Source organism: Hibiscus syriacus, unplaced genomic scaffold (assembly GCF_006381635.1).
Source record: "Hibiscus syriacus cultivar Baekdansim isolate YM2019G1 unplaced genomic scaffold, ASM638163v2 tig00117026_pilon, whole genome shotgun sequence".
NCBI lineage: Eukaryota > Viridiplantae > Streptophyta > Magnoliopsida > Malvales > Malvaceae > Hibiscus > Hibiscus syriacus.
In genome coordinates this window covers 1-142,167 of record NW_024063529.1, presented here as the reverse complement: position 1 = coordinate 142,167, position 142,167 = coordinate 1, and the positions used below count along the sequence as shown (strand labels likewise).

At 35.1% G+C, this 142,167-nt stretch overlaps 8 protein-coding genes, 1 long non-coding RNA gene and 3 pseudogenes across 10 annotated transcripts; 7 read left to right on the top strand and 5 right to left on the bottom strand.

Moving 5' to 3' along the window:
- The first annotated feature begins 28,484 nt into the window (after window positions 1-28,484).
- Window positions 28,485-30,584, top strand: LOC120196017 (carboxylesterase YbfK-like). Its single transcript, XM_039197925.1, has 4 exons — window positions 28,485-29,226; window positions 29,572-29,664; window positions 30,170-30,237; window positions 30,336-30,584. The coding sequence occupies exons 1-4, from the start codon at window positions 28,519-28,521 to the stop codon at window positions 30,445-30,447; spliced, it is 981 nt and encodes a 326-aa protein (XP_039053856.1). The 5' UTR covers window positions 28,485-28,518; the 3' UTR covers window positions 30,448-30,584.
- A 1,008-nt stretch (window positions 30,585-31,592) lies between these two features.
- LOC120196014 (transcription initiation factor TFIID subunit 12b-like) lies at window positions 31,593-37,436 on the bottom strand. 2 transcript variants are annotated; one of them, XM_039197924.1, is made up of 9 exons: window positions 36,692-37,436; window positions 35,475-35,660; window positions 34,271-34,828; window positions 34,105-34,169; window positions 33,444-33,532; window positions 33,020-33,081; window positions 32,640-32,675; window positions 32,315-32,552; window positions 31,593-31,645 (listed from the first exon to the last, which is right to left on the bottom strand). In XM_039197924.1, exons 1-8 carry the CDS (start codon window positions 37,367-37,369, stop codon window positions 32,370-32,372), a joined length of 1,857 nt encoding a protein of 618 aa, XP_039053855.1. In that variant the 5' UTR covers window positions 37,370-37,436; the 3' UTR covers window positions 31,593-31,645; window positions 32,315-32,369. The 2 variants fall into 2 exon arrangements, with proteins under 2 accessions (XP_039053855.1, XP_039053854.1); XM_039197923.1 differs by lacking the exons at window positions 31,593-31,645; window positions 32,315-32,552; window positions 32,640-32,675; window positions 33,020-33,081 and having other exon boundaries at window positions 33,444-33,522; window positions 34,096-34,169; window positions 36,692-37,434.
- A 9,741-nt stretch (window positions 37,437-47,177) lies between these two features.
- LOC120196015 lies at window positions 47,178-53,392 on the top strand (annotated as a pseudogene).
- Window positions 53,393-53,690: 298 nt separating this feature from the next.
- LOC120196018 lies at window positions 53,691-56,148 on the bottom strand (annotated as a pseudogene).
- Window positions 56,149-73,935: 17,787 nt separating this feature from the next.
- Window positions 73,936-84,322, top strand: LOC120196117. Its single transcript, XM_039197999.1, has 10 exons — window positions 73,936-74,430; window positions 74,841-75,185; window positions 75,294-75,368; window positions 75,470-75,532; window positions 76,104-76,296; window positions 81,440-81,951; window positions 82,061-82,816; window positions 83,342-83,632; window positions 83,827-83,984; window positions 84,194-84,322. Exons 6-9 carry the CDS (start codon window positions 81,739-81,741, stop codon window positions 83,893-83,895), a joined length of 1,329 nt encoding a protein of 442 aa, XP_039053930.1. The 5' UTR covers window positions 73,936-74,430; window positions 74,841-75,185; window positions 75,294-75,368; window positions 75,470-75,532; window positions 76,104-76,296; window positions 81,440-81,738; the 3' UTR covers window positions 83,896-83,984; window positions 84,194-84,322.
- LOC120196118 lies at window positions 84,288-88,424 on the top strand. Its single transcript, XM_039198000.1, has 6 exons — window positions 84,288-84,614; window positions 84,901-86,012; window positions 86,124-86,182; window positions 86,607-86,735; window positions 87,383-87,427; window positions 88,015-88,424. The coding sequence occupies exons 1-4, from the start codon at window positions 84,430-84,432 to the stop codon at window positions 86,640-86,642; spliced, it is 1,392 nt and encodes a 463-aa protein (XP_039053931.1). The 5' UTR covers window positions 84,288-84,429; the 3' UTR covers window positions 86,643-86,735; window positions 87,383-87,427; window positions 88,015-88,424.
- A 2,949-nt stretch (window positions 88,425-91,373) lies between these two features.
- On the top strand, window positions 91,374-92,687 carry LOC120196022 (mitochondrial carrier protein CoAc1-like). The gene is made up of 5 exons (XM_039197930.1): window positions 91,374-91,529; window positions 91,607-91,742; window positions 91,836-92,020; window positions 92,419-92,538; window positions 92,616-92,687. Exons 1-5 carry the CDS (start codon window positions 91,374-91,376, stop codon window positions 92,685-92,687), a joined length of 669 nt encoding a protein of 222 aa, XP_039053861.1.
- Window positions 92,601-94,733, bottom strand: LOC120196098. The gene is made up of 5 exons (XM_039197978.1): window positions 94,339-94,733; window positions 94,174-94,244; window positions 93,934-94,051; window positions 93,207-93,286; window positions 92,601-92,701 (listed from the first exon to the last, which is right to left on the bottom strand). Exons 1-4 carry the CDS (start codon window positions 94,652-94,654, stop codon window positions 93,243-93,245), a joined length of 549 nt encoding a protein of 182 aa, XP_039053909.1. The 5' UTR covers window positions 94,655-94,733; the 3' UTR covers window positions 92,601-92,701; window positions 93,207-93,242.
- An 18,093-nt stretch (window positions 94,734-112,826) lies between these two features.
- LOC120196130 (5'-nucleotidase SurE-like) lies at window positions 112,827-115,830 on the bottom strand. The gene is made up of 10 exons (XM_039198008.1): window positions 115,533-115,830; window positions 115,074-115,168; window positions 114,672-114,739; window positions 114,553-114,596; window positions 114,382-114,459; window positions 114,130-114,283; window positions 113,640-113,792; window positions 113,422-113,523; window positions 113,134-113,199; window positions 112,827-113,053 (listed from the first exon to the last, which is right to left on the bottom strand). Exons 1-10 carry the CDS (start codon window positions 115,805-115,807, stop codon window positions 112,949-112,951), a joined length of 1,140 nt encoding a protein of 379 aa, XP_039053939.1. The 5' UTR covers window positions 115,808-115,830; the 3' UTR covers window positions 112,827-112,948.
- A 3,284-nt stretch (window positions 115,831-119,114) lies between these two features.
- Window positions 119,115-126,475, top strand: LOC120196021 (protein ROOT HAIR DEFECTIVE 3-like). Its single transcript, XM_039197929.1, has 23 exons — window positions 119,115-119,118; window positions 119,562-119,711; window positions 120,031-120,097; window positions 120,186-120,288; window positions 121,001-121,071; window positions 121,172-121,235; window positions 121,315-121,380; window positions 121,480-121,527; window positions 121,620-121,682; window positions 121,798-121,854; window positions 122,498-122,656; window positions 122,728-122,796; window positions 122,922-123,013; window positions 123,389-123,467; window positions 123,553-123,718; window positions 123,817-123,941; window positions 124,214-124,476; window positions 124,566-124,662; window positions 124,749-124,898; window positions 125,186-125,290; window positions 125,405-125,499; window positions 125,605-125,701; window positions 126,042-126,475. The coding sequence occupies exons 1-23, from the start codon at window positions 119,115-119,117 to the stop codon at window positions 126,240-126,242; spliced, it is 2,391 nt and encodes a 796-aa protein (XP_039053860.1). The 3' UTR covers window positions 126,243-126,475.
- A 6,029-nt stretch (window positions 126,476-132,504) lies between these two features.
- Window positions 132,505-135,714, bottom strand: LOC120196129 (annotated as a pseudogene).
- Window positions 135,715-137,468: 1,754 nt separating this feature from the next.
- LOC120196101 lies at window positions 137,469-137,908 on the top strand. Its single transcript, XR_005523136.1, has 3 exons — window positions 137,469-137,561; window positions 137,660-137,709; window positions 137,832-137,908. It is a non-coding gene; the product is annotated as an uncharacterized LOC120196101 (long non-coding RNA).
- The last annotated feature ends 4,259 nt before the right edge of the window (window positions 137,909-142,167 follow it).

The window sequence follows — 142,167 nt, the reverse complement described above, 5'->3', positions numbered from 1 at the left end:
AACACCTTCTAACAGTGTTGTAAATTGAGTTTGCCCTATCGGATATGATTTCCAGATTACTAATAGGACCTATGCAATCCCTAAGATGCCCCATAAACCATGTCCATGAATCAGAGGTTTCAGATTTGCCAACCCTGTAAGCTATTGGCAGTATCCCATTGTTAGCATCCATGGCTACTGCTAATAAGTTTACTCCAAGGTATCGACCTTTCAAATGTGCTCCGTTAACTATAATAATTGGGCGCATGGAAGTAATAAACGAACGAATCTACAAGATAATATACACAAGAAATATAATCATTTAAATGTGAAATGCATGCAACTAACAAAAATGAGTCAACAAAATTATAATAATTTACTAACCGCAGAACCAATGACGATAAACAACAACTCAAAGCGCCATCTCTATCTGTTTTGATATGAGTTACCGACCCAGGATTTTTCAGCTTTAAATTGTGACAATAAGCCGACAGTTGGGCAAACAATGCTTCTGGCGACCCCCTCAACAATTCCAAGGCATAACATTTGGCTCTCTAAGCTTGAGAATATGATACACTAATCTTGAACCGAGCATTCATATCAGTCATAATTTCATGTCCCCGATATACCCTGCCATTCAAAAACATTAACTCAGCCAGAAAACCACCCAACACCTTTTTGTTTGCCTGTCTATGGTGAGGAAAAACTTGGGTTTTTGAACATGTATGTTTATCAATAAAAGTTCTAACTTGAAACATTTCGTAATCTTTTATCCTCTTTGCAATCATACGTCACATACAGCTTTTGTCAATCATACACCTTGTTTCAAAACGATCTTTGCTTGATTTGTTAACTTTTAGTTGATAGCCATCTTCCACACATTTCATATACAAAGCTATCTTCAAGTCTTCCTTTGTATCAAAACAATCATCTTTTTTGATACGAATAACTTTTGTGTAACACTCAACTACTATCTTTACCAACTCTTCTTCCGGTATCTGAAGTAATTCTGGCATATTCCAGTTATACTCCCGTGGCATTTTCTTCTTTTTCTTTTCTTCGGGGACTTCTTCTTTTCTTCTTCAGAGTTATATGAATTACAGAATGTATGTTCAACATATTCATTCACAATCGTAACTTCCTCCTCATTATCATCAACAACATCTTCCTCGGCAGCGACTGTTTCATCATCAAAATTCGAGTATTGACCAATATCAAAATCATTACACGCAGGGTCTGTTTCTTCTTCTGAAACATCATCAAAATCCGAGTATTGACCAAGATCAAAGTCCGGGTATTGACCAAGATCAAATTTCGAATAATGACTAGTACTCACAATTTTTTTTGTTGGCTCATAATCGTCTAACTGATCAATACGAAAACCGGAATTTGGTGCTGAAAGTTGATTGGAATTTGGATTAGGATAAGGTTGTGGGTTTTGAGATTGTGTTTGATATTGTGTTTGGTATTGGAAATGTGGTGAAACAAAAAAAAATTGGTGATGAAATTGTGGTGGAACCATTAAATTTTGAGGTTGATAACAACGTTGTACATTGTGAGTACTATAAACTGGGGTTGAAAAACTTAGTTGATTACTACCCACTACTGACCCAACTTCACTACTTCTAGGTTCAACAACATACAATGTAATATCATCTTCTTGCGAAACACTAATGTAAGCAATGAATCGTTCAACATCTTCATTGTCGGTTAACAAATAAACTTTACATTTTCTTTGATAAGATAATCTAAATCCACTTAGAGGCTCTAAATTCAATTTCTTTGCAACACGTAACATTAGAGTTTTATAAGTTAACTTTTTTAATGACAGTTTTAGTTGAAGATTCATGGTAAAGACACATATTGTAAAACACCATGAACATTCTCTCATGACCCTCCAAAACACAAATCTATCCAAACATAATCAACATTAGATGATTTCATTCTACAAATTATAAATTAATTTACTAAACAAACGAGATATAAACTACATATCATCACTAACTTAGAAAAAAACATACCTTTATTAAGTTGATAGTTGATAATTTGGGAGAGAAATCATTAAAAAAATATATAGAAATAAAATTATGTAAAAAAATTAGAGATAGGGAAGGATGTCGTTGGATATAAGAACGGATGTCGTCGGAGAGAGTGATAGATGGAGATGGAATGAGTTGCGATTTAATGATTTAGGTTATGAGTTGCTGCTGCTGCGTAGTTATATACCCAAAACATTTGTGTTGCGAAACTAAAACCCGTTGCAAAATTAAATTCGTGTTGCGAATTCAAAAATCGAGTTGCGAATTTGACTTCTGTGTTGCGAATTTGGAAAATCGCAATGCGATTTACATATTCGTGTTGCGAATTTGTAAACTGGTTACGAATTTGAGATCGCGTTGCGAATTTATTGGTCATTTTCGCAAATCCAAAAAAAATTGGTTAAAATCGTATATTATAAGGCATTTTCGGTCACTGAGGTTATTTTCTCTGAATACTCAAATCACATTTCCAATTTACCACCTTAAAGGCTTAAACATGCGTTTGATTCACAGAATGTAAGATTACCAGTGGGAATATGATTATCAGGGAGAATAAGATTACTGAGAATATTGTATTTTATGTTTGGTTCATTTAGCAGGAATGTAATATTACAGTGTTTGGTTAAAAGAATAAAAGATTATTGGAATGTATATTTTATCAAAATGTCCTTATTATATATTTGTTTTTTAACAAATTGAATTCTACTATAATATTACTATAATTAATTTATATATTTTCTTTAAAAATTTTAAATTTCATAAAATTCATATAATTTTTTTACAAAATTAAAAAGATAAATAGGTTTAATGAAATAGTAAAATTTTATTTTAACACCTAAACTTCATATAAAATTTTAATTATGGATTTTTTTTGTAAATCTAAAATAGTTTAAAGATAAATTTGAAATTTAACCTTCGTAGAATTTTTTTTATTTAACGATAGAAGAATAATATTTTTTTTAAAAAAATTAAAGACAGTTTAATCCAAAACACCGAAAATATAACAATAAGAGATTATAAGGGTAATCACATTTCTAATAATATACCCTAAAATATCACTGTCAAAAATAACTTATTACCGGAACTGAGAATGTTTACCAATCAAACTGAGAATGACATTTCATTCACCGGTTATATAAGATACCTTAACCAAACGCCCCCTTAAATCTATATAGTTCATCTTCTTCCCATTTGCTTTAGGCCTTAGGGTTTCATACTCTGAATCTATGTACAGACAGCGAAGAAGGTTAAAGACCGAGTGATAAAGAAATGAACAAGAAGGAGATATTGAAGTTGGCAACGGGGGTTCAGGGGAAGGGCAAAGAACTGTATAAAAATCGCAAGAGAGAGGGTTGAGAAGGCCTTGCAGTATTCATACAGAGATCGCAGGAACAAGAAGCGTGACATGCGTTCTTTATGGATTCAACGCATAAACGCCGGGACTGGTCAGCATGGCGTAAGCTCTCTGAATTTAACATTTCTGTTTTGCTTTACTAATTTCCGTGTTCTAATCGAAAATTTATTGATGTTTGAACTCCTCCGTTTTATGGATCCTACGCATCTTGCAGTATTGTTTGGTTTTAGATTTGATTAGCTTTGGACTGAAAGAGAACAGATAAGACTTTGTAGATGTCCATTTCTGTACAGCAAGTAGCTATTATTGGCTTGCTATTTTGCTTTAGTGCTTGTTAATTAATTCAAAAAACAGGATTGGAGCTCAAACTGGTATGATGTCTGGGTCACTTCTCCAACCTGTTGATTCGGATTGTTCGATTAAGTTGTGTACTTGGATTATTATGGTGTTTAATATATGATTAAGAGGTTAAGAAGTTCAAATCTCGTCACTTATTACAATAATTTTAATATGAGAAAGAAAAAGATAAGAGGCTTCTGGATAACATAAAAAGAATACTAATTGGGAGTTTAACTTCATAGAAATGACTAGGTAGTACTCTCCATAATTCTGGTCCAGTGTATGCTCCTATCTCGGCATTGGTTCCCCAATTCTAGGGGACGTACCAGACTGGATAGGCCACTAGTTCCTGGTTGAACAGACCGTTCCAGTTTGTTTTTTTCATCACTGGTGCACATGGCATATCTGTGGTTTTTTTTCTTATTGATTTTAACATCATGATTCATGAATCACTATCCATGATCCTTTAAACTACTTGCAGTTTGGAAAAACAATGAATGGAATGATCATGCAATATTGTATTTATATCATGTAATAGGATGAAAAATTAGTGGGTTTTTTTTTCTTGCCTGTGATTTATTGACAATAGAAACACCACAGCCACAACATGGTTAAACGTATAGTTTCAAAATTTTACATGAGGAGGTTTAGATGAGAAATTTGTATGCGGTCATGAAAATAATTCTAGTGGATGGATTTAGTATTTATTAGCATCAATATAGATATGATTATATGAAAGTATTTAATCCCATTTTCTCTCATACAAGTTCTTGAACTGTAGTTCACTTCGATTTTGATTTATGCCCCTTCAATCTTTTTTTCTTGTGAAAATGGTAATTCTAATTTCTAAAATATTTTGATTTTGAATTTTCATCTATTTAAATGTGAAATCAAACTCGCAATTTTCAATTTTGATTTTATTAATTTTTAATATAAAAAACCCTAAAATCTTAAAAAAAAAAGCAAGTTGTAGGGCTGAAAAACTCATAATCAGGTTAGAGGTTTTTTTTATCGACATAGTCACATAGCGTATCGATCTTAAAACGGTCATGGAATAAAATGTTTTATACTTGTTTTAACTAAAACAAATTTAGACGCCTGAAATTTTTTTTTTCAAAAAAGTTTGGATACTTATTTCATAACAAAGCCTTAAAATTATCATGTCAAATTGTATTGTTACTCTCAAATAATTTAAACCCAGTATTTATTTTTTCATGTCAGTATTAATGATGTTTATTATTTATCATCGACAATTATATTTATTTGTATCTTTTATTTTTTTTAAATTGTGTGGTTACGAGTATTATACAGTTAATTGTATGCCTTTTTACTTATTTATGTTATTTAATGGTTTTTTTTTAAAATAACTTATAATGAATTAGTTTACCTAAATTGTTAAGAGGGTTTTCTTTTATTTGCTGAGCTTATGATTTTGTTGTTTTTATTAATTCAATTAATTAATTGTTCTTATTAATAAAAAAAAGTATAAAATCCATTGAAATGAAAAGGGCGAACTAAATTCTATTTAAATTTAAGCATATTTTATAAGAAAATAAAAAAATTTGAATTCTGATCGGATTTAATTTATAGACACTTTTATACTAGAAAGTGCAAAAAAAAAAAGGAAAAATAATAATTGTGAAATCCCGCAGTTTTTGAGCGGTGATGATGATTTCAATCCATATACATTACCGGTAATTATGGATTCTTTGTTTCCCAGCTTAGCTTGTTCCAAAACTCAATTGTCATCTCCCTGCTTCTAAGCTTTTCTTTGCCAAAACACACAATCCGACCACCGTGATGAACATCCTACGACGATCGAAACAAGTGTTTCCGGTCATTGCAGTACCAAAATCTCAGAGCCTCACTGTTTCTAGTTGTTGAAGTAATGACTGCTTCTTGCTGGTCTCTTACATCGTTTCTCCTGCTTTCCTCATTATTTTCATTGGAATCCTCGGATTCGCAGGTTCTGTTGATGCTCAAGGAGTCTTTTGACGACACCGGCGCTCTAGTTTTTTGGACTCCCGGTTGTCCCTTGTAATGAAGAGGTTCCGTGGGAAGGTCTGCTTTGTTTCGATGGAATTCTCGTTGCGTTACGCCTCGAAGGCATGGGATTATTCGGAGAAATCGACGTCGACGCTTTGATTCTGTTGAAGAATTTACGTTATTTCAGTGTTTTGAACAATTCTTTCGATGGAAACATCCCCGAAATCAATCGTTTGGGTGCTTTGAAAGCTTTCTACTTGTCTATGAACAAGTTTTCAGGCGAAATACCACCAGATTATTTTGCCGGAATGGGATCGTTGAAGAGGGTTTGGCTATCGGACAACGAGTTTTCCGGGGAAATATCGGGTTCCTTAACGAATGTTTCTCGTCTCTCAATCTACACCTCGAAAACAATCATTTTTCCGGGGAAATCCCGGATTTCGACGAACAAGACTTGACTTCTGTCAATTTCTCAAATAATAAACTCGAAGGCAAGATTCCTTTGAGTTTATGGAGATTCTCCGCAAATATATTTGCAGAGAATCCAGGTCTTTGTGGAGCTCAAGTGTAACAAAACTGATAAGCCAAGCAATGTTAATGGCGGAGGAGATAAAAATGATCGTAGAAAGATCATTGCTGCAACTGTAACATTAGGTGTTATGCTTATTGTACCGATCGTCTTCCTCATAATTGCATGGAGGAAAAAGAATTGGAAGAAAGCCTCGAATGGTAGCGGCAATGCATCGAGAATGGGAACTCGATTGCCAATATCGAAGCTCAGGTTTCAATGCCTGCGACTGTTGGGTGTGGACACCCGTTTTTGTCCGGGTTTTTTTTCCGTTATTTTATTATTATTATTATTATTATCGTTATCTTATTATTTTATTATTATTTATTATTACATATTTTTTTGCAGGCCAAAGCCCAATACAACAAGGCCCAACCTAGGCTTAACCCGAGCCCATCACACGAGCCCAACAAAAATTAGGGTTTCAAAACCCTAAATATTTAGCCGCCGCCGCCGCTTCTGTTGGACTTCCAGCCGCGCCGCCGTCACTGTTCCGGCCCACTCCGATGGTCCAGCCGCCGTTCCCGCGCCACCATCGTCATCTACAGTGAAAAATCAACCCCAAGTTATCATCTACAGTGCACCAACTCCCCAAATTTTAAAACCCCCAAATAAAATATAACCTAAATCCCGATATTTACGGGATTTAATCCTGCAAAATCAATGAGACTCATACCCCTATTCTAGATATCATCATCATCTCACCCAACAAACAAGATTAAAGTACATGCAGCAACAAAAAGGAGGGAGAGGGGGCATTCAAAAAGAAAAAAAACAGAGAGAAGAACGGGAGACCATTCGGGTTCAGAAAAAAAGAAAGAGAAAACATAAAAAAAAACAGAAGGTAGGAAAAAGAGGAGAGAATAGAGACCATACCTTGGTCGAACACCGATGAAAACCGGTCGCCGGAGATGGAGAAACCGAAAGGTTTCTCCCCTAATCCACTGTGATTGAGCCACTTTTAGGCCAAACGGAGGCCAGATCCTTGCTCAGGGTCTGGAGACGCTTTGAATAGTGTCGTTTTCTCTCCCTTCGGCGCCGGCGTACGGCGGCGGCCGCCGGTCAGTGGCGGCCGGCACGGCGGAATCTCGCCGTTTCCAGAGAGATTTCTAGATATCTCTCTCACTCTCTCCTCTTCTCTCTCTCTTTCCCTTTCTCATGTTGAAGGGAAAATGAAACAGATGGCCGGTTCAAGGAGATATTTGGGCTATTTATAGCTTGTGGGAAACGGCGTCGTTTTGAGGGGACGAGTTCTGTAATTTCACGCATGGGGTAACTACGCTTTTGGTCCCTGATGCTTTGTAACCGTATTATTTAGCCATTAAATGAAGTTTCATTTATTTGATTTCAGATTCTGATGTTTCCTTATTTATATTTTAGTCCTTTTATTATTTGTTAAGTTATTTTTGTTAATATTTGACATTGGTCACTATATTTGTGAATATTTTATTTTAGCCATTGGCTTGTGTATGGCTTAATTCCTATTTAGTCTTTTAGGTTTCAGTTTTTCTATTTGAGTCTCCTTTTTATTTCTTGTTATATTTTCGTCCTAACATATGTGTTGATGTTTATGACAATTTTATATATCAAGCCTGGAATTTGTGAAATGTTATTTCAGTCCTTAAATTTTCTGTAATGTTAGTTTGGTTTTATGCCTATTCAGGTTTATTGATTTGTGATTAATTTTATTTTGATCATTGTATGTATATTAATGGAATTTATTAACATTTATGTTTTAGTCTTTAAACTGGGTTGCCTTCTATTTTAGTCCATCTTTGTTCTTAGTTTTTATTTTCGGTGAGGTTTATGATTTTGGTCATCTGTTTTGTATCCTTTTCATTTCGGTCCTTTATGTTGGCTTGTGGGTTCGATTGGGATTAATATTTGATTTAGGCTTAAATTTTCTTTTAGGTTCATTTTAGTCACTATCCTAGGTGTTATAACATTTTTTGGTTTATATTTGGTTCTGGTTTCAATATTTTTAAATGTTACATCTTAGCCACTGATTTAATATTTCATGTATGTTTCTTTGATATTCGAATCTGGCCATCCCATTTTTAAATATTTATTTTAGTCCTATTAATGTATGTTATGTCATTTTTGTGAATATTTGACTTTTAGACATTATGTTGTAATAGTTTCAGTCTAGTCCTAAGTTCTTGTATTGTGATATTTTGTGGATGTTTGAATTCAGCCATCATACTTGCAAATGTTCTATTTTGGTCACTGTCTGACATTTTATCTAATTACTATTTGATCCTCCATGTTTCTGTGAAATTTCAATTTAGTCATAAGCTTTACTTTTGGGTTATTTTCACTTCTAGTATTTGACTGTTTAATGTTTGTGATATGGACTCTAAATTATTTTTATTTTTTATTTAGTCCTTTAAATTTCGGTTAGTGTTTTTTTGGTCCATTAACTTTCTGTTTTTGCTGTTTAGCCTCCTAAGTTTCTGTTTATATTATTTTAGCCTCTTAAATGTTTTATATTAATTTTGGTTTGTAATATTTACTAATTTATTCTTAGACATTTATGTATGGATGTGTATTTTACTCATTACTTAATTATTTGGATTATGTAAATAATGTTTTCAATTTCATTTAATGTAAATATTTTATTTTGTATTTCCAATTACATTTATTTTCATTATATCTTTATCTATGTAAGAAATATTCGATTATATTTTCAAGAACACGTATGCGTAGAATGGGCGTGGAAAGTACCACTTGATCGAAGTGGTGTGATCCGGTACGGCATTTTAACGACATAGAAACTTGAAATAAGTCGAGTATATTTTGCTAATTAATTTGTTCAAACGATGCAATGTGTGTTATTTTAAGTGACAATTTATTTTATTTTATGTGAATGTAAATTTCAAATTTTTTAATTTGTATTCAATTCACGTTTTTAGTTAATCAATTTACCCGTATGTAAACATCGTTTTTAGTTATATTTGATTCGCAATTTTTTTTTACATAATCAATGGTAGAATATTCTTTTACAAAAGAGAAATAGTTGAAATAGCTTTCCCGACGGAGGATTGCAAATTTCAAGATTTCTTATCGAGTTAAAGGATTTTCTTTAAATAGTTAACTCGAAGTAAATTAATTAAATTTCAATAAATGGATCGTAATTTAACTTTATATTCGATTTATAGTTTCCACCATTTTACGACAACATGTAAGCGACACAGTACCAGTTTTTGGGCGTTGTGGGGTGCTTACCCTTCCCCGCACGTAATCGACTCCCGAATCCATTTAAATGAATCTTTGGTAACGCAGACCGAATCTTGTCTTAAAAAATGATTTTTCTTAAAATTGTTTTAAAAGACGTTTTTAGGTATTCGACCTACCTAACCCAAAGGTTGATGGCGACTCTATTCAATTTAATCCAAGTTAATCCAAAATACTCAATTTTTCAAAATTAAAGTCATAATCGTTTTAAAAATAATATTTAATTGTTTTACCTAAAAAATGGTTATGACAGCTTGGCGACTCCGCTGGGGACTTTTTTTAGAGAGTCAGGCTGTATGTCGTTTACATATTGTCATCTTGGTGGAAATTATGATTTCTAGTTTTTAGTTAATTTATGATCCGTTTATTGAAATTTTTAATTGCTTCGTTTTTTTGTCGTACTAACATTTTATTTTTGGCTTTCAGCTTTGTCAGGATTTTATCATTTTTCCTTGTTTTGTTTTCCTTTTGAGTCGAAGGTAAGTATGTTCCTCCTCACACACATCACTCGCATTGGCATAACATAGGCTCTAGACACGAGCTTCGATCCAAATTAGTTGGGGTGAATGCTTTACTCTCGTAAGAATTTATTCTTCGTATGAGTTTTAGCAAATAACCCATGGGATACATACTTTATACCTTCGTAGGGATTTATTCCTCGTACGGGTATAAGACAGTGAATCCCCTCGAATTGAACTCGTTCCGTTTGAAACCTGTAATGGGTGAGGATCGAGGGTCTGGCAGCCCAAGGGGGCACCGACATCAAGGACAATTCGAGTCCCTTTTTTCCGTTAGAGCCGAAACCAAGCATATAGTGAACCGTCGAACGATCACCCTAGGTATAGTCATACCGAACCTTTGTCCGTCAGTAGGTACCCAAAATAGGTGTACACGAAGGAGGAACGATTCCAAACCTTAACCTTTTAAATTTGTAGAATATATTTTTTTCCGAATAAAGCATGCGAACTAGATACCATGCGGTTAGGACCAATTTCTTGAAAATAGATCATTTTGGGTAGATAGCATGTCCTGGTAGGATTGTTATGTTTGGGTAGATATCATGACGGGGTAGGTGTTATATCCATCTCTGAATTACATTTTTATTTGTATCAATTATTTTACATGTACTAACTTATTTTTCTCTTTTGTTTGTGTATACTAACTTATTTCTTCTCTTTGTTTGTGTCATTTTGTCATTTGCATTGCATTGCATCATCATAATGCAAAAGTGTTGATCCGTAAGGGGATATTCGAGAGAAAATTTTCACAAGAAGAGATAAAAGTTTTCAATCAAGCGATCGCATACACAGACATGCATTGAGGGCTAAAAAGAAGTCCAGAGTACAAGAATGAGACTTGCTCAAAGATCGTGCATCATTCGAGATTGATATGATAATCCATTGATCCGAGGAGTGATCCAGCAGTATATTTTCATCTACAAGCATTCTATCACTAACAATCAAGGAGTGGCATACAGACTTCAGCACTGTAGAGGCATTAATGGTGTCGGATTACGGAACGCTTTAGGGGCATCAGTTTCAAATACGAAGAGACGAAACGAAGCAGTGAGCTCAAAGATTGTGCGACATTCGAGACTAAAACAATGATCCATTGAGCCAAAGAGTAATCCAACAGTAGATTCTCATCTACAATTATTTCATCGCTATCCATCAAGGAGCGACGCACTGACTTCAGCACCGCCAGGGCATTAATGGTGTCAGATTACAGATCATTGAGGGGCATTATTTTCAAGGACGAAGATCTGAGACGAAGCAGCGATCTATTTCAGACTTAGCAGCTAAGCGAATGCATGTCTGTAAAGTGGATTGTCTTGTGAGGCGAAGGCTTTTATCTCTGGTGAAAATTGTTCTAAAATATTCATCGTTGGGATCAACATTTCTGCATTTGCATTTGCATCATTGCATTTTGCACAATATCCATTTAAGCATGTTTACATGCATTAATCATACCTTGCTGGAAACTTTGAGGAAGCACTTCTAACTGTGCACTTGCATTCACACAGTACTGAGAATGGATGTAAAATTTGAGGAATTGAAGAAAGAGTTGAACGAGAGTTTGCAAAAGATACAAGATGAGTGGGAGGTTAAAATGGAGCAGATGCAAAAGACTACCGTGGATTGTATCTTGCAAAATCAAAGTGACCTGGTGGATCAAATGGTAACAAGATTGACTGAGCTTAACCAAGGAAAAGGCAAAGAGAAGATTTCCTTGACCCGTGAAACGGTTAAATGTGTGAAAGCACATGCTAGTTCGCAACCAATTATCTCGTCCAACGGGACTCCTAGTCACCTAGCGACGAGAAGAGCCAAGAACGAGATCCCAGATAATTTGAAACAGTGGTGCAGAGAGACATTCCATGGAATGAGAAGACAAACCTCTCACAACGGGATGGATGCAACAGAACTAGTACTAGTTCTCGACTTGGTGCTCCCGCCCAAATTCAAGAAGCCCGAGTTTGAAAAGTACAGGGGAACCAGTTGTCCCAATGCCCACCTCACGATGTTTATTCGAAGAATGACTGGATACACTAACAATGATCAGATGTTGATCCACTGCTTTCAAGACAGTTTGATTGGACCTGCTTCAAGGTGATACCACCAACTGAGTCGTTCTCAAGTTCGCTCCTGGAGGGATTTGGCTAGTGCTTTTCTGGGCCAATACAAGCACATGATTGATATGGCTCCCGATCGAACAATGCTTCAGAATATGGGGATGAAGAATTATGAGAGTTTTCGACAGTACGCACAACGATGGAGGGATATTGCATCTCAAGTGCATCCACCAGTGACTGAAAGAGAGTTCATCACTATATTCATAGATACGTTACAATCTCCTTATATCGACTACATGATAGGGGTTGCCACTAAGAATTTTTCTGACATTGTCATGTGTGGAGAAATGATCGAAAGAGCAGTCAATAATGGCCAGATAGGAGGCACTAGTCATTCCGACAATGAGGAAAGAGATGATATTACATTTGAAGGATCTTATCTAGCTAATCTGGGGACCAAACCTCATAAGGCATTCTGTCACATCAATCCACTCCCAATGACATATGAAGAATCGCTCCCAATGCTAGTTGAGAGGAACCTTGTGACTCCAGTTCAATCCAAACCAAGAGAGACCCCATATCCTGAAGGCCATGATATTAACGCCATATGCAGCTATCATATTGGGAGCTCGGGGCATACCACTGACAACTGCAAGACACTAAAGCACAAAATCCATAATATGATTTATTCAGGGGTATCCTAATACTAAGCCAGAGAAGTCATTGCATCAACCACTTGCATCCATAGAGATTGTTTTGTTTGAACTCGTTTTTGTTCTTTCTTCAATATTTGCTTAAATATTTTAATCTTTGATGACTGAAATGATGCTACTTTCTAAGGTTAAATAATTGAACAAATTTTAATCTTTAGTTCTTTGAATATCGAATGAATTACATATTCTTTTAATTCTTCAAGAATTATAGATTTTTGACATATGGCAAGATTAGACCTATTTTATCCTGTCTAAAACCTTAAAATAAAATCTCTCGATTTTTACCCAAAATAATCCTGGTCACTACCAAATAACCAATTTTTGACATTCTATCTCTTTGAGACCTTGAAATATTCTTTTCGACCTTGAAACATTCCCTCTCTTTAAGGCCTTGAAACATTCTTTCCACCTTGAAACACTGCATTTATTTTTGAGACACAAAAGTCATACTCGTACCTTTCCTTGAGCCTATAAAGTCATCATCGTCTTCTTAGACGTAAAACCAACATTTCTACCAATAAAACCTACAGACATTGAGTACAGGATGTTCAATTGAACTTAAACCTTCCTACAAAGAAGACACAGTGTGGGGCATCTCGCATCAATTTTCTGAAGACGAGCATGAGCAATTGAGACATGTTGAGAGCAAGAAGCGAAGAGAAAAAATAGAATTCATTCAAAATAATTCTATCATGCATTAATTACATTTTTCTTCATGTGAATAAACAATTAATCTTGAAAATCTATCCCCCTAGGGATACTTCTTCTGCAAGGACTTCTGTGTATGAGATGATGAACGGCTTTCTTTCTTTATCCTTCACAAAAGGAGAAATATATCCCTTGTGTCCCCTTTGAGCCTGAATGATATTTTCTTTTGATTCAACCCTAACCAAGGATCACCCTCCACACTGGGGGGGCAATGTGAAGGAAATCTGAGTGAAGAAAATTGATCCAAATGAGATACCGAAAGGTGAACCAGACGCAGAGTGCAAAGATCAAACCAAAGAAAAAAACAAAGAGCAAAGAGAAAAATCAAAGCAAAAATCAAAGAAAAAGCAAAGAACAAAAGAGGACAAAGAACACAGACAAAGAGTCTCCTGACTTAAATGACGCATTGAGCTTCAAACCGTGAGATTAATCAAACACAATCACTCTAGAATCACTTGACTCGAAGATCATAAAACATCAAGAGAAAGACATGCGAGTAGATTCAAATTGAGCAAAACAAGATCGAAGGCATCAGAGTTAATTGATCCTTGGTTCAAATACCCTTAAAACACATGTTTGGGCCTTTTATCCCTTTCTTTCATAACCCTGAACTATGACCTACATTACGTGCCTTACAAGTCCCTTCTAATCATACATGGATTTCTAAGTGGAAGAGATTATCCTCATATTTCATCCCGCCTATCAGGATTAATATTTTACTTATAAAGATTTTCCAAAATCTTTAATGCATGATAGAGAAAAATAACAAAGGGGGGTTAAAGACGTAAAATTCTGAGTAACGTCTTGAAACCAAAGGAGGATTCGAGTTGAAAACCTGAAAGGGCGGCTCGAATATGAAGATTATTACATAGGAGACGATTGCTCAAATCCCTTGACGAGGCATCACACAACCTGAATGAGAACATGAGAGTTGGGAGTCAGAGAACACTTCCAATAACTGAGTACAGAAGCTACTCCATCAGACCAGTGAACATCAAATAAATGAGAACACTATACTTTTGACCAAAAATAACCACGTGAGACTTTTTTATCCTTCCTTACTTAACTATCTCTCAAAGATAGCATTGATCTTGACACTTGTCAAATAGCTATAATTTATTGAAGGATTACAATTGTAATTAATTCTTTGATATCCAATGAACTCTTGTTCTATGATTTGTCAATTGTGAAACCTAAAAAGGGGCAATATTTTCAAAACTTTTGATTAAACATTTTTCAAAACTATTGATATTTTCAGACTTTTGAAAATAAAAGAAGAAGAAAGACATTTTCAAACAAGATAATCTCTCTGGAGGCGTATCTTGGAATTCAAAAAATATTTATCTGAAGCTCCAGATTGAAGCTGGGGCAAGAGAAGCTAAATTTTAGGGCAAAATTTGATGGAATAAACAAATGGTCTCAGGTCAAGGTTTGTAAGAGTACACCCTAGTGGAAATGCAGACAAGCTGAATCAATGATAGAGTGAAGACTGCTCTCGCAGCCATCCTCCTTGTAGATTGAGAAACATACATCAACTCATACATATATACATACATCAACTCATACATATATACATACATCAACACATACATGCATGTTACATGATTTTGCATAGTTGCATCAAACATTTATCATCATATATATTAAAGACATTTTTCTCCTCATTTGAGGACAAACTGGACAAAAAAAAAATCAAATAAATTTCATCTTGGCATCCATCATAACATCCAATATAGTCAGTCAAAATTGCATCATTCTGATCTTTTCAGGAAATTAGAGCTCGGAAATAACCAGGTGTTTTCAACCTGAAAGAACAATGCAATTCACATATTTGGCCTCCTGAAGTCAACAATCAGATCTTCTGAAGATGTTTCCTCAACATGCAGGAATCAATAGATAAACTTTGAGCTATTGAGATTATTTTCTTTAAAAAATAAAGTGTCGTCTCACTTGAGATAGTTTTCTTAAAAACAAATTTTGTCTCGCTTGAGACAACTCTCTCTTTAAAACAAATTATGTCTCGCTTGAGACATTTTTTCCACAAATTTTGAGAATTAGACAACTTTCTCTTTAAAACATATTATGTCTCGCTTGAGACATTTTTCCACAAATTTTGAGAATTTTAAAACAAATTGCGTCTCGCTTGAGACATTTTTCCTTTGAGATACAAATTTTGAATTTGATTCACTAAAAACAAAATTAATCTCACCTTAGATTGTTGTTTCTTTCAAAACAAATTTTGTCTCGCTTGAGACCTTTTCCCTTTGAGATCCAAATTTCGGATTTGTTTCACATTAAACAAAGTTGATCTCACTTGAAATCGTTTCTCAAAAACAAACTTTGTCTCGCTTGAGACAATTTCTCTAAAAACAAATTTTGTCTCATTTGAGACTATATCTTAAAGCAAATTTCGTCTCGCTTGAGACATCATTTTCTCTCATAATACAAATTTCAAGGTTATTGTACTTAAAGCAAAATTAATATCACTTAAGATTTTCAAAGCTGATTTGTCTCGCACGAGACAGTTTCCCCTTTTAACAAATCCTGAAATTGTTTCATTTGAAACAAAATGAACACTTTTGAAAACACCTTTGAGATTATTTCCATATAAACAATATCGACAATCTTTAAATCTTTTTCTCTTAAAACGAATTTTGTCTCTCTGGAGACAGTTTCTCTTGAGATAAATCTTTGAGTCTGTTCCTTTTGAATAAAAATCTTTGAGTTGTTTCTTTTGAAAAATCTTTGAGTCTATTTATTTTGAAACAAAGTTTTGTCTCTCTTGAGACAATTTCGTGAAAAATCCTTGAGTCTGAAACAAAGTTTTGTCTCTCTTGAGACAATTTTGTGAAAAAAATCTTTGAGATTGTTTCTTTTCAAAAAAATCTTTGAGTTTGTTTCTTTGGAAACAAAATTTTGTCTCTCTTAAGATAGTTTCTTTTGAAACAAAAATTTGAGTTTGTTTCTTTGGAATAAATTTTGTCTCTTAAGATAATTTCTTTTAAAAAAAAATCTTTGAATCTGTTTCTCTTAAAATGAATTTTGTATCTCTTGAGACAGTCTCTTTTGAAGTAATCTTGAATATGTTCATTTTGAAATCTTTGAGTCTGTTTCTCTTACAAAATCATCTTGAGTCTATTCTAAAAAAAAAAAAAAAAAAAAAAAAAACAATGTGTCTCTCTTGAGACAGTTTCTAATTAAAAACTAACTTTTGAGATTGTTTCATTTGAAACAAATTTGGCCTTACTTAAGATGTAATCCATCTTTGAATCTGTTTCTTTTGGAACAAAATTTTATCTCTTAATGACAATTTCTTTTGAAGAAAATCTTTGAGTTTGTTTCCTTTGAAAAAAATTTCTCGAGACAACTCTTTTGAAAATACCAACCTTCGAGATCGTTTAGACCATTTATTTTAAAACTACCCATCTTGGAGATTGTTGTTATTAAAACAAATGACTCCCGTGAGCAGTTTCTCTAGAAATAAAAATCTTTGAGTTTGTTTCAATTGAAATAAAACCATTTTTGAGTCGTTTCACTTGAAACATTTTCTCTTGAAACATTTTCTCTTAAACAAGATCATCTTTGAGTGTGTTTCTCTGGAAACAATGTTTTATCCCTTAAAACAATTTCTTTTGAAAAAAATTGAATCTCTTTCTTTGGAAACAAAAGTTTGTATCTCTCGAGACAGTTTCTTTGAGAAAAAATCTTTGAGTTGTTTCTTTGGAAACAAAATTTACCATCTTTGAATTTGTTTCCTTTGAAACAAACAAACATCTGTGAGATCGTTTCCCTTGAAATGAATTTTGTCTCATTTGAGACAATTTCCCATGAAACGTCGATCTTGAGAACGTTTCCCTTAAAAACGAATTTTGTCTTGCACGAGACAGTTTCCCTTTAAATGTCATCTTTGAGTCGTTTCCCTTAAAACGAATTTGGTCTCTTTTGAGACAGTTGCTTTTAAAAATATCATCTTTGGGTTTGTTTCTTTTGAAACAAATCTTTGATTTGGTTTCTCTTGAAACCATAAATCCTAAAGATGGCCAGCCGTCCTCATCATGTAGGAACCGTGTCATCCCCAGATCAGAGCTCTTCATCACGTAGGAGCCGTGTCAACCATAGATAACCAGCCGTCCTCATCACGTAGGAACCGTGTATCACCTTTAGATGGCCGGAACTCTTCATCACGTATGAGCCGTGTCATCAGCTGACCAGATCTCCTCATCACGTAGGAGCCGTGTCAACCATAGATAACCAGCCGTCCTCATCACGTAGGAACCGTGTTATCACCTTTAGATGGCCAGAACTCTTCATCACGTATGAGCCGTGTCATTCCCCAGATCAGATCTCCTCATCACGTAGGAGCCGTGTCAACCATAGATAACCAGCCGTCCTCATCACGTAGGAACCGTGTTATCACCTTAAGATGGCCAAGAACTCTTCATCATGTATGAGTAGTGTCATCCTTCGACCAGATGTCTTCATCACGTAGGAACCATGTCACCCTTAGACGACCCGAACTCTTCATCACGTATGAGCAGTGTCGTCCCCAACAACCAACATTATCCAATTGCTAAGTTTAAGAAGGAGGAGAACCAGACAAAAACGTGTTTTTTTTGTCGTCTTTGCCCTATTCTTGTTAACACAGAATGTGCAAAGAGGGCAGCTGTGGACACCCGTTTTTGTCCGGGTTTTTTTTCCGTTATTTTATTATTATTATTATTATCGTTATCTTATTATTTTTATTATTTATTATTACATATTTTTTTTGCAGGCCAAAGCCCAATACAAGGCCCAACCTAGGCTTAACCCGAGCCCATCACACGAGCCCAACAAAAATTAGGGTTTCAAAACCCTAAATATTTAGCCGTCGCCGCCGCTTCTGTTGGACTTCCAGCCGCGCCGCCGTCACTGTTCCGGCCCACTCCGATGGTCCAGCCGCCGTTCCCGCGCCACCATCGTCATCTACAGTGAAAAATCAACCCCAAGTTATCATCTACAGTGCACCAACTCCCCAATTTTAAAACCCCCAAATAAAATATAACCTAATCCCGATATTACGGATTTAATCCTGCAAAATCAATGAGACTCATACCCCTATTCTAGATATCATCATCATCTCACCCAACAAACAAGATTAAAGTACATGCAGCAACAAAAAGGAGGGAGAGGGGGCATTCAAAAAGAAAAAAAACAGAGAGAAGAACGGAGACCATTCGGGTTCAGAAAAAAAGAAGAGAAAACATAAAAAAAACAGAAGGTAGGAAAAAGAGGAGAGAATAGGACCATACCTTGGTCGAACACCGATGAAACCGGTCGCCGGAGATGGAGAAACCGAAAGGTTTCTCCCCTAATCCACTGTGATTGAGCCACTTTTAGGCCAAACGGAGGCCAGATCCTTGCTCAGGGTCTGGAGACGCTTTGAATAGTGTCGTTTCTCTCCCTTCGGCGCCGGCGTACGGCGGCGGCCGCCGGTCAGTGGCGGCCGGCACGGCGGAATCTCGCCGTTTCCAGAGAGATTTCTAGATATCTCTCACTCTCTCCTCTTCTTCTCTTTCCCTTTCTCATGTTGAAGGGAAAATGAAACAGATGGCCGGTTCAAGGAGATATTTGGGCTATTTATAGCTTGTGGGAAACGGCGTCGTTTTGAGGGGACGAGTTCTGTAATTTCACGCATGGGGTAACTACGCTTTTGGTCCCTGATGCTTTGTAACCGTATTATTAGCCATTAAATGAAGTTTCATTATTTGATTTCAGATTCTGATGTTTCCTTATTTATATTTTAGTCCTTTTTTATTTGTTAAGTTATTTTTGTTAATATTTGACATTGGTCATATATTTGTGAATATTTTATTTTAGCCATTGGCTTGTGTATGGCTTAATTCCTATTTAGTCTTTTAGGTTTCAGTTTTTCTATTTGAGTCTCCTTTTATTTCTTGTTATATTTTCGTCCTAAATATGTGTTGATGTTTATGACAATTTTTTATATCAAGCCTGGAATTTGTGAAATGTTTATTTCAGTCCTTAAATTTTCTGTAATGTTAGTTTGGTTTTATGCCTATTCAGGTTTATTGATTTGTGATTAATTTATTTTGATCATTGTATGTATATTAATGGAATTTATTAACATTTATGTTTTAGTCTTTAAACTGGGTTGCCTTCTATTTTAGTCCATCTTTGTTCTTAGTTTTATTTTCGGTGAGGTTTATGATTTTGGTCATCTGTTTTGTATCCTTTTCATTTCGGTCCTTTATGTTGGCTTGTGGGTTCGATTGGGATTAATATTTGATTTAGGCTTAAATTTTCTTTTAGGTTCATTTTAGTCACTATCCTAGGTGTTATAACATTTTTTGGTTTATTTGGTTCTGGTTTCAATATTTTTAAATGTTACATCTTAGCCACTGATTTAATATTTCATGTATGTTTCTTTGATATTCGAATCTGGCCATCCCATTTTTAAATATTTTATTTTAGTCCTATTAATGTATGTTATGTCATTTTTGTGAATATTTGACTTTTAGACATTATGTTTGTAATAGTTTCAGTCTAGTCCTAAGTTCTTGTATTGTGATATTTTGTGGATGTTTGAATTCAGCCATCATACTTGCAAATGTTCTATTTTGGTCACTGTCTGACATTTTATCTAATTACTATTTGATCCTCCATGTTTCTGTGAAATTTCAATTTAGTCATAAGCTTTACTTTTGGGTTATTTTCACTTCTAGTATTTGACTGTTTAATGTTTGTGATATGGACTCTAAATTATTTTTATTTTTTATTTAGTCCTTTAAATTTCGGTTAGTGTTTTTTTGGTCCATTAACTTTCTGTTTTTGCTGTTTAGCCTCCTAAGTTTCTGTTTATATTATTTTAGCCTCTTAAATGTTTTATATTAATTTTGGTTTGTAATATTTACTAATTTATTCTTAGACATTTATGTATGGATGTGTATTTTACTCATTACTTAATTATTTGGATTATGTAAATAATGTTTTCAATTTCATTTAATGTAAATATTTTATTTTGTATTTCCAATTACATTTATTTTCATTATATCTTTATCTATGTAAGAAATATTCGATTATATTTTCAAGAACACGTATGCGTAGAATGGGCGTGGAAAGTACCACTTGATCGAAGTGGTGTGATCCGGTACGGCATTTTAACGACATAGAAACTTGAAATAAGTCGAGTATATTTTGCTAATTAATTTGTTCAAACGATGCAATGTGTGTTATTTTAAGTGACAATTTATTTTATTTTATGTGAATGTAAATTTCAAATTTTTTAATTTGTATTCAATTCACGTTTTTAGTTAATCAATTTACCCGTATGTAAACATCGTTTTTAGTTATATTTGATTCGCAATTTTTTTTTACATAATCAATGGTAGAATATTCTTTTACAAAAGAGAAATAGTTGAAATAGCTTTCCCGACGGAGGATTGCAAATTTCAAGATTTCTTATCGAGTTAAAGGATTTTCTTTAAATAGTTAACTCGAAGTAAATTAATTAAATTTCAATAAATGGATCGTAATTTAACTTTATATTCGATTTATAGTTTCCACCATTTTACGACAACATGTAAGCGACACAGTACCAGTTTTTGGGCGTTGTGGGGTGCTTACCCTTCCCCGCACGTAATCGACTCCCGAATCCATTTAAATGAATCTTTGGTAACGCAGACCGAATCTTGTCTTAAAAAATGATTTTTCTTAAAATTGTTTTAAAAGACGTTTTTAGGTATTCGACCTACCTAACCCAAAGGTTGATGGCGACTCTATTCAATTTAATCCAAGTTAATCCAAAATACTCAATTTTTCAAAATTAAAGTCATAATCGTTTTAAAAATAATATTTAATTGTTTTACCTAAAAAATGGTTATGACAGGGGAAGTCCATGTAGTTCGAAGGAACCCGAATCGCCATGGAAGGTGTAGTAGTCACCCTGGAACGTCCCGTGGTGGTCCGGTGCCCGAGCTAGTCATGGTGAATCATGAAAACGGTGAGTTTGGTCTGCCAAGTTTAATGAAGTCCGCCACGAAAGTGCTCAGGAACGGATCGTTGGGGTCTTCATATAAGGCCACCATGGCGAACGGAGTCTCCGTGGTGGTGAAGAGGACCAAGGAGATGAATTCATTAGGGAAAGATGAGTTTGATGCGGTGGTTAAAAATCTTGGGAAGCTTAAACATTCTAATGTTTTAACACCTCTGGCTTATCATTACCGGATCGAAGAAAAGCTTTTCATTTACGAGTTCGCTGAGAACGGCAGCTTGCTTTATCGGTTGCACGCTACGAATTTTTCTATATCTATGTGTCTTCAATACTACAACATCATTGGTCGATTCTGATGAACAATGCATATGGTTTCTTCAGGTGATCGAGGCTCATCGGTTGCAGCACTCGATTGGCTTGCGAGACTAAAAATCGTGCAAGGAATCATTGAGGGACTCGATTATATTCATGCTGAACTTGTTCATCTTGATGTTCCTCATGGCAATCTCTAATTGAGCAATGTTCTGCTCGGTACGGAGAACCGTCTGCGTGTTTCCGAGTACGGGTTATGTTCGTTGGTAAGCACCAACCGGGTGGGAACCCTCATGGCTTACAATATTCCTGAAGCTAAACAACATGGAAAAGTATGTCATAAAAGTGATGTTTATTGCCTAGGAATTATCATTCTTGAGATCCTTACAGTGAAATTCCCATTTCAATATCTTGAACATGGTAAAGGTGGAATTGACATAGTCGAATTGGCGGCAACAGCGCTTTCCGAAGGAAAACAAGCCTAAGTGTTCGATCCAGATATCGCCAGTGGCTCGAATTCACTTGGGGAAATGGAGAAACTCCTCCATATAGGCTCACTTTGTACGAAAACGAGCCCGGACGAAAGACTAGACTTGAAAGAAGCTATTACAATGATGCAAGAAAAACGAGAAGACACCGCCGTGGAGTCCGATCCTCGGGCTACAACAATCGAAGCCTCATCATCTCTTCACGAAGGTCATGCTGATGCAAAATTACAGGATGACTCATCCAGTATCCGAGAAGGAAATGTTTGAGCATGTAACGATTGGATATGGATCGAAAAAAGCTTTTGAAGATCGATCGAGCAAGCGGAAAAGGAATTACGGGCATAACAATGTAGAGATAAGGGAATCTTTTTCATCTTAGGATGATGTCTGTACATAATTCTCAACTGTGAATTGAGTTGCAGTGGCTTCTACAATGATCTTGTAGGCCTTTACTGTAGAAATTTCAGGTTAAATTTCAAAACAACAAGAGTGAAAAAGAACACAACATGTTTCAAAATTGCCTTGTGTTCATGTTCCTGAAACATATATCCCTATTCATTTTAGTACTCGTCGTTCGTGAAACATACAAGTCCTTGGTTGAGTGAATAAATTTGAGGCGAAAACAAGATAATATCTATAATATGAAATAAATTTAAGATTTTTTATCTATATTATTTTATCAAACTTACATAAAAAATATTTTTAAAATTTTATTTTTTATCATTAATTTTTTATTTATGATAAGTGATTCTAGTTTCACTTGCTATTATCATTTTCGATCAATCTAATTTTTTCTTTAAAAAAAAAAAAAAGAAAGAAAGAGAAGAAAACAAGCTTATAAGGAACCTCTAGTTGTTTTATTATGAAAGGCCTTCAATTTTGCTACGCAATCACCAAAACAATTCCTTTTCTATCATGCCTACCAAATATCATTTTACATTAAGATAATTTTTTCTAGAGTCAATAACGCTAAATCTGTCATAACTTCACTACTAAATTAGGTGTAAATTTCACTAGCGTACGTTTATGATAAGTTCACTGTTGAAATTATGTATTACTTTAATTGATGGATTTATGTGTTACTTTCACTAGAATAAATATGTATTATGACATATGTTATGAAAAAATGTCTGTATTATGAGATGCTGAATAGTATGTTATTTGAGGCTATATATATATATATATGTGTGTGTGATTCGATATCTCTTATTTGATTATATATTTAGATTGGGTAGTATTACATTGTCTTTCATAAAATGAATGACATCTTTCATGATAATAATACTGTCTACAATAGAACGGCTTGGAATAGAACTCGACTAGTTTTCTGAAACCCTAGTTGGAAGTAAAGGCTTCAACCGATCCACAATCACCTCAGCAATAGCCTTATAAATCACATTGCACAAACTAATTGGGTGAAACTGTGTAATCATCTCAGGCAACTCGACCTTAGGCAATAGCACATGCAATGTCTGGTTAAGCTTGGATACCACTGATCATTTTCAAAAATTCCCTGAATATGCTTATACATCGCGTCGCCAACAACGTGTCAATCCTTTTGATAGAAAGCAACATGTATGCCATCAATCCCAGATGATATTTAAGTGGTGCCATCTCGAAAAATATCAACCACACCTCCTCATCCGTAAGGGTCATATCCAAACCATCTAACTATAATCTCGAAATAGAAGGAAATAACCCTCAATAATAATCAGACACATAGTCCTTTCCTTGCTTTGTAGCAACCAATGGTAAAATTGAATTGCAAGTGCTTGAAGCTTATCCTCGTCCGTGCACTATATAATCTATCTTCAGTCTTAGGAGCCGTGACTTTACTCTTTATACGTTTAGACATAACAGATGCATAAAGTATTTAGTATTTAGATCCCCCTAGTGTGTCAAATTTGAGCATACCTTTTGTCTCCAAAAACTCTCATCTTCAACCAAAACAATGTCTTAACTCAGCGCGTAGAAAAACCTCAAGGTTGCAAAGGAAAATCGAATGAACAAAATGATTAGAAACAGTCAAAGTTTTGAGATTCACTGCATCGTCTCGTAACATCCGTATCCTACGACTAAAATCGTGTGCCTCCACTCTGAAAGAATGAGAAAACTTTAAATTCTTCACAACCTTGACGATTCTAAAACATACAACTAATCATTATAAAAGTACGAGAAAAAAGTCGAACATGGCCCAAGTTAGAGCTCAGTCTCCACTCCTACATCTCATCTGAAGCCTCCATCGAAACATTATCACTAACAAAATCAGCTTCTTGTAATCGAGCATGAATCTGATCATTTACGGTATGCTCATTCCTGGTACCAACACCATCTAAATGTTGCAAAAATTTATGCACCCATTTCCGGGCATTTGGAGTAGGAGTAACTTGCCCCCTACACGATTTATTCCCTCGGTGAAAATTCTCCCTGAAGTCTTATGAACCACACCATGTGAGTTGCTCAACCTAAATCCCAGACCACTTTTGGATTGTAATCCATTCGCGCTATCCGACTGATCGCCGCAACAATTCTACGAAAGAAAGCTTTTGAATAATAGCGGTATGGAATTCATTGGAACCTCACCCAAATGAGCACTTCAGACGGATGTTTCTTCGAAAACTTAATTAGAAAGTAGTTATTCTCCGAGTCCACTAACTAGACCTCACCCATTGGTTTCCAAAGAGAAGAATCCGAGCCAACAGCTTCTTGTATCTTATAGCCCTACCAAGCAATCGAATAAAAAGCACTTGCTTCATGCACTGGTTTATCGATCCGGTCATGTACTCTATCAGAAAATCGAATAGTAGTAAAAGGTCTAATATCATCAACTACACAGTCTTCATCCAGAACCTCTATCTCGTCAATTTCACTCTAAGACGGTTCGTCCCTGATCACGACACTTGATTTTGCAACCATGTGCACATACGAAAGTTTAGGCGCGTTCGCTTCCTCACGGTTGCCCAAGTTCTCACCAGATTGAGTCCAAGATTCCACGACAAACTCTGACCCACCCTCAGCCTCTATATCAATTGCTTCCTTGCCAGGAAAAAGTTTCATTGTTTTGTCCTCTTTACGTTTCTTCTTAGAATTAATGTTCACCTCCAAAGGTGAACCCGAGCTCTAATTTAAAGCAAAGATATTTAGACTCATAATTAGGGATGAACTTAGAGTCACATGAGTTTCTAACCTATCCAAACTCGATCGGAGTATAACACCTCTTCACCTGTTATTTGATTTAAGGTTAGAAAAATTATATTTGAACTTATTTTAGGATAAAAACTCGTATCTGATCCGACACAAACATAAATATAAAGTTCTGATTTTTGTTAGGTGAAATAAGACCTAATTGAACAAAAATAGGGAAAGACAAGTATTATAGTAATTATTCTTAAATATATAAATATTGATTATACTATTATTCTTATATCGAATCAAGACGAGTATCTTTTATTCTATATCCGACTTCAACCAAATCTAACTCGATCCAAAATTTTCATCCACATATTTAATTTTATAAAATCAGATTAAATTAAAATATATCAAATTTGAGTTAGATGTAAATTCCTACACATAACAGAGAATTCAGATCAAAAAATCTTTTAAAAATACGTAAACACACTTAAATAGTCTAAAATACTAATATATAGATTGGCGTTTATGCTTAAATTCAAACTCGATTATTAATATTTAATAATATATTTAAATTTTAAAAAGTTTAGAGATTTATTGTTATCTTTTAAAATTTTATATTCGAGCACGGTATATATCAAAAGTACGAATATTTATTGTCAACTAATTGAGGGTTTTTGAATTGATAATACTTTTTATTCACCTTAATTTATCAAAAAAATCTATTTTTAATATTAGTTAAAAATAAAATTTATTAACCAACAACCATTTAGTCTAGTGGAATGATACACTAGATTCTTTAAATAAGATTAGGAGTTTAAATCCTGATATTTGTGTATGGAGTAAACTGGGTTAGGAGAGTCATCATCGAACTGAACCTACGTAAAACTTGATCTAAATTAATCGATTAATTGATGGATATAAGTGATTAATTAAAATAATAATAAAATGTATTAACTCTATAAACTCATAAAATAAAATATTAATGATGTTTAAATTAATTTTTTACATCATATACTTTGATTTAAATTAATTTTCATTCATAAATTAAAAATTGTTAAACATTTAAATATATTTAAACTTATATTCTCCTATATGATATATCACCAATAATATCAATTGAACCAAATTCACTAATCAAATACAATGTAATTGCACGAACCAACTTATCTCAATAGTTAAAGGAATTGTTTTTGTTCCTTAACGTCACATGTTCGAGCACCAATGGCTGCAGCAAGGTGATTAAGAGTTTATTGTCAAATAGGTAAAACTATTTAGAACATATACTACTTAGAAATCTCCTAAGTATAAAATAAATGTCCAAACTATATCATTTTTTTTTTGAATAGGTACCTAAAGTATTTTTCGGCCCATCTATGTGCTTAAGGTTATAAACGTTACCACTTTAGGTGTCTGACGTTACAAATGTTACCACTTTAAATGTCTCGATGTTAACGGCCTTTAAAAAACCCTGTTAAGCAACAAATGTCACAATCTGGTAATTTTAAAATTTTATTTAAAAATACTTAAAAATATTTTAGTTGCGAAAAACCCTTTTTTTTTCTAAAATACCAAAAAAAATTAAACTCTTAAAATCTCTTATTTTAATCTTATTTACTCCAACCACCGGTCATCTCTGGCCACATAATCGCCAGTGGCGAACCACCCTTACGTAGTCAACAACCCACTAACCGGTTATAACTCTTAATATCATTTCAAAACAAAAAATTTACAATTCCTTAAATTTCAATATCTAATACCTAAAATCTCAAATATCAAATCTCTTAAATTCATTTGATCGATCGTAGTAATTGACTGTTTAATCGATTGTGGAAACTGGCCCTTGAACATTTGATAGGTTGGATGGTTGAATTTTGATTGTTTAGCAATAAAAATTAAAATGACGAAAGGAGAAGAAAATTATGATTTTTTTTTGTGTTTTTTTAAATAAATATTTCAAAATTTTAAGTTTGTGACATGTGTCACTTAACGGAAAGTTTTTAATAGTCGTTAATACCGAAACACTTAAAATGATAATGTTTATAACTTTAGGCCGAAAAATACTTTATACATCTATTAAAAATATATATAATATGGGTACTTATTTTATTCTTGAGCCAAAAAAATACAATGTAATTAATAATATTAAAATAAAAGCTAAATTTACATCCTTATCCATAAATATAAATTAATATTACCTTTGAATATATTACACAAGATTTAATCAGCTCCACATGCACTTGTCGGCCATACAACGATCAAATCATAGCATGGAAACCACACAATAAACTTTGAATTTAAATGAAAAAAATTAAGTTTTAAGATTTTATTAATACCTGTCGTGAAAGTGAAGTGTTTCTGAATTTTAAGTCCATTAAACAGTTGTCTCCATCTTTTACGTATAGTGTTGAAATATATATAGATATAGAATAATATGGAAAAATAAAAGATAATATATGTTTAAAAAAATTAATTATTTGACAATAAGTATAATTATTATAATGTTTAATAATTCTTTTATTATTAAGAGTAGTTTCATTTATGTAAATATAATTAATTTTTAAATCACCAAATAAATATAATTATTGTAGTATTTTTAAACAAATCTTTTATAATTAATACAATATATAAATTTATACATTATAATATATTATATGGTAAATTTTTTTTGCACCAGTAAAATCTAACACATAATTCCAATCATAACTAAAAACTTTTTAAATTTTTGAAAATTTCAAATTTAATTGGAAATATTATTTATACCGATTTTATTATTATTGGGTATTTTTATCGAATTTGATAATACGTTCGGTAAAAAAATAATATTTTAAGTAATACTTTATCAAATATATTACCAAACTCAATAAAATATCTAATAATAAAATTAATAGAAATAATAATATTTTATATAAATTTTTACAAATTTTATTAAAATAATAACAATAAAACTAATAACATCTTTATTTATTCATATATTAGACTGCCACACGACTTTTCCAATTATAAAAACTTTCTACAAAAATATTAAAAGAAACATATATATATATATATATATATATATCTGAAACTCAAATTCTCAAAAGCAAAACAGTTATTTTGTTTCAGAAATGGAATCCAAAAATCTATGGCAACTCATCTCCTTCTATCTCTCAACAACACTAACCCTTCTCCGTAACCTTGTTCTTCACATCCTCACCTTTAACCAGTCCATTGTCAAATTCATGGATTCAATCTTGTCCCTCTATTTCCGTTCATGCCATCTCTCCCCCGTCGCCCTTGATTTAGACGATCAAACCACCCTCCATTTCTGGGTTACCAATCACCGTCGATTCGACCAGCCGACTCTCGTCATGGTTCATGGCTATGGCGGGAACCCTCTCTGGCAGTTCATTTACCAAGTGGGTCCTCTGTCGCGAAGGTTCAATTTGTTCATCCCCGATTTGTTGTTCTTCGGTAGATCCTATTCGAAATCCCCGCTCAGATCCGATTTGTTCCAGGCGAAATGCTTGTTGAATGGGCTGGGGAAGCTCGGCGTCGATCGGTTCTCCGTTTACGCCATCAGTTACGGCGGGTTTGTGGCGTACCGGATGGCGGAGATGCGTCCGGACGCGGTGGAGAGAATGGTTATTATGAGTAGTGGACTGTTGTATTCCGACGAACAGAGGACGGCGCAGCTGACGGAAATCGGACGGCATCCGTCAGAGATTCTTGTGCCGAAGAAACCCGATGATTTGAGGTTGCTGGTTAAACTATCAATGTGCAAGGAAAATGCTTTGAATTGGGTCCCTGATTTTTTCATTCGGCAGTTCATAACCGTAAGTTCGATGCTTCATATTCCCTCTCGCAGAACCAAGGTCTATTTGTCGTTTCAGTCCCTCTACTATGTTAAGTTTAATGGTTTAATTATGTGCTCAGTTCTCTTTCTCTTTGGTTTTTTAAAATTTAGTCTCTATACTTGTCTGATTTTAAAGCTAAAGTTTAATTGATGACACCTTAATTAATTTTCAATAAATTTGTAAACTCAACAAATTAAAATGAAGGATTGAACTCCAACTTTTTGTATAGCACGGGGACTAAAATCATAATTAAACCCTAAAATAACATGGCGTTGTGAATACCGTGGAAGGATGAGAAATTCAAGGGTTGAGTGTGTGTGGCAGCTGATGTATGACCATTGCCGGAAAGAGAAGGTTGAGCTTGCGAATTACTTGGTGGAGAAGAAAGCCGACACAAATCTTCCTGCTATCCCTCAGGTTTTGCTTCCTCCAATCCATGTTTCCGCTTGTTGCCTTTTGTTTTCGGCCGTCGCGTTTGTAGTTGATATAATTCAATATTTTATGCTGAACTTTATATGCTTGTATAATTAAATTTGAGGGTAAAGTACACTAGAGGTCCCTAAACCATGCCAAAATAATATTTTTGACTAGTGAATTTTCAATATTATATAGTAGTCATAAATTTCTCAATTGATTATAAAATAATCATTTAAATTTATCCAATTATTACAGAATGATTATAAAAATTATTGGAATTTGTTTCTATTTGTAGCATGTAGGGATCATTTTGTAACAATTCGATGAGTTTAATAATCATTTTGTAAATGTTTGAAAGCTTGTTGGCCAAAAATATCATTGCTGGCATAGTTTAATGGCCTCTAATGAACTTTACCCTTGAATTTAAATGTTTGTGTACAATACTTTTGTAGTAAGAGACTAATCTTGAAGCTAATGGATTGGGGTTTTTAATATTTGGATGTAGGAAATGCTGATAATTTGGGGGGAACATGATAAGGTCTTTCCAATAGAACTTGCATTCAAACTACAAAGGTGAAGGAATAAGTTCTCTTTTCACTAATTACAATTTTAAGTGTTTTCTAATCTCTCATTATGAATAATTATTTGGGATAAATTTGGATGGGATTTAGGCACTTGGGTTCAAGTTCAAGGTTGGAGATAATCAAGAGTGCAGGGCATGCTGCAAACATGGAGTCACCTGATGAGATCAATAAGTTAGTAGTATCATTTGTTTCGAGTTGATCATCCCTTCTAAACCGTGATTACCAATTTTAATAATCCTTGTTATTGCATACTTTTAACCCATGTTTATGAGTATCTTTTTTTAATTTTAACATCGTGTTGGAGCAATCTAGATTAAATAAATTATTCGTTGGACATCCAAAGCCACTGGGTATTTGAATTTAATAATAATATGGCATCTAATGGTTTTGGTTATCGGAAAACTAGAACGAATAATTCTTTTAAATAATTTGAAATGATTATAAGATAATATATGTTCATAACTTTCTTAACCAATTAACAACACATACACCTTACAGACATAACTGATCAAACTCGCATCTTTGGAAACAATAATATATTTTTATCACTAAAGTCACTTGATAGATTCAATAATAAATATTTGAATCCAAATTCATTATCGGAAAAAATAAATTAAATTTATATAATGATTGTTTGAGATATAACAGATACGTTCATTCCAAACTGAATATCCATAAATATTTGAATTGACACTATCTGGTATCATCATGCTCATAGTCATTCTTGAAATGTAATTATTATGACGATTGGAAAGGTGGTCTCTCATTTATTTGGACCACATCTCGTTAGTGTCGTGTTCATAAATCGTACCCGATAAAAAATTCATTTGATCCGAACTGAATATCCATAAATATTATCATATTTTGACAGATATATAATAATTAGAGACGGTCAAATTTTTTACTGACCTGAATTTGACTCGACCCAGAGTTAAAGAAAGATTCATTTGATCCGAAATTCAACCTGAATTCTGGGGTACACACCATACCCGATTAAAAGTTATCGTTGCTATTCGATAAAAAAATACCTAATTGAAAGAATACATAGAGAGATATTATAACAATTGCCTCTAAATGTATATAGAAGAATTATATTATTATCCTGAGTCAAGGATTTTTCACTCTAAACTCGTATCCAACCCAAATCTTAATTTCAAAAAAAAAAAAATAACAAAGAACACGGCACAGATACAGGCCAAGGCCAAGCTCTATATGTGACGGAGGACGATAAAGCTTAAACCGGGATAATAAACTCGCTGTATAAACTCCATTAATATATACACTTACAACATAAACTAGATGGTCAAACAGCGCGGTAGTTTTTAAAAAGTTCAATTTCTTTGATACTTAGCAAGTAATTATAGCTTTTGCTTTAGTCAAGCTTCAGTTACTATAACCTCCAAAAGAGGTGGTCAAAAATATTGCAGTTAAATTCGAATTAAATAGGGAATGGAAGTTCATACTGACAGACACGAACTTTAGTATAATCCAGAGTCCCGGACAGCGTTGAATGACGTGGGCAAGTCTAGCCTATGTTACTCAAACCTGAGTGCCAGTGTCAAACATGACATGTAATCTCTATCCGAATCATCGGAATAAAGGATGACATTAGAATGACATGTAATAATTGCTGAATGCAAGTTGGTCATGGTTGCTTGGCAATGAAACTACTTATATTTCATCTTTGAAAATGGGTAGTGCATGTCAGATTTCTTTTCCCCCTCAGGTTATAACCTATAATGTGTAGAATGTCTATCAATATGGATTCCATATGCTCAAGATACAACATAGACAAGTAGACAATAAATCTATGTTGTTTCGACTCTTTGTTTGTCATGAAATATCCATGTTCGACATATTTCCGAACATGGGTATGAGGATATGACCCTCCAAACACGGAGGATAAGGACTTAAAAAAAATGAGCATACCCATATCGGAGACATACTTGTATGCTTATATACCCTACCCTCAAGTTTGAGTAACGTAGCAATAAAGTAATACCGATCAGGGCAGTTACAAAAGATGAGACACTAAATCATTAATGAAAGTTCATAACATTGCTCACCTACAGTTGATCCAAAAACAAAGGAATTTGGATCCAAATTATGGACAACTTTTAGTCAGTATCGAGTTATTTGCTGCAGCATTTGTGAACTAGCTGCTTGAGAAACCAACTGCTCGGAACTTGGTGAAGGTCTCATTAAATGGTTTGCACCAGCTGCATTGCCAACCCCTTGTCTCATCATTTCTTTAGGATTATTTGCATTTGTTTCGAGCTGTGACGATTCCATCAGTGCTCGTATCTAATCAAGAAATTTGCACAAACATAAAAGTTTTAATGCTTGAGAGTAAGACAAAAGTAAAACATTAGTACTGAAAATTTCAGTCACCATATCAAGACGCTTCTTGTGGAGGTCACTCGATAACTGCATGTTTTAGAAACAGGATTCAAATTCGTCAGTTGTAATCTTTCTCATCTTGCAAATAATCAAAGATTTCCATATACAAAAAAAGGTGCTTATGCTAATAACATCAGAAGAAATGCTAGAGAAGACAGCTCAAGAAGGCTTGATTGAATAGGCAAAGTTAAATGTAAATAGAAAGATAATAGTTAGAGAAAATATTGTCTCCTACAAATACGTGTCAAACTGAGTTCCCAAAAAGAAATGAATAACCTTGAAATGAAAATTTGAATTCACATGCATTAAAGTCAAGATTCTAAGACATTTTGTTTGCTGATATCTCAAAAACGATGAAGAGAAATCCTTACGGGTCTTGTTTGGTCCCGTTCTTCGCTTGAAAATCCTGGAATAGTCAAATGCCAGTTTTTCTCTGTACTCCCATGTACAAAATTCATTAAACTTTCACTTACAATTAAAGAAGAAGCTCTAAAAGGTTGTCTTATGCAGACAACATATAAAAATTTCTACAATCCCACAGTAATGGCACAGTAAAATACTACATAATTTAACATAAGATACCCATTATGGTATGTTTTAGAAATTTTCTGACAGCCAGGGCATATGTGGAAGGCTAATCTAGAATCTCAGAAGAGTCAATTCCAGGATTCAAGAGCCACACAAGCTTGGAGCTATGGTCTAAGCTTGTGACACCAGCAACAGAATTTATTTAGTTTTGTTGTATCCTTATATTAACATGTTATTTTCCAAGCAAATGCAATACAAATCACAAACCTAAGTGCAGTAAGATATCCTTGGACTCTAATGTTGAAGATTTCCGATGCTTCGCCAAATTGCATGCAAATGTAGTCACCTGAAAACATGTCAAATGATACAAGCTTTAAACGAAGAAGACCATTATTCCATTACCTAACTACCAATGAAGGTACCTAGAAGGTGGCATGAAAGAAAATGGTCAAAAATAAGAAGATTGAAAGAAAGAGAATAAATACTAACTAGATAGTTAGGCACTAACTGATGGAGAAGTTAAATTTATAGCACTCTATCATGTTATAACAATCAAAAAACTCTTTTCTTCTCAAAATCATGGTTATAAATATCAAATACCTTTTGAGTCCAAAATATTTTCTCTTCAGTCTAAGCACAAAATATTGCAGGAAGAATGTCATATAGTCCCTTAAAAATATTCTGTAATATTCAAGTTATATTTGACATAAAGAGATATCCTATTGCTAACCTAGCAACCATATTGATATTTGTAGCAGCTCAGCCTTTAAGGTTACCTATACTATGATGTGTGGTTGATTACACCAGAAACTAAAACTTAAGTGTCGGAACCATGTACCCACAATCCCAAAATCATAAAGGCAACATCAACACGGTAAAGCCTTTAAATAAGATATATTCTATCTTAGCAGAGCCTTACAGAGTCTATGAATCATCAGCAATCTCCAGAAGTAGATCTTCAACTTCAGGTTCCAGCTTTCCTTGTGAATCAACCTGAACATAGCCAAAAAATGATGCCACAACAAAAGAAGGAAGAAAATGATCAGAAACTAACACAAATGAATGAACAAGACAAAGTCAAAAGGAGGAAAAACCTGTGAAACTAGATCCTGTATCTTTCTTTTTCCAAGAAGTTGATTGGTCGCTTCAGTTCCTTGGCTTGAACTTCCCCCAGGTGTGGTTGTACCAGATGCAGTTGCATTGGGCTGTGAGCCTGTCAAACTGAGAGTTTTCTGGCCTGCAAGTACGGGCATCCTTGGAGACTGCTGCTGTTGTTGCTGATGCAACGGTGACTGTTGTGGTTGTAATTGTTGTTGAGGCTGTTGTTGTAGCTGCTGCTGCAGTTGCTGCTGCATTTGTGATTGCCCCATTTGTGACTGTTGTTGTACTAGCTGAGGCAATTGTTGAGGATTCAAGCCCATTGAATTTTGCAACTGAGGTGAAGAAAAAGCGAGTTGCTGTTGCAAGAGGATTTGTGACTGCCTCTGAAGGCGGAAGGAAGATGACCCTGCACCAGATATTGACGGCATTTGTTTCAACAACTGTTGCTGCAAGAGAGAGTTCTGCATCATACCCGGTTGTCCATTCTGAGCTAGAGCTGATAACTGAGGGTTTATAAATGCCTGAGAAGATGTTCTTTGTAAGCTTTGAACCTGTAGTTTAAAGTGGGGATGAGAAATAAACTTCAATTGAAGAGCCACATGAAAAAATGTCTTATGTATTTCCTACCCCATAAAATATCCACCAAAGGTGGCAATGGAATAACAAGGCAGGTTAAGAAATAAACTTCAATTAAAGGGATGACATAACATCTTCGGTTTTAGTTAACTTATGGAGCTAAATAGCATGTTGGGTAAACTTGGCTTCTATTCCAACTATAGTCAAAGGAAATTAGACCTTTCCCCAAAATGATTGTGTGGTATTGGAGATACATGATTTCCATTTCACTTCTTGGGTATTAATCCTATACATATTACAGAAAATCTGTGCAACCTAAAGCTGTGAATTTCCAGTTATAAGAATAAAATTAAAATTTTATTCATCTAGTCTGAGTGGACATAAGCCAAAGAATAACTAAAGAGCAATATGTAGTAAAAAATATGTACTGCTTCAAACGAAACTTCTATATTAGTGCAAATTGAACTTCCCTACCCATAGATAAACTGGATGAATTGCACCTAGTCACCTACCGATGAAAATGATTTGTCAAATTGAACAATTATAACTGAACAAATTAAGGGGAAAACCCACAGCATACCGAAGTGGTCAATACATCACTGTAAGAAAGGTAAAAAATACCTGAGGTGATGTGAGTTGTGTCTGTTGCGATAACAGTTGTCTCATCTGTCCCTGATTCATCTGCTGTTGAGCATAAAGAGCACAATTATTCATCATCCCTGTTGCCTGCATCCCATGCAAAGATTGCCCAGTTGGGTTTCCCGTATGAAACTGAGACCTTTGCTCCAAACCAGCTTTCTGTCTCGGCTACAAAAAGAACAGATCTCGGATGTTTAAGAAAAGAAAAATTGTTTCTAAAATATGAAATTAGACGGGTGGCATATATCAAAACCTAGACAGTAATCTCTTCTGCAATAACCAGGTTATTAATATCAACAAGAAAATAATTACAATGAATTTAAAATGAAACAAGGTATGTTTCAAGAAATCATTATATCTTACAAATTTAGATGAAAACTAGAGCATGGTTTGAATTGCTTTGCAGCAGAAAGGATATCTATACACTATTTAGTAACTCGAAAGTGCTTAAGGCATAGAAACAACACAATATTCATTTTCAAAAAGCAAGAAATGCAAAGCACTAATGACATTGAGATACTCACTGACAAAAACCATCAACTATGTAACGGTTATCTAGCGTAATAAAAGAATTGGTAGTCATCAATAATTCCAACTTTAGCTAACAGCAAGATCTTGAGGACAAATGTAACTCTCTTAAATCCCTTACAAAAACGTGCACAATAAAAACTTGAATCCAAAATGCATGAGATAGTATTTGGAAACCTGGATTTAGATTTCAAAAATAGTGGAGTTGTGTGGTAGAACACATTTAAATATAACATGCATTATTCTTTTCTGAAATTCATCAATTTGTCGGATGCCTAATCTAAATTCCTATAGATATTTGGAAATTTGACAATCATGTTTTCATACCTTTCAAATATATAATCATATTGAATCCCAAGTATATTATGTACAATGTATGCATATCTTCCTCAGTTAGCAAATCATATCCAAATCCAGATCATCAAATTCTTGTTTCAAACATAACATAAAAGTATTTTCAAAAAGATAAATAAAAAACAAATCATCAAATGAACCAATAATTTAGCATCAACAATTCATGCAACTCATACCAAAAGTACAACCCAAAGTTTCAATTACATAATCTTAAACTACGTCCCCGCTTTAAAACAAAAACTCAACCAGAAGAATGCATTAAAAGCTTTATAAAAAAATGAAGTTCCCCCAGAAAAGGCGTAAAGAAATATTCCTACCGAAGCTAAAAGCTGAGACTGCAAACTAAACTGAGCAGCAGCGGCAGCAGCTGCACCACTGAGCATAGGCAAATGACCACTTTGCCCAATCAAAGCTGCCCTAGATAAATTGGGACTACCCATCTGCTGATTCTGTTGTTGATTAGCTTGAATCGAAGCTGACCCACCAAAATTCATTTGCCCGTACAACCCAGCTTGTTGTCTTAAAACGCTGCCGTATTGCGACTGCTGCTGCTGCTGAGTTTGTTGCTGTTGTTGGAGTTGATTAATGCGCGAAATCGACGGCGATCTTTGAAGGTTTTGCTGCATTTGGAAAATGGATAGACCCCCAACACCTTGTTGCGTCTGTTGCTGTAAAATTTGCTGCTGCTGATGTTGTTGTTGTTGGGTTAGATTTGGGAGAGGAGGCGACGAAATTTGCTGCTGCTGCTGTTGTAAATTTTGCAGCGAGGGATCAATTGAAGGAGAAGGGTTGCTGTTGTTTTTTTGAGGAAGAATTGAGGAATTCGTAGCTGTCGGTGTTGTTGACGGAGATGGCGCTGTCAGAGGCGGTGTTGGGTTAATGTCTGCCGTCGCCGTTGACAACGGTGGCGCCGGAACCGACGAAGAAGGGTCCATCATCATGGGATTTGGGGATTGGAGGTGTTTTGGAGATGATGTTGAAGAAGTTTCAGCCATGGCTTTCGGTTTGTTTCCCTTTGGGGAGCTCTGAATCTGTTAATCCATAGTGGAATTATAATTTTTATTTATTTTTTATTTTTTATTTTTTAAAATTTATTAATACTTAAATTAATTTTTAAATATGTAAATTGAATTTAGATATTTAAGTTGGAGTTTTATCAACTATAAAATATATACTTTTTTTAAAAAAAATTGTATTTACACCCTTATAAAAAGAAAGGGGTAATTGTTAATACTTAATAAAAAAATGTCTAATGATTTTTGGATAAAACCCATAAATCATCAAAGTATTATAATATTACTTGCCAGGTATTATTTTCCTAAAATTTATCGATTTAGCATAATTTTTTATATGAGAATGAAAGCACAATATCTGGAGCGCGATTTCCATAGAAAATGTTAACATGGCACCACGTGTGAAGGTTAGCTTCAAAGAACGTGCCTTACGATTCTCTTGCTACATCAGATTCCCTAAAAACATATATAAAAAAATATATTTTAAAAAAATTAAAAAATAAAACTATAAGTATCAATAATATAATTTAATACATATTAATTTCATGAGTTTAAGAGTGTAATGGTATTAATTTATATAGGCATATTAAAGTGTTTAAGTTATGTTTCTTAACAATGTGGAATAAATGTTAAAATGAGTATTCCTTAATTTTTTTTATATTATCTCTATATATAATGAATCCATTTATGCGATAATGTAAAATTTTATTAGGTTAATATTTATTATTAAGGTTTAGTAATTAAGATTATATATTTTTATACATTAATATATTTAAATAGTTATTTTTTAATTACGAGTTCAAAAAATTTATGTAACATAAATTAAAAATATTTCATTTACATATAAATATTATTTATTGAATATGATTAATTAAATCTATAATTTAAGTTGAATCTAAAATAAAAATATGAAGAGAAAAAAAATAGAGAAAATCGCCTCAGTGACCAAAAATGCCTTATAATATACGATTTTAACCAACTTTTTTTGGATTTGCCAAAATGACCAACAAAATCGCAACGCGAAATAAAAATCGCAACGCGATCCCCAGAATCGCAAATCAGTTTCCAAAATCACAACGCGATTCTTGACAATCGCAATGCGATAGTACAAATTCGCATTGCGATTTTCCAGAATCGCAACGCGAATATGAAAATCACAACGCGAACACATAAATCGCAACGCGTATCCGTAAACCGCAACATGTATCCGTAAATCGCAACGCGTATCCGTAAATCGCAACGCGTATCCGTAAATCGCAACGCGATTTTTAAAGCGCCATTATAATCGCTACGCGTATTTTATTTTCAAATTACAAAAACGAATATTAAGACAAAATCCCGTAATCGCAACTCATAACCTAAAACCTAAAATCACAACTCAGTCCCATCTCCATCTCTCACTCTCTACGGCGAAATCCGTCCCCATCTCCGAAGATTTCCGTCCCCATCTCCGGCGAAATCCCTCACAACCATTCACGGTCAGAAATCCCTCACAATATTCAGAAATGGAAAATCAACCTCCGAGGGTTAGTTTTTTTAATTATTTTTATTTTGAAATTTTTGCATTATTGTAGGTTTTTCATATTGAAACTGATGATAAGTTTACTGGTCATTTCAATAATAGATTAACCATTTCACTTAGATTTCATTTCGCGTTGCGTTTCTCTCGTTGCGATTTTCATTTCGCGTTGCTATTCTCTCGTTGCGATTTTCAAGTTAGTATTTGTCTTTGTCTTTGTTCTGTCTTTTGGTTGAAGTAATGCAATCCATTCAAGTTTCAATTTGCAGAAGAGTCGCAACGAGATAAATGAAAATCGCAACGTGAAAATGACTATCTGCAACGAGAAAAATAAAAATCGCAACGAGAGAATCGCAACGCGAAATGAAAATCGCAACGAGAGAATCGCAACGCGAAACCAAAATCGCATTGCGATTTTCATTTCGCGTTGCGATTCTCTCGTTGCGATTTTCATTTCTCTCGTTGCGACAGTCATTCTCTCGTTGCGATTTTCATTTCAACCAAAAGACAAAATAGTGTACGACAGCATGATAAATTACATATCATTGGCTGATTTAAGAGATATTATTAAGGGATGGAGCTCTCATTTGGCTAAATTCTTGGATGCGATCAATTATTGGACTCGTTCTGGAAACAAGAAGCCAAAGAAGCTCAATATTACAGTTATTAGAGACGAGACCGCGCCACAACAAACGGGAGGAGCCAGAGGAGATTGTGGTCCTCTCGTATGCTTGGCGTTGGAGCGTTTGACGACGGGAAGCACCAAGTATCTACCTCCCACCGATAGAGATAGAGCTGTAGTAGGCTTGTGGTTTCGGCATTATATGGCTAAATCGATATATACGAGACGCTGCCTACCTGCATCCGCGTTATAAAAATGTCCATAAACAATTGGTAAGTTTATAGACTTTTGGTTTGAAAATGTTTGGTTAAGTACCTAGAATTCAATAATTTGCTGTTTGTAGGTTTTAGATGTGTAGAAAGTGTTGTTTGAGCAAATGTTTGGTTTCTGCAGGTTAATCTCAGAAGTGAACTGCGTGAAAATGATGTATGGCTGCAAAAGTTGATTCAATAGTTTAATTGATTGTTTTTTGATTGTTTAATTGATTTGTAAAAGTTGATTCAATAGTAGATGATTGGAAATAAGAATTATTGCTTATTTTTTGATTGTTTAATTAATTTGTAAAAGATGATTTGTAAAAGTTGATTTGTGTAATTGATGCGAACATAATTCTTATTTGTGCTTGTTTAATTGATTGAAATGTAATGGTTGATTTTGTTGATTTCAATCTGCATTATGTTGAAGGCAAAAATGACTATCGCAATGCGAAATGAAAATCGCAACGAGAGAATCGCAATGCGGAAATGAAAATCGCAATGCGGAAATGAAAATTGCAACGAAAGAATCGCAATGCGATTTTCATTTCGCATTGCGATTTTCATTTCCGCATTGCGATTCTCTCGTTGCGATTTTCATTTCGCATTGCGATTTTCATTTCGCATTGCGATTCTCTCGTTGCGATTTTCATTTCGCATTGCGATTTTCATTTCCGCATTGCGATTCTATCGTTGCGATTTTCATTTCGCATTGCGATTTTCATTTCGCATTGCGATTTTCATTTCCGCATTGCGATTTTCATGTTGGGATTTTCATTTCGCATTGCGATTCTCTCGTTGCGATTGTAATTTCCGTGTTGCGATAGTCAAATGCATGCCTAATAAGTGATAACAACTGAATAACAAGAGTTGGTTAAGTCAAAATGGTTGGCCTGAGTCATTAATTCAACTGAAAATGTTAAAAGTTCACATATAAAATCCACATAATACAACGTTTGCATTTAAAATTCACCTAAGTTAACAGTCCCAAAAGGTGAAGCCAATTGTGATTGGGATTTTAAAGATGATTGCCTTTTGCTTGACACCATATGAGCTTTGGATTTTGATGAGGACCCATATTTTGGTAGAGGAAAAGATGATTTTGATGGCACTGGTGATCCATAGCGTATGCGCTTGAATCATCTTGGTTTAAATGAAGAGCAACTTTTATAACATGGCCACACGGATAACCAGATGTTTGCCATTTCATACAACTACACGTCTTTGCATTTAGATCGACTAGCCCATTTAAGTTATTATCCAATACTTGAAACAAAGTGTTTGAACATGGTTCAACTCTCCATGACGTTGACTTCACAACACGTTTCGTTATCTTTTTTTCAGTCCATGGTGTAACACGATGTTCCAATGTTCTTGTAAATTTAAATAAACAATACTTAGTAAAATATATAAATATGATAAGTTACGAATTCAAAGAAATAATACCTGCATGGTTTCTTTTCTTGTAGTACCACTGTTGAATAGAGGCTCGAAAAAACTCCATTAACATAGTAATGGGTAATTTCCGGGAATGACGACTTAGAGCGTTGATTGATTCTGCACTATTAGACGTCATGAAACCATATCTTGCTCCAAGTTGATGTACTCTTGACCATCTTTCAAATCCGACATCTTCTAGTGTTTGAGCACACTGAGGCAAAACACGTCTTAAACAATTTATAATCATTTATAAATGTGCTCCAAGGTATCGACCTTTCAAATGTGCTCCGTAAGCTATTGGCAATATCCCATTGTTAGCATCCATGGCTACTGCTAATAAGTTTACTCTAAGGTATCGACCTTTCAAATGTGCTCCGTCAACTATAATAACTGGACGCATGCAAGTAATAAACGAACGAATCTACAAAATAATATACACAAGAAATATAATCATTTAAATGTGAAATGCATGTAACTAACAAAAATGAGTCAACAAAATTATATTGATTTACTAACCGTAGCACCAATGGCGATAAACAGCAACTCAAAGTGTCCATCTCTATCTGTTTTGATATGAGTTACCGACCCAGGATTTTTCAGCTTTAAATTGTGACAATAAGCCGGCAGTTGGGCAAACGATGCTTCTGGCGACCCCCTCAACAATTCCAAGGCATAACATTTGGCACTCCAAGCTTGAGAATATGATATACTAATCTTGAACCGAGCATTCATGTCAGTCATAATTTCATGTCCCCGATATACCCTGCCATTCAAAAACATTAACTCAGCCAGAAAACCACCCAACACCTTTTTGTTTGCCTGTCTATGGTGAGGAAAAACTTGGGTTCTTGAACATGTATGTTTATCAATAAAAGTCCTAACTTGAAACATTTCGCAATCTTTTATTCTCTTTGCAATCATACGCCACGTACAGTTTTTGTCAATCATACACCTTGTTTCGAAACGATCTTTGCTTGATTTGTTAACTTTTAGTTGATAGCCATCTTCCACACATTTCGTATACAAAGCTATCTTCAAGTCTTCCTTTGTATCAAAACAATCATCTTTCTTGATACGAATAACTTTTGTGTAACAATCAACTGCTTTCTTTACCAACTCTTCTTCCGGTATCTGAAGTAATTCTGGCATATTCCATTTATACGCCCGTGGCATTTTCTTTTCTTCGGGGACTTTTTCTTCTTCTTTTTCTTCTTCAGGATTATATGAATTACAGAATGGATGTTCAACATGTTCATTCACAGTCGTAACTTCCTCCTCATTATCATCAACAATACATTCTTCGGCAACGGCTGTTTCATCATCAAAATTCGGGTATTGACCAATATCAAAATCATTACACGCAGGGTCTGTTTCTTCTTCTGAAACATCATCAAAATCCGTGTATTGACCAATATCAAAGTCCGGATATTGACCAAGACCAAATTTCGAATACTGACTAGTACTCACAATTTTTTCTGTTGGCTCATCATCGTCTAACTGGTCAATACGAAAACCGGAATTTGGTGCTGAAAGTTGATTGGGATTTGGATTAGAGAAAGGTTGTGGGTTTTGAGAAAAACTTAGTTGATTACTACCCGCTACTGACCCAACAATACTACTTCTAGGTTCAACAACATACAATGTAACATCATCTTGTGAAACACTAATGTAAGCAATGAATCGTTCAACATCTTCATTGTCGGTTAACAAATAAACTTTACCATTTCTCTGATAAGATAGCCTAAATCCACTTAGGGGCTCTAAATTCAATTTATTTGAAACACGTAGCATTAGAGTTTCATAAGTTAACTTTTGTAAAGACAATTTTAGTTGAAGATTCATGGGTAAAGGCATATATTGTAAAACACCATGAACATTATCCCATGACCCTCCAAAACACAAATCTATCCAAACATGATCAACATTAGATGATTTCATGGTTGTAAATTAATTTACTAAACAGACGAGCTGCGAAACTAAAACCTGTTGCCGGATTGGGAAGGATGTCGTTGGATATAGGAACGGATGTCGCCGGAGAGAGTGATAGATGGAGATGGAATGAGTTGCGATTTAGGGATTTAGTTTATGATTTGCTGCTGTTGCGTAGTTATATACCCAAAATTTCAGTGTTGTGATTTACAGATTCTCGTTGCGATTTACGGATTATCGTTGTGATTTACAGATTCTCGTTGCGATTTACGGATTATCGTTGCGATTTACGGATACGCGTTGCGATATACGGATACGCATTGCGATTTACGGATACGCGTTGCTATTTACGGATACACGTTGCGGTTTACGGATACGCGTTGCGATTTATGTGTTCGCGTTGCGATTTTCATATTCGCGTTGCGATTTTGGAAACTGATTTGCGATTCTGGGGATCGCGTTGCGATTTTTATTTCGCGTTGCGATTTTGTTGGTCATTTTGGCAAATCCAAAAAAAGTTGGTTAAAATCGTATATTATAAGGCATTTTTGGTCACTGAGGCGATTTTCTCAAAAAAATATTACTTGGTGCGATGGACATGTAACATGTAAGGTTTATATAGAAATTTATGTATATAAATGATAACACTATTAGTTGTTACTACTAAAATGATAATATAAATTAGTTTAAAAATAATAATATAAATATTTTTATAAGTTATATAACCATACAATTAGGATCACATAAGAATCTAATTAATCATATTTAATAAATAATATATTTATATGTTAATGAAATATTTTAAATTTGTGTTACTTAATTTTTTTGAACTCGTAATTAAAAAAATAAGTATTTAAATATATTAACATATCAAAAATATATAATCTTAATTAATATAAACCTAATGTAATTTAACAATAGTGTATAAATGAATTCAATAAATATAGAGATAAAAAATTAAAGAATACACCTTTTAACTTTTATCCCACATTGTCAAGAAACATAATATAGATACTCCAACATGCCTATATAAATTAACATTATTAAGTTCTTCAACTTATGAAACTAATACGTATTAAATTATGCTGTTAGTCATATAGTTTTATTTTTTAAAATATTTTTAAAGTATATTTTTTTAAAAGGCTTTTAGGGAATTTGATGTGACAATAAAACCTTAGAAGGCATGATCTTTGAAATGTGCCTTCCCATGCGATGCCATGTCAACATTTCCCCTGAAAAGCCCACTCCAGGAGAAGTTTCTTTGGTCTACTTAAGCAAAGGTATGTTTCACGTAACACGCCTAATTATCACTATATTAAAAAATGTATTAGATCGATAAAGTGTGAAAAAACGGTGCCTGACAAATAATATTATAATATTTGTGTGACTTTTAGGTAAAAACGCTTTATTCTTGAGGCATCATAATTTTATAAAAAAATATAATGTATTTTCTTATAACAATTGACACACAAATAGTCACTTAAAATAGACAGTGATCACATAAGTAAAAAGTTAAAAATTTACAAAAAAAGCTCCAATAAAATAAAAATACAAATAAATATGATTTCATTGACAAACTAATCACAAAATATAATGAAACTATTGAAAGACCACCAACAAAACGTAAATCAAAGTTAACATAAATAGTCTCTAAATTCAATTTGAGGGTCTAAAGTAAATAATATCAACAAGATAACAAATAATATCATTCTTAATAACCATGGCGTTTATCAAATCTAATTATGAGAAAAAAATAAATTAAAACAACAGTCAAACGATTAAAAGCATGTCAGAAAATATAAAAAATTATGTAATACAAATATAAAAAAAAATATCAGAGAAACAGAGTTATTAAAAATAAAAAAATAGAGATATAATATCAAAAAGTAAAGAAAAAAATAAAAAAATATCAACCACGATAATTAACACTAAGACTAACGTTGTTGCCTATCAACTAAAGATGAAGAAAGAGATGGCGATGTTTTTATATATCAAACAGGCAATGTGATTTAAAATAACGTTAAATTATCAATTGAGGGGTCCAAACAAACGTAATAGATCAAATTGAACATTTGTATACTTGGGTACCAAACAGAACTATTCTGAAAGTGAAATGACTAAACATGAGTTTACTTCATAATTTTTCTCTTCCCAGAAAAAAAATCTTTTTTATTTTTGAAATTTCCTTCCTATCGTTTGATCACCATTCCCCCTCCCCCCACCCTCTCCCCCTAGTCGTTTGTCTTTCGAGCTTCGACCTCTCTCTCTCCTTTATTTAAAACCCTAACTCCTTGTCCCTAACTCAGTGATTCCCAATCCCCTCGTCCCTCTCAACTCGGATTACCCACTGCTTTAATCTGCCTAAGTTATTATCGATTAATCAAGTTTTTTTTTAAGGTAAGGATCGCTTTTCCTCTCCCATTTTATTTATTTAGTTTTGATTTTTTCTTGCTGAAAAATATGGACGCCAATGCATTTAGCAGTTGTATTTTAGGGCTTCTTGTTTTCTATTATAGATATAATTTAGGGTTCTGGATACAAAAGTTTTAGAGTTCGGTAAAAAAATTATATGTTATTTTGTTAACCCTGTAAGTGGTGCTTATTTGCCTTTATTTCGTGCCGAAAGTATTGATTAATTAAGCTTATTAAGGTAAGAATCGTTTTTCCTCTCTTTGTTGCATAATTTTGAATGCGGATGCACTTAGAAGTTTTGCTTTAGGGCTACTTGGCTTTATTATAAAATTTAGTTTAGCGTTTTGAATATGAAAGTTTTATCTTGCTATAAAATTTTCTTTTTAATCTATAAACTCTGTAAGTGGTGCTTATTTGGATTTGATTTGCTTTTGTTTTCTAATAAAACATCTCCTAGACTTTAGGCTTAAGCGTTTGCATTTCTGGCTTATTTATTTTGATTTTGAGGTTGTTCTTAGATAATTTGATAACTGAAATCTGGTTTCCTCTTTGATGGAGGTATATTTATCATAAAATCTTAAGAAACAGGTGGCACTTATACAAAAAAAGGTAACTATCTTGTTTCCCTTTCTGGTGACTGTTAAGTACATGGATTTTAGGAAGCCATATTTGCTAAGGACAATGCAATCTGTTTACTTATAACTTAAGGGTGGTAACGGTGGTTGCCTAGTTTTGGTATCTTAATAATCATCTGGTTAGGGAAAATGCATATGTCAGGCCAAAGGTTTTTGAAATTTTGAACTAAAATTTTTTAGTTGCTTATGCAACTGTTTCAGAGATTAGCTCAATTATTTTCAAGAAGCATGGTCTGATATCCTTCACAAGTTGATAAAAGGTGCTGCTGTTTATGTGAAAATTTTCTTGCAACAATGGTGAACTATTATCAGCTAATCTGTTTGTGTATTTTACCATATCTTGCTTAATCCAGTTTGTTTTGACCTTGATTGCTTTGTAGACTAAAAAAAATTTAAGGAATTTATGCTTTAGCTACTGTTTCCATTCTTTACATGGAAACTTTGTTTCCGCTGTAGTCAACTTGTAGGGTGTATGTATCTGTATATATATTTTGCCTCTTTCGTTAACTTGTAGGGTCTACATGTCTATATATTTTGCTGGTAACATATTTAAGTAGATCAGGATCTGTCTCTTATGTGTTCTGAATAAATGGTGATTTCTGCTTAGATACCTAGGAGAATAGGTGAAGATGGACCATTGACAGCAGTTAATCCTAGAGGCTATGCTACATTTATAGGTGGAAAGTTTTAGACTGACAATATGAGGATTGGGTACATTTATGGGTTTATGCTACATTTATAAGTGGAAAGTTTTAGGTTAACATTGAGAGTCCTGAAATTTAAAAATTGACGCGGCTTTCGAGAATAACACCTTGTTTTTCCACTTTTCTAATTCAACCACATTTATGGTTTCATGGAACAATGACAAGATAGAGGAGATTTTCTATTTCATTGACTAAACTTTAGATTTATTGGTTTCCTAATGATTTAGAATTGGATCTTAAAAGTGTTGAGTTGATACTAAAGACATACTATACAGGGCCCCTTTTTTCCTTCGGAGATGAATATCCCACAAGCTTTGTTGCCCAAATCTTCCTCTAATGGATTTTCCCGTTCGAAGAGGTGATAGAGAGGGTGGGGCCAGGTTGGAGAATAAGGTGCAGTCAGGAAAATCTAATCAGGGAAGAATACTAACTACAGGTGAACATTCTCTTACATGAATATCTGATTATTGAACTACTTTCTTTATCTAATTTACCTGGTATAGGTGCAGTGGCTGGTGGGAAGAGTGGAGGTAATGAGAGTTCTTCCCGTGATCGGATAGTTTATTTGACTACCTGTCTCATTGGGCATATGGTGGAAGTCCATGTGAAAAATGGATCAGTTTACACTGGAATATTTCATGCAACTGATGCTGAAAAGGACTTTGGTATGGTATTTCGTTTACTTTTTTATTACTAATTATGCATCTGTAATAAGTTTGGCAAATTGTACTTTGGTCACTTAGAGTTCATATGCAAATAAATTGAACTCTGAAAATGATTCATTTTCCTAACGTCCACTCTGTTGCCACTTCAGGAATAATCTTGAAAATGGCTCGAATGATAAAGGAAGGTACTTTGCAAGGAAACAAGGCTGTTGCCGAGTTCGTTAGCAAGGCACCCACAAAGATTTTAATTATACCTGCCAAAGAACTTGTGCAAGTTATAGCAAAGGTTTTGCTAATTTTCCTATCTTTAGAGTTCCATATCTTGTGGAGTTGCCAGTGAGAGATGAATTGTCAAGTAGTTTATGGGAGGCTTTCTGAAAATTGATAGTCTGTTTTAGATAGATAATTGTGAATGAATAGCTGAAACTTGGTTAAAACAAAATATTGCAAATTTTTTATCTTTTTTTTTCTTCAATACTAATTTGTCTGTTCTTGAAATGATTTCAGGACATGGCTGTAACCAGTGATGGATTTGCAAGTGAGCTCCAGCATGAAAAACATCAGGAACTTTTGATAGATTCTGTGATATCACAATCCCGTCATGTTGGAATGGAGAGAGAATTGGAGCCCTGGGTTCCTGACAAAGATTACCCACAATGCCCTGAGCTAGAAAATGTTTTTGCTGGCTCATGGAATAGGTTGCAATCATGCTCTCATTTCACAAATTTATTGCGATAGCTCTTTTGTTCCAATTTCTTTAGCCCACTTGCATCTAATTTGTTTTTTCTTATTTTTATTTGTTGCCTGGTTATTTACCACATCAAATTAAACTGAAAAATTGATGTCATAAATTTCAAGATGTAATGTTACTTGGGAAATGTTCTTTAATGGGTTTGTGTTGAGAGAATCAAGGATAAACTAGAACATGATTTCTACGTTGATATTTGATTCTGTGAGATTAGTTTAATACGGAAATGCTGGTTGAGATTTCTTTTTTCATGTTAATCTAGTATGTCAATTTCTTTTTGGGAGTTCACCTGTCCTTTTGTTGCAATAACCAGGCAGAACCTGATTTTGTTGTCAATGCTAGAATCTTTGAGCTAAAAAGAGAGGAGACCATTTGCATTAAAATATTTTTTATAGCAAATCTTTTCTTTTTGGCAATTGTTTTTTTCTTGTATTTTTCAGTTAATATCTGAAACATTCCTCTTTGTCATATTAATATTCTATTATACAAGCATGTAATTGGGCTATCAGGAACTGGGATCAGTTTGAAACCAATCAAAAGCTGTTTGGTGTACAAAGTACTTTCAATGAGGAGCTTTACACAACTAAACTTGAGAGAGGTCCTCAAATGAGAGAGTTGGAGAAGGAAGCAATGAGAATAGCAAGAGAGATTGAGGGTGAGGAGACCCAGGACCTTCATTTAGCAGAGGTATCTTTTCCTAATATGAATTATTTGTCTCTTTAAGTTTGTTAATTTGTCTCTAAAATTTCTCATGTTTTGCGTATTGAATTTCTAACAGGAGAGAGTCTTAGATCTTCATGATAATTTTGATATTGATGAAGAGATGAGGTATTCTTCGGTCTGCAGGGGTAGAGGGGTTGACGATAGTGGTTATGAAGAAGAGGAGAACATTATGTTAGATTCCCACAACACTGAGACCTTTGGAGATTCTTCTGATTCTCTCAGTAGAGGGCCGGCAGATTTGAATAGTTTGGAAAGCAGTGACAGTGTTCGAATGTCATCAAGCACTACTTTAGTGGTAGTTATTGGCCTCTGAAATTTAAATATTCTCGTTCTTTCTTTTCTGATTGCACACACACACAAACACACACACTCATATATATATATACACACACATGCACTTATATAATCTGAGTATTCATCTAAACTATTTTAAGTTTGTGTTTTTTCCTTCATAAAATAAATCAGCAATTTAAGGTGGGTTAAGCACTGCCAGTAATCCAGAAGAGGGTAAACAGAATAGCAAGAATAGAACCAAATTACATTTTATTTTCTTGATGAAGAAAATTTGGTATTGGACCTTATGCTGGTAATAAACCTTTTAATGTTTCCTTCCTCCAATATTGATCAAGATGGATTTTCAATTTATGATAAATTGGTTTGAGAGGTAGATTAGTTGGGTGGTGGGGGTCAATTACAATTTGGATAGCTTACTGAAGTTGATTTTAAGTGATATTATTGGAGAAGGTTCGCATGCATTACTGGTTGATATTCTTTTTTTTTTGATAGAAATAGGAGGCCTCTTTAAAAACCTCCCTCTTAGTATTCCTTTACCCTAAGGCAAGAACCGAATAGCGGAAGGAGGAAAAGAGTACCTCAATATATTGATGATAAACCAATTACATAAGACTTAAAAACACTCCTAGCAGTTACATAATACTTAAACACACTCCTATTACACCCTAACAGTTAAACATCCAAACCTACTAAAACAAAATTAACCATCACCCAGTCCCCTCCTTTGCTAGCTTATCAGCTTGTTAACTATAGACCAAGTGAATCTTAATTTGCTTATTAACAACAAAGGGTAGATTGAATACGCAGGGAGCTGTGTAAATGTTTATGGAATTTAATGCAGAATGGCCTGCTAATTGACTGAGTTGCGAGTTTAAGGACTTTAGGCTTGTTGTTGGAAGCCAAAAGTATGTGTTGGGCATGTAGGGAGAGCATGCACCTCTTTGCAGTGCATTTTGAGATGAAACTGCATGTTGTATATTTTATTTAAGCTTCTGATCTTTTTGTTAGTCGCTTTATTCTTGCATGCTTTTTGTGCAAGTTTGATTAATTTTATTTTGATATATATTGTAATTGAAGTTTCTTTTGGGGTGCATGCTTCAACAATGAATTATTCTGATGCTTTTCTTCACATCTCGTATTTCATCATAGCCCTTCCTAAACATAATTGTTGTTACTTGATGTAATGCTAAAAGTTAATTCCATTCCAGGCACCATCTTTGCATGCGTTGACTCTGTTGTGTGATCCTTTACCTTTTATAACAGGCTTCTGTTTTTTTTTTCTTTTTCGGTAGGATGAGGCACCATCTTCCCAAGCAGCCATTGGTGCAGATTTGAACCATACTAGCTTTAATGATAATGATAAACAGTTGGCATCTGAATTTTCTTCTGAAAGTTTCTTTGTATCTGGCAGTGAAAGCGGGTATTTAATTTTTTCTTTCTTTAGACATTCCTGTGATGTGTATTTTGCCGATTATATTTGTGATTCCTCCTTTCTGTAAAGTTTAAGGCAGTATTAGATATGTTACTAAGGAGCAATTCTCCGGACATTATGTTGGCGTTAGCTCTTTATTTGTCTTGATTTGAATACTTGTATAGGATCCAAGACAATTTGCTTGGTGAACATGGAGGAAGCTTTAATGCCAAAGAGTTTGCTCAAAAGCATCCTGTAAGTTAAACATCTCTTATAATCAAATCTTGAATGGTGAATGTGGAGCACCTTAATTTGTTGCTTTAATTTCCTTATCTGATCCATATCACCATTGGGTTTCTTTGCTCTTGTCATCCTAATTCTAGTTTATTTGCTTCTAAGATGTTTGTTTTCTGTTTGAATTCCTGTTCGTTATAATGCCAGCCATCTGAGGACCGGCAATTGTCGAACTCTATTGGTGAGTATGCTTAATCATGCTTTATAAACTATCGATCTGCATTTAATCTTGCTGCTGCAGCTGGTTATTTTATTATAAGAGCAATTTGTAATGCAGATTCCCAGTCATTATCAAATGACAGGTTTGATGGGCTGATAAAGCTGGGCCATCAGCAAATGTGGCAACACATTCTCAATTTAACTCTATATCAAAGGTTAGTGAAAAACCAGCTTCTTCTGGTGAACTTTCTGAGGGTCCAGCTTCTAGCAAAGTAACTGGTGAAACACATTCCGTAAACTCCCGCGGACAACCTGGTAGTTCTACATCATCAAATTCAGATTATGTTGCTGCTGTCTCAGCATCTAGTGGCCGTGGCTTATCACCAAGTTCATCAATGGGCTCATTATCCTCTGAGAAATCAACACTGAACCCCCATGCTAAGGTGCGTTTTCTTTCTTTTTTATTTTCCAGTGTGTGGAAGCCAACTCCAAGAGTTGTAGGTGGTTGTTGTTGTTTTTAATATGAGGGGCCTTAACTGCTCCATTGTTTACCTTTTGACATGATTATTTGTCGCTTGCCTTATGTTGTCTTTTCACACATCTTAATGTTTCATCAGGAATTCAAACTGAACCCTAATGCGAAGAGTTTCAAACCATCTCAAACATCTGTTAGGCCTCCATCCCCCGTCTCTGATGGTTCATTCTACTATCAAACACAAGTGTCTCCTGTACCACATATGCACATGCCTGTTAATTTCGGGGTAAGCTGCTTAAAAGTAATTGCAATTGTTATGAACACTGATTTTGCAAGCAAGACAGGCAACTCTTGCATCATCTAGGGCTGTTTATGAATAAAAAGAACTCCCGATGTTACTGCACATTGAAATTACTAAATCTTGTTTCCATTGGTTTTCCCTTCTTGTATCATGTATCAGTTAATGACTGATACATATGTTGTTTAGACTCCTCAGTTAATGCCTGTTATATGACCCTCCAGGGACATTCAAATACTTTGAAAAACTTTGAAAAACTGAACAGGCCTATGTAAGACAAGTACCTGTGTATCTGACACTCACACATGGGTCTGGATAGCTGAGACTGATGCATAATAAATTAATTCCAGAACTCTGGGTTATGACTGGAAACCTCTGGGCTCTAAGGGGAGTTTTCACTTTTCAATTTCAACGTTGCATTTAATCTTTAATAGTACTCATTCCAGCATTTTGGTATTCGAGTAAACAATAAACAGTACAGTGACATATCCTTTATTTTTTTTCGGCTTGTTATTACTTTTACGTGGGTTAATGGTTTAGGTAGGACTAACTTAGGTTTTGACTTGGAATGGAAAACTACTAGCTGGATTTAACCTACATTCATCTAAATCTTGTATTCTGTAAATTTTAACTGGATGCAACGTTATTCAGCATCACATATTTTAATAAGCATTGGTAAATGACATTAAGATTCACTTCTGTTGCAGATTTATCCTTTCTCTTTTTAATCCGAAATATGTTCTCATTACTCTACATGTTCATCGTGGTCGATGATCACATGGTTTTTGTAGATTGGATCCTCCTTCCCTGGTCACCAGCCTGTTGTATTCAACCCTCAGGTGGCGCCAATACAATCACCACAAGCATATTTTCATCCAACCGGGCCTCAGGTGGGCAACTAAACATTAATTTGCTATTGTGTTATTGACCCATCTTGATATGCTTATTATTTATTGATTAATATTTTTCAAAATTGCAGTATGGGCAGCAGATGCTTCTTGGGCAACGACCTGTGATGTACTACCAACCGGTAAGTGATTCTGAAGATTATCTGAATTTGTGTAGATTTGTCGTGTCAATTATCTTTAGCATGACAATTACAGCACCCTTAAGCTGGTATTCCTGGAACACACTCCCATTTTGCATATGATGCTTCCCCGATAGTTGTGTTAGTAAGAACATTTGTAGATTTGATGAGAGGTGAAAATAGTATGCAACTCCGACTCTTCATTTTAGCTAAAACAATCACCATCGAACATGGATATAAGGATAGGGTTCTCCAACTGTATTAGTAACAAGTCGGTGTTGGACACGTACCTAATAGAACTGAAACCATGTTTTTGCAGGAAATGCAGTATAAAGGACGGGATTATTAACCGGTTGTAGTTTGCTGACAGCGTTTTTGAGGGCCATGCTCTGCTTGGAAAAAGAATAAACTTTCGAAAGACTGCTCGGATAATCTCGAAAGAAGGCCCTAGCCATCCATGAAAGGTCGTATATGTTGTCGTGATAACCCGTCGTATATTTCCAAGTTCAAGGGTTATATAATATTTACCGCCATGGGAAATTATATTATAAACCCGTTATATGCTTTTTCATTCACACATCCGTCTCTGGATTTCTAGCTTTTCTTAACTAACCTGCACTTCCCTCTGGTGGCTTGTTTTAAAATTTGATAGTTTTGAATCAATTTGTGGTTAAAAGATAGTATTGTGTCTATTATTATACTCTCTTTTTTTATTAAGTTTTTTTACTCACTATATCCTTGATTGGATGTCTCATTCATGGCAAAATCCCAAATTCAGTTGTTAGATAATGATAACTCTATTATGGATTTTGACTTTTGATCACCTTTCAAGTCCAAACTATAATAGGGTATTCTTTCTCAGTTAAGAAAGGTTGCGAATTTGATTTCTACCGGAGTCGAGTTCTTAAAAAATAAGGTAAACTACACGTTTAGTAACTCGGTTATCATTATTGTTTCAGAATTTTATTTAATGTTACATTTTGATTTTATTTTGTCCATCTATGGTTAAGATTAAAGGTGAAGGTGTCGTTAACGTGCCACCATAAATTATATCATATCATCAATAATTTTTTTAAAAATATATTACATCAATAGTTTTCTTAATTCAACGACGAATAATAACAAAAATGAATGTCAAGTATGATTTTAAATTATTTAATTATTTCTAAGTATAATATATTTTTATATTAAAAATAATTAAATTTAAAAAAGTTAAATTTGATTCTACTAGGATATTCATGATTTTTAAATTTGTGAAGCATACGACATGGTTTTAAGTTTTTCAGTTGTTTAGTCCTAACCTGAAGAAATTTGTGATACGCCATTATAAATTATTGAAAGACATACAAGTTAAAAGAGATGAAGATGTTATCTAATTTCGATTTGAATGTCTAATATGATACAATTTCAAATCGAACTTTTATTTTAGTTTTGATATAATTTAGTTCTTAACTTTATATATTCAATATTCTATTTTATAGAATGAATCAAATCTTTAGTGGTTAAATGATGATTGTAATTATAGTGTACTAATAAAAAATATTATATTTTCTAAGATGATTAGTAAATTTAAATTGAAATAAGTTAGTTATTAAGGTCAAAATGGTACACTAAATTTCTTCTTAGATAGAATCACGTATATATATTTAACACATAATAAATTTATGTGCATCAAGAGTGGGAAACACTTTTATTCAATGTTACTTGGAATTTTGAAATGAAAAATTAAAATACTTGTATTAAACGTGTATAGGGTTTTACATCAAGCTTTCTTGGTTCTTAGCTGACAATCGTTTCAAAAACTCGTAAGTAGTGATCATTGTTGTTGCAGACATTGACATTGAAGCCCACCTTGGTCCCAACCCTCTATAACAAGCAAGCCACCCTCCTTCTTTAACCAAGTTCCTCAGGGTTTGCCCGATCGTCGGTCTGCACCGCCCGTTCTCTTCACCATCGAGAACCTGCAACCGAGTCTTGATCGTATCGAGCGGCATTGTGATCAAAGCTGTAATCCCGCCTGCCATTGCCGAGCTTTGTCGTCTTTTTTCGATAAGTAACATCCGACGCCACCCCAAACAAGCCTTTGAGCAACTGAATAAGATGCCCACCAAACTGCATTTGATGGTGCGTATGTCAAAATCGATATCCCAAAGCCTCTGTACAATCCCTTTGGACCATCTCTATGAACTATTTTCCTGAAGGCATCGATCCCGTTTTGATATCTACAATGTGAACCACCACAGCTCGAATCCGATCCTTGGACCATTAGCCTTTGGCTAACCACATCGATCGGGGTCCAAACAAGCTGAGCCGCCATTGCGGCTGTTAATCCGGCGATCGCGCCCGCAGTCGGTTCGGCTATGCCTAAGTTAACCGTGGTACTCCCTGCATTACTCTTGGTTACCTCAAGGGCAGTCATGTAGAGAGCTCGGGCCGGGATTGTCCCCATCAACGAAGTGCCGAAACCGCGGTATAAAGCTCGGATACCTTCGTGTTTAACGGTCGAAAACGCCGTCCTGATGCCGGAAATTTGCGATCGAGCAACTTGTTGCCGCGTCTTGACCAAAACTACGGGGTAAAGAGTCGCCGATACGCCGGACAACAACGCCGCACCTAAGAAGAAAAACTTGGTTTTATCAAGCATTTCCCAATTTATATCCGGCGGAATGTGAATCTCTTGTGCCGATTCTTCCTCTTCCACTTCCGCGCTTAAATCCATCTTTGTCACTTTCAAGAGATCGAATCCAACAACCCAAATCTCCCAATATATTTATATATATATGATAAAAAATATATACAAAAATTCAACAGTTTAGCATTGAAACTATACAAATTGAAAATAACCCCAACACCATTTCACGGTGAAAAATCTGGGTCATGACGAGATTAAGAGCAACGATGAATAGATTTTTTTTCCTCGTGCGAAACCAGGATTTGGATTTAACGTGAATCACTAGTACAGCAAAGGGATGATCTATCATTTCTTTAACAAAAGAAACAGAAAATGATCGATTCGATCGTTGGGAACATACGATGTTTTCAGCTAACGGGAAAGCCGACCATCGTCGTCACCGCCGGCGACGGAGCTCCGGTGATTACGTATCTCGAAAGAGCTTGAGAAAACGAAATTATAACAAATGAACAAATATAAATATTAAAATAGAAAAGTAAAATTGAGAGTGTTTTTAAATAGATATTCACGATAATTGTGACCGGAGATTATCGGTGGCAAAACATGAGGATCAAAGAGAGTAAAAGAACGGAGAAACTGATATCGCTTAAGTGATAAATAATTTGATATCGTTTAAGATTTTAAGTTCGAGAAATTGTGTATGTATAAAATTTCTGAGAGACTCACCCACAAAAATTAAGTGTTCGATGTAGATCGATATGGATTAATCAAGACGAAATTATATAATTTGAAGGTAAAAAAAGGAGAAACTGGCAAGTGCCGGTTACGGATTTTAGGTATATGTACCTTTTTTTTCTCTTGTTTTGGCTGTTGTCGGTTTGGTTTTTAATTGTGTGCTGTTGTTTGTATGCTACTATGGATAAAATTTGGGTTATCCGGTGGGTTATAAATAGATTGTAGGGTAAAAGACGCAAATGGTCCCGTATATAAAATATTATTTTGTTGAGTTCTTTAATTGTTAAAAGTTATAAAATGATCATCTAATTATAGTGTGTTGCTTTGCTGAGTCTATCGACTATTAAAAGTTATAAAATTATCACCCGACTTTTCATATATTTCAAACTCGTCATTTTTTGCTATAAAATTTATGGTTGTTTAAACTGAACGTTAACATGTTGACTAAGATATATAGTCATTTGAGGTTTTGGGATTATATTTTAGAGAAATTAACCTCAGTGACCAAAAATCACATATAATATACGATTTTGACCAATTTTTTTTGGATTTGTCAAAATGACCAACAAAATCGCAATGCGATTTCTAATTCGCAACGCGATCTCCAGTATCGCAAATCCGCGCTGCATTTCGCGTTGCGATAGTTAAAAATCGCGTTGCGGTTTTCCATTTCGCGTTGCGATAGTCTACAGTGTCGTTGCGATAGTTTTAAAAATGGTATTGCATTTGTTTCTTAAGAATTTTCTCTAAAAAGGTAGTATCCGCACGGACGTGTCGAAGACACGTATTACCCCCGACCCCGACCCCGACCACGACCACGACCACGACCACGACCCGACCCTAGACGAGACGACAACGGCGGCGCGCGAGAGTCCCCCTTGTTCTCTTTCACTCAACAAGGAAGTGCAAAATCCAAACCTTAAATACCATTCTCAATAGTGTTTCCAAAACTATGTGGGATTGAGCATTACCAACACTTAGATAATAGAGTATATTTATACAATGTTCAGCTCATTAATATGGTGAACCCTATAGTAGTTTCAGCTTTTTATACATTCAAAGATAAGTCAAATTCTATATATTTAGTCTTTGCATTTTATTCGACTTAAATAATTACGTGTTGATATATAAAAAGATAACGAGATCGAGATAATTTGTTTAATGAATTATGTTGTACAATGATTAGACTTAAGAGTGGAGAGAGGATGGTGAGGTGCTTGAAGGAGAGGTAGTGATTAGTAATTGAGTGAGACTAATGATCCTGAATGTTATGCTTGATGATCTTTCAAAATATTTAAAGAGACTCTATTATCTATGAATTGATAAAATAATTTATGAGTTGAACATTGTATAAATATCTCTTCCTCATAGATTTTCTTATGTGATATAGTTTGATATGATACTGTAAGATCCGTGATATTACTATTGAGAATGCTCAATCCCACATAGTTTTGGAAACAATATTGGGAATGGTATTTAAGGTTTGGATTTTGCACTTCCTTGTTGAGTGAAAGAGAACAAGGGGGACTCTCGCGCTCCGCCGCCGCCGCCGTCTCGTCTCGGGTCTGGTCGTGGTCGTGGTAATACGTGTCTTCGACACGTCCGCGCGGATATTACCATTTTAGAGAAAATTCTTAAGAAACAAATGCAATACCATTTTTAAAACTATCGCAACGCGAAATGGAAAATCGCAACGACACTGTAGATTATCGCAACGCGAAATGGAAAATCGAAACGACACTGTAGACTATCGCAACGCGAAATGTTGCGATTTTCAACTATCGCAACGCGAAATGAAAAACCGCAACGCGATTTTCAACTATCGCAAAACGAAATGCAGCGCGAATTTGCGATACTGGAGATCGCGTTGCGAATTAGAAATCGCCATTGCGATTTTGTTGGTCATTTTGGCAAATCCAAAAAAAATTGGTCAAAATCGTATATTATATGGGATTTTTGGTCACTGAGGTTATTTTCTCTATATTTTATCATATCTTACTCAACAAGTTAACATTCAACTCAGGCTATCGTCATTTTTTTTAAAAGGAAAAAGACGAAGGATTCAATAAAGTATAACCTTATAGTCGGGAGACTATTTGTGTACTTTGCCCAGATTGTATTTATTTAATTCATTTAGTTTAAAAAAAGGTAAAGTACATTTGAAGTAGTCAAACTATGCTTAAATAATTATTTTAGTCATTAAATTTTTAAAAAGCTTTTAAAGTGATTATTAAATTTATCAAATGGTTATAAAACATTCATTATGATGTTATAATAAATACAAAATAATTTTACGATTTATAAAAAAAATAAACTGAATCAAAATGATATAATCAAATTATCGAAAACTCATAAGTATTTTATGTCAATAATGAAATCATATTACATTTTTATAATTAAACAAATACTATTTTGTAATCACATTAACAAAAAAAAAATGTTTAAGGATCAAACTTGAAATAATTATTAATTAAAGATTTTGATTTTATCACTTCAACTATGATTCAATTGACATAAATTGATATTATATTATTATTTTTAATAGTATAAATTAAAAACTGCTATATTTCAATATATTTCTATTTATCCTTTTTTTTAGACATTTCAAATTATTTAATTTGCTTAATTGATACATTTAAATATATTTTGAGCTGAAATTTTGTGCTACTTATCAACCAATCATATACTGAATTCAGTTTTCAGTGTGAGCAGTGATGCAGAGGATTTAAACCGGCTTACGTGGGTCTCTCGTGTAAGATGACGTGTAATTCATATCCATTTGAGCTGAGTTTACGCCTCACTTATCATTAAAATATGTATATTGAATTATTTAGTTCTTGAATTTTATACTTTTTGCTTTTAATTTAATTCTTAAATTTAATATTTTCTGATTTGATTCTTAAGTGTTTTTATGATTTCCGTTAGCTTTTTGTAGACACTAATTTTCAACCAAACAATCGCCGGTCAAACCGAGACTACCATCTTTGCGTTTTTTTCGGCGCACCGTTTCCGGATATCTCGGCAGCACGAAACCAACAAAGCAAAACAAACATCAACAATTTCACTCGAATCAAAACTCCCTAAAATAAGATATTTTTACTACTATAAATAAGTGTATTGAAAAACACGAAGGGGGAGGATTTTTCTACTCAGAAATTTCATACGAAATACGAGAAAACATCGAACAAAGACCAAAAAAGGGTTTCAGTTCGAACCAGGCGAGGGGAGATCTGAAAAAAAAAGGGCCATATCCGAACAAGAAAAAAAACAAAAATACGAGAGGAAAAATCGAGGGAGAACAAAAGAGTTTTGAAAGCAGCAGAATACCAAAAACCCAAAAAAATTTGAGGAAACAGAACGAGCGAAAGAACGAGAGCCTACCTTTTTCATTGGTCGTCGGAAACTCAAGGGTCGCCGGAGGTTCGAGTTACCCAAGGGCGCTGGTGCTTGGTCCCCAATTGCGTGGATTGTTCGAGAGTATTCGGTGGGTTGCAGAGAGCTTATTTCTCTCTTTTTAATTTTAGGTTTAAGTTCTGCGTGAATCAGACTCAAATGTTTTAATATGTTTCCATTTCTTTTGTATTGGGAGAATTACTTTCTTGGTCACTTGGCTTTTGATGAGTTATGTTAACTTTATTTTTCCTTTAAGTTTGGCACTATATTATGCATACAATTCATTTTGGTCCTAGAACTTTAATTTTAAATTGAATCCTTAGATTTAGATTTCAATTATTTTAGTCCTAATTTAGATTGTTTTATTTAGTATTGTTTTATTTATTATTATAATAATAATTATTTTTTGAAAACTTCTTTTTTCATTTTTATTTCCCTTTTAACATCTTATATATATATATATATTTAGTTATATTTTTCTATTTATTTTTCTATATTTCTTTATTTTTGGTTTTTTATTTCTTACTATTATATTATACTATTTATTTATTTATTTATTTTCATTTTTATTCTTATGTGTTTATTTATTTATTTTTTAGCTAACCTTTTTTATATTATTATTATTTTACTTTATTTTATTTTATTATTATTTTTATTATTTTCTATTATCTTTTTTACTAACTTTTGTTTATTTTGTCATATAATTTGTTTTATTATTTTTATATTTGTAGATATATATATATATATATATATATTTCCCTTTGCTACCCTCGTATTTATTTTTATTTTACCATCTAACATTTTTCGACACTTACATTGATAATTTCAGTCGATCAAAGGTAAGCAATTCGAACCGAATTTATAAATTTTAATTTAAATGTTTTTAATTTTCGTAAATAAAGACAACCGACAAATTAATTGGTACCGAAAGGGAGGTTCAAGGGTGCTAATCCTTCCTTGACCGTAACCGACTCCCGAACCCGACACGTTTCTGGTACAACGTAGATCAGGTAAAATGGTGTCCGATCCACCTAAATGTTTTTAAAGTGATCGGTGGCGACTCCAATTCGTTTAATCCAAGTCGAAGCCCAATTTCGAGGCCCAACCGAAAGACGGTTCCGACAGCTTGGCGACTCCGCTGGGGAACAGGTAAGTGAGTCAGGCTGAAATTAAGTTTTGGTTGTCTTTATATGCGAAAATGTTAAATTTTAATTTATTTATTCGATTCCAATTATTTATCTTTGATTATTTTGTTTCAAATAAATAGTTGTACTGATGTTTTTTAATGATTTCAGATTTTTTTCAAAATTGTCATCTCTAAGCTCTAAACCCGAGCTCCGAACCCGTTTTAAGTGGGGGTGAAAGCGACGCATTCGTGTGAATTTATTCACCGCATATACCTAGCAAGTAGCCTTCGGGATTCATATACCTTATGTCTTCGTGTGAATTTATTCACCGTGCGAGCATAAGGGAATGTGTCCTCTCGAGTTTAACTTAGTCCACACAAGCTTGTAATAGGCTTAGGACTAAGGGTCTGGCAAACCTAAGGGGGAACCGGCAAGGAGAACTCGAGTACCTTTTTAGAACCTAAACTGGGAGAGTACAGGGAATTAGATCTCACCCCAAGACCTCATTCCAAACCCTAGGATGCTTTATTTCCTGCTTTATTTTATGTTCAAAGCATGCGAACTAGACAAATATGCGGCTAGGATTTGTTTGAAATTAGCATGCGGGATAGAAATCATGTCTGTGTAGGAATATTAAGCACGTTCGGGTAGATTATCATGTGGGGTAGGATTTTTTATTTTTTTTATATTTTGATTTACCTCACTAACCCCTTTTATTTTTTGTTCTATTTCATTTTGTTTTCATCATTCGCATCATTTAAAACGAGGTGTTGATCCACCAAAAAATGTGTTTGTTAAACATGAATAATCTGCATTAATGGACAAAGGGATTATAATACAAAGAGATAAAAAGCTCAGAAGCCCAGCCGTGGTCAAGGAATACTCGGAGGCAAAGGGTGCAGGGGCAAGACGAGGAAAATATTACTGACCCGGAGAGTCCTTTCGAAAACTGCGAGATCAAGATGGCGAAGCTAAGCTGGAGATCATTATTGATAAATTCTAGAAATAAGTCGATAAACTTTGGGTGGAGGGCTCCGATGACACTTTCGTTTGGAACAAGCTCAACATAGAGTGAAAGCCGGCGATGTAGTCCTTCGAGACCTTTTGGGGGCAAGCAGCTCGTTATTTGCACATTTTAGCCAAAGGAACTGGAACGGTTTGACAGGGTATTCAACCGGTGACAGACGAAGGCGGAAGACTAGTCAACCTATCAGAAGCTGTTCGGGGTCTATGCCTTCAAAATATTTTTGTCTCTTAAGACGTAACACTTTTGCCCCAATAAGGATTATTTATAATAACAAGTACATTTTTTGGATCAATGCCTCGAACATTTCATGCATCATGCATTCAGACATATTGTGTATTTTGTTATTTTTCTTTACATTCGCATTATTTTTCCTTTTTTTTACATTCACATGTCTCATCAAAAATGAGAACATTTTGATCCTATGACATATAAGGAGCTTTACCAACAGTTGTTTGACGCACACGTGGTGTCACCATATCCAGAGAAATCCATGAAGCCCCGTACCCCAGATAGTATGATGAGAACTCTCATTGAGAAAATCATAGCGGAGTCCCAGGGCGCACTATCGAGAATTACTCCACAATCAAGAGAATCATACATAAAATACGTAACAAGAATCGGATCGACTTCAACAACTTGGGGGCATCCAAGTGAGGAAGATCATTTCATCATTTGAGACATTTTGTTTGAATTTGTTTTTTCATTTTTTTCTCAAGTTTTTGTAAGGACTTTTAAATAAATTTATGTTACTTTAAAGATGTTAAACAATGAATCACATTTGCAAACTTGCAATTCTTTGAATATCATCTGAATTAAGAAACTCTGAAATGGTTCAAAGTTACATATCTTTGACGAAGTAACATGATTTAAAACAAGGAATTTGACTTTACCCAGAATATACACTCAAACACCGTACCCTGCTCTTGTAATTAACCAATATAACATTTTCCTTTCATAAGGTGCGGACAACATGGGGCATCCTTTTGCATATGACATTATTATTGTAACACCCCCAACCCGTACCCGATCCGGATATGAGTCAGAGATACTACATTGACTTTAAAACACAACTTTTAATAAATAATAGCAAAATATTTGAACTTATATTAAGAAAATACGATAATATACATATTGTAATATAAGTTTATCAAAATATTCAGAGCATACACAACTTAACCCTTTAATTACATGCCAACTGCCATTTACATAACAAAATGACCTACTGATTAAGTTGCTTCTGATCTGGTGGTTGCAGGAGTAATATTGTCAAGCTGCTTCACCTGTCTCGTCTATTTTCTCGGATCCTACGTGTGAAACACTCACACGCTAAGTCATCGACTTAGTGAGGCAATAATAATAACAAGGCAATGTAATGAAAATGTCATGATCATATGAAATAAGATGCAAATATGTACTTAATCAATGTAGTCTACATCATCAATATCCATACCTGTAAGCGTATGACTTTAACATTCATGAATTTGTATTAATAAGTTTATTGGCCCATGATATCATACTGAGAACCTAAGGTATCTGAGTAATGTGAGGTTGTGCACTATGCTGTCACCACAGCTCGTATAAATGCACCGAAGTACCGCGTAGAATTGCACCGTAGTGCCATATAATGATGTCCATAAGGACCACATATAATTCCTTAAGGATCATATACATATACTAGGGATCAAGTATGTGTCTTTCAAGACTTCACACATGTTCCAAAGAATATATATATATCCCGAAGGACCGCGTAGAATTGCACCGTAGTGCCATATAATGATGTCCATAAGGACCACATAGAATTCCTTAAGAATCATATACATATACTAGGGATCAAGTATGTGTCTTTCAAGACTTCACACAAGTTCCAAAGAATATACATATGTCCCGAAGGACCGCGTAGACCCTCTACCCTTGGCATGCCAACTATACCTATAGTTCTCATCTACATAACATGGGCTTTTACATTTCACGTAGTCTATATCGCGTAGACATGTAAATTCTTACCTTTTCACATAGCTCATAACTTTTCCCACATAGTCATGTCATATAATGCATTTTATATGAACTCATGTCATGTCTCATAATACAGAATATGCTCATGTACCAAGATATAAAATCTAGACTTATCACAAGTCTAGAATGGAGTATATTTCAATAATTATGCTATGCATATGCACTCACCTATATTTCTTTGCCTTTTCCTCGATCGATCCTACTTGTAGATTGTTCCCGAACTCGTGTAGGCTCAGTATCTACATAATAATTCAATGATACTTATCAGTATACTAATTAATATATTCTAAACTATCATTCCTTAGACTCATAGAAAAGCCAATTTCATCCTTTAATGAGGGTATGCATCGATGCACTACTGATGCATCGGTGCATAAAATGCATTCGATGTTGTATTATTACTGGGATGCATCGATGTATGACTTATGCATCGATGCACTAATTGCATTCGATGTTTATATTTTAAAAGAGTGCATCGATGCATTACCAATGCATCGATACACCTTCAAATAATTTCTGGGTTTTAAACTTTATGCATCGATGCACTATGAATATGCATCGATGCACTCTGCCCAGAATCCTCTTTTATGCCCGAAAATCCACTCTTTTCAGCTTAATACTTCATATATCATCCTCTTTCTTATTTCCTAACTTGCATACTCTTACTTAAGCTAATTATTATCCATTAAATATTTCTAAAACTTCGAAATCTAATTCTCCATGTAGAATTTAAGAATCTAACCCAAATTCCAACATGTTCTAATTTGAATTCTAACACCTCATGCTTCTTAGTTAGCTTATTGACAAGTCAAAAATCTTATTCAAACTTCAAAAACTCATCCATATCAAAATTTCATCTAAAAACTCATTTTCCAAATCTATCTCTAAAACACTTATCTTGTTGTCTTAATGTCATATAAGCTTTCCTTTAGCTTATATAACATCCAAACTTCAATTTCCAAGCTAAAAATCAAAGGAACTACCAAGGTTCAGATTCTTACCTTTACTTGCAAGCTTCACGGTTGGAGAAGGAAGAGAAGAAGAGAAAAGTCTGGAATGCTTATCTCAAATGCCCACGTGAATTATAATATCACCCTAAGGAATATTTAATTATTTCATTTACTCAATTACTCTTTTGCCCTCTTAATTCCCCTTCTTTATAATTCAATCCTACACCAAATAACTCAAATAGATCATTACACTCTTCCATCATTTTACTTAAATCACCAAATGTTGAAACTTTGCAAATTAATCACTAACCCGGCATGGAGGATGTTACAATTATACTTTTTATTTAAGACGTTCAGTGATGATAATGATCTTCACAGATGGAATAGTCGAGTAAGTGAATCTAGTTTAGGTCAGTTGCTTGAAAATTGAACTCTAAAGATGAAATTTTTTACTTTCAACAAACACCTAGACTATAACAGGTTCTTCTTGACAATCTTAAGAAATTAAATCCGTAAAACTGAGCTATTCCACTAAGGCAATTGGTTACAGAGGAAACTCGAAAGCCCTGGCTTTATGAATAGATTGTATTCAAACCATGATATTGCTCGGACACTTGGCAATTCGGTGTTTGCTCCACTGCTTTTGTCAGGCCGAAGACTTTGTGATGAGATGAACCCTTCAGTTAAACCTGATAAAAGTGATTATAATGTTAAGCTGTCCCTCTAAAGTAATTGGTTAAACGCCTCGACTTTATGGATTCAGCTAGCAAGACAATGGAAAATTAAATCAAATTTATCTGAGCAAGAAATTTTCGGTAATATTGGACTAAGGGAGTTAAGGAACACCTGTTATAGTCGACTACACATGAGCACTCAAGAATTTCATTTTTAGACCGATATTTTTCGCACTGCCTTTGTTGGAGGAGCCTACAAAGCTTGAACAAATGGAAGATTTCAGATGACCGAAATAAAATGTCTAGTAATTGGTCATTATAGTTGCATCATTATGTCCGCACCCAAATGAAATGCCAAAGCATATTTCGATATTTAAAAAAATGACATTTTGGGTTACCAAAACCTTAGAAAGGAGGCTAACCTAAAGCTAACTCATCCATTTGAACATTTGTCAAAGATTTGTAACTCTGAAAGCATTAAAAGAGCTCTTGATTCCTTTGATATTTTTTGAACTCACACTTACAATTTGATTCAATTGCGAACAATATTTTACAACATTTTTATCATGTCTCTCTCCTAAAATAAGAAAAAGGAGAAAAACATTTTCAAGCAGAACAGTCTCAGATATGAAAGGTCTGTAAAGCCAAAGCTCGGAAAGCAAATGGGGCACGATCGATTCCATGTATCAGATTGACAGACAAAGCACGAGACTCCATCCAGAAGATAACACATAATTCATTCATATTGCATGCATCTTAAACATACTTAGGTGCATCACATTCATCATTTTAGCATACACGTTTTTGCAGCTTTTAGAGTCAAGTTTTGACTTCAGGATGAAGGATACTCGATTCTCAAGCGCCTTCAAAGAAGGATGGTGGTTGATTAACTAGGCAATAAGAAGCTACACCTCAACCGACTTGACATCTTAGAACCAATTTCAGATAGGTTCGAGAACCAGTTCAAAACAAATCCAGTTCGACACAAACTCAAACATGAGCACGAAGAAAATTGGACTCCAGACAACGCAAGTTCAACTTCACGACGAAGGGACCGCTGGTTGTTAATAAACAATTTTGCAATACTAGAGCCAATTTCAACTTCACAACGAAGGATAGTGGACTCCAGACAACACAAGTTCAACTTCACGACGAAGGGACCGCTGGTTGTCAATAAACAACTTCCCAATTTCAGAGTCAATTTCAACTTCACAGCGAAGGATAGTAGACTCCAGACAACACAAGTTCAACTTCACGACGAAGGGATTGCTGGTTGTTAATAAACAACTTCCCAATTTCAGAGTCAATTTCAACTTCACAACGAAGAATATTGGACTCCAGACAACGCATGTTCAACTTCACGACGAAGGGATCGATGGTTGTCAACAAACAACTTCTCAATTTCAGAGCCAATTTCAACTTCACAGCGAAGGATATTGGACTCCAGACAACGCATGTTCAACTTCACGACGAAGGGACCGCTGGTTGTCAACAAACAACTTCTCAATTTTAGAGTCAATTTCAACTTCACAACGAAGGATATTGGACTCCAGACAACGCAAATTCAACTTCACGACGAAGGGACCGCTGGTTGTCAATAAACAACTTCCCAATTTCAGAGCCAATTTCAACTTCACAGCGAAGGATATTGGACTCCAGACAACGCATGTTCAACTTCACGACGAAGGGACCGCTGGTTGTCAACAAATAACTTCTCAATATCAGAGCCAATTTCAACTTCACAGCGAAGGATATTGGACTCCAGACAATGCATGTTCAACTTCACGACGAAGGGACCGCTGGTTGTCAATAAATAATTTCCCAATTTCAGAGTCAATTTCAACTTCATAGCGAAGGATATTGGACTCAAGACAACGCAAGTTCAACTTCACGACGAAGGGACCGCTGGTTGTCAATAAACAACTTTCAATTTCACGACGGAGGATATTGGACTCGGAACAATGCTACTTACTTGGATTTCAACTTCACGACGAAGGATATCTAACTCGAGAAGGCTATCTGCCAAAGACCCTCGAGTTCGATTACACTCAGCTTCGAGGGCATATCATTTACAGCATAACTCAAGGCTAGGAGGGTTATCTGTCACCAAAGACCTTCGAGTTCGACCACGCTCAGCTCCAAGGCACATTATTTACAACATAGCCCAAAGCAATAAGCGCTATATGTTAATAAAATTATCGAGTTCGGATCCAGTCATCTCGATGACACATCTTCTACACTACTTTCCGGCTGCAATCGAGGTTTTTAAGTCGAGGAAAAGACCTGGGTTAACCGTGCCTTAGTGATAAAAACCGCTTTTAGGCAACATAGCTTAAGTCGAGAAAAGCCATCTGTCGACGAGGACCTTTCGAGTTCGATTTCATTCAACTCGAGGGCCTATCAACCACAGGGTGGAATTAAAGAATTATTTTCCAGCCAGATTTCCAACCAAGGTCTTTAAGCCGAGAAGAAGACCAAAGGGCAACGAGAAGTCGCATCCCGATTCAAATCCCGAATTGCGGCTTCAATTCCATATCATTTCAAGATGGACTCGACTTCACAACGGATGAGTCATCCGCAACTCAATTCGACAGGGAGTTACCCCGCAACTCCACCGAACGGAAATTTGTGTCCTTTTGTCTTTGTCCTATTTTTCGTTTCACAAAAAAGAACAAAGAGTGGAAGCTGTAGACACTAATTTTCAACCAAACAACCGCCGGTCAAACCGAGGCTACCATCTCTGCGTTTTTCTAGGCGCACCGTTCCTGGATATATCGGCAGCACGAAACCAACAAAGCAAAATAAACATCAACAATTTCACTCGAATCAAAACTCCCTAAAATAAGGTATTTTTACTACTATAAATAAGTGCATTGAAAAACACGAAGGGGGAGGATTTTTCTACTCAAAATTTCATACGAAATACGAGAAAACATCGAACAAAGACCAAAAAAGGGTTTCAGTTCGAACCAGACGAGGGGAGATCTGAAAAAAAGGGCCATATCCGAACAAGAAAAAAGCGAAAATACGAGAGGAAAAATCGAGGGAGAACAAAAGAGTTTTGAATGCAGCAGAATACCAAAAACCCAAAAAATTTTGAGGAAACAGAACGAGCGAAAGAACGAGAGCCTACCTTTTTCATTGGTCGTCGGAAACTCGAGGGTCGCCGGAGGTTCGAGATACCCAAGGGCGCTGGTGCTTGGTCCCCAATTACGTGGATTGTTCGAGAGTATTCGATGGGTTGCAGAGAGCTTATTTCTCTCTTTTTAATTTTGGGTTTAAGTTCTGCGTGAATCAGACTCAAATGTTTTGATATGTTTCCATTTCTTTTGTATTGGGAGAATTACTTTCTTGGTCACTTGGCTTTTGATGAGTTATGTTAACTTTATTTTTCCTTTAAGTTTGGCACTATATTATGCATACAATTCATTTTGGTCCTAGAACTTTAATTTTAAATTGAATCCTTAGATTTAGATTTCAATTATTTTAGTCCTAATTTAGATTGTTTTATTTAGTATTGTTTTATTTATTATTATAATAATAATTATTTTTTGAAAACCTCTTTTTCATTTTTATTTCCCTTTTAACATCTCTTTTATATATATATATATATAGTTATATTTTTCTATTTATTTTTCTATATTTCTTTATTTTTGGTTTTTTATTTCTTACTATTATATTATACTATTTATTTATTTATTTTATTTTCATTTTTATTCTTATGTGTTTATTTATTTATTTTTTAGCTAACCTTTTTTTATATTATTATTATTTTACTTTATTTTATTATTATTTTATTATTTTCTATTATCTTTTTTACTAACTTTTGTTTATTTTGTCATATATTTTGTTTTATTATTTTTATATTTGTAGATATATATATATTTCCCTTTGCTACCCTCGTATTTATTTTTATTTTACCATCTAACATTTTTCGACACTTACATTGATAATTTCAGTCGATCAAAGGTAAGCAATTCGAACCGAATTTATAAATTTTAATTTAAATGTTTTTAATTTTCGCAAATAAAGACAACCAACAAATTAATTGGTACCGAAAGGGCGGTTCAAGGGTGCTAATCATTCCTTGACCGTAACCGACTCCCGAACCCGACACGTTTCTGGTACAACGCAGATCAAGTTAAATGGTGTCCGATCCACCTAAATATTTTTAAAGTGATCGGTGGCGACTCCAATTCGTTTAATCCAAGTCGAAGCCCAATTCCGAGGCCCAACCGAAAGACGATTCCGACACTTTTAAACAATTTAGAGCGTAAAATTGTTTTTGATAATGTGTTAGAATTTTTTTAGGTCATATAAGGTAAAAAAAAGTTTATATTCTTAATAACGTGTCGAATTTTTTACAGTATCATATGTAAGTTTTTTGGATCATTTATAAAAAAATGTTCATATTATTTGATGATTTACGGAGTTATTCTTACAATTTTGCATGTATGAAGTCTCAGAAAGATATATATATATGATTTCTCAAAATCATCGAGTGATCCAAATATCTTTCAAATGTCATAATATGATTCAAATTTCCATCAAATACTATAATAAACACCATAGTTGAAAAAATAATCATATCATTCTCGTATGCATCTTCATGATTATCTTATGTCACAATAAAAATATCAATATTTGTATATACAAAGCCATCTCGATGGTAAAAATTATTGATACTCGTTGAGGTTTTAAATTCGAACATCAGAAATGTCAAACACCATGGGTATATTTCAATGTCAAGTGATTAAGATAAATATTAATATTAAAATTAATACTACTTTAAAAATACAACTATCTCAAATTATTAAAAAAATATTCACATCACTTAAAAGTAATTGACAATTTTTAAGAAAATCGACGCTAATAGTGTATCTCTAGTTAAAGGGAAATCTTAGCACCGAATACAATTATAAGGAGAATTCGAGAGTAACGGCAAAATTGATCCATTAGGCTAGGTGATATATTTAATTGGGTCATTAGGTCCCTTATATTTGTAGTTTACAATCAAAGGCAAATATTACTGTACAGGGAAAACTCATCCTGTCTACTTGATCAATATACCCAATTTTTTTTTAAATCGATTCAGGTAAGTGAGACTGCGGGATCCAATAATTTACGTGACGATTCCCGTAAATATATATATTTTTTGAAAAAATCAATTATTTTTTAATTTAAACTAATTAAAAATAGTGGGATTAGTGTTCCAAGTGATTTTTTTTAAAAAAAAATCCGTTGGTCAATGGACAACTTTTAAAATTTTAAAAAATATAGCCGTTGGAACTTGTTACGTCGACGTGATAAGTTTTGTCGATTTTTAAAAAATAATTAAAATTATTAATAAACAATTTATTACAAAATAATAATGAAAAGTTTTTTAAGCTAATACAGTCACTAAAAAATTTACTTATATTTTCATAATTTTTGACGATTTCGAGGAGTGGTTGAATGATAATGGCGTGGGGCTCGTCGATTTCGTTGTGGTTGTCTGCCTTGATCATCTTCATTTTCATCTGCTTCGTCTTCAACAGGAGGTGTACTGAACATCACTTCACTTTGAGTCTACCTTCGAAATATAGTGATGTAGTATTTAAGGTATTTGACGTCAACATTTACGTCATTGATTTGAATTGCCCACCAAAAATCAGTACATGGTTTATCATATATAATATGATCTCATTCACTTACAAGTTCTGTTAAAGATGGTTGAGTGCCTTGCATTATATCCCATGAACCTCCAACTAAATTCGACTGACTCTCCATTGAAATATGATATGAAGGATAAAAATCATAATTGGCCTGAAATGCAAAAATATTATGTAGAAGCAGAAGAAGATGCTAATGATGATCATTTCTTGTCCTTTCGTATTTGGCCTCATTTCTTTCCATTCGACCTTCTCACGATGTTGTTAAATATGATATTCCATTTGTTTTAGAATTTCGAAGGGAGGGAGATATGTCAAAATCAATATCAACAGGTGTAATATTAAAACGCATAGACACAAATAGATGACGCTCATTCTATTGTTGAATATATACATCATGTTTCTTTGACGAATTCTCTTTATGCTTTCCACGTGTATTAATTTACTAAACTGTAAACATTGATTAAATTATAAAAATTAGTATAAATTATAAATAGAAAAAATTAAATAATTTACTAAAATAATATTTACCGCATGTTTTGATCGATGATATTAATCCTTATTCGTATATCAATTTTTATTGCACCCGACAACTTGCCCTCGGTAGTTTTATATTGCCATCTAAATAATATAATTAATAAAATTAAAAAATAAAGATAAAATATAAATTCAAAAATTTAGTAAAAAATAAAGTTAAAAAAGTTATCTTCCAACCGGAGGAAACTCAACAGGGGCTGATGCAATTGGCTAAAAAAGGAGAATTGATACCACGCCCAGGAATGTGACAAGACTAGACAACCCACAACATCGGTTTCTTGACCCCTTTCAACGATTGCAACTTATAAAGTTCCTTGTATAAAAATAACAAAATCGTTGAGCCCCCAACTAGTGTTATGATACTCAGTGAAATTATTCAATTTCAGAAGATATTGAGGTGTACGCCAAATTCCAGATTTATTTGGTAGCAATATCCCTCCAATCAATTGGAGAAGATACGATTGGGCTGCAAATTTGACCTCATACTCAGCAGAATTTTGATTCACTTGAAATTCAGACTCCAATCAAGTTATTCATATCTACATCCCATCTAAGACATTTGGTGATGATATCTTTACCAAAGATTCCTCAACAGTATCAAATCGGTTGTAATTGTTGTGCATCACTAGTACCGCACCATTAATCAGAGCATCGAGTTGGCAAGCGACATATTCCAACGTAATCGTCGCTTCACAACTCATAAAATGAAAAGTATGCGTTTTGGGCCTCTAACGTTCAAATAGTGCTGAATTGTTGTAGATATATAATAATCGGCTCATGTGAATCTTTAAGCATTATTCATAGTTGACGAATACCCCATTCTTCTTCCTAAGTGAGTTCAAATGAGGAAATATATATAGCATCAAGGCTTAACACTTCATCTCGGGTATACATTTTGAGTATTTCTTATAAAAAAATTCTTAAGATTAATTTTTTCCTTCTTAACAAGACACAATAAAAATCATAAACCCTAAACCTTATTTCTAACCTCAAATCCAACAGCAATAAACATTTATAATTTTTAAGAATCCCATGGAACTTGTCACATCAAGTGACGAGTTTCAATATGACTGTTGCTTCTGTCATTTGTCAAACGGTTATAAATGACTAGTTGATTTTAAATTCCAAAGAAATCCGTCATGTCGACGTCACGAATTTGATGATTTTTTAAATTTATTATAATTTTAAAACTAATTACTGAATTTTGAAAAAAAAATTAGAAGATTTGACACGTCGAAGTGACAAATTCGAGGAAATATATTATAATATTGAATCCCAAGAGACTCACTTACTTGGGACCATTTTAAATTATTATTTGGGCAAATTCAGCACTCTGACATAAAGAGTTTGCTCTGCACTATATCATTTACCGTAAATTGCAAAATAAAAATCTAGGTGGCATAATGAGCCAATTAAATATACCACCTGGTCTAATAGGCCAATTTTGCGTGAGAGCGACCCTATAGCTGCAACATTTCTTGAAACTATTTTGATAACCCTAAAACCAATTGTCGAAAATAGTGTAAACAATGGGGTGTTTGAAAAAAATGTAAAAATTAGAATTTTTTAGATAAATTAAATATAAAATTAATGTTTAAGGACTTATTTGATATTTTAGCATTATTTTAGGGCTAAAACTACATATTAACCATTTTGTTAATGTTGTCATGTCATCAATTTCACGGGATGATGATGAAGTTACCATTTTGCTACAAATCGATAACGTTAATGGTCAATTTGTTACTTTTGAAACTTTAGTGAGGAAAACGAAAGCTCACTCAAACATTAATGACCATTTATATAGTTTACCGTACTTGTTTTTCTTAGAATGGATATTATTTTTAAATTTCAAAGAGTTTCTCTTTTATAATTTTGAATTTAAAAATAATTAAAATTTATAAATAAAATATAAAAATCTTTTCAATTTGTACAGAACTTTTATGCACTTTTAAAGAGAAGGGATCAAATAAAAAAATATAAATATTAAGGTGCAAATTAACAATTAGGCCGCCGAAAACTATACGATATCGATATAATGATATTCTGAAGATTTGATTAGAAAAAATTAAGGTTCATGACTAATTTATAATCTTAACACTAATTTGGGGACTTTAATTGTAATTAATTCCAAAGTTTTAAGTGACCTTAACCCTCGTACTCTGCTTTGAGAGTTTGAGCTGGAGTTAAGTTCGTACTTGTTGTAACTGTTCTGATACTCTTCTTTTTTAACTGCATTCTTCCACTACTGTTTTTTTCTCCCACGCTGCTTTCGCTTCCCGCCATGGCCGCTCTTAAATTCTACTAGTGAACAGAAACTATCCGATCGAAGACGAAGATTTCAATCAATGGATTCCATCATATCATCAGCTGTCGAAGAAATCTGTTCGACAGGTCGCGACGGCGTTGCTTTATCTTCTCTCTGCTCAAAACTCGCTTCGAGCGTCGAAATTAAACGGGTCCTGTGGGAAAACCTACTTCAGATTCCAGCGCTTCAGTTTCGGAAGCGGAATCGTGTTTACGATAGCAATGATCGTTTGATTCAGCCGTTTGACGATGCGGAAAAGCTGGATTTGAATGTTGTTGCTAAGGAAAAATTGTGCGATAATTTTTTAGGCATTTATGATTTCTCTTTGGGAGGTGAAGAAAAAGAGTTCCATCAACAGCCTCTCGTTCTTGAACGTATTGCCAGTGCTAGGTTAGTTTTAATGTTGCTCATCTTATTCCTTTCCTTTTTTATTTTTAATTTTTTTTCTTAATTTCATTTCCGTTTGTTTGAGAAAGAGAGATTTATTTTGGAGTAATTTGGTTATTAGCATAGGTTTTGTTTGGGTGCTGTTTTATTTGTATTTCTTTTTCGAAAATAAAAGGCTGAAAATCAATTTAATCATTAAAATAATGTTGTTAATTGTGTTTTATTTTAAATATTCAAAATCGAAAGATTAAACTTATCCGAATGGGCGGAGTACATGATATGGACAATATTGAAACCTTTATTTTTGAGATGGAATTTTTTATTTTGTCTTCTTCTTCTTCTTCTTCTTTTGGTTGAGTTGATATTGTCTTCTTTTTATTGTTGTTATTGGTGTTTTAACTGTGTGCTTGTAGGACGAATGGAATAACTCAAAGCCAACTTAGCAAGGAATTTGGAATTGAAGGAAACAGATTTTTCTATTTGGTAAAGAAGCTTGAGAAAAGTGGCTTAATCATAAGACAAGAAGCACGTGTGAGAACTAGAGGAAGTGGTAAACAATGCCTATCAACAAAGTTAATTCATTTATACCGTTATGCAAAGCAGTTGAGATCTCAAGAGAAATTTGAGGTTACCAAAGACGAAGGGACGTGGACAAAGAGGATTCAAACGTAGAACATATTGAAGAGGATATTCTTGTTAACGATAGTGTGCCGCTAATGAAATCAATCTGTGATAAACTTGAAGAAGCTCATGGCAAGGTTACTTATGTCTTATACTTGAAAGACTGTCAGATAGATATATGTAGTTTTATTTTCATTTTTAATAATTTTTACTGATGTTGTTTGAATTCTCCTTTTTCCTGTTAGGTTCTTGTCATGTCAGATATTAAACGTGATCTTGGCTATGTCGGGTCACGGCAGGCAAAACATAGATGGCAGAAAGTTAGTTCATTTGTTTAGGGTTTTTGCATGTGTTTTAGATTTATCTTGGTGATTTATTCTTAATAGTTTTAATCTATTTCTTCATCTTCAACTTTTCCCAGGTATATGATAGATTGAAAACTGCTGGTGTAGTAGAGGAGATTAATGTAAAAGTGAATGGGAAGGTTAGTTTGATGACTTGTGTCATGGATATTTCTTTTTGATTTTGTATTCTATTCTCCGTTTTCTTTATACATTTATGTTACACTTTTTGTAGTCAGGCATTTATGGTTTACAGTAATCTTGTTTGATATTTTATTTCATTGAATATTGGTAAATGAGTTATTTGGATTTGTATATTCTGCTTCAGAAAGAAGCCCTTTCAATTCAACTGATGTAATGAAATCCAGTCCAAGTGATAATTTTCTTTCTTCTCTCTGTTGCAGTACAAACTAAGCCGAATTTAAATGTTTATTTTGGATTAAGTCAAACCTTGCATATGTTCTTTTATACTTGAAACATATTTGTTTCTTGATCTCTCTCGCTTCCTCTTTAAAAAATAATAGAAGGCTAATTTCCAGAATATAAATGATAAATAACTACAATCATTCATGATAGGCTTTTGGAGAAAAAGTACATACTTAATAATATAACTGTGAGGTAGTTTTGTCTATAATGTTTCAACTAGCTTTTTCCTGTTTCATGGAGATGTTCATTTCAAAATATTATGCATTAACACACTTCAATTTTTCACAGGATAAGCGGTGTTTGCATTTGCTAAAAAAAATTCACGTTCGGATTTTGAGAAAAATACGATCAGATGTGTTGAAGGCAAAGAGCTGAAATTGGGAAGATTTCAAATAGCTGACCAGCTTGTGGGGCTTCCATTGATCATCAGATTTATGACACAATTGATGCTACAGGATCCAAAGGAATGCTTATTACAGAGGTTTGTGAAAGATATTAAGATATCCTCTATATTTCAAGAATCATAAGTGTCGACAGTCATTTTAGTCCGAGTGACGTTTTTATAATATATATTATATAATATTAATATTATTAATATTATTATTATTTATAAAGCTCGAAGGCCCAATTACAATAAGGAGGTCCAGGCCCAGTTTACAGGCACAGTCTACAACCGGTTCAAACCCAATAGACCCGATCCAGGCCCAAGAAGCCCAACAGACCCGAGAAACCCAGCTAGGGTTTCCACCAGCTTCTCCAGCCGCCAATCGATCCCAACCGTCCAATCCAAAGGCAAATCCAACGGTCCACATCTCATTTAGAAGAAACCCTAGGGTATCATAACCCTAGGACCTATTCCGGCCGTCACCTCCAGCTGTTCCAACTAAGGGAAGCCACGCCTCCACCGGCTCTCCAGAGCTCTCCCGAAGACTCCAGAAGCTGCACGAGAGCCGCACAACACATCGGTCTATGGTGAGTCACCACCATAGGTCCGGTGACTCACCGGATTTCATCATTATTACGGTCGATCTTCGAGGCCTATATAAAGCCGTTCCTGCAAGCAAGTACCAACAATAGAGAGAAGAGAGCAAGAACAACGAACACATAGAGACAGAGAGAGAGAGAGCAACCAGAAACGAGAGAGCAAGCAACAGGAAAGAAACAGAGGAGATAACGAGAGCAAAACACGACCAAACAACAAATAGAGAGAAGAAGTCAAGAACTTACCTCGCCGGAAGCCATAACGTCGGAGATTCAAGTGGAAACTGAGGTAAAACTCTCGGTTTTATTTAGATCTAGGGTTATTGGGAAGCCTTTAGGTAAAAAGGAGGTCGGATTTGGGACAAGGGAAAGCCAATCTATATTTTGGGTGATTTTTGTATTTTTCGACCACTGTGGGTGGTGGCCGGCGACGGTTAACAGCTGCCGACTAGTGGTCGTCCATCCCGCTGGTGGGATATTTTAGAGAGAACTGAGAGGGTTCTCTCGTTTAGAGAGAGAAAGAATAGAAGAAATGAGGGAAGCTTGGCCCTTTAGGGCCTGTTTAGGGCATTTATATCCTCCCCGAACGACGTCGTTTTTGGAGGGTGTTTATGTAATTATACGAATGGGTAAATTAAACCCGTGACCCCTGCACTCTGTAAGCTTTGCAAGTTAGTCACCAAATCAGGTTTTGATATATTTAATTTTTGTCTTCAAATTTTGTTTCATTTTAGTCCCTGACCGTATATTTACCTATATTTAGGTTAAATATCCATTTTAGTCCCTTAAATATTAATAATTTATATTATAATCCCGTATTATTATATATGGTTAAATTATATTATTAGTACATATATTTTATAATATTTTGAATTAGAGACTATAGTTTTATTATTTTACAATTTGGTTACTCTACTTTAATATCTTTTAATTTCTATATGATTATTATTTTATTTATATTCTTAGTACCTAAAGAATGAAATAATTTACATATAATAACATATAATTTTGATTCTTATTTTAATCATTATTTTATATATATGTATTTAAGTTATATTATTTCATACAATAGATCATTAAATATCTTCTTAATTAATTAGGAAGTATTTTAAAATGGTTATTGGTGTGAAATGATATTCCTATTATTGTATTTATTTGTAAATTAAGTTAAAAACAAATTCATAATTTATTGCAAAAACACTAATTAATAAACACCGGTACCAATTTTGGGCGTTGTAGGGGTGCTAATCCTTCCCTACACGTAATCGAATCCCGAACTCATTTTTCTAGTAAGTAGATCCTGTGTTGTATTATTTTAATATTATTTTTAGGAATTTTATTAGAATAATATAACATTTTGGTGACCAATCTCACCACATTATAAGATTGGTGGCGACTCTACAATTTAGTGTTTCATCTGAGATAAACACTCACCTTTTCGAGACTAGTTACACTTAGGTGTACTATTTGCACTCTCCGTCGCCGGGCAAAGAAACGTCTCGACAATAAGTACGGGACTGCACCATAGTTGTAAAAAGCGCGCCTAAGGCGCAAAAGCGTAGAGGTTCACTAAACGGGGCTTTTTCAACACTGAAGCGAGGCACGTAGCCTAGGCGCACCTAAGCTCAGCGAGGCGTAGCAAGGCTCTGAGGCGCGAGGCTTAGTCGAGGCGCGATGTGGGCTTAAAATCTTGTGTTCCTTCATCGAAATCCCCACCGAGGTTTGCAAATCGGGCCTCGACTCGAAGAACTCGATGATTTTCTCTTGTGTTTCCCTATTTTTCCCTCTCATGTAGCTCTTCAGGGAGGCTTTGTCGACCTCGAGTTTATTGGTCGACTTGGCGTACGTTAGCATGTTGAGTTGGGGTGAAGATTGGAGCGGTGGAAGTGGGGTCAGGTGAAGGGACAACCATTGGATACGGCGGTTCACGACAGCGATGGATGGGTGTTGTTCGTCCTCTGCTGTCTTATTTGGGTTCATTTTCTACAAAGAACAAAAAGGTCGGTGAGAGGGATTTTGAACGGTGGTTTGTCTTCGTACGAATAAGAAGGTGAAGAAAAGGAGGAAGTGACTAGTGAGTAATTTTAAACACAAAAGCTATGGTAACATGTCGTATTTTGATTGGCGGGAAGAAAAATCTTTAGTTGTCGCGGGTACTTGTGGGGAATGGATAAAGTCATGACGTGGAACATTTTGTGACCGGTTGATGTGGATATTTGTTTATATTAATTTAATCGTAATTAAAAATTTACGTCTAACAACATTTCTATATTTTACCTTTTCTAAATAATGATAAATATAAAATTAAATGTCTAAATCATATTTAAAATTAATTTTTGATGTTTAAATTTTTTTATTAAAAATAAGTGTATAATGTTTCTTCCATTACACTTTTAGGTTTCTACTGTTAATAAAAACGTGAGTGACATGTGTCACGTTTGATGTTTGATGATGATTATCAGTGACTTTATTTGATGTTTTGTTTATGCATGTTGGATGCTTTTGTTAAACTTAGTACTTGATTATGCTTGTTGATAGCTTTTATGACGTTAGGTTGGTATTTGAGTTTGAGAGAACTCTATTGAAGCCTAATATTGGTATCTATGATATTTGAGTTTGATTGCATTAATATATACATGTATTACAATTTTTTGGATATCATGCGCCTCGCCTTTGTGAATCTCGCGCCTTTCATGCGCTTCGCGCCTCAAGGCTCTAGGAAACTTTGCGCCTCGATGCGCCTTGAGCCTTTGATAACTTTGGACTGCACCTTTCTCAAAGAAACAGAAAGGTGGCGTTGGAGGGAAGAAGAAGCTACATGTTTTTTGTTTTAATATAATAACAAACATTAGCTGCAAGTCTGCAACATTTAAGTCTGAACTCCTTTTTATCTTCTTCCTAGAAAATCTTCAGGATCCTATCCCTATCATAATACCTGAAAAAAGAACTGAATTTTTCTGTTATATTTTTTTAGGGTTAACCTCTACAATATTTATACTAAAGGAAGTTGACTTTTGTCTGTTACATGGAATCTGTAGTCTCCCAAAAGTTAGGAGATAATTCTGTCCTAAAATACATTAGAACTAAATTATTCTAACCTAAAATAGTACGTTCCATGGAATCTGTACGAAATAGATATGCTAGATTTTCAACACTCCCCTTCAAGATGGTGAATAGATATTTTCTGTTCCCATCTTGCATGCAATGTCTTCAAAGTTGGAAGTAGGCATTCCTTTAGTGAAGACATCTTCCAATTGATTACTTGATGCTATATATGGAGTGCAAAGCATGCCACTTTCCAGCTTTTCTTTAATAAAGTGTCTTATCTACTTCATTGTGCTTTGTGCGATCATGTTGCACTGGATTGTGTGCAATGTTGATGGCATACTTCTTGTCGCAATAAAGTTTCATAGGTCCTTCCCACTTGATTTTAAGGTCATCAAGTATTATTTTGAGCCATAGCTCCAAACTCTGCTTCAGTACTTGATCTTGCAACAACCGATTGCTTCTTACTCGTCCATGTCACTAGGTTCCCACCAAGAAATGTACAATATCCTAAAGTTGATCTACGATCTACAATAGAACCTGTATAATCAGCATCCGTATATGCTTCTATGAGAAATCCTTCATCTTTCTTGAACAAAATTCCTCTACTTGATGTTCTTTTGAGATGAGAAAGAATTTTGTTGACAGCCTGCAAGTGTTTCTCTCTTGGATGATGCATAAATTGGCTTACTACACTTACGAAAAATGCTATTTCGGCCTTGTATTTGGACAAGTATATCAGTTTCCCAACCAATTGCTGATATCTTCCCTTATCTATTATGCTATCATCTTTTTATTCACTCGATCTCAAGTTAGGCTCTACAGGTGTGCTTGCTGCCTTGCATCCAAGATTGCGTGTTTCTTTAAGCAAGTCTAAGGCATATGTTTTTTTGGGAAATAAAGATGTCTTTACTCGAGTATGTCACCTCAATTCCTAAATAAATACTTCAACCTCCCTAGTTCTTTAATTTCAAACTCCTTTGCTAAGCACTTTTTGAGTGTCTCTTTCAATTTGATCATTCCCGATGATGATGATGTCATCTACATATACAAGAAGAGCTGTAATTCCTCCTTTTGAATGTTTTGTGAACAAGATATGAATGTATGATCTCCTTGACTTTGCTTGTATTGCATTGCTAGCATCACTTTGGTAAATCTTTGGAACCAAGTCCTTGGCCTTGCTTGTATTGCATTGCTAGCATCACTAGTTTCATGGTTGAAATATCTTGTTTAAGCTACATTGCTGCTCTTGAAATGCTTAAATATTCACATTTCAGACATGGTGCAAGAGGTGGTTGTTGTGTCAAATGAGCAATGATGTAAGTGAATAACTGTATGTTTGACTTGATGCAATTTGGGGGCCACGTTGGACAAATCAGACTAAATCAGAGACCTAAGTTATTTCTTGATTATAGAAAGGAGTGATAGTTTTTGAACTGTTTGCCTAAACAAAATTTTCTCTTTGTTAGTCTGTTCTGTCACATTTATTTCTTCATTTTAGATTTTTGGAATGTGGATTTCACTAGTCTCCAATGTTTAATTCTGAATCTAAGACCTTTTCGTTTTTAACTCATTCCATAAATTTTGTTGTGAAGCAGGTAGGCAAGAGGTTCGGAATTGAAAAGAAGCCGAATCATAGGAACTGTTTTCTAATGAGCAACAAATTTGGGATGCCTATGCAGATGGAACTTCATAATAAAAGCATGAATACAGAATTTGGACAGCCAGGAACAGTGAATCTTCTAATGTAATTCCAAGTAGATCAAATGACCTTTTCAGCAAAAATTATAGTTTGGGTGTTGCCAACCCTAGGTGTTCAGATGGATCAGCCCGAATCTCAGATCTTTGGAATTCTGAAAGTGACACCCTTTGGAAGACAAACGACTATGAAAATGAAATGAATCTCTCTTTTTGCTCTCGAAGAGATAGTGAGGCAAGTAATAGTATCTCCAATATGTGCAAGCCACAAGAGTTGATCCATGAAACAAGAGCAGTGTCTCCAAACAGAACAGTTCATTCTGTGAAGACTGCAACATTGATGCTTAAAGCTTGTCAGTCTTCGACAGTTGATAGCGCCCGGAGAGGGCAGAGAATACTTGAACTATTGCAGGTCTTTTCCTCTTCCACTTGAAGTAAATTAAGGCTTCCCCCCCCCCCCTTTTTATTTGGTTACTAATTAACTACCATTCCTCTGTGTGTTTGTGGGTAAACCGATGCAGGTTGAAAAGATTGTCTTGAGAACAGAGCTATATAGGTTTCTTGTGAATCTCGAGAAAGACAAAGGCACAACAATGGACAGGAAAACTGTAGACAAAATATTGCAGAAGCTTGCAAATGAAGGGCAATGCAAATATATAGACCTAGATATACATGAGATTATGGATACTTTTGTTAACCGCAAAGTCAAGGTGGTACTGTACCCATCTATTCAAAGTTTATCTTCTGAAGTAATTGGTGTAATTCGTGCTAGAATCAAGTCTTCTAGAAAGCTTGCTCATGGGAAGACCTCATTCAGGAAGAGGAACAATAACCCAGTCCGTCTATTGGATTGTGTTCAAATAACACAAATTTATGATAGTTCGAATTCCCTCTCTCTTAGGACGGAAGCCATGCGTGCTAATGGATTCATATTTGGAAAAATGGTAAAAGCAAGGCTGTTGCATAGTTATCTCTGGGACTATGCACGTGGTTTATCTGCTAGGGGTGATGTTTTATCAGATGGGAGACAAGATAATGATCTACAGAAACCTTATATCATTCATAATCTGTTTGATATGGAAGGAGCCACCAAGGAAATTCCACTTGAGCTATTTCTTCAAGTTGTGGGTTCTACTGTTAAAGTTGACAACATGAGAGAGAAGTTTAAGAAGGGAGTGTGTTTATGTGATCTTTCTATTCAAGAGTATAATGATCTAAATGATGCTTCGGCAATTAGGAGACTGTCTTCAATTGTAACTATTTTACAGAGGCTGAAGGTACAACCTCGTGCTCACATTTGAAAGTAAATTTAATATTTTCTTTCTATTTTTCATGTATCATATCAATTGACCTGGGTTGGTTCAGTTTTCTGAATATATGAATGTGATACAATTGCCTTGGTGTAGGTACCATCCGATCTCTTAAACAGTGTTTAAGTAATTATATGCCTGATTGGTTCGCCAATGAAAGAATTTGAGATGCCTCTTCCTCTCTTTTTTTTTTATTTCCTTCTTCTAAGAGAATCCTTTCTTTGTAGCTGATGGCTTTTCATCTGATTATCAGGACCCTAAGATAACATGAACCATCAAAACTATATTGCTTACCCTGAATCATGAGAGAACAGAACTAAATAGTTAACATCAATCTTAAGATGATTATGTATGTTGATGTTATTTACTTTTCTTGTATTTGAAAGCACAAATGATCATTTGTTTCTGAATTCTTTTTCAATCTACGCTTTATATGCTTTTTATCTTATATATTCCTAGTATCAAATCCCAAACTTTGATACTTTTACGTAGTTGATTCGGCTAGTAACTAGAGGAAGTTCTGATGCTGAAGTCAATTTGTCACATGCCAGTCCTGTTTATGCCCTGGAGCTTAAGCCTTATATAGAGGAACCATTATTGGTTGCAACACATTCAAATTCTGGGTTTCTTGATCTTGGCCCAGAACAGGAGATTGTCAGACATGAGTTTATCCTCTCAAACAGAGATGACGTTGATGAATACTGGCAATTTTTGGAATATACTTATGCTAGGGTTGATCCAAAAGTTGGTTCGCATGCATTACCAGGGTATACTGTTCATGAGGTATGCATGCATTTTATTCTTGCACTATGTGCAAATTGGTGTCTTTCAAGAATTTTCAAATGAGAAAATGCTCAATGAGGAAATAGAAGTATTCTATATCTTATCCATTATGTTTTTTTCTTTTATCTGTTAATTCCAAGATTTTTTTTGCTTGTTATTATCCCAGCGATGATGGTAATTGGATTTTTTTCCAGATTTTTGGATACAGATCATGGACCTCTGTTCGAAGAATGACTGTTGGTCAGCATGCAATGCTCTACTGAAACTTCTAGCCAAGACCAAATGCAATGAAAAACTTCCATACAAAAAATGTAAGGAGATTGCAAAGAACCTAAATCTCACCATGCTGCAGGTTAGATCATGCCCTAGTTTCCATAAGATATCCCCCCTTCTTTTTCTTAGAAATTTTCTGGAGTCTGGACCAAAACTTGAGATCTTGAATTTCTTTGCTCAATGGTTTTTATTAATTTGATGAAACGAATGTTCATATTTAAATGAAAAACTGTAAAAGAGTTCCTTCGCTGTTTTATTGTTTAAAATATCTCCCTTGAAATGTTGCAGGTGCTTTGTGTATATAATTCTAAGCTGCGACGTCGTCAAAGAAATAAAATTGTAAATGAACTGGAGACCGAATCCGATCCGATGGTCATTAGTTCCTTTCTCAAAAAAGGAAAAGATCTGCAAGATCTAAAGTTTTAAACCGTAGAAAAGTTGGCAATGAAACTGGGTCATTTTCTCAGAAAAAAATTCCTAGTTCAGCTGGAAGTGGTAAAGATTTTATAGGAGGAGAAAACAAAATGTTATCCTCTCCTCAGAAGCATGAAAGTCAGTTGCAAGGACAACAAGAGGAAGATCATTGGAAGGATTCTGAAAGGTTTGGAGTAAATGGAGACAAGTATCATTCATCTACTAACCATTCGGCCTTTTCCAAGTTGAATTCAGTACGCCCAAAAAGGTTCCAGTGGACAGATGACGCAGACAGGTAAGGAAAATGAATTACTTAAGTTCCATGTTTCCAATGAAGTTAGCATGAAATATTCTGTGAAAATGGCCTTATGGGGAATTTTTGTGAAGTTTGCATGTATATTTTGCATGTGAACAATAGTTACTTGTATGCAGCAGGTTACTTGTCTATCTACCCTAGCTGAAAAATGTTTTTACTAGTTTTAAAAATAGAAAAATGTCTTTTTTCCCGTTTTCTTTTTTCCCCATTATGTATATTTACTAATTGCTTCATTTTGCATATATGAATATTTTTTTTCTTTAAGGCAATTGGTAATCCAATATGTGAAAAACATTGTGGGCCTCGGAGCAAACTTAACTGAGGAATGCAGGCTCTCATTCGGTAACCTTCCAGCACATCCAAATGCTTGTTACAGAAGAAAAAAATTCCTAAAGCAAAATAGAAGATTCAAGGAATCTTTTAGGAGTCTTTGTAATATGCTTAGCAAACAACATGAGAAGCAGCTGGAACAAATGGAGAAGAGATCAATGGATGACGATAATTGTGGATCAATCATGCCTGGTTCATCAGGGACAGGTGCTAAGAGAAGTTTGTTTGAAGGCATCGAATGCAATAAAAGCATAGGTTGCCTAGACTTTGATAGTTTTAGTGAGGAAAAGATTAATTTTTCCTTGGAAGAGGTTCTTCGGAGCAGGCAGGAGCCTTTACTGGAGGCCCCAAGAAATGCAAATGTCTGTGACTATCAATTTCCGTTAAACACTGGCAGTAACGCTGCTAAATTTTCTAGGTGGCTTGTTGAACATGAAAAAAAATTTAGGAGAGGAGGACTTGATCTCACAGTAGATTTAAAGTGTGGAGAAACTTTTCATTTGTTTGCCTTGATTTATTCGGGTGAACTGTTCATTTCTCCTTCTATTCCAGTTGAAGGTGTTGGAGAAGTTGAATTTGTCAAAGGCTTATCTGCCCATTTTATTGATGACTCTTCCATTGATAATCGGCGTGAAAAAGGTTTTCCAGGTATCAAGTTATCTGTGCATAGAGCATCAGTGCCAAGAGCTGTTTCTCTAGAATCATCATTCAAGAACGGGGAGAATTTTGGTGATGAACATTTTATTGATGGGTATTATGTAGGCAGTAATTCTGGAACTCTTGAAGTTGGCAGCATTTCATCACATTCTGAAATTGTTAAGGAAAATCTCAATTTCGAGCACACTGTCCCGACACCTGGGGATTCTTGCAAGTCACTTTGGGAACTGATGGTTGATCATGCTGCACATTTGATGCCATTAACTACCAGTCAAGAATATGTTGGTAGCTTGTCTGAGGAGGCCTTTAAATCTGTCTACACTGCCATCCAGAAGGCTGGCGATCAAGGTTTGACCATTGCAGAAGTTTCCAAATTTATGAATACATTAGGTATCCATGCTTAACTTTTACTAGGATGGTCATATTTAAACATGCATTTCTTTCCTATTGTAGAAAAGCCATACATACATTATCCCGGTATTTATTTCTTGATATTTTCAGGAGAAAAAATGGCTGAACTTGTCATTGATGTTCTGCAAAAGTTTGGACAAGCAGAAAAGGTAGTTTGATTCTGTCATTTGACCGCACTTCTTTATGAAATTTAGAAAAGAAGAAAAAATATTGCACTAACAAATACTTGAGTATAACACATTGTGGTGAAAGTGCAAAGTAGAAGGTCTGGGGGATTTATCTTTCTTGTTTCCTTATGGGACATCTTCCATTCTGATATCTATTTGATGTCTGCTTGTCCTGGATAATTCCAGTTAACCATGTTGTGTCTCGTATTTACAAACCCGTTGCAAGAATTAGGACATTTATTCATAAACAAGGGAAAGGAGACTTGTTATGCTATCTCTAACTTCTTCGTAGATTCACAAATATATGGTCTCGTTTATAGTTGAACAGTGGAAGTTTGAATCTCTATGATTGGTGCTTGCTTACAACCTAACGGGTCAAATATTGTCCTAACAAATGGTTATACAGGTCATTTTTTATGGTTCATTTCGTTTCATCGCCTGATCGACTATGCAAGGCAACAGCAAGAGGAAAATGCATAAGAGAATAATTACTCGGGCTTTTCGTATTGTGATGCAAAATCCAGGAATACTGGAGGTACACGATTCTTATATTTGCTTTTAATTTCATTTTAATTGTATTATTGCTTACTTTTTGTGCATGAGAAAAAAATAAGTGCAAAAGAATGGGCATTGGGTTTGGTCTACTTCATTAAATCCCTGAAAAAGAATAAATTAGTTTACAAAATATGAATCTATGCTTTACCCAACGGAAGCTGTTAAACAATCATGGATATCTATGTCTCCCCTCCCAATTTAATTGGTAATATTTCTGTTATTCATATAATATATGTTTGCGTTGGGAAGTTCATGTAGATATCAGTTAAGCGAGTGTTCTATATGTGTTCACGAATCTTCCGTTTTCAGTTTCTGATTAGTGTGACATGGAAATTTGAGGCGATTGATAAATGATAGCATATTTTTTTGTTGGTATCTAACCTGATGTTCGACTGATTAAGACCTATGTTACCCAAACTTGGAGGCGAGTATTGGTTAAAGTTTGTCTGTCATAAGTAGGTCAATATTTTCCCTATTTTCCCTTTGGACACTGGTGTCGAACACAAGCACTTTAAGAACAATGAAGGATTCTGGTAATTTAGATTCGAATAAGTTATGTGCAGCTACAAAGTTGGGAGTCTACACATTTTCTCATGTTCTTATTGTTTCTACTCACTGTTTGTGCAGGGTGATATTATTCGCAAAATGGACTTTCCAATGATAAATTCCCAGGTAAGAATGCAATTCGGTTGATTATCAGAACATGCCTAAACCTCTGCTTATTTTGTTAAACTCATGCCATAGACATAATAAGTTTATTGCAAGTATCTAGCTCATAACTCCTTGTTTCTCTAGATGCTAGCATATAATGTTAACTATGTTAGGCATGAGTGTCGGACACGGGTACGTTTAATTTTTTTCAAGGTTTCCATGAATAAGAGAGTCCTAGTCATATTCCAGCCTATACTTCGAACATTGATACTCCACAAGAGAATTATTTTAAAAATGGAGAGTCGAAACAACGTAGGATTCTTCTTGTAATAGCTTTAGTGTTGATGATTTAAATGGGATTATAATTTTCCCATTACTAAATTTTCAAACTAAAAACATATGTAACTCAGACTCAAGTGTTGGTGTCGGGTATGAGAATCCATCTGACACATATCCGAATACGAAGATGGTGATATGAGCATGTTGAACACTAGAAATGAAAAAGATAAAAATAAAAAAGTTTTAGAAATATAGTTGAAAACCTTACTTTTCCTTGCTTTTGCTTATTATAATTTCCTAATGGATTTACCTTTACATTTCTTAAACAGCCCCTTAAGAAATTATTAAGGTTGATGGTTCGGGGCGGACATCTTATTGTCAAGAAGAAGCATCAAAGTAAACGTACCGGAGTCCCGGCAATTTTAGGAACGATGATCGGCGGTAATTCGACCAAATGCGAACTAATTTACCGGGAGCATTTCTTTGCCAACCCTGAGAGTACATTTCTTTTATAGGAAAGCTCATTTAGTGCTTAGCATATAATAATTTGGTGTCCAGGTTTATCAATACTAATCTAACTTATGTTGCCCGGACTTAGATACGAGTGTTGGATATAGATTTAAATAGATTTGGACATTACTGACTTTTTTTAATTTGTCCGAATGTGTCGGACATTGATTTAGATACACATTTTTTTGTGTGAAAATATGGAGTCCGGGTAACATAGGTTGCTATTGTAACATGAACATCACCACATGAAGTTGTAACACTACAAGCGGTACCAGTGGTTAAAGTGAATATTCTTCCTAGAGGTCATGAAGCTGCATTTGCAAGCATGTGTCAATTGTTAAGGAATATTACGAATAAATTCTACATATTATAATAACTCTAGATTATCAAAAAAAAAAGCGATACAAATATGAATATGTATTTGACATGATATGGGAAGTAGTTGAGAATAAAATCATCTGGATAACTAATATAAACATTAAACAATATTTTTAAACTTCACTATTTTTTACAAACCACTTGAAAATAATTTAAGAGATAATACACTGAAGTATGTCCCGAGTCATTCCTTCAAATTACTGCAACAATAACCCCTGGAATAAACAAGAATTTCACATTGAAGAACAAACCAAAATATGATTATGAAAAGATGGCGAACATGTTTGGATGATGAAAAAATTGCACTTATTAGGGTTTTTAGTTTTTCTTATAAGTTAACGTGAAGGAAATTTTTTAGGGCAATTCAATACAATTTTTTTGTTTATATTCATTAAAAAACATTTTTGGATGACTAAAATAGTAATTAGAAATAGAGAGTTTCATGTTATTATTTTCCAGAGATATCCAAAAGTTTGGTCAAAGTTTTTGGCTAAAACAATGGACAATGAATAAGAGAACCCATTCAACAATTTAAAAAGGGAAAACTATATTCGTGATGAATTAATTATGGAGTTTTAATAAGATTTTTGTTCTTTTAATATTATCAACTAGATTACTTAACTATTTAAACTATGTCAATCAAGTCACTTGCCATTAACATATGATAGAGGAGTTAACGTGATAGTTAATAGAAGTAATATAGTTACACATTTAGTCCTCATTATTTACATATTTTATCAATTCAGTCTTCATTTGAAAAAGAAGCTAACGTGACGGTTAACAAAATTAGGACCAAATTGCTTGAATGTGTAAGTAATAAATACTAAATATGTAATTACAATAATTTTGATAGCTTCCAAGTCAACTCATTCATCAAATGTTAACAACATGTGACTTAATTGACATTATTTAAATATTTATGTGATCTAATTAACAAAATCAAAAGAAGGATGATCAAATTAGATTCTCCTCATAATTAAATGGTAACGGATGTAATTTATCAAAAAATAATAATAATTCATGAATTTGATTCTAATTCTACATATTTGTTTGCATAAATATTAATAAACTATAATCGAAATTAACAAAATCAAAAGAAGGAGATCAAACTAGATTCTACTCATAATTAAATGGTAACGGGTGTAATTTATTTAAAAATAATCCTAATAATAATTTATGAACTTGATTCTCATTCTACATACTTGTTTACATATATATATATAAACTATAGTCAAAATTAAATGTTCTAAAATACAATCAGACTGATAATCGAAATATATGCATAATTAAACTACAATAATTATAGAAATACTTGTTCGAGTTTTTTTTAAAAGTTTTTAACATTTTTCTTGTATGATTTTTGTGTTACATTAAGTGGTTAGTTTTTGTGTTAAAAATTATAGAAAAATGTACTAATTATATATTTAATTTACGTAAACATTTATTGTATTTTTAAATATATTTTTCTTTTAACAAAATTAGCAGCTTCTATAAAAAATACATTTGATTTAAATAGAAGTATAAATAACAATCAGACTAATAACAGAAATTTAGACCAGAATAAAACCGATGAGAGTCGAACATGGATGCTCAAGGACCGGTCTGGTGCCATTGTCTTATCATATTAAATAAGACAAAGCTTCCCAAATTGTTCGGTATGTAACTGGTTTTATTTCTAACTTTTTTTTTTTTGAGCGGGTGGAGTTGGAATGGGCAGTGAAAGCTATGAATTTGGTTCTTCCATTGACGATGAATCTTACGAAGATGAACACGTTCAAATTGTTCATTCTTTGCCCTTTTATTTCATGGAATTGATCGCTGCCGGTGCTTCCACAACCGTTTCAAAAACCACAGTTGCACCATTGGAGCGAATCAAGATTCTTTTGCAGGTTTGATTTCTTTGTTTCTTTCATCTGGTTTTAGATGGATCGTTAATTCAAAGGATTCTAATTGTTATTACATCTTACATGTTTCTGTTTACACACCCCGTATTCGTGTTTATTTCAAGCTTTATCTGGATCAAATGATATATAAATTTTTTGATATAATTGATTTATATCTCTGTTATTCAGATTCGGAGCAAACGTTGATGTTCGCATTTTCCCATGTTTAAATTCACCAATTTTAGTTTATACATCTATCAAAATTAAATGATATTTAATTTGTACATTTATTGATTCATAGTTTTCATGGGATAATTGATTCATATATGTTACTTAGACACAAGTGTTGAATACGATGTTTAAAGAATCATATTCATGTTTAAATAAGTGTTGGACTCGAATAATTTAAAGAAATCGAAGTGTCTGGATAATAGAGATTAATCTTTATCATTTGATTCGTTATACCTGCGGTTGACTATGTTTTCATTGCAAATTTATAGAGTTTTTATGATTGTTTCTATTGATTGAACTGATAGACAAGGGCAGAAGGGTTTCATTCAGTTGGAGTGTATGGATCATTGAAGAAGGTAATGAAGAATGAAGGTTTTAAGGGGCTATACAAGTAAGTTCACTAATGAAATTCAAGTATTTCTCGTTGAAACATCATACATGCATGCATGCATGCATACATTCACATGCATACATGATATACGTCCATGTAGTGGCCGAGCAAATGGTGTTTGTATCAGTCGGATGTCACCCCATTCGATATATCATTACAAGACATGAACTATATCGCAGTTTCCCGCACTAATAAAGGCATGCATGCATACACACAGATGCATACTGAATCGTTTCTTCGCAGAGCAAACGGTGTTTGCGTTGTCCGGATGTTACCGCATTCGATATTCCATTACATGACATATGAACAATACCGAGGTTTCCTGCTATACAAATGGCCATGTGTTGGTCAAGGGCCATTGCTGGACATTCTAGCTGGCTCTGCAGCTAGTGCAACAGCATTTTTGTGCACTTATCCCTTGGATTTGGCTCGAACCAAGTATGCATATCAGGTAATGCAAACTTCTCGGGTAAAAACCCTTTTTTCAACATTGTGGTGCAGCTAATTCTCTCGTTCTCTGTTTTTAAGGTGGTGAACCGACGCCAAAATCTTGGTGACAGTCATAGATGTACCCATTCTGGTCTTCCTGCACATCGAAGGATAAGAGACGTATTCAAGGCGGTCTATAAACAAGGCGGAATGTCCGGGTTCTATCGAGGTGTAGGTATGCTAGGCTTCTCTTCTCACAAATAAGAAATGTTGAACAAAGATCACATTGAGAATTTGAGTCAATAATCACTTGTGTTCTAAACATCAGGTCCTACACTAGGGGGAATCCTTCCTTACAATGTTCTAAAGTTCTATTCTAATGAGGAGCTCAAAAAATGGGTTCCCAAAGAAGATCAAAGCTCCATGGCATTGAATCTTTCGTGCGGAGCATTGGCTGGCTTGGTTGGACAAACTATAATATATCCATTGGATGTTGTTCGGAGACAAATGCAGGTAAATTTCGTGTCTGATTTTTCTTGTTATAGGCTTGTCCAAGGACCGGATTATCTTCCCAAGCCAAACATGCATAGACTCGTATTCCGGGTTAGATAGGTCATGTATAGGTCATGTATAGTTTTGATTCATTATTAAGCCAAACATGAATCCAGTCCAACCTAGTCCATGTTATCAAACATCGATAGTCTCAACGATAAACCGGACTATGAGAACCTTATGTGGAAGCATCAGAAAACTGCATCCTCAGACCAGTCTCTTTGCCTTCATTGAAGCCTCAGACTTCGAAAACAGTATGAGCTTCCACCAAACATCGATAGTCTCGATGTTAAACCAGGCTTACTTGTTTAAACTAGATTCATCTTCGAGCTTCCTATTCAAAGCTGTTTATATTACAGGTTGACATTCGGAACCAGAATGGTATAAGATACAAAAACAGCATTGAAACTTTTAAATCCATTGTCCATGATCAAGGATGGAGACAATTGTATGCAGGTTTATGCATTAACTATATAAAGGTGTTTTCAATATATCCATCACCCTTTGTTAAGTTCTTTGACATGATCTGCAAGACATAATCTTAACCCCGTTGCAGGTTGTTCCATCACTAGCAATTGGTCTGACCGCGTTCGATGTTGTTAGCCAACGACTGCGTTTCCCCCAGTAGAAGACCTGCTGATGCTGAAAACAAACCCAGACGTCTTAAATGCCATTTTTTCAAGGGTAGTTGCATGAACTAACTTCATTCAGCCTCACTATTCGGCCTCACAATTTTATCATCAATAGGCGGATCCATTGAACCTCACCATTTTATCCTCAAAAGTCGGATAGGTAAGGTGTAAACACTTTAGATGCCCATTCAACTCGTACTCATGTCGAAAGAGACATCGGACATGAATACTCAAAGAAAAATGTATTGTACAAAAAAACTACATAATGGAAAAGAATCTCTCTTTATTCCTCCTAACAGAATCTTGAAACCGGAATCGAACTCAAACTTTGAATTGTTCTATGTAGCCGGACACCCGATCAATCAAAGTGCAGCTACATTATAAATAACAAACGACAAGCATTTTCAGAACTTACTAGAAACTTGCAAGTGTTTGTGCACCGAAAAGACAATCTAATAGTTGGCATACATCTATCTGAAAAAAAGAAAAGATAGAGTCAATGGAATTAAGCAAACCCAGATTTTAAGCAGTAATTCTTGAACGACCCTTTGCTATTCTTCGAGTGATGAGTCTTCTGCCACCCTTTGTTGCCTTGCTGTACAAGTACGAAATAGTAATTATACAAGTCTAAACACTAGAGTTAGTGAGAAAACAAAGCCAAAAAAGCGGCTTTTCATCATGTAGAAGAGGGAACCTTCTTGAAGAAGGGTTATTGAAGGTCAAACGAAATCATTAACTACTATACTGATACTGTGAATTTCGACATGCCAAAAATTAGTAATTCACAACAAGAGAAGGAACTGTTCCGAGCTAAATAACCTATATTCAGGTTTTACAAATCAAACTATAGTTCAAACAAGCATCAACTACTATATTTTATGGTTAGATGAATTTCAAACACGCCAAGGGTTAATGATTCGAGTTAAGAGCAGGACATGTTCCCGAGCAATAAGAGAAGAAGGAAATGTTCCGAGCTCAATATCCAAGATTCAGATTTTACAAATCAAACTATAGTTCAAACAAAAGCATCAACCACTATACAGGTTCCATGAATTTCATGTCAAAAGTTAATGATTCGAATTAAGAGGCACGTTCCTGAGCAAAATTACCGAGCAAAATATCCATGATTCAGTTTTTCCAACTCAAACTATATTTCAAACAAAAGTATCAACTACTCTATCGATACAGTGATTCTCAACATGCCATAAGTTAATGATTAAGGTTGAGAGAAGGAAACATTACCGAGCGAAAAATCCATGATTTCTTTTGCGCCAGATGGTACTAGGCTGATATGTTCTCTTGGGGAAACAGAGCATTGGCTCACTTGATGAATCTCCGGAACAATAATAAGAAATGCATACTGTAATGCAAGCAAACAAAAACAATAAAGCAAACAAAAACAATAAAGCAGTCAAAGTGTATAACGATTTATCAAGCAGCATTAAAGACTCAGATTTTAATCAAAGTAAATTTCAAGCAAACCTTGATGAAAATGCACCATATGAAAAGAATGAACAATGAGTTTCCACGATATAAACTAAAACTGACCAACACTGGAATTAAATGGAAATCAGCTAAAACACAGTAAGTGATTAAAAAACAGAAATAAAAAAATAAAAACCCATGATTGAAAGTTGTGAAAATTACAATTTTCCCACTTCATTTCAAAGCAATCAAATGCATAGTTAGAAAGAGTATCATCGGGCAAGAGGAAGCGGAGAGAGGGGAGGCCAGTGGGATAAAGAAACCCCATAGAAGAGACTTGAGAGAGAGAATCAGCGTCGTTTTGAGTCAAATGGAGAGAGGGTTTAGTCTTCGAGAGAGATGGGAATAGCTGGGGAGTGATTTGCAAGCCTTGATTCACGACCCGATTGTTTATAATCGGGTTCGAGTTGAGAAATTGATTCGCGAACACTCGATTCATCAACAGAACCCCGTTTCTAATCAGGGATTTCGTCGCCATTTTTTTCTTTCTCTCTCTTTTTCTCCGTTGAAGAACTGGTTTTTCTGCTAAAACCCTAGTTTTTCTTGAGAATGAAGACATGAATGAGAAGGTGAAGTTAGTTAATGAGCCAACCAGTTAAGGCCCAATCAAATTAATCTGGGCAATAATTTAGAACCATCCATTATACCATTATACGTAACGAATCGAATATTTGGTATTAAAAAAAACTGTTAAAACATTATTTAAAAGAACAAGACACGAGCCTAGTTTTAAAATAGAATGTTAGCATTTAATTTTTACATTTGTAACCCATACTATTTTTAATGAAGCTTAAATTATAAATATGAACTAATTAAAATTAAATTTGTATTATTTAAAAAATGTTAGATATCTAATTACGCAAATAAATACATATCTAATTACATGAAAAGTTAAACAGTATATTATATGCAGATGCTAAGGTTAAATATAAAAAGATATTTATCCTTTTTTGACATTGTTTTATATAGTAATAACAAATTTTGATCAATTTATCATTTATATTAAACAATATACAAATTTGATAATTATATTTATTTTATAAAATAAACAGATAATAAATACAAATTTAAATATTTAATTTTAGGGATGAATATTTGATCTGAATTCAAAATGTTTTGATTTGACTCGATCCAACAAAGTCTTTTTTAATTCGAATTCTAATTGTGTTTTTCTAAGGATGCAATCAAGTTCGGCCGAGTTTATATTTATAGTAAAAATATTACAAATGGAGTAAAATGGGTTGGGAGGGTCACACTTACCTCTGCAGTACATGATACGGATTAGTCGATCAATAGATTGAAAACCAGTGGTTATACAAAAAAAAAATCATCCTTTTAATATTTAGAAATAATTATAATATTACACATTCTATTTTTTTGCAATTAGATCTTGATTTTATGTAATAAAAATGAAATTAATATGGTATAGAATTAGGTCAGATATAAATTTTTATCCTATAAAACTGATTAAATTTCAAATCAGATAAAACTTCACTAAATCCAAATCAAGTTATATAACGAATAAAGAAATATGATATCAAATAAAATTCAAATGGGTCAAAAATCCAACCTAAACCTACCCATACCCATCCTATAATCAATTTCATTACCGTGACAATAGACAATTTTAGATATTATTTTTAAATATTAAAATCTCTTACTTGCATAACAAATATAAATTTGAATAACGGAATATTAAAGCCATGATATTTATATCAACTCTAAATCCACCACTAATAATAAATATTGCATTGTAACACCCAAAAATTGGGTTAAATTGAAGTATTGGTAAGTTTACTAGTCTATTTGGAAACTCTTTAAAAATATAGGGTTTTGGGTTTTAATTAACTCATAAATTTTGGGGTTTGAATACCCAATACCTGCCTTCATGGTTATCATTTGGTATTTTGAAAAAGAGAAAATAACCTCAGTGACCAAAAATCCCATATAATATACGATTTTAACCAACTTTTTCCGGATTTGCCAAAATGACCAACAAAATCGCAATGCGATCGCTAATTCGCAACGCGATCTCCATTATCGCAAATTCGCGTTGCATTTTCGCAATGCGATAGTTGAAAATCGCATTGCGATGGTCTACAGTATCGTTGCGATTTTCCCAATTCGCAATGCGAATAAGTAAATCGCAACGCGAATTGGGAAAATCGTAATGCGAATAAGTAAATCGCAACGCGAATTGGGAAAATCGCAATGCAATACTGACTATCGCAATGCGATAATAAAAAATCACAACGAGATACTTACTTTCGCAACGCGATACTGACTTTCGCAACGCGATTCTGACTTTCGCAACGCGATAATACATAATCGCAATGCGATTTTCAAAGCGCCATTAGTATCCTGGCCAAGTATTTTATTTTTAAATTCCAAACACGAATATTAATATATTGGAACACTGAACTGTCCACAGTATATCCCGTAATCGCAACTCATAACCTAAAACCTAAAATCACAACTCAGTCCCATCTCCATCTCTCACTCTCTCACCCATCTTCGACGAAATCCATCCCCATCTCCGGCGAAATCCGTCTATCTCCATCTCTCAGAGCCACCCTCACAATCAGAAATGGAAAATCAACCAAATCAACCAACGAGGGTTAGTTTTTTTAATTATTTTCTTTTTGAAATTTTTGCATTATTATTAGGTTTTTCATATTGAAATTGATGATAAGTTTACTGGTAATTTCAATAATAGATTAACCATTTCACTTAGATTGCTTATTAAATCAACCGAGAATCGCAACGTGAAATGCAAATCGCAACGCGATTTTAGTTTCGCGTTGCGATTCTCTCGTTGCGATAGTCGAATTCGCGTTGCGATTTTCATTTTCGTGTTGCGATTTTCATTTTCAGAAACTATTCTTCTTCTGCAAATTGAAACTTGAATGAATTGCATTACTTCAACCAAAAAACAAAGACAAATACGAAATTCACAGTGTTGCATATTTAAGTTTGAAGAATAAACTACTACTATTTATGTTTATTATTGTTTTTGGTATATCTTCACAGTGTAGTTTTTGGTATATCTAATTTAGTATGTTTATTGTTTTTGTAGAACTTTTATTCGGCTCAATTGACCTTGAGAAATAAAGTCAACCTGGCCAAAACAATTGCGTCGAAGCTTTCACCTGCACAAAGAAAAATGTTTGATGATACATGCTTCGGGCCATGGCTGAAAGTACAACATCCCGGTGGAGATGCGATGTTGACACACCTGTTTCTTCAAACCATGACTAGCGATCTACCAGAGACTATACAACGTCGTGATGAAGAGATATGGTTTGATTTTCCACCGGCGTATACGTGTTTTGGGCGGGAGGAGTTTTGCTTAATCACCGGTCTACGCTTTGGACACGATGATGTAGGTCGGTACACTAGACACATTACCCGCCCATCATGGCTATCCCGGGTTTTTCCTGAGCTGGAGAGGCCGAGTCTACACATAGAAGACCTGACAAGATTTTTGAATAATAAAGATGGTTTTACTCGGATGGATGACGTCGACGTTGTCTGAGTATGCCTTCTAATTCTTTTGCATGCCGGCTTTTTAGGCAGAGAGGCCAGACAACCTATTCCAAATGATCTAATCAAATTGGTAGAAGACCTAAATGCGGGAACCTGTTTCCGTGGGGCTCGTATTTATGGAAAGCTACATGGAATAAGTTATCGTCTGCCTTGGATGATCGAAAAAGTTTGCATGGCGATGGTTCCAAATATACTTTGACAGGCTTTATTTGGGCCTTTAAGGTAAGAATTTTTATATGATGTTTCCAAAATTATAAGTAATTATTTAACAATTACTAATGTTTGTTATATATTGTTTGTAGATTGGATATTTGAGGCCTTTCCCGCCATGAAGACATATGCAATAAAACTTCAAATGATATTCCCAGGGCTATTTCCTGGAAGAGGAAACGGACCTTGCAATGGGAAGATTTACTACGGTATACGACAATAAATAATGTAAGTTAACATAAATACTACCATATGTTTATAAACAAGTTATTACTAGTACACGTTTAACTTTGTTTGAGCTTTTATATTGTTAGGAGGCCAACACTCCTCTACAGAGGCTGACACCCACGGAAGCTGAGCTTGCCACTGATTGGTGGCAAGCTAGTAAGCGTTTTTTTGATGGAACGGTTGATGAGCAGCCTCCACTTCGGGAGCCATCACCTCGCCCAGAGCTATCACCTCACCCAGAGCCATCATCTGATCGACCCGGCTATACACCTCCACAACGACAGCCATCACCTAATCTGTCACATCATCGAGCCTTTTCTCCACCATCACCGCAAGATAGGCGACCGGCAAAGATGCCACAACGTTTATCTCCCTGTTCTCCACCTCCACCTCAACGGGATGAGTTAGGGGAGTTATGTGATGAGGTCAATGCCTTGCGTGAGGAGGTCGGTACTTTACGCAAAGACGATGGTGCATGGCGTGTTGAGGTGTCTACATTACGCGGTGAGGTAGCCGCTCTACGTGAGATGGTAGCATCGTTGCAGAATGAGGTTCATACTCTACGCAACGAGGTAAGTTTAAGATTTTTCATACTCGTAATTCATTCGGTTGCTGCCAATACTGCTAAACTGTTTTTGTTAGTATTTGTTTTTGGTTTTGTTTTTGTCTTTTGGTTGAAGTAATACAATCCATTCAAGTTTCAATTTGCAGAAGAAGAATAGTTTACTTTCGCAACACGAAAATGACTATCGCAACGCGGAAATGGCTATCGCAATGTGAAATAAAAAGCGCAACGACAAAATCGTAATGCGAAATGAAATCGCAACGACAAAATCGCAACGCGAAATGAAAATCGCAATGCGATTTGTGTTTCGCGTTGCGATTTTGTCGTTGTGATTTCATTTCGCGTTGCGATTTTCATTTCGCATTGCGATAGCCATTTCCGCGTTGCGATAATCATTTCGCGTTGCGATTTTAAGTTTCGTGTTGCGAAAGTAAACTATTCTTCTTCTGGAATGTTTATATATGTTGTCCTTTTAAATGTTTATATAAGTGCTTACTTCTGGAATGTTATCTGAGCATTTTTTGAACTATGATAGAATAATGATTTGGGTGAATACAATGCTAGTTTGAAACATATTTGTCTTTGTTTAATATCATGTCTGTTTATTTACTGATTTATGTATTAATTTTTTTTAGCGGCCCGATAAGGTGGATGCTTTACGTCGGGTTTTCCTTGCACGACGGAGTTCACGCATCAGACGGCGTGGACGTGCTATTACGTCTCCGTTCACCCCAATGGTGCGAAGACTCCGCAAGAAGAAGCCCAACTCACCGGTCATCCCTCAAGAGTCCCCTCCAATCGTTCAAGAGGCCCTATTCTCCCTCAAGATTCCCCCCACCGTTCAAGAGGCCACTGTCATCGTTGAAGAGGTCCCTCCCACCATTCCAGAGCCCGATTCACATGGGGTAATATATCAAAGTATTGAGAAACCCCCACCGGTTTCGGACATGATGGATGAGAGTTGGCTCTCGTATGAGTTACCGGCTAGTACCCTTCCGGTATCTGAAGTGGAGAGAAGACAACTACCGGAAACAATTGTGGATAATACCCTTTGGGCTAAGACCGCAGTTGATTTTTATCTACATGAGCGGAGCCAAGGGTGTTACACTGACATCAGCAAACTCAACGATGAAATGTTTTTGTTGCTTGATCGGTCTTGGTGGGGTGTGCTATTAGGGGTTGAAGACAGTGGCTATTTGGATGGGGAGGTAAGTCTTATATTTGTCTTATATATGATTTTGATTAATTTGTTTAAAAATTAATGTAATTCACTAATATATGTATTTTTTTATAAAACAGCATATTGATGCGTGGGTGTCACGTCTACTAATAATAAGGAAGCTTAGGAAAAATAAAAAAAATTCGCTATATACAATAATGCCGACGGCTTTTCACGCAGTTCACTTGAAGAATCAACGAGATGAATCATTTTTGTTGGGCAATGGACAAGCTAAACTTTATCCTGCATGGTGGGAGATCGATAAGGTTAGTGTTTATTTTTTAAATTTTTTAAAGGTGTTCATAAATAAGTGCGCAAATAAATGAATTATTACTTATGATCGCAGGTGTTTATCCCTGTTTTGGAACGTCGCCACTGGCTTCTCGTCCAACTTCAGCTCCCATCCCTGAAGATAATAGTGTATGACAGCATGATCAATTACATATCGCTGTCTGATTTGAGAGATATTTTCAAGGGATGGAGCTCTCATTTGGCTAAATTCTTGGATGGGATTAAGTATTGGAGTCATTCTGGACATAAGAAGCCAAAGAAGTTCAATGTCACAGTTGTCAGAGACGAGACCGCGCCACAGCAATCGCCGGGAGCCAGAGGGATTGTGGTCCTCTCGTATGCCTTTGCTTGGCGCGTTTGACGACGTGAAGCACAGAGTTTTTACCTCCCACCGATAGAGATAGAGCTGCAGTAGGCTTGTGGTTTCGGCATTATATGGCTAGAGCAATATATTCGAGACGCTGTCTACCTGCATCCGCGTTATGAAAGTGTCCATTGTTAATTGGTAAGTCAAATGCAAGTTTTGTTAACATATATACTCCTTTTGGTTTGAAAATGTTTGGTTAAGTACCTAGAATTCAATAATTTGCTGTTTGTAGGTTTTAGATGTGTAGGAAGTCTTGTTTGAGCAAATGTTTGGTTTCTGCAGGTTAATCCTTAAGTGAGCTGCGTGAAATGGATGTACGGGGTCACAAAGTTGTTGATTCATTGATTCAATAATTGATGAAGAAATAAGAATTATTATTATTTTTGATTGTTTAATTGATTTGTAAAAGATGATTTGTAAATGTTGATTTGTTTAATTGATGTGTACATAATTTGTGTTGAAATGTAATAGTTGATTTGTTGATTTTTCAATCTGCTTTATGTTGAAGGCAAAACAGACTATCGCAACGAGAAAATCGCAATGCGAAATGAAAATCGCAATGCGAAATGAAAATCGCAACGAGAAAATCGCAGATAGCCATTTTCGCGTTGCGATAGCCATTTTCGCGTTACGATAGTCAAATGAATGTCTAATAAGTGATAACAACTGAACAGATCATAGCAATGTTCAAACTCAAGTTACTAATACATGCCTAACTGAAAATGTTAAAAGTGCACACATAAAATACACATAATGCAAGTTTTGTTAACATATATACTCCTTTTGGTTTGAAAATGTTTGGTTAAGTACCTAGAATTCAATAATTGTTAAAAGTTTATGCATGTTAATCCTCGTTGCCTTTTTCATTTCGCATTGCGATTCTATCGTTGCGATTTGCATTTCGCATTGCGATGGTCAAATGATTGCCTTTCGCAACGCGATTCTGACTTTTGCAACGAGATAATACAGAATCGCAATGCGAGTTTCAAAGTTCGCAACAGGTTTTAGTTTCGCAAGCCAAATTTTTTGTGTATATATATACGCAGCAGCAACAACTCATAACCTAAATCCCTAAATCGCAACTCATTCCATCTCCATCTATCACTCTCTCCGGCGACATCCGTTCCTATATCCAACGACATCCTTCCCCATCCGGCAACATGTCTTAGTTTCGCATCTCGTTTATTTAGTTACAACCATGAAATCATCTAATGTTGATCATGTTTGGATAGATTTGTGTTTTGGAGGGTCATGGGAGAATGTTCATGGTGTTTTACAATATATGCCTTTACCCATGAATCTTCAACTAAAACTGTCATTAAAGAAGTTAACTTATGAAACCCTAATTTTACGTGTTTCAAAGAAATTGAATTTAGAGCCCCTAAGTGGATTTAGGCTATCTTATCAGAGAAATGGTAAAGTTTTATTTGTTAACCGACAATGAAGATGTTGAACGATTCATTGCTTACATTAATGTTTCAAGTGATGATGTTACATTGTATGTTGTTGAACCTAGAAGTAGTATTGTTGGGTCAGTAGCGGGTAGTAATCAACTAAGTGGGTCTCAAAACCCACAACCTTTCTCTAATCCAAATCCAAATCCAAATCAACTTTCAGCACCAAATTCCAGTTTTCGTATTGACCAATTAGACGATGATGAGCCAAGAGAAAAAATTGTGAGTACTAGTCAGTATTCGAAATTTGATCTTGGTCAATACCCGGACTTTGATATTGGTCAATACACGGATTTTGATGATGTTTCAGAAGAAGAAACAGACCCTGCGTGTAATGATTTTGATATTGGTCAATACCCGAATTTTGATGATGAAACACCCGTTGCCGAGGAAGATGTTGTTGATGATAATGAGGAGGAAGTTACGACTGTGAATGAACATGTTGAACATCCATTCTGTAATTCATATAATCCTGATGAAGAAAAAGAAGAAGAAAAAGTCCCCGAAGAAAAGAAAATGCCACGGGAGTATAACTGGAATATGCCAGAATTACTTCAGTTACCGGAAGAAGAGTTGGCAAAGAAAGCAGTTGATTGTTACACAAAAGTTATTCGTATCAAGAAAGATGATTGTTTTGATACAAAGGAATACTTGAAAATAGCTTTGTATACGAAATGTGTGGAAGATGGCTATCAACTAAAAGTTAACAAATCAAGCAAAGATCGTTTCGAAACAAGGTGTATGATTGACAAAAACTGTATGTGGCGTATGATTGCAAAGAGGATAAAAGATTGCGCAATGTTTCAAGTTAGGACTTTTATTGATAAACATACATGTTCAAGAACCCAAGTTTTTCCTCACCATAGACAGGCAAACAAAAAGGTGTTGGGTGGTTTTCTGGCTGAGTTAATGTTTTTGAATGGCAGGGTATATCGGGGACATGAAATTATGACTGACATGAATGCTCGGTTCAAGATTAGTATATCATATTCTCAAGCTTGGAGAGCCAAATGTTATGCCTTGGAATTGTTGAGGGGGTCGCCAGAAGCATCGTTTGCCTAACTGTCGGCTTATTGTCACAATTTAAAGCTGAAAAATCCTGGGTCGGTAACTCATATCAAAACAGATAGAGATGGACGCTTTGAGTTGCTGTTTATCGCCATTGGTGCTGCGGTTAGTAAATCAATATAATTCTGTTGACTCATTTCTGTTAGTTACATGCATTTCACATTTAAATGATTATATTTCTTGTGTATTATTTTGTAGATTCGTTCGTTTATTACTTGCATGCGCCCAGTTATTATAGTTGACGGAGCACATTTGAAAGGTCGATACCTTGGAGTAAACTTATTAGCAGTAGCCATGGATGCTAACAATGGGATATTGCCAATAGCTTACGGGGTTGGCAAATCTGAAACCTCTGATTCATGGACATGGTTTATGGGGCATATTAGGGATTACATAGGTCCTATTAGCAATCTGACAATCATATCCGATAGGGCAAACTCAATTGACAACGCTGTTAGAAGGTGTTTCCCAGATGCTTTTCATGGACTTTGTGGTGTTCATTTGTATAGAAATCTAAAATCAAGGTCTGCTGGTATAAAAAAGCACAAATGGACATACTGGAAGGCTGTAAAGGCTTATCGGGAAGTGGATTTCAATAAGCATATAAACTGTTTAAGACGTGTTTTGCCTCAGTATGCTCAAACACTAGAAGATGTCGGGTTTGAAAGATGGTCAAGAGTACATCAACTTGAAGCAAGATATGGTTTCATGACGTCTAATAGTGCAGAATCAATTAACGCTCTAAGTTGTCATTCCCGGAAATTACCCATTACTATGTTAATGGAATTTTTTCGAGCCTCTATTCAACAGTGGTACTACAAGAAAAGAAACCATGCAGGTATTATTTCTTTGAATTCGTAACTTATCATATATTTTACTAAGTATTATTTATTTAAATTTACAGGAACATTGGAACATCGTGTTACACCATGGACTGAAAAAAAGATAACGAAATGTGTTGTGAAGTCAACGTCATGGAGAGTTGAACCATGTTCAAACACTTTGTTTGAAGTACTGGATAATAACTTAAATGGGCTTGTCGATCTAAATACAAGGACGTGTAGTTGTATGAAATGGCAAACATCTGGTTATCCGTGTGGCCATGTTATAAAAGTTGCTCTTCATCTAAACCAAGATGATTCAAGCACATACGCTATGGATTACTACACTACAGAAGTATATCGACAGACTTATGGCGAGATTGTCTACCCTATTTCACATCCTTCTGAGTGGGACATACCATATGACTTACAAACAGTTTTGCCACCAGCCATGGACAGAAGGCTACCTAGCCGACCAAAAAGTCACGATCGTATACCGTCTAAGGGTGAAGAGAAGAAGAGATCGACATGTAGTCGGTGCAAGGAAAGTGGTCATACAAGGTTGACATGTGGATCACCAGTGCCATCACAATCATCTTTTCCTCTACCAAAATATGGATCATCATCAAAATCCAAAGCTCATATGGTGTCAAGAAAAAGGCAATCAAAATCGCAATCATCTTTAAAATCCCAATCACAACTGGCTTCACCTTTTGGGACTGTTAACTTAGGTGATTTTTAAATGCAAACGTTGTATTATGTAGATTTTATGTGTGAACTTTTAACATTTTCAGTTAGGCATGTATTAGTAACTTGAGTTTGAAAATTGCTATGATTTGTTCCAGTTGTTATCACTTAATAGGCAATCATCTTAATGTCTATCGCAATGCGGAAATTACTATCGCAATGCGAAATGAAAATCGCAACGAAAGAATCGCAATGCGAAATGAAAATCGCAACGCGAAATGAAAATCGCAACGAGGGAATCGCAATGCGAAATGAAAATCGCAACGCGGATTTAATTTCGCGTTGCGATTTTCATTTTCGCGTTGCGATTCTCTCGTTGCGATTTTCATTTCGCATTGCGATAGTACTTTTTGCCTTCAACATAATGCAGATTGAAATCAACAAAATCAACCATTACATTTCAATCAATTAAACAAGCACAAATAAGAATTATGTTAACATCAATTAAACAAATCAACTTTTACAAATCACCTTTTACAAATCAATTAAACAATCAAAAAATAAGCAATAATTATTAGAGAAAATAACACTTCTACTATTGAATCAACTTTTGCAGCCATACATCATTTTCACGCAGCTCACTTCTGAGATTAACCTGCATAAACCAAACATTTGCTCAAACAACACTTTCTACACATCTAAAACCTACAAACAGCAAATTATTGAATTCTAGGTACTTAACCAAACATTTTCAAACCACAAGCCTATAAACATACCAATTGTTTATGGACATTTTATAACGCAGATGCAGGTAGGCAGCGTCTCGTATATATCGATCTAGCCATATAATGTCGAAACCACAAGCCTACTGCAGCTCTATCTATATCGGTGGGAGGTAGATACTTTATACTTCCTGTGATCAAACGGTCCAACGCCAAGCATACGAGAGGACCACAATCCCCACTGGGTCCTTTCGTTTGTTGGGTCCTTTCGTTTGTTGTGGTGCGGTCTCGTCTCTGTTAACTGTAATATTGAGCTTCTTTGGCTTCTTGTTTCCAGAACGAGTCCAATAATTTATCGCATCCAAGTATTTAGCCAAATAAGAGCTCATCCCTTAATAATATCTCTTAAATCAGCCATATGTATGTATCATGCTGTCATATACTATTGCCTTAAGGGATGGGATCTGAAGCTCGACGAGAAGCCAATGGTTACGTTCCAAAACAGGGATAAACACCTGCAATCATAAGTAATAATTCATTCATTTGCGCACTTATTTATGAATACCTTTAAACTCAATCTAAAATAAACACTAACCTTATCGACCTCCCACCATGCAGGATAAAGTTTAGCTTGTCCATTGCCCAACGCAAATGATTCATCTCGTTGATTCTTCAAGTGAACGGCGTTAAAAGACGTCGGCATAATTGTATACCGTGTATTTCTTTTATTTTCCTTAAGTTTCCTAATTATTAGAAGACGTGACACCCACGCATCGATATGCTGTTTTACAAAAAAATACATATATTAGTAACTTACATAAATTTACAAAAAAAATAATCAAATGAAAATATAAGAAAAATATAAGACTTACCCCTCCATCGAAATAGCCATTGTCTTCGACCCCTAATAATACGCCCCACCAAGACCGATCAAGCAACAAATAGATATCATCATTGAGCTTGCATATGTCAGTGAAACACCCCTGGCTTCGCTCATGTAGATAAAAATCAACTGCGGTCTTAGCCCAAAGGGTGTTATCCAGAATTGTGTCCGGTAGTTGTTTCCTCTCCTCTTCAGATACCGGTATGGTACTGGCCGGTAACTCATACGAGAGCCAACTTGAATCCATCATGTCCGGCACGTCAGAGGGTTTCTCAAGAATCCTACATATGATGCCATGTGAATCGGGCTCTTGAATGGTGGGAGGGACCTCTTCAACGATGACAGTGGCCTCTTGAACGGTGGGAGGGGACTCTCGAGGAATGATAGGGGCCTCTTCAACGATAGGAGTGGACTCTTGAGGGATGATAGGCGAGTCAGGCTTCTTCTTGCGGTGTCTTCGCACTATTGGGGTATACGGAGACTTAATAGCACGTGCACGCCGTCTGATGCGTGAACTCTGTCGTGCAAGAAAAACCCGATGTAAAGCATCCACCTTATCGGTCCGCTAAATAAAAATACAAATATCAGTAAATAAACAGACATGATATTTAAACAGTGAAAACAAAGATAAATATATTTCAAACTTTCAACCAAAAGACAAAACAAAGACAAATACTAACTTCACAGTGTTAAAGTAAAAAGTTTAGCAGTTTTGGCAGCAACCGAATAAATTTACTAAGCAATCTAAGTGAAATGGTTAATTTAAGTGAAATTACGAGTAAATTTATCATCAAGTTAAATATGGAAAATCTTAAACTTACCTCGTTGCGTAGAGTATGAACCTCGTTCTACAACGATACTATCATCTCACGTAGAGCGACAACCTCACCACGTAAAGTAGACACCTCCACACGCCATGCACCATCGTTATCAAGTAGAGTACCGATCTCCTCACGCAAGGCATTGACCTCATCACGTAACTCCCTTGACTCATCCCGTGGAGGTGGAGAATAGGGAGATAGAAGTCGTGGCATCTTTGCCGGTCGCCTATCATGAGGTGATGGTGGAGAAGAGGCTCGATGATGTGACGGGATAGGTGATGGCTCTCGTTGTAGAGGTGTATAGTCGGGTCGATCAGGTGATGGCTCTAGGTGAGGTGATGGCTCTCGAAGTGGAGGAAGTGGAGGCTGCTCATCATTCGTGCCATCAAGAAAACGCTGATTAGCTTGCCACCAATCAGTGGCAAGCTCAGCCTTCGTGGGTGTCAGTCTCATTAATGGAATGTTGGCCTCTTAAAAATATAAAAACTCAAACAAAGATAAACGTCTAATATTAATAACTTGTTTATATATGATAATATTTTGTGTTAACTTACATTATTTATTGTCGCATATGGTATTAAGTCTTCCCAATCCAACAGACGTTTCCTCTTCCAGGAAATAGCCCTGGGAATATCATTTGAAGTTTTTTATTGCATATGTCTTCATGGCGGGAAAGGCCTCGAATATCCAAATCTACAAACAATATAATAACAAACATTAGTAATTGTTAAATAATTAATTATAATTTTGAAAACATTATATAGAAATTCTTACCTTAAAGGCCCAAACAAAGCCTGACAAAGTGTATTTCGACCCATCGCCCCGCAAACTTTTGCGGTCATCAAAGGCAGACGACAACTTAGTCCAGGTAGCTTTCCATATATACGAACCCCACGGAAACAGATTCCATGCATTTAGGTCCTCTACCAATAATATTAGCTCCTGAGGAATAGGTTGTCTGGCCTCTCTGCCTAAAAAGCCGGCATACAAAAGTAGTAGAAGGCATACTCGGACAACATCGACGTCATTCATCCGAGTAAAACCATCTTTCTTATTAAACAATTTCTTCATGTCGTCGACGTGTAAGTTCGGCTTCTCTATTGACTCATCAGGAAAAACCCTGGATAACCATGATGGGCGGGTGATATGACGAGTGTACCGGCCTACATCATCGTGTCCGAATCGTACACCAGTGATTAAGCAGAACTCCTTCCGCCCAAAACAAGTATACGCCGGTGGAAAATGAAACCATATCTCTTCCTCACCACGTTGTATACTGTTGGGTAGATCGCTAGTCATGGTCTGAAGCCACAAATGGGTCAAACTAGCATCTCCACCCGGATGCTGTACTCTCAGCCATGGCCCGAAGCAGGTTTCTTCAAACAAATTTCTTTGTGCAGGTGAAAGCTTCGAAACAATTGTAGTGGCTAGGCTAACTTTATTCCTTAATGTCAATGAAGCCGAAAAAATTTCTACAAAAAAACAATAAACATACCAAGTTAGATATACCAAAAATTACACTGTCAAGATATACCAAAAACAAAACAATAAACATAAATAGTAGTTTATTCTTGAAACTAAAATTTGCAACACTGTTTTTGTCTTTTGGTTGAAATGAAAATCGCAACGAGATAATGAGAATCGCAACGCGGAAATGACTATCGCAACGAGAGAATCGCAACGCGAAATGACTATCGCGACCAGACAATCGCAACGCGAAATAAAAATCGCAATGCGATTTTTGTTTCGCGTTGCGTTTTTTATTTCGCGTTGCGATAGTTAATTTCGTGTTGCGATTTTCATTCTCAAAACTATTCTTCTTCTGCATTACTTCAACCAAAAGACAAAGCAAAGACAAATACTAACTTCACAGGCTAAACAGTTTAGCAGTATTGGCAGCAATCGAATGAATTTAATAAGAAATCTAAGTGAAATGGTTAATCTATTATTGAAATTACCAGTAAACTTATCAACAATCTCAATATGAAAAACCTAAAATAATGCAAAAATTTCAAAATAAAAATAAAAAAACTAACCCTCGGAGGTTGATTTTCCATTTCTGAATGATTGTGAGGGATTTTGACTGTGAATGGTTGTGAGGGATTTCGCCGGCGATGGGGACGGAAATCTTCGGAGATGGGGACGGATTTCGCCGTAGAGAGTGAGAGATGGAGATGGGACTGAGTGTTGTGTTTTTGGGTTTGAGGTTATGAGTTGCGATTACTGTGGACGGTTCAGTTTCCGATTTATTAAGAAAAAATTCGTGTTTGGAATTTGAAAAAAAAAAACGCGTTAATACGAATGGCGCTATGTAAATCGCGTTGCGAAAGTCAGAATCGCGTTGCGAAAGTCAGTATCTCGTTGCAATTTTGTATTATCGCATTGCGATAGTAAGTATCGCATTGCGATAGTCAGTATCGCATTGCGATTTTCCCAATTCGCGTTGCGATTTACTTATTCGCATTGCGAATTGGGAAAATCGCAACGACATTGTATACCATCGCAACGCGATTTCCAACTATCGCAACGCGAAATGCAACGCGAATTTGTGATAATGGAGATCGCGTTGCGAATTAGCGATCGCATTGCGATTTTGTTGGTCATTTTGGCAAATCCAGAAAAAGTTGGTTAAAATCGTATATTATATGGGATTTTTGGTCACTGAGGTTATTTTCTCTTTGAAAAAAAATGGACGCCTTAGTCGGTTCTCTCTCTATTTTTGGTTTTCTTCGATTAGTTGCTAACTGAGAGGAGGTGTTCGACACCTCTAGTATCATTGCGTTCATCTCGTCGACCATGTTCGTCTGGTGTCCTTGGATTCCCGTTCACCATCCTCGTTTGCAAGTTTTGAATGTTCGGGATTCACTAAAAACTCCATCTCTGTCGATCTTTTTCGCAAAATGACCTTGGTAAGTGATTTCCCGTAGTTAAAATTATTTTTGTGCAAATTTTGGTATTTTTTCGGCCACCGTAAAGTCCCCTACGCGCTCTCATGCGCCACCGTGCACGCATGGGATTTGTCTGACAGTTTGGACCAGTTGAACAGATCACCCTTGGACCGAATCGGCTGGGCCGATCACCGACCCATTTGATCGAACCGTTGACCTGACCCACTTGACCGATCTGTTGATCGTTGACTTTGACTTTGACTGCTGAATTTTTTTGAAACCACTTATCCTTATGTATTTCGACGTTCTGAATCCGTTTGGCCAAATTATGACCTAAAAGCCCTGTTTTGCATCGTTTATTGCTTAAAGTCATGATTTAATCAAATAAATTGTGAAATTCTAGACTCACTTTTTGATATTGATTTTCGAATGTGATCACGTTTCATAGTATCACACACCAATTGACTAATTGCATAACGTCATGAGATACTGCTAGAGCTTGAGCGTGTTCGTGATTAATTGTTACCAACCCCTTATGTTTTTTTTTTGTTGAGAATAATGAACTAAGATATGATTTTAGTTTAAAAAAAACTATTCAAATGCTTATTTGTGAGGGTCAAGTTTTGAGAATCATATGAATATCAACAGTTAAAATATTGTAGAGTAAGCGTAGTATTTGAAGGTCATTTCAGCGACTCTAGTGTCTGTGAGGATGTTGTTTCCTCATCTTTTTCTGTCAGCCAAAATCTCAAGTCGAAATTTTCTTAAGGGGAGAGTTGTAACACCCAAAAAATTGGGTTAAATTGAAGTACTGGCAAGTTTACTAGTCTATTTGGAAACTCTTTAAAAATATACAGTTTTAGATTGTAATTAACCCATAAATTTTGGGGTTTGAATACCCAAAACATACCTTCATGGTTACCATTTGATATTTTTAAAAAAATGGGCAATTTAGTCAGTTCTCTCTCTATTTTCTCTCTCAATAAAACATTTTTGGTTTTTCTTCGATTCATTGCTAACCGAGAATAAGTGTTCGACACCTCCAGTATCATTGTGTTCGTCTCGTCGACCCCGTTCTTCCGGACTCCTTGGATTTTCGTTCACCATCGTCATTTGCAATCAGTGAAGTTTCGAATGTTCAGGATTCGCCAAAAACTCCATCTTCGTTGATCTTTTTCACAAATTGACCACGATAAGTGATTCCCCGTAGTTGGAATTATTTTGTTACAAATTTTAGTATTTTTCCAGTCACCGTAAAGTCTCCCACGCGCTCCCACATACCGCCGTGCACGCGTGAGATTCGTCCGATAATTTGGACCGGTTGAACCATTCACCCCTTGGACCAGACCGACTGGGTCGATCACCAACCCGTTGACCATGCCCGTTTCAACGATCCGTTGACCGTTGACTGTTGACTTTGACTTTGGTCATTGAATTTGACCATTGAATTTTTTTGAAACCACCTATTTTTAAGTTTTTTGACGACCTGAGTCCGTTTGGTCAAATTCTGACCCAAAAGCCCTGTTTTGCATCGTTTATTGCTTAAAGTCATGATTTAATTTAGTAAATTGTGGAATTTTGGACTCACTTTCTGATATTGATTTTCAACGCTTCTCAACATCATTCACCAGTTGACCATGACCGTTCTCGCTCAGCTCAATTTGATTTTACGTGTTTATCTCGAGATACGTATAAGTATTATTTAGTGACTTTATAGTATTTTACCGTTTAGAATTATAGATTCTATGTTCATAGACTATTATTGTTTTAGGTTCTCATTTCACAGGATCTAGTACTACTAACATGGGAAACGTAAGGCTTGGCCTATATGCATTTTTCTCTTATAGGTGTGTCTCCTTGATCTGTTTGATATATTTAACTTGTTATGTTATATGTTGTTGTATGTAAACATGGTTGTGATATGATTATATATATATATATATATATACACGCGACATATCTGACTTCTGAATACTGTGACATCATCATTAATTTGCATGTTTATGCATTTATGATATCTGCATGAGATCCTTTATGGAGAGCATAGTTTCCCGTTTGAACATCTGCATGGGATTGGTTCCCCGTTCTGACAATTGCATGAGATTTGTTCACTGTTCTAACATCTGCATGGGATTAATTCCCTGTTCTAACCTTTGTACGGGTAACGAGATTAGTTTCTTGTTCTGACAACTATATGAGATTAGTTCCTCGTTCTGACATTTGCATGAGATTATATCTCCATCCTAACTCTATTTGGGATCCTCATATGAGGGCTAAATTCCTATTCTGATTTTGGTATTTAGTTTTCGGTGTCTCCTTGTAAGGTAATGTGCATATTCTGTTGATTCGGAACAAAATGTAAGATTGTGAATTTCTGTTGGGACATTCTACTGGTAAAATATCTAAATTTTAATATTGGTCGATTATTATTTTGTTATTATTTTATACTTGAAATTTTTCTGCATTACGGTATCACTTGATTAAATTTTAGATGACACATTGAGCCTTGTAGCTCACTCTGTTTATTTCTTTTTCAGATTATCCAGATATAAGAACAGTTTGGCTATTGGAAGTATGGTCTCGATTATACACTGTATGTGATTTTATATTTACTTTTCAGCATTCTTAAAATGTGGCATGAGTTTATTTCTGATTTTATATTTGGTAAACATTTTCAAAACAACTTATTAAAAAATTTCGTTCGTGGATTGTATAAGTGATCAACATGTCACCCTGATTCAGTTATAACTCTTAGGTCGAGTCTATAGGTTTACATGCATATTCATTAAAATAATAATAGTAATAATTTGAGGGAAGCACAAGGTCGCATAATTTCAGACCATGATATTAATTGCATCAAATGCTAATGACAAAAGAAAACACCCCCAACTTGAAGATTTCTATATATAAAATGTTAAGAGAAGAAGCACAAATTTCTTGGCTTCCAGGCACTTCGTATACAAATGACTATAATTTCCAGATTTCATGTCGGTCCCCGGACTCTACTGCTCGCCGACACCACTAAGCGCGCCGGAGATCCAGCTTGATGCAGCCGTTTGGACTTCCGGCTCGAGTTGTAGAGAAACCGACAGTGGAGTTACCGCAATCTAACCATATTATATTTACATAAGGTTAAGTTCATGTAACGTCAATTTTCCAGGAGAATTACAATAAGGTTTCAACTTACAAATCCATCATTGAGTGCCTGGAAATCCAAGTCTTCATCCGTATCTTTCGTTTCTTTATCCACAAACTGCAGTATACATACAGAAAAAGATCGATGAATGAGCGACGATATTCAAACTTCACGAGAAAACTGGCTATCCGTTTCCAAGAGATTTCTGAAGTAGACAAATTCAGATTCTAGAAATGTTCGAATATATTACTTGAGTCGAGAAATACGAACAGCTTCGTCGTTCTCAGCTTTACAACTACAAGCACAGACTTTTAGATTTTTAGTTGGAATTTTGCATACCTCCAGTCTAAAGTACTTTTTCACTCTCGTATCGGATTTAGCAGCCCCAACGGACTCTACCTCCTCATTCTTACTTTGTGCGGTCCCGCGGCGAGCAGCACCCTAACGAAAAATACATACATTATCAGGAGTGAATAGTTACAACATTAATAACCATCCAATATACGAGATTAATATAAAGAAATGATGCAATTCCTTTTAGCAAGGGAAAAATTTACGGCAGCAGATGCATCACGACCAAGCTGTGCAAGTTGGAGCCCGAGGCTTTGTTGATTAGACATGAAATGTGCAGCAGAAGGATGCCGATTAGCCGAAACAGCTTGCCAACACGGTGTCGATCTCCACATGCTTTGCTTGGTCAACTTAAAGCCCTGTCACGTACGAATAAGAAAGATATATAAACGATGAGACCAGATAAAACTGCATATGAAAAAGAAAGAAACACAAGAAGCAACGGTTGTATGATATAAACGATTGAATACAACAATGAGGTTCTCGAAGAATGTCAATTCTTGTAAAGGAGATAAAGAAGTTATCCTTGTATAATAAAAATGATTTCTTGTCAATGAAGTAACGATTCCCGAACATTTATCGTTAGATTATTACGACAATTTAAAGACGAGTAAAAAACCACTATTGTACTCATTTTAAACATGATGGACATTATCATAAATCACACTATTGTTCTGAAAATTACATAATCCGAACCTTGTTTGCCGAAGGAGAAGTGAGAATTTCTATATTCAGGGAGCAACTTTTAGGGAAAACACCCTTTTCGATATCTCTGATGGCTGCCTTTATTAAAGGTAAAGAAACGGCAACCGCATCCTTAAAATCATCCTCTTGGCTTTCTTCCCTCTTCCTGCAGTCATATCCAACATTCAAATGAACATTTAATCACGAAAAAAATGTGAAGGAAACGGTCGAAACTAAATCCGCAAAAAAGGGAACGCAAGTCACCAGTTCAATGATAATGACAAAGATGGTACACCGCTAATCAACGCTTCTCTAGCTCCAGCGACCACACCCGAGTGGTACCTGGCATTATTAACACATTATAAGTTACTTAGCGTACAAGCACCAAATGATCAATAACACATTCTCATCGAGCAGGCATTTTCCAAGACTTACATGTGATGACCACAGCTTGATCCTCGGTTAATTCCGCTGATTACCTGGAAAATAAATCAAAGTCGGCAAGTCCTTCAAAACATAATTTTAATCCATTGATAACGGCATGAAAGCCTAACCAGCAGAGGCTTTGACCATGAGAACAGCGCCCCGGATAATGCTAACGAGACACAATCTACCGGAGTCCCTGAAAGCAGATAACCATCATGGAAGCCAATTAATATCAAAGGGTAATACAATTGAAAAATTCTCTGTTAAAACCAATTTTCATCATACAAGGAGTCCTCGAAACTCGAAAGCGGATAATCATCATTGAAGCTGATTACTATCACAAATCAATGTCGATTTTAACAAACTTCGAATAATTCATTTCGAGAAAAGCGGTAACGAATAACAGTTATCTTAAAGCCTAATTTCATCATATACATGGTGGTTCTAACACAATGTATTTGGCTTATCACAATACCATGGATTCATTATTCCCATTCAAGAAAAACACAAATGCTTAAAATTGTTCAGACCTGATACTTCATAAGCTATGGCACCATCAATGTCAGCCCTAGCAACGGTGATTGTTTCTCGAACGGTGACGGAATGACCCGAAATTGATTTGTCCCTAAAGCAATCCACTTAGAAACTAATACTAAATAACAGCAAATTATCAAGTGCAAGAGCTGAAATAATTAGAAATTGAATAATCTTAAACTATACTTCTTATGAATGAAAAAAGTGCATGGCCAGTGAGAAAACAATAGCAAATGCTGAAAATTTTCCGAGGAAACAAACAAGGGTTAAGTAACTAATAAACCGCAGCAAACTAAAAAGCAAATATAAACGAAAGCTTGAACAAGATAAACAAGAACAAAATATCAGAAATCGGAAAGAACCCACAAGAGCAAATGCAGAAAATTTCAGGGAAAAACAAACATGGGGTGAGAAAATTCGAGAAAATTTTCAAGGAAAAGGTAAGAAAGACCCACGACTGAGGGGCGCAGACATTGACACTGTAAGGTCCCAAGCCGACCAAAGCTTGAACAAGATAAACAAGGCCAAGGGAATCAACCCCTTCACCATTGGTGACCAAAACGACAGGCTTGGAGCTGTCGTTTTCATCAAGAACAGCTGAAGAAGTAGATGTCTCAGAGGAATCATCCTTTGGTTTCCCAACATTGTTGTTATTTCCTCCTTTTTTGCTGAGAACTTCTTGAAGATTGTTAACCAATCCAGGTGGTAACATCTTCTTCATTGTGGTCATATGCGTGTTTTTTCTTCTTCAGATTTTACTCGGTAATTATTGAATTAAAACACTAAAGAAGAGATTATAATAAATGGGAAAAAGGGAAGATTTTGCTGCAATCAGGTGATGAACCGGGTCTAAAGGGTGACCGAGGGAAAAAGTGAGTAAAATGAGGATTTTAAGACCGAGAAAAATGAGTAATAATTAAGAAGCGTGCGTTTGGTTCTCAGAATGTAAGATTATAAATCTAAAATAGTTTAAGGATAAATTTATAATTTAACCTTTTTAGAATTTTTATTATTCGATGACAGAAAAATGATATCTTTGAAGAAAAAAATAAGGGTATTTTAATCCTAAACACCGGTAATCCAATAATACCATAGGAAAGAGATGTAATGACATTCCTAGTAATATATCCTAAAAATCTACTATTTGTAATAAAATATTACCAGGAATGACATTCCCGACCAACCAAACGGAAAAAAATATAAATTTCATTCTCATGGAAAAATATGGATTTCATTCTCATGAGAATCTTATATTTCCCTAATCAAACAGATCCGAAGAATTTTGGGAGTTGGGAGTTGGGGCAGTTATACTTTACAACTAGGCACCAGATTTTAGATTGGTCTTAAGAAAAACATCATGGTACTTGGTGTTTGAGGTTGATGGGCCAAGGTATGCTTGAAAAATAAAATGGTAAACTACACATTTAGTATTTCAACCATCACTTTTATTCCATTTTGATCACTCAATTATTTTTTCAAGGTAAAATTGTAACTTTTGCCTTTGTAGTATACTCAATTTATCACTTTCGTCCCTATCGTATTTTCGCATCAATTTAACTCTCGAAGTTGCTCAATTGCATCATTTTGTACCCTACTCCTAACTTAAAATCTTGAATTATAAACCCTAAACTCAAACCATAACCCTGTAATATCTAAACCATAAACCATAAAATATAAACTCTAAACCCTAATTTAAGGCTTATAATTTAGGATTTAAGTTAGAGGTAGGGTATAGAATGACATAATTAAACAACATTGAGGGCTAAATTAATGCGAAAATATGATAGAGGTGAAAATGATAAATTGAGTTTACTACAGAGACAAATGTTACCTTTAAACCTTTTTTAAATCGTAACTAGCGTTACATTTTGATTTCATTTTGGCCATCCACAGTTAAAAACTAACATAATTGCTAACATGGCATTTTTTTTAATTTTTTTAAATGATGAAGTGACATTACCTTATGGTGACATATTAGCATCACCATTAATTTTTTAATGACGAGTGACCAAAATGAAACCATAACTAAATGCTAGGTATAATTTTTAAAAAATAGTTGGGGTGAACAGAATGAAATAAAAGAGATAGTTAGGATAATAAACATGTAGTTTACCCTAAATAAAAATAAAAAAATGGGAAATAATTATTGATGGTTACAAAGTAATATCTGTTCAGAATCTTTATCAGTTATTAATAATGCACAATACAGAGACAGTTGTTCAAACTCGAGACCTCTAGAAATAACAAGACTCTTTTTTACCATTAAGATCGTTTAATGGCTTCTTATTTTGTTTGAATAAACTTTGTGATTTTATTACATTTTGGTATTTATATCGAAGTTGATAATGCAATTATAATGAATATATTTTGAGTATTTTAATGTCATCCTCAAACTGTGATTTTCATTCTAAATTGATTCTTAAATTTTTTAGACATTCCATATTCATCACCAAAATATGACTCTTATTCTAAATTGGTCCTTTGGACATTTTAACATTCCAATAACATACCCAAAATCATTCAAAAGTTTGGGGATGAATTTGGAACATTTTAAAGTTAGGGGAACAATATAGAATGAGGGTCATATATTGAGGATGGGTTTGAATTTTAAAAAATTTGGGATTAATTTAGAACGAGGGTCATAATTTAAGGATGGAATTAGAGTATTCAAAAGTTTAGGAACCAATTTAAAATGAAGATCATAATTTAAGGATTGTATGTGTAATATGAACATTTTGATATTGATCTTGCCGCTAAAGACGATCGATGACAGACAACGATTGGTTGTTGACGACAACTAAAAGAGTACAATGCCCAAAATAGAACTATTTAAAAGTTTAATGGCATAACCAATACACTTCTAAAGTTTAGTGCTTAAAACGATGTCGTTTTAGGCATTAATAGTCACACCTAAACGATGTTGTTTTTTCCATATCATCACATCATTTGAATTTTAATGACCCAAGGACATGATTGAAGTTAAAATCAAAGTTCAATACTATAACTGAAGAAATTAAAAGTTTAATGGTATAAATGATACACCATCCAAAGTTCAGTGGTACCTGATATAGTTTATCCAAATATTTAATGTACCGTAAAACTGAAGTAATTTTACACATTTATTTTATTTTTATATGATTGGTAATTTAATGGTTTATCTAAACTATGATTCTCATTCTAAATTGACTCTTAAGCTTTTGAATATTTTCAATTCATCACTAGATTATGGCCTTCATCCTAAATTAATCCTCAAACTTTTTAACATTCCAATAACATACTGAAAAATCATTCAAAAGTTTGGGGATGGAGTTAGGACATTCAAAAGTTAGGGGACCAATATAGAACGAGGGTCATATATTGGGGATGGATTTGCAATGTTAATAAAATTAGGATTCAATTTAAAACGAGGGTCATAATTTAAAGATGAAATTAAAATGTTTAAAAGTTCAAAAATCAATTTAGAATGAGGATCATATTTTAAGGACTTTTAGTGTAATTATCTCATATATTTCTTATGAGTATTATTGTCACACTATGGAACTAAAATCAATAATTAACTTCATCCTTAAACTATGAGTTAATTTCAAGTTTTAATCTTTTCATACACATTACTTATCCAATTTTAGTTATTTTAGTTGAATAGTTATTTACAAAATACAAACTCTTGAAATAAGTAATTCACAAATTCGATGATAATTTGAAATGGTTGATGTAATTAACCATTAGCAGATTTTAGCTCAATTCACTCATTTATACCGCAGATTACACGATTGGTCACTATTCAAAACCGGAGGAAAATCACAATCACAGGGCAAAAAAAGTTCAATTATTAGTATCCAAATTAAGTTTAATGGTTAATTAGAGGAGGCGGGAGCAGTCAACTGTCAACTCCACTTTTAAAGGACGAAGAAATAAAAATGGAAGATGATGAGGAATTTCAAATTGCTACTTTAAGATGGTTTCAGATTTCTCCCTATATGCCTTTGATTGAAATGATTCGCCTCAGATTTTGAACTATCGGTTTCAAACAGGATTCAATGGGTAGTGTTTTCTCATTGTCTCATGATTTCTTTCCTTTTTGATTTTGATGTTTGAGTGATGGGTTTATTGATTTCGTTAGCTAATCAATTTTGGCGGTTTCTTGTTTTAATTTATGTAATGTGATGAGAATGAGAGCGTTAAAGCATGTAACGTGAGTTCAAGGAGGGGGAGGATCGAATTTCTTTTATACGAAGAAATAATTTTGGATCTGAATTTGAATTTTACGGTTTTTGAAGAGCTGTTGGAGATGGATTTAATTTTCATTGTATGTTTGGATGCAGTCTAAGCTAAATGGAAAGGAAAAAAAGGGAAGAAAATCGGAATATGAATATAAATATGAATTTTCTATTGAGATTACCTTTTAAATTAACAATGAATTGGTGTTTTTTGTGGAAGCTTTTAATCTATTGATTTACACATGCTATGAACATTTCGTTTCTCAGCGACGGGTGCGGAATGTTGTTCCACTCAACTTATTGATGGAGATGGCTCATTCAATGTTACTGGACTCGAACAGTTTATCAAGGAAGTAAGACTTTCCGAATGCGGCCTGTCATATGCAGTGGTTTCCATTATGGGACCACAGAGCAGCGGTATGCTATATCTTCATGATTTCCTGCTTTGTAATTATGCTTTTCGTTGTTCCTAAGGTGTCCATTCGCTCTAAGCTGCTTCATTTATCGGTTGTATTTTGAATTAGGATTGTGGAATACAAATTAGTTCATGATTAGTTGGAAGTTCAGTCACTTCATTGTTTTATATCCTCTTTGTTGTATCAATATTTTGATTCTGTTGCACACAGCACACACCATGAGTGATTTTAACCTTTTGGTGTTTTTATCAAGTTTTGGTAGACATGTAAGTTCTGCTTATGGCATTTAAAGTTCACTTTGTTTTCCATGATATTTACAGGTAAAAGCACTCTGTTAAATAATTTGTTTTACACCAATTTCAGAGAAATGGATGCATTTAAAGGAAGGTAATTTACTTTTTTTTTTTTTGTAATTACAACACATTGCATTTGTTTCAATTGGCTCAAACAATTAATGGGATGTGCTTGCTTTTAGGTCTCAAACCACGAAAGGTATTTGGATGGCAAAATGCTCTGGTATAGAGCCTTGCACTCTAGTAATGGATTTGGAGGGTACTGATGGAAGGGAACGCGGGGAGGTACTGTTGCTAACTTGCATTCTATTATTAACTATAGGTCTAAAATTTGAAACTACACCGTTTTATTAACTGATAAATATTTGTTCACTCTGTTGTTTGCCCTCCTTATTAGCTTAAATATCTTTTTCCCTTGCTTTGATGGAAATTTTATCAAATGCGTCCTCCAAATAATTCTGAGGAATTTTCAATGGGCTGGTGATACTAATAATATGTCGGTCGTAGGAATAGTTATAATATTGAATGAATTTTTTTTCACTGCATAGTAAAATCAATTAAAGGTTGGTCAGTCATTATTTAATTTTTGTTAAGCTTTTAATTCTGAATGTTACATTCTTTTCTGTCATAAAAGTCAGACAAAAGGTGATATTTATTCAATAGCATATTTTCAGGGGCATTGATTAGTAGATTGTATGTGAAATTGAAGAACTAATCACGATCACATAATTGCCCGGTTTTTTTTAGTTAAAAGAACCCTAAACAATTTTTTAATGTCTTAAAAGAGGTCTCACTGCTCTAATAACGCGAAATCATGAGTGATGGATCAAGCTGAGCCAAATCATTAGTTGGAATTCAGATTAAAAAAAGATGAAGTGTATTTTCTGTGTCTATTTTTGTTTGTTGAGTTATATTTGATTTTCCTTTGTTTTATGAAAAATGGGGAGGAAGACAGATATTTTTTGAACATATTATTTTTTGTTTTGCCATACTCCAGGATGACACAGCATTTGAGAAACAAAGTGCACTTTTTGCACTGGCGGTTTCTGATATAGTACTCATAAACATGTAAGGTTTGACACCTACATGGTGCTCGATTCATTTAAGTCCATTGCCATCAGTAGTATGTGCAAGTGTTAAGTAATATACTTGAGCAACTTTCATTTAGGTGGTGTCATGATATTGGACGTGAGCAAGCTGCAAACAAGCCTCTTCTTAAAACTGTATTCCAGGTATTTTGCGACCTTGTTGCCTTTCTAATCAGTGCCCTGAATTTCAAGAGGTTACTTTTTTCTTTTAATTTGGTTGTAGGTCATGATGAGGTTGTTTAGTCCCCGCAAAACAACATTGATGTTTGTAATTCGTGATAAAACGAGGGTGGGTGCCTTTCTTCTATTGTGGACTATCTTGTGTTTGGAGAGCTATTTTATAATTTCAAGTTACTTTATTAGTTATTTAAACATTCTATGTTTGCAGACACCACTAGAAAATTTAGAACCTGTTCTGAGAGAAGATATTCAGAAGGTATGTATAAGGTGCCTATGCAGCTATGCTTCCTTGCTTTCCTCATTGTATTCAGTTATGCTTTCTTCTGACCAGTGTTTCTTGAACTGCAGATATGGGACTCGGTTCCTAAGCCTGAAGCACATAAGGAAACCCCATTAAAAGAATTTTTCAATGTATAATCATTGGGTCGTTATTTCATGCAGCGTACTTTAAATGTTTAACATCCCTTTATATCTTTCCGGCTGAGTATTGCTTCTGATGATTAATATTGTTTTCAATATTGGCCAGGTTGAGGTTGTGGCACTTAATAGTTATGAAGAAAAGGAAGAGCTATTTAAGGAGCAGGTACATAGTCTGTGGCTAAATCAACCGTATGGACATTCAGCATAGCATGCAAATGAGACTTACACTATTGGCTGTGTAGAACTTTGTTTAAGTGGAAATAAAAAGGTTTAATATCTAGATTTGTGGGCGTCGCCTCATTGAATGCTTGATAATCTCTTTTTTCCCCCATTTATGTTTTTGCATTTCTTTTTTTCTCACTTGTCCTGGTTATCAGGTGCAGTTTACTTTTTCTCTGGAGATTTCTAAAATAAAAGATCTCTATTTACGGTTTATATTTTTTTTTCTGTATGTTGGATATCGTCCACCTTAAAATTTTATTTATATCCACCTCATATATAAAAAGTTTCAGTTGTATTTTTTTGACAAATTATAAATCTAATCCTATCTTATCTAGGGGAAAGGGGATTCTAGGGAAAGGAGTGCTCCTAGTGATTCTAGAACCCATGTCCTAAGGAAATATGGGAGAACAAAGATGAGCAGCTTGGCCAACCAGCCAAATATGCTTGCTCATGTGTTGTTAAACTATATGTGTCTACCCTCAAAACTATTTCTAGATCCGCCACTGTTGGATGACAGTGCTGAAACTTTTGACTACTTGGCATGCAAACAGGCAGTTTACCTGATTCTATTATTACTATTGAAGGTTTCTAATTTGAGACAACGATTCTTCCACTCTATTGCACCGGGGGGGCTTGCTGGAGATAGGAGGGGAGTGGTACCTGCTTCAGGGTTCTCTTTTAGTGCACAGCAGATCTGGCAAGTCATTAAGGAGAATAAGGACCTTGATCTTCCAGCCCATAAGGTAAGCTTTTGGATATTATTTGATTGTAACTTCATAATCTTGTCTGTTATCCATGTTTCATTTGCCTGAAGGTCATGGTCGCCACAGTACGTTGCGAAGAAATTGCTCATGAAAAGTACACTGCTTTCATTGAAAGTGAGGTACATGGACATTCAAATTTGTTTGTGAATCCTAAATGTTTGCATGTAGACACTCCCAGATCCATGTGTATGTGAGCTGACTATTTTTCTAGAAACTGAAACCAACCTATTACTTCATATAACAGAGCTGGCGTAAGTTAGAAGAAGATGTAAAGACTGGTCCAGTTTCTGGCTTTGGGAAGAAGCTGAATTCACTTCTCTACACTTCCCTATCAGAGTAAGATTAATGAGATCTCAAGAAAATTTTCAGTGTCAAGTTACAAATAAGTTCGAATCTGTATAAGCAGTTTGAAGAACTGCGCTTACTTTTAAGGGATTTATCCTATCAAAGTGACTGTACAGAACTCTGTCACTAAAGGATAAGTAGGAATGGCGTGATAGCTGATTGTCAATCTGTTGACTTGTAAGTCGTGATGGTGGTAATGGCATATTGCTTCAGTAAATTCGTGGATGAAAATTAAGGCATAACTTGGCCAAATAAGAGTTCCGATGATCAAATTTAAGATTCTTGACTTTTCTGTAGTTATTTATCTGTGGTTTTACAACCATATCAGGGACATTAATTTATTTGTTCATTTTGTTCTGAATTTAGATATGATACAGAAGCCACTTTTTTTGATGAAGGTGTCAGATCATCAAAGAGAAAACACCTTGAAGAAAAACTGTTCCAAGTAATGGCACTCAACTCTGGTATTGTCAATTTTTTGTTGTCATTTAAATTCTATCATCTCATTTTCTTTTCTTCTTCTGATTTAGCTTGCCCAACCAGCCCACCAGACCGTACTAGGACATTTAAGGTCTGGAACTCTTGAAAAATTTAAGGAAGCATTTGAGAAGGCTTTGAATGGAGGAGAGAAGTTTGCCGTGGCTGCTCGTAACTGCACTGAATCTTACATGGCTCGGTTTGATGAAGGATATGAAGGTATGGCTGACTAAAAATGTTTCTCGTTTACCATAAGCTGACATTATAAAGAAAGTTATAGACCACTAGTTCATTATGGAGTTTGAAGTTGTTTTCAGATGCTGTTGTTGAACTAGCAAACTGGGATTCCTCTAAATTTAGGGATAAGTTACGTCGCGATATCGAGGCACATGTGGCTTCTGCCCAAGCGGCTAAACTTTCAGAGCTTACTTCAGCATATCAGGTACAGAAACTAGTCATGGGTGCTTTTGAAGACCCAGAGTTTTCTTGTTTAATTCTTTTGAAGACCATGATTATTGCTCTTGGGTGCTTTTTTTTTTATTCTCATATACTATGAAAGATAAATAATAAATTACTTTGGATGATTTCTGTGGTTTATAGTTGTGAAATTCCATCACGTTTGAAGAATTAGACATGGTGACATTCAACCGCACATTTTTATGAATGGTTAAATCATCACTTGGAATCATCGGGATAATTATGGTTCTTTTGCAGGCAAAGCTGAATGATTCCTTGGCAGGACCCATTGAATCACTTTTTGATGGAGCTAATAACGAGACCTGGCTCTCAATAAGGAGCCTTCTTCAGTGTGAAACTGAATCCGCTGTCAGTGGAATGTCAAAGGCTCTCTCTGGTTTTGAATTGGATGAACATGCTAAAGGCAAGATGCTAACGAGTCTACAGACTTATGCCAGAGGAGTGGTTGAAACAAAATCTAAAGAAGAAGCTGGAAGGGTAGTGATCCGTATGAAGGATAGGTAATTAACACATTTCAATGTTTGAGCCAAGGTAGTTGGTTTGCTAGACATTGTACATTACCAGAATTGACTGAAAAAAAAGAGTGCAGGTTTACAACATTGTTCAGTCATGATTCTGATTCAATGCCTCGGATTTGGACTGGGAACGAAGATATTCGGGCAATAACTATAACAGCTCGTACTGAAGTATGTTTATCTAGTATCAGTTATTGGATTTTCAGAATTATGCTACATTCTGCTCCATGCTAAACTTATTTGTTTTCTGTTACCAGTGCTTGAAACTGCTCGCTGTTATGGCTGCAATTCGTTTGGAAGATGGCATTGACAATATCGAGAAAATACTATTTTCTGCCTTGTTGGATACCAACAGTAGTGCTGCGACCATAATGGTTGATCCTCTGGCCACAAGCACTTGGGAGAAGGTGAAGTCTTGTTCTTGCCGAGGACCTTCATGAGATACAGTTTAACTGTACAAACTGTTCAATCATTGCATACCATTCATTGATACATATTTGCCTCACATTGGCTGAATATGAAAACCCACAATGGTACATATACCATAAATAACAAATTTGTAGCATTCACCTACTAAATGTATAATGCTAAAGCTACGGTAGGGCATTTACATTTTGTCTTTCTCTCTAATGTTTTATCGTCATTATTTAAACAATCTGTCTTTCTCTCAATGTGTTAATCGGAACTGGTACAGGTCCCTCCGTCAAGGACATTGATCACACCTGTCCAGTGCAAGGCTTTCTGGCGGCAATTCACAACTGAGACAGAGTACACTGTTACTCAGGCCATTTCTGCTCAGGCATGAATTTTAAAATTATAATTATGTTGAAGATTTTGTTCCCACCCTTCCCATTGCACCTGTTTCCTGTCACCCGAGTTTACTGATGCCTGGTTAGTTTTCTTATACTTTCAGGAAGCCAACAAACGTAGCAACAACTGGTTGCCACCTCCATGGGCAATTGTTGCCTTGCTGGTTTTGGGATTTAATGAATTTATGACTGTTCTGAGGTGTGTGTTGCACTCATAGCTTTGAACTAATTTTGTTCTCTATCTGTTAATATCATTACCCTCGTCTGCTCACTTGTGCTTACTTGTCAATATCCTTCATTGCAGAAATCCTTTCTATCTGGCTGTTATCTTTGTGAGTTACTTGGTTGTGAAGGCTCTATGGGTGCAGCTCGACGTTTCGGGTCAATTCCGTTATGGAGTTGTGAGTTCTGAACTAATATCCATTTATCCCTTATTTATTTATGAGCATGCTAAAATCATTTGGTAGGCCAACGACTCCTATGGCATGATGCGCCGAAACAGTTTACTTCAAAAACACGTAAACTAGAATTATAAAAGCCTGTTGCTGAGAAGGATTTGCTTCAGTTAAAGCACAGTTGTCGGATTAAAGATTCCATTGGTCTCAATTTCACAGATCGTAAATGTTACAGTATAAGTGATGCATTGGAGTATTGGAATGGAAAAGTATTCGTCTGACTGCATTTACAGTTTCCATTGTGATTAAATGACTAATTGAGAACCTTTTCTCTCTGTGTTTGCAGCTCCCGGGTCTTATTTCATTATCCACCAGGTTGATTCCCACCGTGATGGACCTCATCGGAAAGTTATCTGAGCAAGGTCAGATGCCACCCACCCCAACTAACAACCCTCAAAGAATGCCGGCTGCAGCAGCATCCAAAAAGTATGAAAACAGAAGCGTCGTGTCATCGACTGCTTCATCCGACCCCAACAAAGAAGAATGATTTGTTAGACTAGAAATACATTGTCCGTCTACCAAAGATGCCAGCTTTTAGCTCGCTTTAACGTCGGGTTGTTGTTGGATACTACGATCTAATATATATATATATGCACTAGTGTTTCATTCAAGGGGCCTTTCTTGCACCAGAGCCCCCATTAAATAGGTATTGTTTTGGTCCTCTTAAGTCTAAGGTTTTATTTCTTGTTGACCAAGTTAAAAGACTTTATATATTTTTACCTATGTTATTTAACCTAATTTTGTTCTTTATAATTCATTTTCAATTGTATGAATCTGCAACTAGATTTTGTATTATATTGTTCTACTAATATAAAAAAATAGTATAAAAATCATAAAACAATGTAATAAATTGGCTAAATTCTATTATAAGACATCAAAAGTCTTGAAGATATCAAAATGTGAGAAGAATTTTATGATAAATCAAAATGTTTAGTAAAAAAAATATGAACCAGATTGCTCTTCGGTTTAATAAAAGCTACACAGTTGCCTCATTATTTGATTCTGAAATCATTTCTATATTATTATATTCAAATCTGAGCACCTCACCACTCACTTCTTTGTACTAGCGTATCTGGAAAAAATTTTAAGGGTGGCCAGACTGTATTAATAACATAAAATTTTCATATAAAATAAATAAATAAATAATTAAAATACAGATTTTAGGATGGATATATGTTCATCCTAGGCAAAGGGTGGATCCGTCAATAGGTCCCCACATAAGGATGGACCGAGAGATATTGGATCGCACCCCCTAAAAATTTAAATTCCCTTATATTTTAGATTTTTTTTATTTTCTATTAACTATATAATTTTGTATTTCTAAAATTTTATACTCTGTATCCCTTCAAATTTTAATATAATTTCTTAATTTCGTACCTAAACTAAATTCCTGTGTCCGTCCACTTTCACTTATCTTCTTGAATCTTGACACCCGAAAACATCATTGTTCCCTTCATCGTCTATGCATCTCACATCTATCAATACAACAGACCTACTATCCTACTGATTTTGTTGTTTGCTTCCTTTTTCTCAAACCTGAGTCACCACTGTCAATCATCCTTAACCCGTATATTTGAAACCCATTCGAGTAACTTCTTCAAACACATACTTGTTTTCATCCGAAGACGAAAGTGTTGGAAACATTAGTGAACACATAATTTTTATAACTCAAACTATTATTAATTCGAGCAAAATACGATACAACGACGTTACATTGATATTAGTTTCGGCTATTTTACAAACACCACAATAGCCAAACTTTGCTAACCTCGACTCTTTTTCTCTAATATAGTTTTGCTAAACTATTTCTCAATCTCTCGAATTTATTCTCTCTCTCTTATTCTTTTTCCTTTCACTCATTCATTAGTATTACATACATGAATTTTGAAGCAACTTACACACAAAATATATATATATATATATATATATATAGGTGTATAAACCGCCTATTCGCTACCACTAATTTGCTGCTTTCAACTTGTTACCATTCTTCCTTGCCGTGGTGGATGACTTCCTTATCCCTTAATTAAATGCTGCCAAGTTAATTGTCACGTGTTGCAACATGTTTCAAGCTATGCCGACTCATTTAGATAGCTATTGCCGCAATTCATTTCCCATGTGCTTGTTTCTACAAGGTTGTAACCTTGTCAAAGAATCAAGTTTGATTCCAACAGAATGGACGCTGATAGAAAAAAGGGTACGATATAGGAGGAGAAAGGTAGGTGATGAGCTAAATCGAATGTTGGATTGATGAAAGGATTCGTAGATAAAATGGATACAACATAAGATATGAAAGACATGGGCCATGTGTGAAGATGCATGCATGATGCAGTGAGAGACATGACATTGTTCATCACAGCACAAGTATGAATCATAGATATATGATACAAGCAGACATGCAACTAAAAAAATTACCAAAAGTAGAAGGCGGATATTCAGAACTTCATAAAGTATTAGTATCTATTATTCCTTCTTTTTATAGACCATAAAGGACGGTCCCTCTATTTTGTTTATTAAGAATGTAGAAGTCGTCCTCTATGGTTTGGCAAATTGAGGAGTAATGCTTCTCTTGTTTGTTTTGAAGTAATATTAAAATAAAATTTCTGAAAAAGCCTATGAATTTTCTTAAAATAATAAAGCCCTTAAAATCCTCACATTAATATTTCAATATCTTTCTCCACATGTTTTGACGGGTTTTTAACGGCGGTTAACGTCCGAGAACCTAAAATCGTAACATAGAAAATTTTAGGTACATATTTTTAACGAAAAATTCTTTAGACACTAAAACATTTTTCAAGTAGTTTGAGCACTTATTTTTGTATTAAGCCTACCAAAAATTGAATTTTACTTTTATGATAAAAGTAACCGATTATAAAATTTTAAAAACACTTGAATTTAATTTTATTAGTATGATAGCTATCATAAGATCTATAATTGTAACGTTAAACAAGAGAAGAATGTTGGGTTTTTTTTATTAGTATGGGGTAAGTACAAGACAATAGATAATTCTCAACCATTTGATATAGAACGCTCACACTCATAATATTTATGGTGTTCGAACTCAGGATCTCAAATCAATAATAACAATTCATTTATCGCTAAGGTCGCTCAGTTAGTGCAACAACAAATTAAAATTGTTGCAATTTTTTTTAATGGAAATGAACCTAAAGAACACGTTTAGGCAGGATTACTATAGCGGATGTAAGGCGGACCTTCAACATCATGAATTAAAACCGGATGAATATCAGAGGGACATTCTTCAAATATCTTGATAGCATCACCGGAGCCGTCGTCAAACTTCGCCAAAGAATCTGCAACCATATTATCTTCTCTACGAATCAGCTTAAAATCAGCTTGCCAGCTTCGATTAAGTAGATCATAGATCTCCCGAACAAGAGCAATCAGACTGGTAGGAGAGGCGGATGTTATCATCTCAAAAGCATCAGAGCTATCAGTCTGAAGGAGTAATTGGCGAAATCCTCGTTCTCAAGCTAAATTTAAGCCTTCCAATATCCCCCAAAGTTCGGATTGAATCACTGTGGTGATGCCCAAGATCCTGTTAAAACCCACGATGAAGTTACCAAGATGATCCCGTATCACACCACCAGCCGAACCTCGGTTAGCATGATCAACCGACCCATCAGTATTAAGGCAGTCGGTTCCCATTGATGGAGGCTCCCAGCATATTTCAGCAACGTTGTTGGGACCAAAGATGCTTTGAATTGCAACAGGATTTGAAGAGTAAACCGCTGCCCAGTTGAGACTTCGGTGGAGCACAATGTCGATGGAGTGGAATTTGTGGTTGAAAATCCAGTCATTTCGGCGCTTCCATATATGCCAAATGAGCGAAGCGAAGATAGAACTCCAAGGAATATAGGCACTCATATAATGACGGGATGAACTAGAAGATAAATTGGCCATTATCCAATCCTGTAGATGCAAGGTAAAAAAATTCAAAGACACCCGAAAAATGTGCCAAGGCGGCCCTCAACGGTTTAATCTCGGTGCAATCACGGAGAATGTGGACGGAAGTTTCTTCCGAAGAGCTGCAAGAACTGCAGAAGGGATCGTGGCAATACCACGTTTGCGCCTGTTGACATTCTAGAGAATACGATCATGCGCAACCAACTAGATAAAGATTCGGAGCCTTTCAGGAACACAAAGCTTTCGAATAAGCATCCAAATGGGGTGAGGAGCGGTCCATTGGCTGCTTGCCTGAGCAGCATAGGCGCTGCTAACCGTGAACACCCTGGGAATTATTTTTCCAAAGGCAACGATCGTAACCAAGAGCGGGGCTAGGGGCTGAAATGTTTTTTAAATGGGAGATGGCAGTATCGTCTAAAAGGGGTTCCAAAACCTGCCAATTCCAATTCCCATTACAATCAGAAAAATCTGAAACAAACGCATCATCAGTATCAATGGCTGCCGATCTTTCCAGAGGTGGAGGGGACCAAGATTCGGCATCCAAGGATCAGATTAGAAACGTATGGACTCACCATTTCCAATAGACCAAGAGAGATTCGAAAGAAAGAGAGGCCAAGTCTTAGAAAGAGATCTCCAAAGTAGGGAGCAAGAAGACCTGTGTATGGAAGCAAGAACCAAATCTGAAACTGAATACTTTTCACGCAGGACCTTTATCCAAAGAGCTTCCGGATTATTAATCAAGGCATTGGAAATTTTCCAAATTAGAGCTATGTTATGGAACGATTGATTTCATAGTCCAAATCCGCCATGCTTATAAGGTTGACAAACGGTATTCCAATTGATTAAGGAGAAAGCTTTTTCATTATCACTAGATTTCTAAATAAAATGCCGAATGAGTTGCTCAATATTGTCACAAACATGTTTCGGAAGTAAACACGACTTCATGAAATAGGTTGGGATAGCCGATAAAAATGCCTTCGCAAGGGTGATACGCCCTGCGAGAGAGAGTAGAGGCAGATCAGTTGAAGAGTTTCGAGCGCAGCCTGTCCAAGAGCGTAGTATACAGCTTGAAATTTCTTCCCCGTTGTCGCACAGGAGTACCCAAATAAATACTCATTTCATTAACAAGGCTAAATCCCAAGGAATCGTTGATGGTATGCCTCGAATCAATAGGCTTATTAGGAGAAAAATAAATCTGTTTATTTACCGAATGGCCAGAATAAACCCCAAAGATTTCAAGAATGCGAGCCAAAAGGGAGAATCACCAGGGAAAATTACATATTTGTGAAAACGTCATAACTTTCATCGGGAGAGAACTAAAAGTTCGAAGTTCAAACAATAAAGTTCATGTAAGTTTTGCCATACTATTTGCGACCATATTTTATTCACGAGCCATGTGCACAAACTACAACTGTTAATCTCATCGAATAACGTTTACTATGTGTGGAACCAAAGGGGAAGCCAATTCCATGTTCGTACCTTGTTTAAGTAACATCCATGCATTCTTGCTATCCATCTCGAGAACGACAAGTCTCATTCCTAAATCCAATGCCAAATAAAGACCTTCCAGCATATCCCAAAGCTCCGCATCAAGCACCGAACACACTCCTATGGCTTTCGTGAACCACCAATCGACATGCCAGTCTCATCCTGTATAATCCCACCACAGACTGTAAGGCAGAAGTCGTTTTATGTGCATCATCCGTATTAACCTTACACCATCCTGGCGGCAGAGGTTCCCATCAAATCTCACAACTTATCCTATCTCGTCCACTCCTTGCCGACAGTATTAAATTTCGAGCTTGGCCAGCCTCCATTAGTAATCGGCAACTATGTTGTATGACGCTATCAGTCTTCAAGGTTTCCGGTGCAAAGATCATTTGGTTCCTTTGCATCCAAATGCTCCATAGAATGGAACCAAAAAGCAAGTCTCATTCGTCCGAAACTAAAGGGAAAAAAACCAGGTCGTTGAAGATTTACTTGAATCCAATCAACTATATTCCTGCTATGGAAAACATCAAGCAGTCGCGGTTTGACGAGTTCATTCCAACTAGCCGGAGTCGCCATACACTCTCGATAAACATGGGATGAAGACTCATGCATCGTGCCACAACAGGAACAGCTTGTATCTTCTATCATATGTCTTATTCGTTCTTCATTAGTCATAAGATGACCCTTACAAATTAGCCAGAGGAGAAATGGCACGCTCGGGAGCCCCTGGAATTTCCAAAGTACGTCCAGAATTGATTTTCGGTAGTTTCAGTCATTTCCATTCGACATTTGTAAGCACACGAAATAGAAAACTGCCTAATCCTTTTCCATATCTACCCTGGTCGGTCCTCCTCCTTGTAGTAATGGCGGTTTCATGGCAGCAAGTCGTAACAGTACGGAGTCAGAGTCGGAGTCAGGTAAGGAAGCGCGTAACTCCTCCCACTTCCGCTCACCAAGGGGTCCTTCCAAAGTTCTATCATAACCTCTTAAAATTATAAAATTAGAAGACAAGTCACGAACATAGTGCCAACTGCCAATTACATTTTAACGCTTACAGAAAATTATAATTTAAAATCGTCTCAAAAAATTTAAAAATACGTTGTAAAACGTATCAACCGAATTAAGATTTAATTAACAATCCCTCAATTAATAGTATGGATTTTTTTTAAAAAAATACATGAATGTAGTAAGAACAGTCGCAATAAGAGAAAAAAAATCGAGTAATTGTTATACTATAACGACTCAATATTATTTATTCATATTTTAAATCAATAAATCCTACTAAGTTGTGTGAAATTACACAATCAAAGATGAAGGGGTTAAAATTAAACACATTTACTTCAACCTTATAATTACATTATGGTATAATAGCATCAACAAAGGGTTCTTAGGATTTCAGTGAGGGTATATTCAACCCCATCACTGATCAAACACACATACAAAGAGTACATTTACTGATTCCCACTTTTGACACAGATAAATGTTTTTTTAATCCGATTTGTCAAATCACACACACACATATAACTAAATTTATTGCAATAACAATGGCCAAGAACTAGAATTCCCTCTCTGGGAACAGAATAGGCAAGGAGTGACCAGATATAGAGACCTGCAGTTACCCACCCAGTTATAACCCGAACCAACACAGATGGCCAGCCTACGTCGACTAACTTGCCACTTTCCCCAACCGAGGTTGACCATCCAGTTAAGAGCATTGCCGAGTACATACTTGCTAGAGAAAAGATTATGTGGAAGAAGGCGTACGAATACGAGACTGGCTTGTTTTTCCCCTGTTCTTCGTGTTCGTCTACTTTGTCCATTGGAAGCAAAGGCTTTCCAGCACCTTCAACCATTCAAAGCAGAATGTTAAAGTACTCTCTTAAATATAATTTGTTTTGGTATCTTTTCCACCCCTCGAAAAGATCCTAAAATGCGGTGAGGGACGGAGGAAAGAGGGAGAAGTGAACCCCGAATTCTCAAAATATATGTAAAACCAAACACGGTTGATGGACTTTCGAAATACCTACCCCTATTCTCAATACAAAAATAAATGAAGTTTGTAAACAAAACTTGCTTAAGTTCTAAGAAAAGAACATCGTGAAAGCTTATTTCAATGGTATAAGGATCGAGAAATGTTGTCCATGGTACCTGCACGTGGTGAACTTGGTGGGGAGAGCAGAGTCGTGGAAGACCCAGCACGAACAGCAGAATAGACAACCGACAGGACAGTGGTAACTAGACCAAGGGTCAGGGAGCCGGTAGAAATTGCTTTAGCGTGATTGTGAAGACCATTGCATTCGTAATCTCTTGGCTCGCTTGCAAGTCCACTGTAGCATAGGTACATGCAGTACAATGATATGACTGAAGCTGGCAAAATGCTACCGCCAACCTGTTAAACATAAGAATTCAACAAGATATACACATTGGGAATATGTGCATCAACATACTTGTATAAACGGCATGAAATATGGTACGGTGATAAAGTTGCACTACAAATGCATGTTTGAAAAGGTATACAGTTTATCAATCATGGAACAGTATAATATATCTAACAGCGCCATCGACTCGAGCCAAGGTAAAATATGGGATAAAATTGATATTGATGGGATAAAATAATTATGAAGACCCAAAAGTAGAGACTTACAGCAGGATGCAGAGCAACTATGGCAAACAGAGCAACAAGAATCAAGGTCATAACGATAAAGAAGGTATTGAGTCCACAATCATGTCCGGATGGAGTGAACCAGTGGAAGAGAAGTCCCGAGAAGCCAAATGTTGCCAAATAACAGACAAGTGAAACAACTAACAGAGCAACATACCTAGAGAAAAGGCAAGGATATCAGTTGATCTGAACAATAAAAAGAAGTGAACCCATTAAAATGTCAGAAAACAAAACTAACCAGAACTGTTCATCGTATCCGACCCATTTGTCATTCCATCCATGAACAAAGTCAAGCAAAAGCACAACCTGAACCAAAAGGAACAGTCCTGCACCAAACTTTGATACTGACTCTGCAAAAGCAAAATTTAAGTGTAAGTTTAAGTTGACTATAATCAATTTTAGCCAAATTATTATCTCCACTAATCATATTTGCAAATGGTCTCTAAGAACATTATCTCCTATAGCCTGTAAAACATTTAGACAAGGATAATATTCTTAATCTTGTAGAATGATCCATCAGAATGTAGCTTACCATAGAAGCTGATAATCTCATTTGGAACGAAAAACATTAAAATCACTAAAATGAACCAACAAATAATTTTCATCATCCATCCACCATGGTGCACAGCATCACGAGGATCCCTCTGAGTTTTCACTCCAACCATAGAAACTGACAGGATAGTGAAAAACATAAAATTTCCCAAGCTAACCCTCAGCACCGCGTCCGTTTCAAACCATTCCCTGTCCGGTGTTTTATGAAAATGATTTATCCCTGCACAAATAACAATGGCATATTAACAAAATCAGCAAAATGAGTATATGCAAGATGCAGCCAGCAAGCTTGCTTTTAAGCATTCTATACATGAAACATGGAGGCACATATCAATAACTAAAGACAACCAAAAAGGGGCAGATAGAAGCGAAATACGGTACTAGAACCAATTATCACTCGAGGGAAAATGTGTAAAAGAACAAGCTTGTCATTAATCCGAAACACAGATTTAATCCGATAAATCATATCCAAAGACATGGTGAATGGTGATAAATTCCATAATCAAATCGAAGTATTAGCTTTCTTCAGATTCCCTAAAAGACATAATACATTAATGCGACATGTATAAGGCACTTAGCTCAGAGTAAAACGACGCTTGTGAGACAAATTACCACAAAAACAAATCCTAAATAACCCATCCTCCTTGCACATTGCATATGCTAATGCTATTATACTACTAACTATTTAGCGTCATCATTTACTCGATTCAACATCAACAATTGTTTTTCCTATTGAAATCTAAAAACAAACTAACTACGTGACTCGCATAATTTAGCAATAACCGAATTAAGAGAGGCAGAGTTTTAACGAAAATTACAAGGGAGCTTCTCCATAAGCGGCGCAGCAACCTCACGAAGTATCCACGAAAGAATCAGAGAAAGGGCAAAAAGTCCACAATAGGCGATCCTCGCCGATCTCCGGCTAATCCCTGAAACCACCGTGCGGCACGCATCGCAGGCGCACACAGCACAACACGAAGCAAGGCATGAAGCAGCCCACATCCTCTTCGACCACAAACAACAATCAATCAATCAACCAACAATTACAACAAATCAAAGAATCATTTTACTTGAACAATAAACAAATTAATAAATTCCGATTGAAAGAAAAAAACCCAAATTGTTGAAGATTCGAACGGGATAACCCTGTTTTCGAACTGTGAACAAAAAAATAAAGCACCCACCCCCTCTTCAACCACGACAAACAATCAACCAACCGACAATTACAACATATAAAAGATTCCGATTATCTAAATATTAAATAAATTATAATTGAATTCTGAAAAATAAAACATTTAATTTAATTATTCTTTTCTTACCTGAGAAATCGAGAGAGAAATTAAGCAAAGATGATGATCGGAAGGAATATAGGGGAAAGGACCCTAAAAAGCTTTAATTTTGTGCGGTTGATTCTACGTTAGAGATCTTGTAGTTTACTGATCGAAGCCGTTCGTCCGCGTTCGTCCTTTTAATGAATGGTGTGGATATAATTTGTATTTCTTGGATAAACTACACTCGATATCACTAAATATTCATTTTTTATTTTGATCTAATTTCATAAGTTATTTTTGTCACTAACATTGTCTATAATCCACAAAATTGTTACTAGGAATGGGCATGAACCCAAACCCGACGGATTTCGACCCGACCTGATCGATTTTTTTTAAAGAAAAATAGGATTCAGGTCGGGTCAGATTTTTAAATGTGTTGTTCAGGTCAGTTCGGGTTTAGGGTGAAAAATACTCGACCTGACCCAACCCGAAAAAAATATATAATTTTACCTTATATATTTATAAAATCACAATAATACCCCTCTATATATTATTTTTTTAATTATGTCCATGTTTTTATTGAATAAAATAATATTTTTTATTATTTCGGGTAGGGTTTGGGTCGGATGAAATCTTGTTTTGGTCAGGTCGGGTCGGATCTTGGGTGGAGGATTTCTTGTTCTCGGGTCAGGCCGGGTGGACTAAAAATCAGACCCAACTCGACCCATGCCCAATAGCGGATCTAGAAATTTAAGAATGATGGTTCAAAATTTTAATTTTCTTTTCTTCAAAATAATGTGTATGCAAAAATTGTAAATTTTTTTTCTTTTTTCCTTAACATATTAAACTAAATTTAATCACTTTTCCAAAAGAATGGAGATGCACTTAACCCATAACCACTACCCAGGCCGATCCCTAATTGTTACTAGTGATTGATTCCCTTCTTGTTACTAGTGATTGATTCCCTTCTTGTTGATGATGTATAGAAAATTAAATATCCATATTGATCTCTAATAACTAAATTATTAACTTGATATTTAATATATATATATAGTCTAATTCATCATCAACGTCATCAATTCTCATAATATATTAATTTATTAATAACTTTAATAATTAAAATATAACTTACAAAACTTTTGTGACAATATGTGTAGTGTATTCTTTTACTTATTGTGTTCGTATCATGATAAATCTATGAGTAGTTTATTATGGGATAACCTATTTTAAAACATGTCAGGACTGAGCTCGTAATAAAAGAAAGGATTTAAGAAAATAGAGGGAATTTTAAGGTAAAAGAAGAGAATTCTGATATTTTCATTCATAAGGAACTTGTTCACGGTACACATTCATATATATATATATATTTGATTTTCCATGTGCTAATTTTATTTATTTGTTTGCCAACTATGCGTCCTTGTAGCAGATTCCATTAACCGTTCGTGGGGCTTCACTTGGCTGGAGCATGTCCATGAATTGATGATGCACTGCCTTCATATTGGGTCATAAGAGCTGATGACCCACTTCCTTTTTCTTCGATCCACTTCATTTTATCACTCAAGTATTTTGACTCCAGTTGGGCTTCCACGTTCTCACCAGCTAACTTCATTTCTCCCTTCTCAGCTTTAATTCCCAATTTTTTCTCAGCAATCCCTAGCTCTTTCCCCAATTCCCTCTACAAACCCTAATTCCTCTTCCACGTTCCCATCATGTAACTTCATTTCCCCTTTTTTTATTATTTCAATTCCCAATTCTCCTCAGTAATCCCTAGCTCTTTCCCCACTTCCCCTTCTACAAAACCTAGTTCTCCTCCTAGGTCGTTACGATACCCACTTCTACAGTAGATGCTTGTCCCCAGGGATCGAAATTAGGAAATTGTGATTTCAGAACCGAAAAGTCTTCCTAGGTAGCATTCTCTGAACCCAAGATAGACCATTGAATTAACAGTTGAGTTGTAGCTTGATTTTCTTTTTTATATTATTCGTTTATCCAAAACCATGGCAGGATACACTCGGATTTGTCCATCAGCATTCACTTCCGAAGGATCCTTGGAGGTAATTGCTTTTTCTCCAATCTTTCTTCTTGAGCATACGCACATGAAATACTGGATGTTTGGGAGTGTGCTAATAGTGTCAGGTGGTAAGCAACTGACCTAATTTTCTTCAAAACCTTACAGGGACCATAATACCTTGCTGAGAGTTTAAGGTTCTTTCTCAGAGCAACTGAAGTCTGTCTATAAGGTTGCAATTTAAGGGTAAACTTCATCTCCCTCTTGGAATTCTCGATCACTTATATTCTATCTGCAAAATGCTTCATTCTTTGTCGTACTTTAGTGAGTTGATCTTGTAGAAGTTATTTAGGTGATCCCTCTCTTGCATGAGCTTTGCACATCTGCCACCCTTTATTCTGTGACCTAGGTCATGGTTGGAGGCATGTAGCCAGACAATACCGTAAATGGGGTAGTTCCCAAAGAAGTGTGGAAACTGGTATTGTACCGCCATTCTGCTTGGGACAACTATTTCACCCAGGTAGTTGGTCTAGCAAAACACAGTTCCCTTAGATTGTTCTAAACACTGATTGAGTCTCTCTGTCTGACCATTAGTCTCAGGATGGTATGCAGTGGTAAATATGGTTGTAGTGCCCAACAATTTTTGTAGTTCCTTCCAAAACACACTAGTAAAGATTCGATCTTTAAAAAAGAGCAATCTTAGGCTGTGCATGTAGCTTGTATACTTGATAAGTAAGCCTTGGCAACCTCAGCAGCTGTAAAGGGGTGTACTAGGGGCACAAAATGTGCATATTTAGTGAATTTATCAATAATTACTAAAATGCAATTGTACCTTTGTGAATTAAGGCAAACCCTCCACAAAATCCATGGTTATAAATTCCCAAGCTCGTTGAGGTATTGGCAGGGGTTGTAATAACCTGGGTTTCAACACATGCTCATCTTTAATTCTCTAGCAAATCTCACATTGTAAAAAAAACACACATGCTCATCTTTAATTCTATAGCAAATCTCACATTGTTGCACATACTATTGCACCATCTTTTTCATCCCTTTCTAATAGAAGTATAACTGCATCCTGTGACAGGTAGCAGTAACCCCATAATGATCCCCTTGTGGAGTATCATGCAGTGTTTGAAAAAGTTGTTGTCTAAGGTTTCCATGGTCACCTATGTACACCCGTCCTTTGTATCTCAGTATGCTTTTAGAAAAAGTCTGATCCTCTACAGCATTCTCTGACACTGCCAATGTAGTAATGACATCCTTAGCTATTTAATCTCCTTCATAACTTAGCTCTGCTTCTTGTACCCAAGCTGGAATTACCATAGTAGCACTCAACTGGTTTAGCTCAACTCCTTCCTCATGCTTCATGGATAAAGCATCAGCCACCTTGTTGTGTTTTCCTTTCTGTACTGAATTAAATAATCCAACCCAAGAAGTTTGTAACCTGTTTTTTCTGTATTGTAGTAGTCAATTTTTGTTCCAGTAGATGTTTCAAGGATTCATGATCTATTTTATAACAAAAGGTCTTCCTTCTAGGTAGTGCCTCCATTTTGTCACAGCCATGAGTATGGCTAAATACTCCTTCTCATATATAGACAAAATCAACATGCTTTGGTCCAAATCTCTACTTTAGTAAACCACAGGTCTGCCATCTTGAGAGAGAATTGCCCCCACACCTTTAGAGCTTGTATCAGTTTCCAAGTAGAAGGTTTTGTTGAAATCTAATATGAACTTTTTCCTGATTAGAACCTGAGGTTTCAAGTAACCTGCTAAATAGTTCCATTAGCAATGGTTGAATCTGTTGTGGATAGCAACAATTATATGTGTTTTTCCTTCTGTAACAATCGAAATAAATGAAGATATGTCTTACTCTTGTTGCTTTCTATCATTGCCCTTCTGTACTACCCCGTGAATCTACCAATAAATGGACATTTAGGACTTTCTATCATCAAATTCTAACAGATACTATTTCCTTGGGTGAATCAAAATTAACCGAGGTTGTCACACATTGTATATTGCTCCTTTGAGGATGTAAAACTCTTATGGTCTCTGAATGCCACAAGTATGGTTTTTGGGTTTTCGTGCACTGCTCCGTTCATCATTCAAGGGTCTATTCCTAGAGTGTGGGTCTACACATACAGTGTTTACCTTATCCATTGTTGATTTCTCCCTTTGCATGTGCACTGTTTCCGAAACCTATCTTTAGTTATACAATTAGTATTCACTTTTATTGTCCGTGCCTTTTGTAAACTTTGTTTCCCCTGCCACCGATTTACCTGACAAGAAGGTTGCTCAAACCTCAGCGTCTTGCTACCTTTAGAGCTATTTATTAGCTAAATGATTTTGGCATCCTATGACAAGGATGTTAAAATCATTTGCGGAACTTGGAACTGGGGCTTTTGAACGAAAATGCCAAATAACCTATTCATCTCACACTTGTTGAATGATTTGTCAAATTTTTACTCTACCTGCTTTTGAACAAACTAATTCTTTATATTTGTTATACAACCGAGTTAAAGTTGATTTGTACAGATTGACAAGGCATATCCTCGTGATTTCATGCAAAGAGGGGGAGTGAGGGTTCAATTGAAAAAGGAGGATGGGACTTTAAGCAATCCAGCCATTCCTTAAGTAAGTGTCGTCTTTTAACGTACTTATACAGCCAGTTTGAGTTTGAGAATAAATAATGGAACTTTGAAACAAAAGCGCCATATTTTCTGTAGAAAACGCGAGTTATTTGATGGTGTGAAAACACTTTCCATCTTCGACTTTGCGAAATTAGATTATGAAGGGAAAAGTGTTGCATGTGTCTCATTTTTTTCATTAAAATTAAATGAGAAGAAGAACAAGAGTAGCGCTGGAGTGAATTATGCGCTGTAGTTCCATAATTTGTGTGGTTGCAGGCAAACAGCTGAAGCTCCAAGTTGCGGAGTTGGTACCTAGACATCCGGGAAGGACTAAGAAGCAGGAAGCTCCATCGACATCGAGTACTTCCGGATCTTCCAAGTCCGGGAAGGGTGGAAGAAAAAAGCAATAGCTCTGTTACTCCTGAAAACAACAGAAGGTCATGGTTTTCCCTTGGGACATTTTAAATTTGCCGTTGAGCTAAACATCTGAGTGAGCTTCGGAGTATGTTTACAAACGAATTTCGTAGATTCTTGATAGGTTAATCATTGAACCCTTGAACTTCAGGTTTTGGTTTATCAAATGCAGCTGCCATGGCGTACGCTTGTTAAACCAAGGGTTAATTAAATGATTGGTACCCGAATTTGTTACTTTTTTGAGTTTTTTCTAATATGGTATTGGTACCTATGCTGCTTCTTTTTTTAAATTACAATTTGTACCGAAATTTGTCTTTCCTTTGATATTTTTTTGTCTAATTTGATATTTGAATTTAACAATTTTAACATGTAATGATATATATAGTCGCATGCCACAACTTAATGGGTTGTTGAAATTCCATCAACTTTTGAAAAAAAATCAAATAGTTTTTTAAATGAAAATGTTGACTAAAACTTTTATTTAATTTGTAATTGGTATGAAATTATTTATTTTGTACTTATGTAAATAAGTAAGTTAAAATTTTTAAAATATTTTTAAGAGGAAAAAAATGAATACATGGGTATGGTGAATGGTAACTAAGCTCGTGTTTTAAAAACAACAAATTTCATTAAATCTATCATTTGCAGGAATAAATTTTTATGCTAATTTGGTATTGGAAAAAAAACCTGTTTAACATTAAATTTAATTAAACAATGATTTATTTTTTGGTGAACAAAGGAAGCTAACAAAAGCTAAGAAACTTCAGTCTGCAACTACTTAAACCCCGTGGAGCGAGCTGGACGAACGGCAGAGTAAAAGAGGGAGGGCCATGATACGTCTGTTCTGCGATAACGCCAGGAACAATCATCTTTGACATTAGACGATGATTCTTTAAGGCCGACATGGAGGGAATTAGCTGGGTGAAGTAATATCCTTTTTTCCAACATGTGGAAAAGGTCACGATGACGAGTTGAAGGACTTATATGGTCTAACTATGTTTTAGTCCTTTTTATATGGTAAAAATTGATATTTAATTTCTTTATTTAATAAACATAATTTGATACTCTATTTAAAATATTATTTGTAAGTTACCAACCATCAGTTGGTCTAGTGAGATGAGGTACTAGATTCCTTAAGCAAGGTCAGGGGTTCGAACATTGATGTTTGCGAATGGAGCAAACTGGGTTGGGAGGGTCGTCATCGCCTCTGTAATACACGATCTAGATTAGTCGATTAATAGATCAAATATCAATAATTAATTCAAAAAATATTGTTTGCAAGTTCAAATTGATAACAAGATTATTGACTACTTGCTACAGTTTAAGTGAAATATCAAGATCTTATATTATTCTTTTGTAAAATTAAGATCACGTGAAAATTTAATCCATCATTTTTAATTAATAATAAATGAACTTCGTACAAATGATAATTGTGATGATCCAATGATGACCGGTTACCCATG

Coding starts and splice junctions, on each gene's coding strand:
- LOC120196117 (XM_039197999.1), top strand. CDS start 81,739: ATGAATCTCTCTTTTTGCTCTCGAAGAGATAGTGAGGCAAGTAATAGT. Junction 81,952..82,060: donor GAATACTTGAACTATTGCAG/GTCTTTTCCTCT, acceptor AAACCGATGCAG/GTTGAAAAGATTGTCTTGAG. Junction 83,633..83,826: donor CAGGGTATACTGTTCATGAG/GTATGCATGCAT, acceptor ATTTTTTTCCAG/ATTTTTGGATACAGATCATG.
- LOC120196022 (XM_039197930.1), top strand. CDS start 91,374: ATGACATATGAACAATACCGAGGTTTCCTGCTATACAAATGGCCATGT. Junction 91,743..91,835: donor CGGGTTCTATCGAGGTGTAG/GTATGCTAGGCT, acceptor TCTAAACATCAG/GTCCTACACTAGGGGGAATC. Junction 92,539..92,615: donor TATGCATTAACTATATAAAG/GTGTTTTCAATA, acceptor ACCCCGTTGCAG/GTTGTTCCATCACTAGCAAT.
- LOC120196014 (XM_039197924.1), bottom strand. CDS start 37,369: ATGGCTGAAACTTCTTCAACATCATCTCCAAAACACCTCCAATCCCCA. Junction 33,533..34,104: donor CTGGAGATTGCTGATGATTC/ATAGACTCTGTA, acceptor GTATCATTTGAC/ATGTTTTCAGGTGACTACAT. Junction 33,082..33,443: donor GGATATCTTACTGCACTTAG/GTTTGTGATTTG, acceptor ATGGGAGTACAG/AGAAAAACTGGCATTTGACT.
- LOC120196118 (XM_039198000.1), top strand. CDS start 84,430: ATGTTATCCTCTCCTCAGAAGCATGAAAGTCAGTTGCAAGGACAACAA. Junction 86,013..86,123: donor CAAATTTATGAATACATTAG/GTATCCATGCTT, acceptor TGATATTTTCAG/GAGAAAAAATGGCTGAACTT. Junction 86,183..86,606: donor AGTTTGGACAAGCAGAAAAG/GTAGTTTGATTC, acceptor ATGGTTATACAG/GTCATTTTTTATGGTTCATT.
- LOC120196021 (XM_039197929.1), top strand. Junction 120,289..121,000: donor ATGGAAGGGAACGCGGGGAG/GTACTGTTGCTA, acceptor GCCATACTCCAG/GATGACACAGCATTTGAGAA. Junction 121,072..121,171: donor GATATAGTACTCATAAACAT/GTAAGGTTTGAC, acceptor ACTTTCATTTAG/GTGGTGTCATGATATTGGAC.
- LOC120196130 (XM_039198008.1), bottom strand. CDS start 115,807: ATGACCACAATGAAGAAGATGTTACCACCTGGATTGGTTAACAATCTT. Junction 114,740..115,073: donor CATAGCTTATGAAGTATCAG/GTCTGAACAATT, acceptor ATCTGCTTTCAG/GGACTCCGGTAGATTGTGTC. Junction 114,597..114,671: donor CATGGTCAAAGCCTCTGCTG/GTTAGGCTTTCA, acceptor TTTATTTTCCAG/GTAATCAGCGGAATTAACCG.
- LOC120196017 (XM_039197925.1), top strand. CDS start 28,519: ATGGAATCCAAAAATCTATGGCAACTCATCTCCTTCTATCTCTCAACA. Junction 29,227..29,571: donor TCATTCGGCAGTTCATAACC/GTAAGTTCGATG, acceptor TGTGTGTGGCAG/CTGATGTATGACCATTGCCG. Junction 29,665..30,169: donor ATCTTCCTGCTATCCCTCAG/GTTTTGCTTCCT, acceptor ATTTGGATGTAG/GAAATGCTGATAATTTGGGG.
- LOC120196098 (XM_039197978.1), bottom strand. CDS start 94,654: ATGGCGACGAAATCCCTGATTAGAAACGGGGTTCTGTTGATGAATCGA. Junction 94,245..94,338: donor TGAAATGAAGTGGGAAAATT/GTAATTTTCACA, acceptor ATTTAATTCCAG/TGTTGGTCAGTTTTAGTTTA. Junction 93,287..93,933: donor AATCATGGATTTTTCGCTCG/GTAATGTTTCCT, acceptor GTACTTGTACAG/CAAGGCAACAAAGGGTGGCA.